At 38.4% G+C, this 144,179-nt stretch overlaps 1 pseudogene across 1 annotated transcript; it reads left to right on the top strand.

Annotated features, from left to right (window-relative positions):
• The first annotated feature begins 26,928 nt into the window (after positions 1-26,928).
• Positions 26,929-138,396, top strand: LOC148014504 (uncharacterized; annotated as a pseudogene). The gene is made up of 7 exons (XR_015688616.1): positions 26,929-27,174; positions 133,733-133,824; positions 134,845-135,722; positions 136,449-136,750; positions 137,492-137,597; positions 137,707-137,768; positions 138,050-138,396. The product of XR_015688616.1 is annotated as an uncharacterized LOC148014504 (transcript).
• The last annotated feature ends 5,783 nt before the right edge of the window (positions 138,397-144,179 follow it).

The following is a 144,179-nucleotide window of genomic DNA, read 5'->3' as shown; positions in this document are numbered from 1 at the left end:
GGTGCAACTAGTGTATCAATGAGATCTTGCATTGCCACTCCTCTTGTCATCACATCATATTTATCTCTCCTCTAGAATTTCCATTTTAGCAACCTTCAAGAATGTCTAAAGAGTCAAGTTCCCTCCCTATTTCATCTACCAAGGCAATGAGTCTAAAAAGAAAAAGGGGTGTCTCCTCCACAGCATCCAAGGAGTCAATAAAGAGAAAAGCTGGCATTGTCCCAAATGTTCTTTCTACCAACTCTCCAATGTCCATAAGAAGTGCAAGAATTTCAAGGAGGACTCCACCAATCAAAGGAAAATCACCATTGAGGACCCCATGCCTCACTCAAATCACAGAAATAACCCCCTCTGAGAGACTTTTGGATTTCCTTATTCAGAGCAACATTGTAATGTCATTTTTCCCAATTGTTAAGGATATTTTCAATCCTAAATGGGATCTTGATCAAGTAGTTAATTATTGCAAAGATTTTTCATGGAGTATTATGCATAATTTGAAGATTTAGCAAGCCCAAATGTGCAAGTGGACTCAAAGATTTTTGTTCACATACCTATTCGCAAGTCACCCATATAGAAGACATCATTCACAAAAAGGTATACAATGCATTCTTTGGAGAAGTTTTTTGGTTTAGATATTGTGTGCTCTCTCTGCACCGAAGAAAATGTAGGCTTATGTTGAAGTCTAATGCATTCTTTGTGTATTCCCTTATGAAGTATCCAATGAGTTTTGATGAGTAAAAGATGGAGACAATGATATCCTTGTCTGTTGTAATGGATATGGAGGTTGACGAGGATGTGGAGGATTAGGTTGATCTTTAAATGGAGGCATCTATTGCAAAGAACCTAAATGTTGCTCATTTCAAAGTGGAGACTATTATTGAAGAACTTAGTGTTGAGGTCCCTAAAATATCTAAGTTATCTTTGAGCCTTATTATACCCTCTTTCCTAACCTTTGCAATAAAAGATAAGGAGTACTTGATATTGTTTGATATCTAACAACTCTTTAATTTGAGAGAGGACTATTGATTGGAAGTTATTGTAGTAGCTTTTACAGAATACTAATGGCATTATTGATGTTGAACATGAGTCTAAAGATAAATTTCTCTCACTAGATACACAAATGTCTGATGATAAGTTTATTAATGCACCTAAGGCCTTGTCTATGTGTTTGACCAAAGCAAAATATGCTGAGAAGAAATTACAAATTACTAATGAGGAGTTTTAAGAGCTTCAAGAAAGACTTGAGATTTCCAAGTTTGGGAGACAACAATCAGAGTATACTGAAGAACTTAGAGATGCCAAGGAAACATCACCAAATTAACTTATGGAGTCCAAGTAGAGAATGATGAGAATCAAGTGGTAATGCTGTATTTCTTTTCCATGATATCTAGATATTTTTGTTTTCTCACATCTCATTTTCATATTATATTTTCTTCTATAGTTGGAGATTGCATGTGAGGATAATTTCTTGGGAAGAGGTAAAGGATCGAGAATTAATGGTGTCTCTATCAAGGATGTTGCACTTGGACACTACCTTGCTAGATTTGACCCTCATATTTTTTTATCTTACATAGCACTTTCTTAGAGGAGGCCTCATGGCCTGTTCTTGTATAAAAGCTCTTACAAGGGTTATCGACTACTCAAGTTTACAATAAAATTTCCACAAAGTAATGTTTCTTGAAAAGGCAGTGGCCACTCAAATTTTTGGCAATGCACATGGACACTCTACCTTCAGAGAGAATTCTCCTCTTATGCTTTGGATGCACCACAAACAAATGTTAAATACATTGCTAGATGTAAGAGGAGAAATTTTTTTGCATCATAGAGGAAAGATACCCAAGGATAAAGAGGATGAAAAGGCTATTTTAAGCTAGCTATCCCTTTGTGTATTTGGCCTATCAAGTATCATAAACATTTATTGTATTCTTTAGTCTTTGAAGTTGTCTTCGAAAAAGTCAATTGAATAACTCTTCAAGAGCATTGCTTTTTGTTACTCCTCCAACATGTCTTGTGCTATGAAAGTAACATATATGAGCTTAATAGTGGGATTTTCCCATTCCTTGACTACTGAAACTTGCTCATGGCCCATGCTCCTCCACAAAATAAGGCCCATGGATTAGAATAATGTGTTGCATCATATAAGAAGCAAGATTTAGTTTCGATCATTTGTTTTTTGTTTTTTTAAATGCATGATTGAGCTCTTTCTCTATCTTACTAATATCCTTTTCTCCCCATGCTTCCTATATTACTTGAATAAGATTTGTAATTGAAGATTTGTACTCTTTTGGATACATGTATGACGTTTGGTGTTGCCTAAGCACTTTGAGAAAGATGTCAAGATTTCTCCAAACCTCCATTCACAAAAAAGTAACTTGGGGCATAATGGTCACATTTATTGTAATCTCACACAACTCTCTCCAACCCTCCTATACTATATTTATGTCAAGAATCGTGTGGTGGGGAGACTTGCTTGAGGTGTTGCACCAAACACACACCATACACTTATTAAGAGGAAGATCACTCAATGAAACAAGAAGAGAGATGGAGGCAAAAAGATTTTCTTACTGGTTTTTTCTTCTTCTTCCACACACAATACAATGTACACAAACTATAGATAAGATATAAGATGAAGAAAAGTGACCTACTAAGTCAAACAGTGCATAACTGACTATAATAATTGAATGGCGATATAATTATGCGAGTTGTAGGTAGGTGCAATGAACCGAGTTGTAGGTAGGTGCAATGAACTAAATATAATAAGTGATAAGACAATGGCTATGTGAGGATCATAATGACCACCAACACAACCATCTAGCTAGGAAATTCATCATCAATGTCTGTATGTGTTGAGCTTGCCATCTCAACACTCACCCTCAAGCTCAACTGTATCTCTATAAATCCAAGGAATCTTCCAAAATTTCGAAGCTTCTCTATACCCAATGCCTTTTTGAAAATGTTAGCTATCCGATCCTTTGTATTGACATATACCAAGTCAATCTCTCTTATTGCAAATACCTACATCTCAATGTCTTTTGTCCTAGCATGGAACATTGGGTTCCTAGCTAGCTATATGCTACGCATGTTGTCACAATGAATAACAAATGGACTATCTCCCTGCACATCCAATTTACTCAATAACTTTTGCAGTCATACCACCTCACATGCCACCATAGCAATGCCAAGAATCGCATGGTGGGGGGACTTGCTTGAGCTGCTGTGCCAAACACACACTATATACACCAAAGAAAGATCACTCAAGAACACAAGAAGAGAGATGGAGGCCAAAAACGTTTTCTTGCTGATTTCTTCTTCTTCTTCCACATACTATACAATGTACACAAAGTATATATAAGATACAACATAAAAGAAAGTGGCCTACTAAGTCAAACAATGCATAACAGACTATACTAATCGACTCGTGCTATATCTTTTTACCAGTTGTAGGTAGGTGTAACAAACTAAATATAATTAGTGATAAGTCATTGGCCATGTGAGTATCATAATGACCACCAACGTACTAAGTGTAGACGTGCAGACCCATCTAGCCAGGTGGTCCATTATCAATGTCCGCACATGTTGAGCTTGCCATCTCAGCAAGCAACACCTCTATACGCAGCCTCTCTGTGCTCGATAAAGCAAATATAGGTTACTTTTTTTTGCTCCATGTAACTAATGCACCACCAAGGAAAAACATGAATCCACTAGTAGATCTTCTGTATGACATGCTACCATCCCAATCTGCATCTGTATACCCAAATACCTATACATCCTTAATTACCTCATAAAAAATTCCATAATGTAAAGTGGACTTCACATTCCTTAATATGCATCTAACTGCATCCAAATGAGGCTTTCTAGGCATCTACATAAACTAACTAATAAGGCCACTAGCATAGCTTAAGTTTGCCCTTGTGATAGTCATGTAAACCAAACTCCCTACTATCCTTCTGAACATAGTAAGGTCTTCTATCTCATCCCCAATGTTATCACCCAACTTCACATTTTCCTCCAATGGTACTGAAAGAGGCTTATATGTTGCCATACCGTACTTGGATAATATATCCAAGGCATATTGGCTTTGGGATAGCCCTATACCATCATCACATTTGATCACCTCAATAACAAGAAAGTATCTTTGCTCACCCAAATTCTTCATCTCAAACTTCTTCTTCAAAAATTCATTAACTTCAATAATCCCATCATCACTGTCACCTATAATAATCAAGTCATCCACATAGATGACTATGATGACCAAACCAGCGTGATCAACATAAAAAATATAAAAGTCAATATTGACATGATCTTGTCAGACCATGCTCTAGGTGTTTGCTTCAGTCCATAAATTGCATTCTTTAACATGCACATATATGTGGGATGCTCTAAATCATCATAACCTGATGGTTGCTCCATATACACATCTTCTTGCAATTCACCATGCAAGAAGGATTTGTGAACAAGTGGCCAACTCTACTTCCTTTTACAACCAACCTACACTTATCATTAAAGTATTGTACAAAACAACCTTTTGCATTAATTCAAACCTGCAACCCTTGCTCTACCATTAGGCCAATAGGCACTAATTTTTTTATGATTGATAGCACATGTAATACATCTATGACTTGGCCATCATGCAAGGACAAGGGGACCTTTCTAATGTGTAAAATTGGGTGGCATGAATCATCACCCGTCTACACATAACTTGGATTTTGTAAGTTTTGCATCTCCCCAAACTATTCAACATGACAAGTCATATGATTAGATACACCTAAATTAACATACCATGCATCATCATATGTTGCATAAAAAACAAATACTCATTTTTGTTTTCACTCTGTCGTGATGAAGATGATGCATAGTTTTCTAGCTACAATTTACCACTATGGATATTATCCTTCTTAGCATAATAATGGGCTACAATATAACCTATTTTGCCACAATAATGGCAAACAATATAGCAAAATTTCAAGAAACACTCTTCTTCCGTCCACCTCTTCGTTTAGAGCTCCCCCTATCTCTAAAGTTTCCATGGCATCCTGAAATCCACATTTCACCAAATTACGCATTTAACCTGTTTTGCTGGTTATCACTAGCACATCCCATACCACGGCCTCTTGAAGAGGATCTACCATGTCTTCTTCCTGAACTTGAGTAAAATGCTTGCACCAACTTTCATATTTATCTCTTTCGTAATCATGAGAGAGACCAACTCATCAAAATTTTAAAATGGCTTCCGTACATATAGAGAAGTGACAAATGATTTCTAAATCTTCTCATTATTAAGGCCACTCAATGTAGATGAAACTAAATCATCATCATCATGTATTGCGTCTATCATTGCTAAAGCATTTGCAATGCTCCTTACCTTCAAGACATTTTCCCTTTCTTGAAGGTATTCAACTCTTGCTTGAGTTGAATCTTTCATGCCTTTGTATTTACTGAATTTTTTTTCTCAAAAATTGTCCAAGTTGCATGTGAAGTTTTTGCATTCCTAATATGTCCTAGCATAGTATTATCAATGATTGAAGATAGCCAATACATCACCTTTTTGTCTTTTTCATTCCATTTTTTCCACACCTTTAATTCATCTATAGTCGTAGGAATACTCAGCTCTAACTTCTTTTCTTCACCTAAAACAAACTCATAAAGGCCCTTTCCAATGAAAAAGTTTGTCGCACGGAACTTCCATGAAGGGTAGTTGTTCTTGTCCAGCTTCTCAATGATGGGATTTCCGTAGTTCTCTGCCATTATCACAAAAATGATATAGAATAGCAAGCAAGTCTTTTGCAACCTTTTACAACAAGTATACAGCAATACACCAAGTAATCTTTTTTTACTGATTGCTCAACAGTACATGTAATCTGCAACCTATTTGCAAGTAAAATTTATGTTTGCTTTCTGGCAAACACAAAAATTACAGATTTAAAATCTACAATCTATACAACTACTTTTGGTTGATATAATATCCTAAAACTAATGTCCACACAACCTTGCAGCTTTAAAACAGGGCCCAAAATGGCCTCAGATGCCCAAAAAAGTAGCGAGTAAGTCCTAAAGGGTATATTTGTCTAAGTCTTTACATACATAACAATGTCATGCTAGTAATAAAGCATGTATTAATTATTAGAGCTAGGTCTCCCTTTGCTAGACATATCATCACCAAAGTTTTAAAAATAGTATTTTATTCATTTGAGAGAAAAAAATATTATTTTTCAAACATCATTCCCTTAATACTTATTCCATTATCTCAAGATTAAGTTAATCATCATAATATTTTGCTCCTTCTAGGGAGAGATCAATGTACAAAGTAGACTTACTTATATTAAACTATGAATGAATGTTGTGTAATTTAGGTGATTGTTAAGATTCCCCCCTTTCACTCTAAGGGTGATTGGAGGAATTACTTGATTCTCTCTTTAATGAATTCTCTCTTTGCAATCCAACACTATTCAATTGAAGAGTAGACTAAGAGAGGTATTCAATTAGAATCTTTTTCAATAAAAACACTCTCATTTCTAAGTCAATTCCTCCTTTGCCTAGTCTTTTTCAAGATTCTCCTAGCTTACTTATAAAAGGAAATTTTAACCTTATTCTTTCATTGCTAATATAACTATCAATTTGGACAATTGTCTTTGGGAGATTTTTGGGACCTAAAATGGGCTCTAACACTGGCTTTAAGGCACTAATCGGGCCTCTACTCACCTAAAACCACCCCACACAGCCTTGTGGTCTGAGCATCTAAGAGCTTTGTGTTTGTCCGATTTTGTAGTCCAATGAATAATTATTTCTCCACTCCTTAGAGTGAGTACCTAAACATGCTGGTGTTATACACCACGTACACACACACAGGGAGCACCCCTCGATTGATCACCACAGCTCCACTACAACTCTCCTACACCTCGAGGATTGGCCCCAATATGCACCATGCGCATAAAAGACATTTGAAACAAAGTCCACTCTTTCAATTAAATGATCCAAGAGATGATAGATAAACCTCACCAAATAACTCCCAAGGAATTGAATATCTAGCCCTACCACCTCAGATACCTCACACCCTTAGCATCTGGTCATCACTCATACAAACAAGTGCTATGCATCCAGGATATGATACCATATGGTGCATCAATGAAAGTGTGAATATGACAATCATTCTCAAACAAATATTCATTGAAAACTAGCAATGTGAAAGTGCGAAGACAATTCTTTTCATGATTTTCTTTTCCTACGATAGTACTTCGTTGCTTAGGGCTAGCACCGAGCTTCCTCGTGCTACTAGTCCCTTTTTTATTTTAAGCAATTGTGAACTCTATATGATATGCACCATGAAACATTAGAATTTAACGTACTTCAACCACTCAACAACCCCCCACTCCCTACCATTGAAAATTTTGCATATGTTGATAGGTGTAAGGCATGGTTTTTTAATGAATTTTTATTTATTGAACGCAATAAAAACGCATTCTAGAAAAGAAATAGGGTTGAAATAAGGCTAAACCTCATGCTTCAACTCCATCATGCATTCATACACATAAATCTTATTTTTCCTTATTTTTATGACGCGAAAAACCTAACCTTTTTTTTCTTATTTTTTCTATTTATATATAGAAGATTGTTGATAATTATTTATTTTTTGGTTTAGATAGATTATTCTTATAAAAAATGATTTTCTTAGTATGTTTCATTCCATATGAACAACAAATGCACACAAAAATCCAAAATTCACATATTTTCTCTTAAACTGCCTAGTTTCGGGTTTTGCATAAAATTATAATATGATTGATTTTTTCATGATTCTTTCAACATGAATAATCAAACAGAGGATTGGAAATTAAATCCAAGCATTGCTAACCATTTCAAATAACAATTTATTATAAAACAATAAAATCTATCTTTTTCTCATAAAATTACTCATTATAACACGTTTTTCAATGTTGGAGGCGTGGTGACGCTCTTTCATGGCCGCTAACAATCCATCCAACTTTGATTCATGACTTTTTCCACTCCCGCATCATCGGTTGACCAAAACATCAATCTTAGCCCATCTCCCTCTCTTTTACATTGATCCATGAGAACAAACCACAAGAGGAGAGAGGAGAGGGAAATACTGAAATCAGATCTTTTGATTTGATGCATCATTTTTTATGATTTTTAAAGTGATGATAGGCGAAGAATTGATGGAGCCTACTGCCAAGACGATTCCTCATATGATGCACTCTCCAAAAATTATATAAAAATTGGAGATTTGGGAGTGCCGAAAAAAATAGCCCCCTCCCCCTCCCCCCCCAAAAAAAATTAAAAAGTCATGTTGTTTCATATCTAAAGCTTGTTTAAGCTTTAAGCTTTTGGTTTAAAAAAACAAGTTCACTATTTTGTATTCACACTTCCTACCAAGTGGTTTTTTCACTTTTGGAGGGGCAAATGAGCCTAAATTTGAGATCTGTCTAGACTGTTGACTATGTGACGTCAAAATCTACAAACCATTGCCACACACTTTTTGGCTCCTAGATCATATAGCTACTTCATAACGCGAAACCTTGCGAGGATTAAATGGGGGGTCAACAAACCGACTTTGATGGACAAGAACCAAGACTTGCATTGGGTTCATGGCATTGAACTCCATCTAGGAAAACTCTAGCTCATCGATCTGCAACTGTTTCATTTTTCATGAAAATTTGCTCTTTTACGACCTCCCAGGCACTTTTTCGCTTCAAAAATTGCCTTTAAAATCCGCTCTTATTGGTGACCACGGGATAGGGGGCTCAGTCCATCGAATCTCACGAACTAATATGCACAAATAACAGCCATAGATAGCATCAAGCTACCACAAAACTTATGCTCAACAAAGCACAAGAACAACTCTCACCCTATCCCCTGACAAAACCAAGACATGAATATCCTCACAGGATAGGCCCAACATAATCTGACAGAAATCCAAAATGAGTTGCTAACCAACTTCTCCAACACGGATTGGCTAAAAGAACCATCAAAGAGGTCATCCTAGTGGTGGCATGAACTACCTATCTAACTTAGGACAACTGAACTAGGAACTCCAGCTAGGCAAGGGCTCTTATGGCCTGGTCATCAAAAATTTTCTTTTAACACACTTTCTTGCAAAATTTCCATACTTGGGCATGTAAAAAGGAGGGAGAGAAGCATAGAGTGACCTAAGGAGAATAGGGCATCAGCCTCAAGTCTCCTGATTCGGTACCCAAGAGCCTACCAAGATCTAGCAAAGGTGACACTTAATCCTTTTCTATTTCACTCACTTTTATTTTCACTCCACTCTCACTTATTTCTTTATTGTAGCTAGCTGCAAGGAAGACAAGGCACTGGGCTAACTCGCCCCTAAGAACCTACTAGGCCTCTGCAAGGTGATAATAAATTGCTTTTAGGATTTTTCTCCCCTTTCTTTTCTAGGTGAGGGATTAAAACCCCTTTTTACACAACTCTGTAATTTTATATTTAGATATAGTGAGAACTTTCTCTTATTTTCTACTACCTCACACTAGTAGGGACTCCTAGAATAGTTGCCTAGCAGGCTAGGAAGGACAGGGTTACTAAGACTACCTTCTATAACCGATCTTTAATGCATGACAATGTCTTAATAGGACGTAGACAACTACTCAAACCTCCCTCAGATATAACTAACCAAACCCCAGGATCTCATGCCTTGATTGTTGGTCCCCACAAACGAAAAGAAAATAACCCCCACATACACACATAATATTATCAGCTTAAGGGAAAAACTCAGAAAGGTGATGATACCATCGGGAATGGCCACAAGAAGGTTTCGAGCAACAAAGGCACCCTCTGGACACAATTTTTCAAACCTATATGATGCAATCACTAAAACAAAAAACCATTACCCACACCAAATAAACACATGGCTATCTTGGTCTAAAGGAATATAGCATTTCTCAACCAACAAACTATCCCTCTTGACCTTATGAAATCAAACATTAGAACCCTACAGAACTGGCCCTCTTGGCCTTGGGGAATAAAACACTTTACTATCATTCAGCAGCATATTGCTAAAACAAACCTTTGGTCCTCCTAACATAACTCTACTAAAGCACAAAATTGACCAAGGATAAGGGCTCCTCAAGCCCTACACTAAGTGTATCAGGTTATTAACCAAGCCCCCTACATAGATAGCAAGAGACATTTGACAAATTTGATGATTCACAATCCTATGCATCCATGACAATGTGGGAAGGTACTCAATTGCTACTTGCCTCATAACCCAAACTAACCATCATCGTCCAAAACAAGACATGTCTGTAAGAAGACCCAAAAGTAGTCCACCAGGGTGAATGTTAAGAGGTAATTTCTAGAGCTCCCTTGGACCACGATCAAAAAAGAGATCTTCAACAAAAGCATAATTAGCCCAGGGAATCCACAAAGTGATTCCACTATATGGAGGAACTAATTGACATGTCATTATCTCAAAAATATGTAACATATCTAAGGATGCACGATGGTACATCCATAGAATGGAATCCCACACACTGTAGGTCCCATTCAACTATTGATTACTAACTGCGAATCACCTTTAACCAATAATTGGTGGATACCACCACATTGGGCTACATTCACCCTCATGATACAGGCCTTGTATTCTACCATATTATTAGTACAAAAAGGTATTAAATAGACTCCCATCTTCATGACAACATCGGGGGTCTTTAATGACCACACCAATGTTTGCATGTTTAGCAGGCCCTCTAGAAGCTCCATCAAAATACAAGGTATAGACCTAGTCTTCAATGAGAGGCCATGTCATACTAATCAGCTCACTTGTACTATTGATAATCAAAATCGAGCCTAGAGAGATTATGTATAACAAGTACATTCCCTCCTTCCTTGCTAAACTTGATAGGAATACTAGTCAGAATTCATTGACAATGGTGGCAGTAGAGCTTAATCTCCCATGTGAAAGATCCGTCTTGCCACTCAATAATCTAGTATCCTTTACTCCACTAGATCACTTGACCTTGGTGGTAACGTTTCTCTAGATACAGATGATCTAGGTAGGGAATGATTCGTTTCATCTACTCGTCTTGGTACCTACTGCAAGTTAAAGCTAAATCCTGAAGGACTTGCACTGGCACCAAGGCCAACGTTAGCCCTTACACATAGTAAGGCTTCAGCTTATTAAAATTAACCTTATTCTTAAACTCTACCCCCTAGAAATCTGCTAGAAGGGCTATAGAGCCATTCTCTCCTAAACGTACAATCTTGTATGGTCCGTCCCACTTGGATTCTAATTTACCTAGGAGTAGCTCACAATGAGCATCATAATACAACACCAACTGACCTTTCGTAAATTTGTACTTCTTAGCCCAAAGGTCATGAAGGGCTTTCATTCTTCACTCCCCTACTTCTTGATGTAGTAAAGCCTGCAGCTGAATCTCATCAAAAAGTGTTAGAGAAGTATATCTTTCTTGTAATGCTTTTGCCTCTCCCAACAAATGATTGAGAGTGAATCACATGGTGGGAAGTTATATTTCCAATGGAAAAACACACTCTTCCCCATACACTATCTTGAATGGGGTGTGGCCGGTAGCTCTCTTGAATGTTGTATTGTAAGCCCACACTACCACATACAATTTCTTATCTCAATCGGGCTTGCTTTCCAATACTATCTTAGATAATATTTCAACCAACTATTTATTTGTACTCTCAACTTGGCCATTAGCTTAAGGATTATATAGGGTAGTCTTATTATGCTTAATCTTCAAAGCTTTTGTCAAGGCTATTATAACCTTATTCAAGAAGTGTGTCCCTCGATCAGACACTATCTCCTTAGGTGGACCAAAATGGAAAATAATTTGCTCCATAATAAAACTGGCCATCTCCTTAGCATTATCCTTCACCATTACTCGAGCTTCATACCACTTTGTAAAGTAGTCATTTGCTACAATAATATGTTGCTTTCACGTAGTTGATGAATGGTATATTGGTCCCACAAAATCGATACCCCATTTTTCAAAGGGTAACATAACCAAAATAAGGTTTAGAGGTCGCTTACAAATTTCCATCGCATCGTGTCTTTGATAGACATCACACTGCTTAATATAACTGAAAGCATATTGGAAAATCAATGGCCACCAATAGCCATCACAGAGAGCTTTTGGGCACCAAGTTGGTCAAAAAAATGTCCCTCACATGTTGAATCATGGCACTTCTCAAGATTAAATGGCACATAATCAGGTACTACACAATGGCGATAAATGTCATCTACTCCTCTCCGATACAGGACACCCACTATAATCGAAAAGTGTAATGCTTGTTGCTTAATCTTTCTATTTCCGACTTTGATAAAGCAGCCTCAAATCCTCTTGTAGATAAATAATGCTTTATAGCTGCATACTAGGAAGTGATGGAAGCTATATCGATCTTGAATAGACCTTGAATGTCACTTCCTTCAGTCAAACTTTCGTTTGACTCCCCGAAATCTATGAGACATTCTATAATACCTTGTAGCTTCGGTGGCTTACTCCTAATCTCATAATCAAACTCTTGCAAAGTGATTAACCACTTTGATAAACGGTTAGGCAGCTACATCTTGTTTAGCAACAATCTAAGGCCTTTCGCCTTTGTGAAGAATATCACCTTCTCATAGAGAATATAATGCCTACATTTATTCATTGCAAAGACCATTCCAAGGCACAATTTCTCCATGTACGTATAGTTGACTTTAGACACCCCCAACTTCTTGCTAGCAAAGGCAATTGGATGTTACCATTTCTCTTCCCAAATTTGGGCTAAACATCAGCTAGATACTATGCATTGTGGCTTGCTGAAAATATATAGAAAACTTCACCTCTTCTAGGTACTTTTAGGACTGGCACTTTCACTAGTTCCTGCTTCACATCCTCAAAGAATACTTGACAAGCTTCATTCCACTCAAACAGATAGTTAAAAGATAGGAGATTCATCAATGGCAACGGTCTTTCTGCCAGTGCATTGATAGATCTTCGATAATATCCCACTGATGACAGAAAGTTGTGTACCTCTTTTGGAGTACGAGGCAGGCTCATACAACTATAACCGTTATCTTTTCAGGGTCAGTCGCAATACCAACCAAGCTAACCACATGGCCCAATAACAACCCATAGGGCACCCCAAAGATGCACTTTCATGGATTAAAAGCAATGCAAAAATGTCTACAATGCTCAAAACATTTCCTTAGAATAATTAGTTACCTTTCCACAAATCCATGCCAATTTTAAGGTATTTTGTTAAAAAAGGAGGTCATAAGTGTTAGCAAAGGTCTAAGTCACATTTATTTTTGCAACATAGTTTTTCTTCTTTACTTTCAAGTTGTTCTTCTAAGCTTCCATGGATTCCTAGAGCTTCTATCTCTCAAGCATCTCTCTGTTAGCCTTTGCATCTTGATCTCAAACATTCCACTCATCATTCTTAGTAGTATGATAACCATCAAGCATAGTCATAGTAGTTGATCATTAGGAGCACTAGGAGATGATTTCTCAAGTAGCACTACATGGCTGATCACATGTATCAGATACCTACATGAGAAGTTGCTGGGTAGGGCATAGTTGACGATTTGTGAGACGCTCACCTTTTTAGCTTGTCTAGCGAGCAAGATTTGTTCAAAGTTGATCTAACGCCATATTGGGTGGATGATATAGTCCAAGTGGTAGAGCACAGTCTGCCTAATAGACCTATCAAGAAGGCTAGGCTTTGACGACTTGTTCTGAGAATCCAACCTCATTGCACAGCTCCCGAGAAGATCTATACCTACTATACCTAAGTAATCATGGATTATCTGACTAAAGAATACGAAAGATTTAGTTGAAATGTGACTAAAATGGAACCAAAGATATTTGTTATAATACTAATTGCCAAGAAGGGGACAAAGAGGAGAGGAGAGTGCAAAAGAGAGAGAAAATAGGAGAGAGAAAGACATGAGGAGAAGGAAATACTAGAGTGAGGGACAAAAGGAGAGAGAATCCATGAAACCTACAAGAAGTGGAGAGATTAAGAGATTAAGAGATACTAGAGTGAGAGACAAAAGGAGAGAATCCATGAAACTTGCAAGAAGTGGAGAGATGAAGAGATTGTTTTTATTATTGTTAAATCATGAAAAAAATACAAGTCTTTATATCTTATACCTAGTTAGTGTGACTTGGTATTTTATTTTTCCCAAATATTAAATCTTCCTAGTCCTTTACACTAACCAATTTACTAGATAGTTTTTAAAATTTTATTTATTTATTTCTTTTCTATATATTCATCTATTTATTCATTCATATTTATATTTATTTATGTGTATTTGTATGTGTATGTGTGTGTGCATGTATGTGTGTGTAAATTTGTACTTGTGTGTACGTGTATGTTGCCCCCTTTTTTTCAAAATTATAAATATATATGCCATTAAAAGATGTCCACGTACATCTAAAAATGAATTAGATTGAATCTCGATCATCCATGCTTCATGCTTAAACCAAAAAGAAGATAATGATAATGTGGAAAAGAAATGTGGCATTGTAATGTGGTTGTGTTATATATTATATCATGTTATTGAAGGCTAAGCCTTTTCACCTGGAAGAAAAATAAATAATAAGAAGATTTCGATCCAAGCCTCCCCACGACTAGCTAAAGCTGAATTGAAGGTTAAGGAAGTACAAAGTAAGCAAGTAAGCTATGGGTAAGAGGCTCTTCCATCTTGTTCAATTTTCCTTAAAATGTAGCCATAAGAGATACGCGAGGCTAGTAGGGCTTTCTAATTACAATGAAACTTGTGAGTGTGAAAAGTGGCACACACTCTACAAATAAGCCGTTAACCCTTTCACACTGTGATATTCTCCATTTGAGGATGTATTGGCCCTTGTTTTGACCCTACATGCTAATTGACATAACTATTTCTAAGCATACTACAACTTTGACTATGTCAACCATTTATAAGTGCAAATATTACAATGTTTGAATCTATATGATTTTAGATATTTTCCTGATGACAAAGGGAAAGATCATCTACATACAAATTCACATTGTAGTTTCTATATTGTAGTCAATGAAAAAGGTTGTGCCACTTGGTTGTTCTCTACTTGGAATCACCTTGCAACATTGTTTGGTTACATTTTGCGAGTTTTGCAAGTTCCTTTGGCTTGCTAGAATGTTTGACAATTTGAAACAAATTGCAATGGTAATCATGGTAAGATTATCTATCTTGTTTGGTTTTTCCAAGAAATGAGATTATCGAATAAAAATTTTCTTTGAAATATTGAGAGTAGATACAAAGTAAAGTAATGTTTTGATTGTTTATTATTTATGGGTGTCATAAATAGCATGATGTGATATTTACAAGAACTTGAAACCCCCCACTATTGCATGGAGAATCTAGCAAGGCTATTTGAAGTAAACACAAAAGGGTAGAAAGTTGCATCTCAATTTCAAGCTAAATCGTGTTAAAAGAGGAAATTTGTGCACTTAACAGTTACTCATTAAAGATAAAGGGTTGTTGAAGTGCTTGGGTCTATCAATCTAATAGTTGATGATGGTGTTGTTGTATGTGCATGCTTAAATGGACTTGGCAATGACTACAAGAGATTTATATCATTTATTAATACAGAGGATGATACCCTTGACTTTGTTAATTTGATATCTATGTTGATATTTGAGGATAAGAATCTTGGCTTGGATTTTGTTTATTCTCAAAGTAAGAATAAATATGAACATGCTTTCTACTCAATTAATAAAGATAGAGGTTGTAGTCGAGACCAAGGTGGTGATCATGGTCAAGGTTATGATGCATAGCAAAATAGAATAAGAAAATCCTAAGAAAGGGGGAACCAAATAGGGGCAAGCTATAGATCCTAACATATAACAAATTTTAGTGGAAACACAGAATGTTTGCATTCTGGTGAGAAGGCCACATTCCCAAGACTTCTTCAAAAAAGGTCAAAATTAAAGATGAAAAATGGCAACAAGGTGAAAGTTGCATTTTGAAGCCGTTTTTAGAGTGTCAAAGTGGCCCGGGAGGCATAAAAGAGCAATTTTTCATGGAAAATTAATCAAGAGTGGATCACGAAGCTGGAGTTTTCATAGATGCATTTCAATGCAAGTCTCCATTCGTCGATCGGAGGTCGTTTGATCCCCCATTTAATGGTCCCAAGATATAGCCTTGTGAAGCAGCTATCAGATCCGAGAGCCAAAAAGTGTGTGATGACAGAGGCCAAATTGATAGATTTTGATGCCATGAAGCTATTGTCCAATTGGATCGGAATTTGGAGCCCGCTTACCCCTCCAACAAGGTCGAAACCACTTATTGGAAAGTGTGAACAAGCGAGAGTCAAACCAATTAATTTCAAAGTTGATGTTTAAGGCCTGATACAATAAATGAGAAAATTAGCATGGAGGAGGATGGGGGGAGGGGCAGGTTTTTTGCACCCTCTCGATTTGCATCATCATGCCTCTTCACGCCATGAAAATTTTACAGAGATGGAAGGCAAGGCTCTGATCTATGCGTGAGGCTCTTCATTTTGACTGTATGCACACAAAAACTAATGCAATGAATGAAATTCTCTCATTATAGTCTTTCTCTCTCCTCTTTGCACCTTGTTCCCATGGCCTATTCTATGTGAGAGAGGGATGGGTTGAGATGAAAGATTTTGGATGTGTGATGATGCTGGAGTGTTATAGAGCATAAATTGAAGGCTAAGGATGCATCAGTGGCTATAGAAGAGCATCAACGGCTTCTTGACTTTGACATGCATGTGGATTCATATGAGATTAATTGCATGTGCTCGTTTTTTACATTTCATAATGATTTTTTTGTGCATATTATGAAAAATGGTTTAAAATGTTTGAACATGATTTTCATTACTTAAAAATCAAAATTATCAGTTGCTTCTTGCTCTTCATATAATTAAAATGGAAATCGAGAAAAACTTGCAATGTGAAAGTTGCGAGATTAGGAGAATTGAGGGTTTTATGAGTTTTCATGGTTCTTATGGTGTTCATATGGGGTCATATGGAGTATAATGTTGGTTCTTGATTCATGCAAATGTTATAGTGCATATTTATTGCTTTTTTACATACGAAAAATCGCATAATAATACTCTTTACACCTATCACCGCAAGCAAAATCATAAACAATAGGGAAAAAGGGATTGCTGGAGTTAAATATCATCAAAATATTGATTTTATGTATATTTGACATATAGGATTTGATTATTTTAAGTCTTTAAAGAAAAGTCTGTAGCACATATTATTTTGGTGCTACGTTAGCAACAACATACTCCATTAGAGTGAAATCATGGAAAATTTTGTTTGTGCACATCCACGTTGATTGATCTACAAGTTTACTTGTGTGTGCAATCTATGGCATTCACTTTGCATCCGCATTTTCATGCATGGTATTAAGAGAATCATCTCTTAGATGCATAGCCCTTGTTTTTGAATGATTGAACATGTTGAGTGCGAGGTTCCCTAAGCCGTAGATCTAGTTAAATCGTTTCCTTTGGGGTTGATGTGGTAAGAATTGAATTATCTCTTGGAACATTTCAAAAGAGAGGACTATGTTACGTATGTGCTTTATGTTGAAATGGCACATTTTAGGGCTAATCCTTGGGGTGTAAGAGAGCGATAGTGGGGCCACATCAATAAGTTGGGGGATGCTCCCTTTGTTTATGCTACGAGGTCCTAAACACCATCATGTTTGGGTACTCCAATTGCTTGGAGTCAGGAAGCCCATTATGTTGGACTACAATCTAGAAATTATATCTACAAATGTATTCTTTAGTTATATCAATTCATAGTGTCTATACGTTCCTGGCCACAAGGCCATGGGGTTATTTAAATGAGTTTAGGAGGCTTGGCTAGAGCCCTAGAGCCAGTGTGGGCCCATTTTTGGAACAAATAGATGGTGCATTTTCTAGGGGCCGCTAATAAGTGGTAGTTTTTGAATCTTGGTTAACTAGTGACTAGTCAGTCAGTTTACACCAAAGAGCATTGAGATTGATCCATTATTTTCCAATACATATTGTCAAGCTGAGATCCAAAAACAAGAAAGAGTTGAAAGGGCTAAATAGTGGGCTGAAATCATTAGTAGGCATTCCTCTCAGCATAGTATCTCAACACCCTTATGAGGGAGAGGTCTTGGTGACCCTAGTGCCACAAACAGTCCATCGGGAGGAGGAGGAAGCTCTAGTGCTCCCCTTTTCCCAATAAGTCAACCCACTTCAAGTGGAGCGGTAGTCACAATGTGGCAAACTCTGACAACAAATCAGATTACCATTATGGCATAACCTATTGCAATTCCCACAAGAAAACCAAATTTTCCAGCTTTAGGTTACCCACTACCCATTTTTAATGGGTTAGCAAAGGAAGATATGGAGCTTCACATTAGTGAGTTCCAAAAACTCATGTTTAATTGTCAAATTTAGGGCAAGGGACATTGAATGATGTTCTTTAAGATGACCCTAAAAGGGAGGGCTGCAATGTGGTATTACGACTTAGAAGCCGATAGCATAACTATGATCAATCTATTCTTTGTAGCCTTTCGTAGGGGAATTTTACCCTAAGAGAGGTGGACAATATTGGATACATGTTCTAAATGTGAGACATCAAGAGCCCCATGAAAATACCCAAGCTTATGCCAAGAAGATGAAAGAGGTATTTTGCAAGTTTGCAAGCCTCTATTCCTATTCCACCTGCTACCTAATTGCTATACTTCTTGCATGGATTGGACTTCAATATCCAAGTGCAGTTGGGTAGTGTCCCTCTAGTGGATATAGATACTGCTATAACCTGAGCAGAAGAAGTAAACTATCACTTAGCAAAAGCTGGGGTGTGCTCCCTTTGTTTGTGCTACGAGGTGTTAGACACCATTATGTTTGGGTACTCAATTTCTTGGAGTTGGGAAGGGCATTACGTTGGACTACAATCTAGAATGTATTTCTACAAATGCATTCTTTGGTTAAATCAATTCATAGTGTCTATATGCTCCTACCGCGAGGTCATGGGGTTGTTTAGGTGAGTTTAGGAGCCAAGTTAGAGCCCTAGAGCTTGTATCGGGCCTATTTTTGGTCTTGACAACACAAGGCAACTATGCTTCTACTAGTAGAAATAATAATTATGGAAATGAGTATTTATTTATCATGCAATATTTCATGAATACTAGAACTACTAAAGGTTCTTTTTAAAATAATGTATATTGTGTGGAATCAAGTGCCTCTAACCACATGGAATCTCATGGAGATTGGTTTAGAGAGGTACACAATCCAAAGTATCAAAGCTATGTGGAGATGGGGATGATATAGCTCGCCCCATTGCCTACATTGACAATGTTCCTTTCATATGTAAGATGGAAAAATGGCATACTTTGGCTAATGTAATGCATCTATTGTTGACTTTAGTAACTCATATATATATTTACACACACGTGCGCGCACGCACGCACTCACGCACACACACACACATATACATACATATATATGCATATACATATGTATATAACAATTGGGCATTTTCATGTAAAGCAATCATTAAATTTATTGCCTCTTAATGTGGCATAAAATATCTATTAGTAAAGGTTGGTAAAGATTTTGCTCTAGAAAAGTTTGGTATGGTCTTGTGCATGGAAGGCATGATTACAAGTTTCTTCTCTCTTTGAGGAATTATAGGCAAGCACATATTGTTACATAATTATAACATATCATTCTTCCAAAACACTTTGGCTCTTGAGATTCAGGATAAAATAATTTCATTTCACAATATTTGTGGTTTTAAGGGCGTGGACCCTCAATTGGTTAGACATTATTCTTGATATGGATGACAATGAAGCAACAATGCAAAATTATAATAATCTACCTTTTTCTTAGAGACCTTAAACTTTTTCATCAAAAGCATAATATCTATCATGCCTCCTATATTTACTTTGTTCATTTTAATGAGATGAAGCTTCCTTGTTATTCTCATATAAGAGTGATTTCACAAGGATGTTTCGCAATGGTATTAAGGTAACAAATCAAATATTCCCCTCCTTCACATGCAACATCCCTAAATAAACGATGGGAAATGGTGTGTTTTCTAACTTTTCCAAAAAAGAAAACATTAGCAAACTATCCAATCAATTTCAATGGGATCCTTGCTAGATGACACTGATAAAGGTAGTGACCCCATTGCTTCAAATGCATTTGTAGCACATAGGACCATTTCATCAATGGCTTTCGTGTGTGTAATAGTGGATTTGGTGGGTGGACCAAACACCTTGGTGAAGGGAATTCAATTTCATCATCATGTGTTTGGTTATGGGAGCTAAAAGTTTGGGAGTTTCTTTGCAAAACCCCCATGTGAAGCCCCTCTAAGACCTAATTTTTGACACTGGAGAAAAGAATATTTAACTACTCCGCACTTATAAATTGGAATACTTTTAGAGGGCACATCAACCATTAGTGATTCCTTTAGTCAATTCATTCAAATAATAAAGATGCTCATAAGCATATGTTGGAGACAAGCCTACATATCTCATCTAACACCCACAAAGAATATCTTCTGTCGGTTAAGTGATTTGTTATGCAATTATCAAGGAGTTAGTTTGCATTATACAATGTTCTTCATTTTTAAAAAGCTTATTTGTTAATACTTTAAAATTTATATGGCCCTGACTCTTCCTTTATTTCTTAAGCTTGTTCATGTGATCTTAATTCACATCTACGTCCAACAAATTTCTAGTTTGTCGGCTAGAATAATGTATGGTCAATAGAATCTACTACATTAGAAATAAAAGCATCATTTTTTTTCAAACTAGGAAGCTAATTATATATTATAAACTTTATATTTAAAGGAACTTCAGTTGAAAAATGCAATGAGTATTAAGGTTAAAGACATAGAACATCACAATATAATGTGGGACACAATGTTGATCTAGGATAAATGTGTTTTAAAACCAAGTCAATGGGTCTTATTCTCTAATGTATATGGCAAAATGGGAAGAATCTCATGCTTTGGAAATGAGGATTGTTGTCCCTCTATGACTTACAAAACATATTTTTGAAGCACGCTCTGAAGCCTTTATGGCCATTACCTTTTTCCCACATGAAATGGTGACGTTTCCTTTTGAGAGGATGAGAGGATTGCTTCAAGGACACCATCAAGGGATGGTCTCCACAAATAGGGAATTTACAATTTCCTAATGTCATATCGAACACCCATAAAAAGGTGCCTATATTATAAGATTTATTGGCCATGTCTTGTACCCATCTCTCTCTTAAACTTTCAACTTCATAAAGACATGAGTTATGATGCAAGCATGCAAGCATGCACACGTTTGCATGCACATACGCATGCATACACCATGTATACACATGGACTTGCACATGCATCAATGAGCATGTGTATGCACACATACATGTCATAGAGGTGTATAGCACATCATGGAGACATTTCAAAGGCATGCACTTATATAAGATTTTCCTCCTTTTATATGCACCCCTTGTAGCATGTCTAAATCCAGTTCTATCTAAAATATTCATGTCATATAAACAACTAAGATGTCATTACTCTCCAATTGTAGTTTTATTATTATTATGAGCCCTTTGTCACAACTTGACACATTTAGGAAAATCAGACCAAGCATGGGTTACAATGGGGAACTTTAACATAGAGCATACCTATTTCAGGGGATCATGTTTTCAAGATGGCATAGTATCTAGATTTCTCACTTCAAAATCTAAGAATGAAACATATCAAAACCATCTCAACTAATTTCATCAAAGTGCATGCATTCATTAAAAAAGAACATCATGGGTGTTTTGGTATTCACATTTATAAGGAAATAAGTAGTGGTTTCTAAAGCTCTAAGGTTCTAATGGAATTATGAGCTTAGCTAAAGATAAAAATTTATCATGAGATGTAAAGTCTCAAAAATAGTATCATCCTTTAAATTAGTCTTGTGAATCAATGACACCTTTTCCATCTTCTTTCATGACCATTTTTTGCACTTGTTAAACTACCCCTAAGTAATATTAAAAGGGAAAATAATCGCGTACCCAAACTAAGAGAGCCTTGATAGTGACATTTTGGGAGATGAAGATTATTAGACATGGCTATGGTGTAGTAGCAAAAGAGGCTATGGTGAAGCATTCTATACATATCCATGTGATTGCAATAAAATATTTCTTCTTCTAGTGGTATAATTTCATTTCATCTACTGAATTTAAAAGTTATACCAAGGTTTATCCATGCTTAAATTTATGCATCTAATGCTAGGAGAAGATGGAGTCGTTTTATGGGAGGAGATTTTAGAGACTAGTATATGTTATGAGAGGTCTCAATAAACAAGATGATAGTAGTCTAGGAACCCTTTAGGGATGGAGGCCTTATAGAAATTAGGTTTGCATTCTTTGGCTATTAAATAAAGAGGATGCTTTGGAGATAGACAATAAATTTTGATTTACTTTCTTTTTAATACATGTTCTTCCACAATACCTTGTGAACTCTTATTTGGCAATGATGTAACACACAAAGGAGCATCATAACTTTGGGTTTTGTGCATTAAATAGGTAAGATAAGAAAGATAAGTCGTGTTGTGTAAAGAAATCCATGTTAGACACAAGATAGTATTCATGAGAAGTGCTTAGTAAACTTTGTCTCAATACTAGCACAACAAGGTGGAGCTCCAAACGTTTTAGTGTGAGGTAACATGGTAGATCTATGTGTGCCTACCTACATGCATGTGTATGTGTGTGCACATATGCAAAAGTGTGCACATGTGCATGCATGTGTATGTGTGTCTTGTACACAAACGTGTGTAAAGAGAGAGGGGGAGGGGAGAGATAGAGACAGAGGTAGAGATAGAGAGATAGAGCACACCTGCATGCATGTGTGTGTGTGTGTGGTAGAAAAAGATGTGTAAAGAGAGAGGGAGAGTGAGGGGGGAGGGGGGGAAGTGACACACAGACATGCACACTCATTCACTCACACAGAAATATCGATCCAAAAAAACAATAGTGGAAAAGTGTAGGCATACATAGTGCTTGCCTTGTCCTAGATATGGCATATCTAATGTGCGCCACTTTGATGTGCTTGTAAGGGATAACTCATCGTTGGTTAAGATCCTATATTCTAGAACAAATGTATATTTGACTTTTCCTTTGTTCTTCAACCTATTTGAGATTGTTTCATGCTTCTTTTCCCATCTATGTAAGATTTCTAATAACCATAATAGTTGAGAGAAGATGCATGCTACTTTTTTGCCTTTCTTTTTCTTTATCCATTGACCTTTTCTATCAAATACCTCATACCTTAGGGTTTTCAATACATGCCAAGTTTTTGTGGTTCTGTTGCTTCCATAAATCAATATCAACATTTGTGCATAGCATAAAGTTCATGGAGTTTTTAAGCATTCAAAATCAAATTTGACCTAAATTTGAGGTGCATCTTATTAAGCAGTAATTTTCATCTCAATCTAAAGTGGCTACGATAACCTATCTAAACTTTGGAGATTTTGCATTTTACACATAAAATTTTACTTCAACATTATTTTGAGTACTAAGTACTACTATTTTAAATCTTTGGAGATGAGACCTCAATTAATGCATGATTGATGTGAATTGTGATTATTAATGGGAGGGAGAAGTTGGCAAAGCAATTATCTAAGGCAAGTTATTGTCATTTAAACTTGTAAGCCATGTTGCATGCTACCCTTTTCATGCATGCATGCATTCTGTTGGCAAGCATCAATGGCAGGAAGAGGAAGCAAGAGTAGAGAAGTGATAGCAATAGACCAATGGTGTTGAATCAAATGGTTTTCTTGTAAGCTGCTAAGGAGCAATAGGTGAACACAGGAGTAGAGAAGTGATGGAAAACCAATGGTGTTGATATAATGGTTCTCATGCAAGCTAGTAGGATCAATAGGTGGACATGGTGGGGGTAGATAAACTAGTAGGTATGGATCATGCTTGCTACAATGAAATTTGAAGAAGTAACCATATCGAAGAAGGAAGAGGAAGCAAGAGTAAAGAAGTGACCATATCGAAGAAGGAAGAGGAAGCAAGAGCAAAAAAGTGATAGCAAAACAATGGTGTTCATTGATTGGTTTTCTTGCGAGCTACTAAGGAGCAATAGGTGGGCATGGTGGAGGTAGAGAAACTATTGCATGATGATGATGCTATGGGAAAATGTGAAGAAGCAATGCTATTGAAGCAAGCTAAATTGCCTTCAAGGCCCCCATTGCATTTTCCTTGGTTCACATCACCCAAACATGTACTGACTTTATCTCTGCTTTTTTCTTCCTTTACTTTGTGGTTCATATGTTAGCAAATGATGAATCCCATAGATGGTTCTCTACAACATTAGTAAAAGCAACTTTGTACAATATAGATTGAATGGTGGCAAAGGTTTCTACATGGTGTTGATGGGCTCAAAGATATAGAGAGACTGATTTTTGAGCTCTACAATTTACTTTTAAGGGAAACTTAGCTTATGCTCTCCCTTGATCTTCATTCTCTTGAAGGGATGTTGTCACATGAATACCCAATATGAATCACCTTTGTTGATCTTCATATGTGGGTAAAAGGGGAAGTGTAGAATCTTGCCAAAGCCTTGGGCAAGGTTCTCTATGTGCCCATTGAAACAACTAGCATTTGTATGCTCAAGGCCAAGTGTAAATCTTGCATTCTCTAGGATTAGTATAATGAGCCACCAAAGTGTGGAAGTTTTTGGCTCACATATCCTAGAGCTCTATGTTGGGGTCAAATTCTCTCTTTCCTTGATTCAAGCAGAGTGGGAACTTTTCTCAAGTCTACCTCAATAATCATGGTTCTAATAAAACTAGGACTCTAAAGAGCCCAAAAGGATCTTGTAGAATGTAGTAATGTAGGATTTTGGCTAAGTAAGTTGAAGAATCTACTAAAATACCTAGCCCTTCAAGTAACCATTGCACAAGAAAGATATCCCTACCTAATCTATCTAAGGACAACTAGAGAGACGAGTAGATCAAGTTGAAGCAACAAAGCAAAGCAAAGCAAAAGAACTCAATAGTAAAGGCAAGGAAAATGTGCCACCCAATAGAAAATACAAGAGAAGTAAATGTAATGGCAAGCTCTCATTTAAGAAAAAGGCAAGACTCCTAGTAGACATGAACTTCTACGTAGCCTCCTTGGAGATGAGTGAAATTTTTTATATGTTAATGCAATGTACTAATCAAATTAGAGAATCCCCTAAACCAAAGGTAGTCACATGGTTTGTGAGAGGGCTTAGGGATGATACCTAAGTTTTCTACAAAAGTTTCAAATGGCATAAGCTGGACATTATTTCTTTTATGGGTAGTTAAATTGGATAAAGAGGAGGTTGGGAAACTCTCCTTATTGGCTATGAATTATTTTCCTATGCACAAAGACGAGGGAAATCAGGTTCATGTATTGCTAGTAAAGAAGCTCTAAATCCCAATCTAGCATGGAGGTTTGGGGATAGTTCCTATGTTGCAACAAAATATTCTAGTTGGGGACAGGCACATGCAAATTGTCTCTATGTATACAATGAACATCACTTTTTCTTGTGCTAAGCAATGAATCCAATTGAAAGGAGACAAAGATAGTAGACAAGCTTAACAATCAGAATTTGACAATGGGACTGACCCCTTGGATTACATGATGCTAAAAAGGGATCCTCGTGGAAATATCAAGTTTGAACACATGCATTTCACAATCTTGCACTTACCAAAGGAGATGGATTTGTTGTATTCTTTAGCCAATATGATAATCATGCAACTAGTTGTCATGCATCTTGACTGGATTGGATTTGTGGCAGTTACAATGCTTCATGAATTAGTGGGGTGTAAAAATTAGAGGTTTTCATAATATGAACTCTTCAAATCCCATCCCTTTGACATGTACTATGAGTTTGTTTTTGCTAGGGCAAACTATGAATGATCCACTGCCTTTTCACTCCAATATGTTTTTCTTATTGATAATAGACTTTTCCATGCCCTTATAAATATTTGCTCTTAGCTAGAAGTGACCTCGTCCTTGACTCTTGATGGCTTAGATACTTAGATTCTATGATAGCCCTCATTAAAAATCATGTCAAATTTCAAGCTAGTCTTAAATAGTGACTCCGTGAATATTGAATCATGTGTTGAGAAAGATTATCGTGTGTTGATCAAGCTAATCCTAGGAATCCATATATCCATCAACTTCTACAAGAAATTCAATGTTACCTTCAACACAATGAAACAATGGGTGTTAAAGATATAAAATAATAACTAAAGGATGAACTAATGGGGATGCACCAATATCTTTCCTCTTTAGTACTCTAAAGATCAAGCACAAGATGGAGAAATTTACATTTTTTTAGGATAAGTATGGAGCAATTAGTAGTCCTTCAACTCTCTCCTATGAACATTTTTTATCATGAGTTCTTGAAAATGGTGGGGCACTTTTCTCCAATGTCATTGCTCGTGTAAGCATCAATGGGATAGTCTCACCATAATTTTCTCTAAGGAAATCTATAAAGGAAGACATTCTTCTTGCCACATTGCTATTTTCTTTGACCATTAACCCTCACTTAAGGAAAGTTGATAAGAGAATCTAGGATGGACCAACCGAACAACTCCCACTTCGCAATGTCCATAGATTTGGAGCACAATTATTTGTTATGACAACACTAGCATCATCATGGTGAATAAGAAATTGTTGACTCTCTCATATAAACACATAAAGAATTTTCTATGCTTTCAACCTCTATTGTACTATTCCTTTTAAGCTAGAACAATGCCTCAACAATGGCTCCTTTAGTGGGGTTTAAATCTCATTAAGCAAGGTGGGAGATTTCAATATTTAGAGTGGAATTGGGGCACGCCATGGGTGTTGTGATAATTATAAATAAAGATTCCATTGTTTCTATATGCGCACGTATATGCGCAGGAAAGAAATGTTGTCTTCAGAGCATGTTGCGCATACTATGGTTCCTTCTACTCCCCGTAATCAGTCTACTAGGAAAGTTTATACGGATAGTCCAAAGGGCCCACCTGCTAAGTTGGCTTTTGACACTCGAGGGAATGTGATTACGCCATGGGATCATCATTATCCTCGCTCCATCCCCAAGACAGTGGATATTCCGTCGACCTCTAAAGCTGGCCGTCAGAACTCTTTTGCCGTGTTAGCTGATTTTTTGGATGATGGTGTCCTTGATATTCTAGCAGAAAAGGTTAAATCGAGGCAAGTGGTGCCTCGTTCCTGATTTTCTTTTTGGATACACATGAAGATAGCCACATGGAATGTGCGAGGCATTTGTTCTCGCCATAAGAAACATGCCATGTGGACTGTATTGCATGAGAATCAGTGGGATGTCTTGTGTGCGGTAGAGCACAAGAGTCACGGTGAAGTAGAAAAAGTTGTGGATTGCCATGTGAAAGGGTAAAAAACCAGTTGGTAGGCTGACATACAGTGGGTATTCATCCACACATTATGCATATATGACTAAAGTGTTAGGCTATAGAGAGCTTGCGAAGTTCAGTGAGGCTGTTATAGATGAGAATTGGTGTGCTGCCATGGATGAGAAATACGTAGCATTGGCTAAAAATGAGACATGGGAATTGGTCCATTTTCGTGAAGGCAAAGTACCCATTGGATGCAAATGGTTTTATAAAGTGAAATGAAAGTCAGGTGGTTTGTTGGAAAGGTATAAGGCTCACTTGGTTGCAAAGGGATATGCACAATAGTACGGCCTAGATTATGAGGAGGCTTTCAATCCGATTCCCAAGATGGCAACGATGAGAACAATCATTGCATTAATGGCTTCTAAGGTCTAGAAATTATGGCAGATGGATGTCAAAAATGCATTCTTGAATGGTGACTTGCTTGAAGAGGTGTATGTGGAGCATGTTGAGGGTTATGTACACCTTGACTATTCAACATATGTGTGTAACTTGAAAAAGGCTTTGTAAACAAGCACCGTCAACATGGAATGCTCACATAAGCACTTATTTGTAGTAGCTTGGTTTTCTGATAGGTCATGCAAATCACAACCTATTTACAAAGAAGACAAAGCATGGTTATGCTTTTCTGGTGGTTTATGTTGATGATTTGATCATCACAAGAGATGATGATCATGGGATTGCTGAAATTAAAGCAATGTTACATGTTGAATTCAAAGTCAAGGATCTTGGCGAACAGAAGTACTTTCTCGGGATTGAGGTTGTGTCTACACCTCAAGGTATATGGCTCTTGCTAAAATAATATGCTCATGATATGTTGCCAAAATGTGGCATGATGGAGTGTATAGCCATGGAAACACCATTGTATCAACATGTCAAACTTGTAGCAGTTGATGTTGGGACTGATATCGAGAATGTCACTATGTATAGGGTAGCCTAATTTACCTTACTAATATCCTTCCTGACTTGAGTTATGCAGTGGGACTAATTAGCCAATTTATGTAGAAACCTCGTAAGCCACACTTAGATGTAGTTAGGAGGATTATGCAGTACGTGAAGGGTACTGCTGATTATGGGATGTTTTTGAGCATGGGAATCATTTGACTTGACAGGTTATACAGATGCTGATTGGGCTGGTTGTGTCTATGACAGGAGGTCAATCAGTGGTTATGCTTTCAGTTTGGGCAATAGTATGATTAGCTGAAGTTGTAAGAAGCAACCCACTGTTGCTTTATCTAGTATAGAGGCAATATATAGGGGTGCAGCCTTAGGGGCATGTGAAGTAGTTTGTGACTTGTGAAACTGCCACATGACTTGGGTATATAGTTGGACAACAAAGTCACATTTCATTGTGACAATCTCAATAGTTTGATGCTGGCTAGCAACCTAGTCTATCATGCTAGATCCGAACACATAGAAGTTCATTACCATTTTATCAGGGAGATGGTACTTGCTAGAAAGATTGACCTACTCCATGTGAAGACAGAAGACTAGGTAGCAAATATCTTTACCAAATCACTTGGTAAAGAGAAGTTTTTGCATTTCACGGAGCTACTTGGAGTACAAAAATTAGCTTGAACTTGAGGGGGAGTGTTGAGAATCAAGCTCGTGATCAATATCACTAACATGACCGACCTTATCTGGATAGTTGCCGTCTTAGTTGTCACTCTCCATGTGTGTTGTAATAATTGGGTCAGTCAGACTCTAACACAATTAGTGGTACGATCAATTAGTGACCCAGTGTGTTTTCAGTTATGAGTGATTAGACTTAAGTAAGTTTTATGGAATAATGAGAGTAGAGAACAATGAGAGTTCATGACTCTCTGCTACAGCTCCATGTCTTTGTCTCTCTCTCCCTCTAAATCTTGAACAGAGGCTTACCTTGGTAGTCAAGTGACTCACATGATACCAACTTAATCTTTTACAATGGATTATTACTCTCTTTATGATCAAACTAGTACACACACCACAAGGGAAGTGTTAGGGTAAGCATCAAGCAAATGAACAAAGTTGCCATGACTAATTGTATTTCTTATGAAGTGCAGAAGGCAAGCAAGCTATTGATTTAATTGAACAATATGCATTCAATGAAGGATTCTAAGCACAAGGCAACATGCAATCTTAAATCTCTCCAACACAAGGATTTAGCTCCGCAAATGGACCGGATTAAGATCTAATCAGCATACCTTATTAGTGATTAGAGTAGATGAATGAGACTTGATTGATCAATGAAGCCCAAAACCTCCATTAGTCCAGCTTGGGGAAGCAAAACATCTTCAATGAGTTTTAATCTTCAAGTAATTGATGAATTTTCTAATGGGGGCTCTCCTGCTTCGTCTTGTGCTTGCTCTTCAAGAATTGAAAGTTTTAGGCAAAGCTTTCATGGGGTTGCCCATAATAAACCTTTGCATTTGGAGCTCCATATCTTCAATCACAATCAACTTGGCCAAGAATGGTGGAGAAGATCTTGGGGGATGAGATTGAAGAGAGTTTGAAGGATTTGAAAGCTTGGTCCAAGCTTTAATGGCTATCCAAAAATGTCCACTCTTGTGCACTAGGATTTTCAGGGTATGGGAGCTCAAATGTTGGAGAGGAGAGGTCAAGTTGTTGATCAAGAGGGAGGAAGTAGTTCTCTAATGCCCTGGGGCTCCAAAAGTGGGAGTGGTTGCTAAGAAGAAGTAGGAGGGGACCAAGCTGCTTAGCGCAATTCGCACTATAAATTGGGGGTTGGTTCTTGAAGGCAAGAACTCCACCAATTGGTTGGTCAAATTGATGTGGGGATGCAAGGGATCAAGTGTTGAAGGTTTCTATTGTTCTTGATAAGGGGGAAGAGAGATCTTGAGGTCTACTAGGACTTGATAGCCATGGTAGCTCTAAAAAAAACTTGCGGCAAGAGAAAGAAGACTCACTTCAAAAATTAACTATAAACAATACCTTCATTAAGTCCTAGGAGTCTTTCTTGGCAATGTACCTCTTAAAATTAGACAATGAGTGAAAAACGAGTTGCCATTTTTACCCCTTTGCCTCTCAATTTGTGCAAGCCTCCTACCATAGTTTGTGTGGTCTTCAAGAAAGATGGCATCCCTACCTAGAATACTTTGTATACCTGAACTAATTGGGATTTTCATTGCTCTAAGAGGGGAAAATAGATTTGAAGGGAGGAGAGAGAAAGGATCAAAGCACACAACTCTGATACCAATTATAATGAAGGAGACCTAAGAGAGAGAAGAGAGAGAGGAGAAGATTGTATAGAGGAGAGAAAAAGAGTGAGAAAGAGAGAGAAAGAAAGGGAGGAAACCATAGAAGCTAAAAGGAAGGTGAAGAGTTAGCTCTTGACAATACTTGGATGCCCTAAAATGGGTCTTTTACACCTTTTGTACCATGGTCAGTGTGATTGGGTATGTAACCCTTGGTTCCTGTGTGTCTCACTCATTTACAACCGCATTCCATATTACCAAAATAAAGATAGCACATATAAACTAGGGGGTCTACTATAGCCATTGCCTATTCCATAGGGTAAATGGATGTACATCACTATGGACTTCATCATTAGGGTAAATGGATGTACATCACTATGGACTTCATCATTAGTTTGTCTAAAAATAAGAAGGGGTGGAACAATATCTATGTGGTGATGGTAGATAGGTTGACAAAAGTAGCTCATTGTAATGAAGGGAAAATAGACAATTATTTTTTGTGAGAGAAAATACTCTAGTCACACTACCATGAGTATAAGATGTAAGAGGATTAATTTTTCATTCATTCATGCAAGTAATACAAATCATGAAGTAGATCATGAAGTAGATGCCTCCTTCTTTACACACAAATATATACTCTCTCTATTTTAGATCATGAAATAGATGCCTAAAATCAATGTGCTATTAATAATAAGTTTGCTTTTGGAAATACTATTTAAAAAGTGATCCAGGAGGGAATTTTCGCGTATAAGTAAGTGAGTACAAGTTTCATACTTGTTCTTTAAGAAAAAATATATTGAGTTAATGCATGGCCTTAAGGATTTGCTCTAACCCTAATTTTCATCCATATGTAGATTTATATCATTATTCAAACCCAATCTTCTTTGAGGGAATTAGTATATTCAACAAAGTCAACACTTATTCTCTAAGAATAAGTCAAAGGACTTGAAAGATTGACCATTAATCTATACAAAGAAATGCCATCTAGCAATGGTTGATATGTAAAACATCATAAGAGATTTTGCATAACAAAAGACCAGGAAAGGCAATTGCCATAGTAAACTCTTGTTGATAACAATAGTCACTATATAAAGATGGGAAGTCATAGTTAATGAATTCACAAGAAGTAAAATGGGAAAACATAGCTAGAAGAAGTTAGTGTGTGGCCAATGGAAAGTATCAAGATTGGAATTCATAGTAAATGAATTCATAAGTAAAATTGGAAAACATAGGTAGAAGAAGTTAGTGTAACAAGAAGCTTTAAAGTCACAAATTTGGATCAATGGAAAAATTACAAAATTTCAATAAATTTCATGAAAGTTCTAAAAAAATCCATAGTCACCAAAATAAATTTGTACCACTTTTGTATATTACTATAGAATTATACCAAAATATTGATATCTTGTCTATAGGCTTCTCTAAATCAAACTTTAGCAATATAACATTGATTCACCATTGGCACACATATTTGGACTTGGCAAATAAGATACTTGTTTTTGGTAGAAGATGATACTTGTTGAGAGATGTTGATATTCTAACATACTCAAGCCAATTAATCACATGTTCAACTTTTCACAAATATTTGGACTTGGCAAACTAGATACTCATAATTTTTTTGCAAAAAGAAAATTCTTTAGAGAGCTTGATGTCTTATCATATTCAAGCCAACTAAATCACATGCCCTTTTCCAACTTCACTAACTCCAATAATTGTTTCGTAATCCCTTTAATAGTCACAAATAAAAACTATAGGTTAGGTCATGGTAGAAGCTTCAACAAAGCATCAAGATTGAATTCTCAATATTTACTAATCATATAAGATCATAGTCCAAGTCTTTGATGGACTCTCCACATACTTCTTTTCCTTCCATGCATGCTTCTAATATGCTGTGTTGGGCCTTAAGCATGGATGGATTTCTGATGATGCATCACAAAGGCTTTGCCTTATGAGAAGTTTGAAGTCTTCTATAAAGCTTTAGGCTTGCTCTCCTTTGTGGATGGATCTACTTCATTGGGCATGGCACTTTCCTACACACAAGTCCCAACTCTTGTTCATTGTATCACTCTTGGAGGGATTTATTACATTTTTGTAGTGATTTGTGTGAATACATTAAAGACCATCAGGGCATTTTTTTCCCTCTTTAGGACTTTTTTTCCCCTTGGCATCTGCATATGCCTATTCACTTTTAGGGCATACATAGTCTTGTAAAACTTCTCTATTGATATCTCTCAATACACTTTGAGTTATGCTCTCTCAAGCTTCTTCTTCTCCAACTGTGTACCATTGCATTCATGCAACCCTAAATCTAACAGCTATGGCTTGATTTTGTATACCATGGTGTTTGTAGTCTAGGTATGTGGGAATTCCAAGCACAATTTTTATGAGTATAATATCATATAAAAATTTACCGTCATTGACAAAATAGACCATGCTATGCAAGATTCCAAAATATGGGTTTTATTAATGTGAATTTTTTTGTGTAGTGGTTTCATTCAACATAAGGATCCAAGTACTTCCTTCATCTTCCAACTTTTGTGCTTTGTCTTCATTCTAATTTTCCTTCCTTTTAGAGGCTTTCTTTGTTACACAGTTATCATCTAAATACTATCTCAAAGAAGGGCATCATTATATTTTCCTTAAGTTTATTCCCATGTTGAAAGATCATTAGCATTAAACCTAATATTCACAATCTTATCTGATTAACTATAGCTTGATTTCTTTCCTTTGCCATGACTTTACCTATCCTTAAGGACTACAACATCCATTTATAAGGTTTTTGCAAGATCAAGAAGGTGGAACCTTGCTAGCATTAACTAGTTCAATGTATTACTTGATGCATGGCAAATTGTGATCCCTTACCTCAATCCAAGCTGTAGCATGCTTTTCACATTTGATTGATTAGGATTAGAGCATGTGATTTGGATTAACTTAACCAAGATTGTATGCACTTGATGAGTACCATCCAATGGTTTAATAGTCTAGGCCATCTTTCTTTACATGAAAGTTAAGAGATCAATTGAGTATACTTATGTTTTATTTAGGGTTCAACAAAAACGACTATAAGAATCCTTAAGAAGGAAGCCAAAGAATGTGTGAAAATGTCTTTAATAACATCTTCCATCTAAGATGTTTCATCATTATACTTTGATACCTTTATCATTTTGGAATTATAGTCAATGGTAAGAATTGACTATTAAAATACTCAAATTAGTTTTCTTTTTGCCATCACAAAATCTTTTAGATTAGTAGATCTAGCTTGTATACCCAACAATTTCTTATAAAAAGAAGGAAGCTTTGAAACTTGAGACACAATACTTTGCAGTGACACTTTGGAACCAATGACTTTGCAAAATTCTCCTTAATAGTTAATATATTCTTTCTAGGAAGATGAAAAAATGGCATTTATAACCAAAAAAAAGTCAATTGATCCTATCATGTCTAAAAGGCAAACCAAAAGTAAACTTAGCATAATCAAAACTTCTAAGGTGCTAAAGCTATACTCTTTTTTATTCATGCCGAGACACTATTTATACACATGCACTTATGCATATTTCAAAAGGAAAAAGTTTGCAAATAGGGTTTATTGTCTTATAGTTGGGAGACAATCAAAAAATCAATTTACTTTGAATACAAATTTACTTTCATTTGAAGTGGATAATCCTCTCTTAGCAAGCTAGGAAATTTACTCTTACTTTAATAAGTGAATGCTCCTATCAAAGGCTTCCCCAAAGTGGGTTATGCATACTATTGTGCCAAAATTTTAAAATACATTTCAAAGATGAATAGTATGAAAAGTGATGGTATACATGTCTCTTGAGATGGATTGATATTCTACTTCATTAGAATTAATAGATATCAATATTTGGATACCCAAGTATATCATAGTATCTATAACCCATCAATTGCATCTCTAAACCCTAACCCTTATTGTATAGGCAATGCTCCATTCATAACAACTTATAACTAGTTAAAAGCAACATTTCTTTGCAATAATGGTCATCAATTGTCTCACTATTGATAGAAGTGCTCTTGAGAAACATTGTTGCATTTTGGAAATGGAGGATAAATATATTCCTTTGGATTAATTTGGCAAGACATGTCATATACAATCCATCTTCCACCAAATATAAATCAAAAGAGGTTTGACTTATCAATCGGGTTAAAAAGATAAGGTAGGGAACTAAGCTTGACTTTAAAAAACTTTAAGCAAAGTTTTGATCCATCTAGAATTAAGGCCTCATATATGAGATACATGTTTTGGTTATGGAGCAATAATGTAAGAATGACTACAGAGTGTTATCCTTCTAGTTTTGTACAAGAATTATAGGGAGGAGACATACTTGACCTATTTATTAGCACTTTTTCTTTCAATAATGGATGTAGAGTGGGATTTGGACACTCAAGAGGCCATGCTAGAGTGTTACAAGGTTACATCCAATAGTTATTTTTTTAATGCTATCCTAGCCATGTAATTAATTGGGGATTGGATCTTTATATGCACAAATATATCACACAATGTATAACTCATCAACTACATCTCTAAATACTACCCGATATTGAATATGGTCTATAAGGGTTTTAAAGTCTTATTTTCACATAATCAAGTAAGCTATAATCAGGGGAAATTAGCATTTCTTCATAGGAGTGGTTTTCCATTATCGTACCATTCATATTCACTTCTAGAAGTGCACTTAAAAGTACATTAATATAAAGTTAGAGGATAAAGGAACTTGTTTTGGATTAATTTTCCCATCTCTTACCAAAGACTAAATTGAAAGGGTGTAACTTATAGTTTGAATTAAAAGAGATAAGAGATGAATAATTTTACCAAAAGTTTGATGAACCAAAGCTAAATTGAGAGCTCGTATGAAAGAAATAGGTTTCACATTGGATTGATAATGCAATAATGATTGGGAGTGGGATGTTTTTATAGTTTTGTCAAGAAATGAGATGATGAAACATACTTAAACTCCTTAGTTGGCACACTTGTTTCTTCTCTCATTAATAACTTTGAAAGTTCTAGAGTGGGATTTGGACACTTGAAAGGCCATGCTAGAGTCTTAGAGTGTTTCATCTAACTTTACTTTTTGGGGTATCTTGACCATGCAATTTTTTTATAGTGCATGTATCATATTAAAAATAAAGATAGTAAAGATATACATGACATCCTTGCAATATATTAGATGCTTGCTATATAGCTAGGTCTTGCTAAAATTATTGTACAAAAACTTATCAACATGAGCTTTAGCTGTAAGATTCTTGAGCATAACTATGACGTCACTTTTGAAGGTTGAGATACCATGCATATGTATTGAAAAATGTCTCTTATCCAAGAAGACTTTACTGCTAAAATTTTGAATAAACTTTATCATCTATGCTCTCATGAGGTTCACAAGCCTCATGGATTCCTAATCAAATCTATATTCGTCACTAAAGAGAGTGGTTTTGAGAGAGGGAATTGTGAATATCGAATCCATATAAACATTTCTTGATAGAGTTCCAAACTAGTTTTTATGTTTACATAGTCCCCAAATAGGTGGACCATTGTTTCTTCCTTCCTATTACATAAATATCACATTTAAAGAGAGGTGTTGAGTGGAGAACTAGAATCTCTTGAGCCTCTTCTTCCCTATTGACATCCTAGATAGAGGTAAAAGCTTCTTCCATAGGGTGTTCAAGAGGTATAATGGATTATCTTATCAAAACTATCTTTGACTATCTACCATTGCATCTCTTCCAAATGCTTATTCCACTAGTAGTGATCAAACATTTAATTTCTTAATACTAAGGATATCATCCTTAGCTATCTTCTTTCATCTTTTGTAAAACCCTTAACATCCTTTTCTTTTTTTTATAGCTTAAATGTAGCATAACTTGTAGCACAATTTGTTTAAATCCCCAAAAGGAATGAGCAATGGAATCCTAGATGCCGAACTAGGACCTTAGGCCTTATATGCATTTCTTTGGATAGTTTGTCTCCTCTATGATTGGGACAAATGATTCCTCAAATGTATAGGGGGATACCTAAATTATTTGTAATAGTAAGGAGTCTCCTTTTTTGACTTATCAACACCCCATTTGACATCTTTTTTTATTGATGTCTATGATTTAATCAATGTTAGATAACCTATGTTAGGGAATTCAGAGCTACAATTGTGTGTTGCAAAGCACATCTTCTTAGTAGAGATTTAGACACACTGCACCCTTGATTTGCATAGTTCTATTAAGTGTTGGCTGATATTCATCCAATGTTGGTGGTCTCGATTGAACTTGTAAAGAGAGTTAAGTTATATTACTTGCCTTCTCGACTAGACTTATTAAACCCAACCTCCATCTTCCTTACCTACAATCATCATCATCCATGGGTTAAGTGAGAGTGTTTCTTACCATTCAAATTCCATAAATGTATTTACAGATCATCTCAACATCATTGTAAGAGATCTTACCAAAATGTACAGCTAAGACAACAAAAGTAATGGATGTAGATAATATACTTTGGATGATAAGATATTTGTTGGCCAAAGAAGAGGAGACATGTCTCCACTTTTCCACCCTCCCTTTGCACTATGGGCTTGCCTCTCATCATGAGGCAACACATACCTACTTTGCCTTGCACTAAGCATCATAACTAATGGTATGCCCAATTCATTGTCAAGACTGTCACTGCCAGGTGACTCATATCTAGTTGTAAGTGGGCTAGTCACATCTTTAAACATATTTTCTTTTCCTTTATCCCTCATTGACATGTCCATGTCAGTGATGCAGTAGCACGAGTGCGGACTTGTCCTATCCAAGGAGGACTAATAGTAAATGAACCATTACATGTCTGTCCACTCATAGACGTACTAACTGAAGGATAATTTTTAGTATAAATAGGGTTGGTTGTTCCATCAAAGACCACTACATTTGGATTACTATACCATGAGGCCAACTCATCAAAAACTACATTCCTGCTAATCAAGGTTTCCGGAGTGGACGAATCATAGCATTTGTAAGCATTTCTCTCCTATCCATAGCCAAGAAAAACACTTTTGACAGATTTTGGGTCTAATTTCTTCCTCTTTTCATCAGGAACATGTATGTAGGCAATGAAGCCAAATACTTTTAGGTGACTAATGTCGAGCTTGTGCCCATACAATTTTTCATACAGAGTCAAATCATGAATCCCATGTTGAGATATCGAGCTCCACTCGTGATATGCCAGGGTGACCGTTGTGCATTTATGTCACCGACTTGTTAGTTGTAGATGCGGTTGGTACACCGCCCATGAATAATAGCTAGATGACAGCTATCCTTATCTACTCTAATTCGTGGTTCAGTTAGTATACCACCTTAGTTAATTGAGTTTGGTTTGAGATCCATATATAGGGTTCTTCTATTTCTATATACAAGAGTTCTTTTGGCTTACACAACTAAGAAGAGGAAAACTATTTTCAACCTCCACCTGTGTGTGTATTCCCCCATTGTGCAAGCAAGAAAGCTACAAGTGAGACTCCTTCCTTCTCTCCCACAATCTTGACATGGTATCATAGCCTTGTTCGTGGTAAGGAGCTCACAAAAGCAAACCAAGTTCGTGGTGTTCTGGTAAGAGGACCGGTGTTGCTTTCATTTTTCTGTTTTGGGAGCAAGTCTCTGCAGGTAGCACAGCCGGAAAGTGCAAGAGTGCATTGTCTCAGATTGAGATGCCCTTCGCGGTGTAGCAAGAGGGCAGTATATGCTGCAGGCGAGGGCTTTAGCCCTCGATTGCTCTGTTTTTTTTATTTGAGGCCATTTTGGGGCCTGTTTTGGAGGCAGAAGTTTTCTGCACGCACTCAGGAAAAGGCCCTGTTTTATGCTGTGCGACCACTCTTCTACAGGTCGATGAAAAGTTACCATAGAAATTGCATCGTATGCCTGTGTGCAGAGACATTGGGAGTTATAGAATCATCCTTGTTGCCTGTTGATGCAAAATTGTCACTACGAAGTGACTGTGTGGTCAAATACAACTTTCGTCAGTTTTGCAGATTTGCCCTTGTGAGGTTAAAGCTGTGTTTTTTTACAGTGACAGAATTTTTTGCAATGTTCTGTAATGGTGTCTGATTCTCTTTCACAGATTGTCACTGAAAAGCTTGACAAGAACACCTTCCAAGCATGGAAGTTTAGAATGACGAATTTCCTTATGGGAAAAGGATATTGGAAATTTGTTGCAGGAAATGAATAACTAGTTCTTCCTGATGTTCCCAATCAACAGCAAATGCAGGCATTTAAAGGATGGCATGAGAGAGCCAGAAAAGTTATGTACTGGCTATCTATCAGTATTTCAAACTCTATGATTGTGCATATTCAGGATGCAAGTATGCCAAAGGAGGCATGGGATACTTTGTCAAAAATGTATAGCACAAATATGCAAGCCAAGAAAATGCAGCTTAAGCAAGAGTTGCACAATGTGCAAAGAGAAAGTATGAGCATCAATGACTACCACATGAAGGTGAAGAAGATTGCAGATGCACTTGCTTCCATTGGGTCGCCAGTGGAAGATGATGATTTAGTTTCCGTGACCTTGAATGGTCTAGAAAAGGATTATGCACAGTTTTGAACATCCATTTCCGTCCGTGAAAGATTTCCTGATTTTGAGGAGTTGATTGCTCTTCTAATTTCTGAGGAGCAGAGAAATGGTGGTGCATCTTCTTCAGGAGGAACTTCAAAGGAAACTATCTTCTACTCAAATGCTGGAAGAGGTAGAGGCAGAGGTAGAGGAGGCCGATCTGGAGGCCGTGGTAGAAATCAGAATATGCAGCAAACTCAAGAAAACCAGTCCTATGGAGGAGGACGTGGTAACTCTAGAGGCAAGGGGAGCCAAAGAGGTCGTGGTGGATGGCAAAGAGGCCAAAATGCAAACATCAATGTTGAATGCTACTACTGTGGTAAAATGGGTCATATGGCTAAAGACTATAAAAAGTAGAATGACATCATGAATGGAAAATTGCAACAAGGGAATTATGCATCTTCTAGTAGATAGGGTGATGACAGAAATGAGCATTTGTTTATGGTGCAGCACATGAACAATTATACATGTCCGATGTATTTCATGTCCCGAATATCACCAAGAACCTGGTTTCTGTTGGTCAAATGGTTGAGCAAGGCTTGCAGGTCAGATTTAATCCTCATGGATGCTTTGTTGAGGATATGAAAAATAAAGGTCGCTTGATAGCAAAAGGAAAGAAAAAGGGCAGAATGTTTATATTGGATGCAGACATGCCTGAATTGAGTGCAGCAATGTTTGCACATGGGACCGTTGTAGTTGCAGATATTGATATATGGCATAAACGCATTGGTCATGTTAATGTACAGCGACTCAAATCAATGCAGGCCCAAAATATTGCTGCAGGATTGCCTAAATTCAAGGTTGCAGAAATGCATAATGTATGTAAAGCCTATCAATTTGGAAAACAGGCAAGGAAACCATTTCCTAGACATGTTCAAGAGAGTAAGAAACCATTGGAATTAATCCACTTTGATGTGTGGACTACTAAAGCTGCATCTATTGGAGGCTATCATTATTTTGTCACTTTTATTGATGACTATAGCAGAAAAGTTTGGGTGTATTTTATGAAAGAGAAAAGTGAAGTGTTTGGGCATTTCAAAACTCTTAAAGCTATGGTTGAAAAAGAAACAGGCCTGTAAATAAAATGCCTAAGGTCAGATGGAGGGGGAGAGTACCTCTCAAATGAGTTTGCAAGGTTCCTGCAGGAGCATGGCATAAAGCAGCAATATTCATGCAGTCATACCCCACAACAAAATGGAATTGTAGAAAGGAAAATTAGGCATATTTGAGAGGTATCTCATGCCATGCTCAACGACAAAAGACTTGCCAGATTTTTATTGGGCTGAAGCAGTTACTACAGCAGTCTACATAATGAACAGGACTCCCACTACAGCAATACATGGGATGACTCCAGAGGAGAGGTATACTAGTAGGAAACCAGATATTTCTCACTTGAAAATTTTTGGTTGCATTGCCTATGTTCATGTGCCATATGAGTTGAGATCCAAGTTGGATCCAAAAGCTGAGAAGTGCATCTTTATTGGCTACTCTCTGCATAGCAGAAAGGGTATAGATGTTATAACCCTTCTACTCGTAAGTTTACAGTGAGCAGAGATGTTGTTTTTGATGAGATGAGCAGCTGGTATAAACCAATAAATGTGATTGATGATGTAGATGCACAAAATGGTAATGCTGCACAGATTTCTTTGCAGCAGCCACAAAATATTAGTGGTCCTGGAGTGTCCTCTAGCAGTGGTTCACATTCTTCTCCATGGACAGACAGATTGAGATTAGGAGAATCTCCTCAAAACAATGCAGATAGTGGTATGCAGGTTTCATGAAAAGGAAAAGAGAAGGTAGATCAGTCCATGTTTGATGTGAATGTAGGTCACTCTTATGTGGATGGTGAATCCAGTGGCTCACAACAAAGCATTGATGATGAGTTGGGTATTCCTTCTATTGTTACACCTGGAGTAAGGAAGACCAGGGATGTTTTGAGAGCACTTGGAAGTGAGCCTACTTTGAGCAGGTCTACCAAAGCTAGGTATCCTGTGGATAGGTTGAAATATGATGGATTTACATGCATTCACTATGCCTATATAGTCAAAGTGATACAGGAACCAGAACTCACTTCTTTTGAGCAAGCCATGGGAAAAGAAAAATGGGAGAAAGCCATGGATGAAGAAATGGATGCCTTGGAAGCAAATGTTACATGGGAATTGGTACCTTTGCCTAAAGATAAGAATGCAATTGGTTGTAAGTGGGTTTATAAGGTAAAGCACAATGTAGATGGTTCTGTGATGAACAGATACAAGGCAAGATTAGTAGTCAAGGGGTATGCACAAATGTATGGCATTGATTATGAAGAAACATTAAGTCCAGTTGCAAGGATGGCAACTGTAAGAGCAGTCATTCCTATGGCTGCATCAAAGGGATGGTCTTTACATCAAATGGATGTAAATAATGCCTTCTTGCATGGTGATTTGCAAGAAGAGGTCTATATGGAGTAGCCACCAGGTTATGTGCATGGTGTTCATCCTGAGTTTGTTTGCAGGTTGAAGAAAGCCTTGTATGGCTTGAAGCAAGCACCTAGAGCATGGTCTGACAAGATAGGACAATATCTTGTCACTATTGGCTTTTAGATTTCCAAGGCAGATTTCTCACTTTATGTGAGAAAAACAGAGAAAGGTATTATGCTGCTTGTCATTTATGTTGATGATTTGATTATCACAGGTGATAGTGATGAAGATATCCTTCATGTGAAAATGCTATTGAAGCAGAAGTTTGAGATGAAGGATTTGGGAGAGCTGCATTATTTCTTGGGCATTGAGGTGATTAGATCACCAAGTGGGATATGGATCTTGCAGAGGCAGTATGGATTGGACATGCTGTCCAAATATGGGATGACAAGCTGTAAGCCTATTTTAGTTCCTTTGGAGCAGAATGTGAAGCTGAGCGCAGATGCAGGTGAGCTTCTGGAAGACCCTACTATGTACAGACGCATAGTAGGAAGTTTGATTTATATGACTATTACCAGGCCAGATTTGAGCTATGTTGTTGGATTGGTAAGTCAGTTTATGCAGGCTCCAAGGAAACCACATTTGGATGCGGCTAGACGCATACTCAGGTATGTGAAGTCCACATTGCAGTATGGACTATTTTATGAGACTAGGGTTCATATACAGTTGCATGGATACACTGATGCTGATTGGGTTGGTAGTATTTCTGATAGACGATCTACCAGTGGATATGTATTCTCTTTTGGGAGTGCTGCAGTCACTTGGAGCAGCAAGAAACAACCTACAGTTGCCTTGTCGAGCACAGAGGCTGAGTATAGGGATGCAGCAATGGCTGCATGTGAGGTAGCTTGGTTGCATAAGCTACTTTATGATATGCATCAGTCTACCGATGAGCCAATTGTCATTTATTGTGACAACATGAGTAGTATACACTTGGCAAATAACCCAGTATATCATGCTAGAACAAAGCACATTGAGGTGCATTATCACTATGTGTGGGAGAGGGTTTTACTAGGTCTTATTGATCTAGTTTATATCAGCACAGAGGATTGGGTAGCTGACATATTCACGAAGGCATTGGGCGCAAAGAAGCTGCGCAAATTCAGAAACCTGCTTGGTGTGCAGGAATTGGGATTGAGCTCGAGGGGGAGTGTTGAGATATCGAGCTCCACTCGTGATATTCCAGGGTGACCGTTGTGCATTTATGTCACCGACTTGTTAGTTGCAGATGCGGTTGGTACACCACCCATGAATAATAGCTAGATGACAGTAGTATACAACGAAGGCAATCAGCCTATCAATTAGAAAAACATTCATTTTTCATAACGTAAATCCAAAAATAACTTTGGATATTCCATAAAAATCAATCTCTTCTTAAAAAGACAAATACAAAAAACTAAAACATCATCATTCATATGCTTCGCAAAAACTAAAACAGCATCACCACAAGATCTCTTAGGAAACTCATCTTCAACTATCAATTTTAATTTAAAAATAGAATATAAAATTATTCGCAAGGAAGGATACTCTTTTATCATAAAATTACTTGTAAGGAAGGATACTCTTTTATCATTAAACCTCTTTCATCCTTAGAATAGTCTTAGGAACAAATTTCTGCTCTAACAAGCATATATTTGAGCATAATAACTATTTTAAGGTTTATTCCATAAGTAGTAGTAGTATATATGTAACCATCAAGCTAGAGATCATGCTTTGGTATTTGTGGATATCCCAATCTCATGCCCTCATAGAGATTGTAGTGTGCAATAGTGTGGAGAGAAGGTGGGTGAGTTGTAAAGGAGAGAAGGTGGGTGAGTTGTAAATGGTAAAGGAGAATTCTATTGATGATGGAGAGAAGATGAGGTGAATCGCCAATTCTATTCCTAGTGACCCATAGTGTGGCACCCATGACTGATTGAAATCAGTAAGACTCTCAAATCCTACCTTGAGTATTATAACTATTGTTTTGTGGTGGATTTTCTTGCCATAATTCAATGTCAATTTGTGCTTGTGTTTTCCATGGTGTGTTGACTATGGGTGTCAAATGCTCTAGTTAGATCTCTCTCTCTTTCTCCTCTCTCTTCTCTCAACCCTTCTCCCCGAACAAAACTGCCCCCCCAACAATCAACCCACCCAAATTTTTTATTTTTTATTTTTTGCTTTTTAAAACCGAAAGGGTGCATGGGATGACTCCAGAGGAGAGGTATACTGGTAGGAAACCAGATATCTCTCATTTGAAGATTTTTGGTTGCATTGCCTATGTTCATGTGCCAGATGAGTTGAGATCCAAGTTGGATCCAAAAGCTGAGAAGCGCATCTTTATTGGTTACTCTCTGCAGAAAGGGTATAGATGCTATAACCCTTCTACTCGTAAGTTTACAGTGAGCAGAGATGTTGTTTTTGATGAGATGAGCAGCTGGTATAAACCAGTAAATGTGATTGATGATGTACATGCACAAAATGGTAATGCTGCATAGAATTCACAGCACCAGTCACAAAATATTAGTGGACCTGGAGTGTCCTCTAGCAGTGGTTCATATTCTTCGCCGTGGATAGGCAGTTTGAGATCAGGAGAATCTCCTCAAAACAATGCAGATAGTGGTATGCAAGTTTCACGAAAAGGAAAAGAGAAGGTAGATCAGCCCATGTTTGATGTGAATGCAGGTCACTCTTATGTGGATGGTGAATCCAGTTGCTCAAAGCAGAGCATTGATGATGAGTTGGGTATTCCTTCTATTGTTACACCTGGAGTAAGGAAGACCACGGATGTTTTGAGAGCACCTGGGAGTGAACCTACTTTGCGCAGGTCTACCAGAGCTAGGTATCCTATGGATAGGCTGAAATATGATGGATTTACAGCCAATGGTTGTAAGTGGGTTTATAAGGTGAAGCACAATGCAGATGGTTCTGTGAACAGATACAAGGCAAGATTAGTAGTCAAGGGGTATGCACAAACGTATGGCATTGATTATGAAGAAACATTCAGTCCGGTTGCAAGGATGGCAACCGTAAGAGCAGTCATTGCTATGGCTGCATCAAAGGGATGGTCTTTACATCAGATGGATGTAAATAATGCCTTCTTGCATGGTGATTTGCAAGAAGAGGTCTATATGGAGCAACCACCAGGTTATGTGCATGGTGTTCATCCTGAGTTTGTTTGCAGGTTGAAGAAATCCTTGTATGGCTTGAAGCAAGCACCTAGAGCATGGTCTGACAAGATAAGATAGTATCTTGTCACTATTGGCTTTCAGATTTCCAAGGCAGATTTCTCACTTTATGTGAGAAAAATAGAGAAATGTATTATGCTACTTGTCATTTATGTTGATGATTTGATTATGACAGGTGACAGTGATGAAGATATCCTTCATGTGAAAATGCTATTGAAGCAGAAGTTTGAGATGAAGGATTTGGGATAGCTGCGTTATTTCTTGGGCATTGAGGTGATTAGATCACCAAGTGGAATACAGCTCTTGCAGAGGCAGTATGGATTGGACATGCTGTCGAAATATGGAATGACAGGCTATAAGCCTATTTCAGTTCCTTTGGAGCAGAATGTGAAGCTGAGCGCAGATGTAGGTGAGCTTCTGGAAGATCCTACTATGTACAGACGCATAGTAGGAAGCTTGATTTATATGACTATTACCAGGCCAGATTTGAGCTATGCTGTTGGATTGGTAACTCAGTTTATGCAGGCTCCAAGGAAACCACATTTGGATACGACTAGACGCATACTCAGGTATGTGAAGTCCACATTACAGTATGGACTATTTTATGTGACTGGGGTTCAGATATAGTTGCATGGATATACTGATGCTGATTAAACTGGTAGCATTTCTGATAGACGATCTACCAATGGATATGTTTTCTCTTTTGGGAGTGCTGGAGTCACTTGGAGCAGCAAGAAACAGCCTACAGTTGCCTTGTCCAGCACAGAGGCTGAGTACAGGGGCACAGCAATGGCTGCATGTGAGGTAGCTTGGTTGCATAAGCTACTTTATGATATGCATCAACCTACAGATGGACTAGTTGTCATTTATTGTGACAACATGAGTAGTATACACTTGGCAAATAACCCAGTCTATCATGCTAGAACAAAGCACATTGAGGTGCATTATCACTATGTGCGGGAGAGGGTTTTACTAGGTCTTATTGATCTAGTTTATGTCAGCACTGAGGATCAGGTAGCTGACATATTTACAAAGGCATTGGACACAGAGAAGCCGCACAAGTTCAGAGACCTACTTGGTGTGCAGGAGTTGGGATTGAGCTCGAGGGGGAGTGTTGAATTATCGAGCTCCACTCGTGATATGCTAGGGTGACCGTTGTGCATTTATGTCACCGACTTGTCAGTTGCAGATGCGGTTGGTACACTGCCCATGAATAATAGCTAGATGACAGCTATCCTTATCTACTCTAGTTTGTGGCTCAATTAGTATGCCACCTTAGTTAGTTGAGTTTGGTTTGAGACCCATATATAGGGTTCTTCTATTTCTATGTACTAGAGTTTTTTTGGCTTACACAACTAAGAAGAGGAAAACTGTTTTCAGCCTCCACCCTTGTGTGTATTCCCCCATTGTGCAAGCAAGAAAGCTACAAGTGAGACTTCTTCCTTCTCTCCCACAATCTTGACACACGTAGTACATCATGTAGGTTCTTCTTTATGCCATCATGCATGAGCAACAAAACCACACCTGTATGCTAAATATCATGTTGTGTATCATCACCAATACATACAAATCCATGAGACCCTGCTACGAACTCATCAAACCATTCACCATGAGGAGTCATATGATTGGATGCTCCTGATTCTATGTGCCATTTCTCATCTTTGCCTCTCTTAGGAATATTCTTTGATACATGTTGCATAGTAAATAGCCTATCTCGCTGGTCATCCTAAGTACCACCAGAAGATGCATAATGTCCATGTTACCTTCCTTTTGCCTTCATATCACAGCTTGCTTTGTATGGAAATCATTCACAATATGCCCATATCATCTGCAATAATGATAGTCTTTATCCTTGATAAACTTCACAGACTGCCAAGAGCCACCTCTTCCTCTAGGTAATCTCCCTCTGCCTGTAAAGGCTCCAGATTCTCGCTATCTTTGTGTATTTGAGCTGTGCCAAGCATATTGCTGCTGTTGTCCATGTGTGTTTTGAGTGTCTCCTCAACCCCAAAAAAGCTCCATGAGCTCTACCACCTCTAGCTCGTTGACTAGAGTAAAAGATAGTGTCACTGCCCTGAGATGTGCTTGAACCTATATTTAAGACAAGCTTTACTTATTCATGTAGCAGCAGTGCAAGTAACTCATCCCAATCAGGGGGTTCTACTCTCACAGAAATGGACGTATAAAATTCCTTATACTCCTTGCCTAACCCATTCAATGTCACTGCAATCATATCATCCTCTGAAACACGAGATCCAATAGTAGCCAGTTGTTCAACTATGGTCTTTATTTCTATCGTGTACGCCTGAATGCTCCTACCATTCCTAGACATGTTATTGAACTGCTACTTCAATTGTATCTTCCTTGCATGCATGACATTACCATAATTCTTGATGAGTGCATCCCAAGCATCCTTCGCGAAATGGCAACTGGTAATCTACATAGCCATCGCATCAGATATGCACAAAGAAAACCAATGCAGTACTTTACTAGCTCTTTCCAACCATTGTAGGTGAGCTCTCTGTTGTTTATGTGTTGGATTTCATTCAGGACCCAATAGCCTCTACCAATCAAGAAATTTTGTGTCCTAAACTTCCATAGAGAAAAGTTTTTGTTATCAAGCTTCTCTCCCACAATTTGAGTGATATTGACAGTGCCTTGAGCATTTGTCATATTTGCAACTAAGGTATTCAATACTATATGCAATCTATAAATTCTTGACTCCCTGCAATTCAGGAATAGACTTTTGCAATTTAGGAATAGTCTTCCTGTAGTTCAAGAACAGTTTCCTACAGTTTAGGAATAGTTTCTTGCAATTCAAGACCAATTTGCTACAGTTCTTCACGTACAATTTCTTGACAACCTAGTTGTTATAAATTGTATTCCAACAATATAAAAAACACAGTCAACTGAGCATAAACCAAGCTCAAATCAGTTCAAAACATTCTATGGTAGTGGCAAAACATCTAGATGCAATGGCATTCCAAATAGACAACATGTGTCTACATAGTAGACATGTAGGTGTTCATGACAATCAATGACAGACAACAATCTGTAACAACAATCTATAACAACAGTTTGTGTATAACCAGCAATGTTTTCTCTGCTAAAACAAGAGTATTCAGACTTCAAAATAGCCCCAAAACATCTCATACAATTGCCACTCTATGCAAGAGTTGATACATGTCCAACTGGTCAAAATAGGTTGTCAAGTGAAGATGATAGGTATCCTTCTTGCAGACAATAACCAATTAATACCTTGGTATAACCACCAACAAATCAGTCCAAACTTTGGGCTTTCAGCACTCACAATATCCCAAAAAGTATCTATCACTTGGTATGATCCAAGCATTTGTCAGTAGCAAATAAGCATCATAGATACGTCAACCTTGTAGGTGTACTGTTTCCAAATTCAGGACAATAACTAGTTCGATATTTCTAGCCTGAAAATAAGCTCCAAAACTAAGCATTTAGCACTCCAATATCATGCCCATCTATACATAAGTGTTGCTATAACACTTGCCAAGCATCCAGGATGATTATCAACATCATTCTCAAGCCTTTCTTGATCAAACAATGCCCTCTTTTTAGTGTTGGAAATTCCAGGATAGATTTCAACCTGCATTCTAGACAAATTTCAGCTTGCTATTACCATTTAAATCTAAGTGTTGAACTCTTCAAAGCCATGCCAAAATGCATGAGAGTAAAGGCATATACACTTCCAAGCATCAATAGACATTAGTAGAGGTCAATATAGCTCCCAATGAGCTACAACCAAGTACGTATACGTTGTCCTTGTATAATTAATTATAGATCTGCTCTGTTTTCTAGCCAATGTTTGATTCGAACATCCACAAATGATTTGAGAACCAAGATACCAATGCTATGAAGCTTTCTTCAATCCCTGACAAGTTGTTTATAAATAGTAGAGTGTGTTTATGGTTATCAATGTCTGAGTTGGAGCAGTAGAAGATGACCATCAAACTAGCACAATCTGTGTAGGTCACATTTTTTACCTTACCACTATTTTTTCCCTCAATGCTCATGCAACAAAGCTCATTCAAGTGGCCAAGAACCCCTCTAGGAAGCCTCAATTGGTTGTGAACTAATAAACCACAAGAAACATACCTTCCAACTGATCTAATGGCTGCCAACACATGAACTTTTGCAGGCCACAATGCAGCTCCTGACTTCAAGCTCCAGCTCTTGCAATGTCGATGCTAATCCCACCACCAAGCCTTCAGGCTTGGCGCTCTGATACCATGTTCAAGATTCAAAGGGAGAGAGAGACAAAGACATGGAGCTATAACAAAGAGTTGTGAACTCTCATTATTCCATAATGCTTACTTAAGTATAATCACTCATAAACTAAAAATGCACTAGGTCACTAAACTAACCGTACCACTAACTGTGGCAAATTCTGACCGACTTAGTTATTACAACACACATGGAGAGTGACAGCTAAGACTATAGCTGTCTTGGTCATGTCAGTGATACTTATCACGAGCTTGATTCTCAACAGCCTCTGGTGCACAGATCGGATGCTGTATGCTCGCGTAGTGAACGTCGGAAGGTCCCCAAGAACAAAAGAACTCTACCTTTTGCACAAAACTCAAGGTAGAAAGCATGCACAACATGAACAAGAGACCAATTGGATGCAATCTCCCCCCATGCCTTATGTGAGCGCTCCACAAAGCACGTATTTTATGTATTAATCATCTTCAAGCTCAAATAATAGCCCAAATTACAAAATAGCACGCTTTTGGCTTTTGAGTTTGCTTTAGCACAAGATAGAAATAAAGCTAATGAGCAGGCACCCAAAGAGTCAGGCATACTCAATACAATGTCCAAATACAAATATCATAATCGTGCACCCATGCGCATACAAAATAATAAATAAATATCCAACACCTCAATAAATAGGCGCAACAAAATATAGGCGCCATGCCTAAGGTATGCGCTCGTCAAAATATAAGTGATAACTCGAATACACGCTATCCTCCAATGCTTTCCTCCACCACTGCTGCTATCTCTACACATCAACTGAAGCATTCACAATCGTTAGTAAAATAATACAATTAAACCGACAAAAGTGAATATCTAGCAATCTTCAGCTACATAAATAAATCAACTGGTTAGAAATCAATCCTAACCTTAATTTATCACAAGTGCGCACTTTAAACTCATAAACGTTTATTAATTTAATATGTATTTTGCGGAATCACCCATGTACACACTAAATTAATGAAACGTCCGAAAAGGATAGGCATCCCCATCAACTTCTCGCACAAAGAATCCACTTTGTGTATGAGCCCCGGTCAACAAAGTTTACGAAACCCACCGTAAAACCTCACGGAATCCACCGTGGCATGGAATCCACCATGAAATATGCCTCCTAGCATCATACCCCCGGGGTGGGATAGCAATTATCCTCAATTGCTATTAGCTCAATGTGGAGCTAATAGAGTGGGGAAAGCATTTAAGTCTCTAGCGTGCATCCATTGGGCCTCTTCAACAGGATGGTTTTTAAACTTGACCAAATATCTAGAATATCTATGGCCAGTTCTAGTAGTCATAAAGTCAGTATCTATGATAGCTTCAGGTTCAAGTATTTCAATCTCTTCATCTCACAAAGGTGGATTTTCATAAACAGGGTGTACAGGTAATTGGCCTCTAAAGGGTCGTAATAAACTAATGTGAAATGTGTTGTGAATTTTCCAATGAGGTGGTAATTCTAACTTGAATGCATTGTCATTGATTTTGTGAATGATCTTAAATGGTCCATAGAATCTAGGTGCTAATTTCACAACTGGGTGTTTATCTACACTTTGTAATCTACGTTTTTCTATTCTCAACCAAACATAGTCATCAACTTTGAAATTCATGGCCTGTCTTTTCTTATTGGCTTGTTTTGTATACGATTGCTGGGCTTTGGCAATCATGTATTTAACCTCATCAAAAATAGTAGCGTGCATATTAGCAATATCATCAGCACTCTGAATTCTACTTGATAAAGATGCAACAGGTGTAGACAATCTATAACCATAAATCACTTCAAATGGTGCTTTCTTTGTAGATGTGTGTGGTGTATTGTTATATACAAACTGCAGTAAATGTAAATGTGTGTCCCATGTCTATGGTTTAGAAATAGTGTAAGCACGTAAAAGATCTAAAATAGTATTGTTAGTGGCTTCTGTTTGTCCATTAGTTTCAGGATGAAATGCAGATGAAAAATCAATCTTTGTTCCTAGGTTAGCAAACAAAGTAATCCAAAAGTTGTTACAAAATCTAGAATCACGGTCAGAAATAATAACTTTTGGTAATCCATGATTAGTGAAAACAGTTTTCAAAAACAATTGTGCTGCTTGAGATGCTGTTAAATTTTTCTTGCATGGAATGAAATATGCTTGTTTACTAAACCTGTCTACTACAGTCCAAATCATATCATGGTTAGCTTTAGTATTAGGTAAACCAGTAATAAAATCCATAGAAATCAGTTCCCATGGTCTTGATGGAATAGATAAAGGCATAAGTAAACCATACTGTTTACCATGATGTCTCTTAACTCTTTGACAAACCAAACATTCAGAAACAAAGTTAGATACATCAGTGTCCATATGTGGCCAATAAAAATCTTCAATTAATGTACGTAAAGTAGATATGATACCTCTATGACCTTGATATGGAGGAATCTCATTCAAAACAAAAGATCTAAATGGAACTATAACACATAATCTCTTTTCATAAAACATGAATACATCATTGTAAGATAATGAATCAATAGGAATCCAGTTATTTCCAACTAATTTATTCCAATCAGCATGAAAAGTAATGTCTTGATGATAAGTATCTTTCATAGGAGTTAGAGAATCAAATGATATGACATAAATATTATGAGTAGTCGGTCTTCTACTTAATGCATCGGCTACTACATTTTCTTTACCTGGTTGATATTGAATAAGGGGATGAAAACTTTGAATAAAAGCTACCCATTTGATATATCGGTCAGATATTTGAGGTTGACTAAGTAAATGCCTAATACTTTGTTGATCAATCTTAATCATAAACTCAGAACCCATTAAGTAATGTTTCCATTGTCTTAAAGCTTGTACAATAGCTAATAATTCTTTATCATATGTGGAATATTTAAGTTCGGAGGGTTTCAGTTTACAACTAGAATAGGCTATGGGATGCTTATCTTGCATAAGTACGGCTCCTATTCCAGATCCGCTAGCATCAGTAACTACTAAAAAGAATGGTCTATTGAAATCAGGTAGTTGTAATACAGGAGCATGGGTTAATGCATGTTTCAATAAATCAAAAGATTTCTGTTGATTATCAGACCAATGACAAACAATACCTTTCTTTAAAAGTTTAGTCAAAGGCAAAGCAAGTAATGAAAAATTTCACGCAAACTTTCTGTAAAAACTAGCAAGACCTAGAAAAGAACGTAACTCGTGCACATTTTTAGGTATTGGCCAATTTAATATTGCTTCTATCTTCTTAGGGTCAACCTTAATACCTTCTGATGACATAATATGACCTAAATATTCAATTTCTGTTTGAAAGAACTCACTCTTTTCCGGATTAGCATACAATTGATTATCTTTCAACAACTTGAAAACCAAAGATAGATGTACATAATGTTCTTTCTCATTTTTACTGAATACCAAGATATCATCAAAGAATACTATAACACAATGATGGTATTTCAAAAATATGTGATTCATCATTCTACTAAATGTAGCAAGTGCGTTAGTCAATCCAAAAGGCATCTCTAAAAATTCATAATGACCAAATTGTGTTCTAAATGCAGTCTTGAATATGTCAGATTTATCTAATCTCACCTGATGATAACCAGATTTAAGATCTATTTTACTAAATATGGCAGAACCTTGTAGTTTATCCATAAGATCATCTACCCTAGGAATTGGATATCTATTCTTTACAGTAATCTTATTTAGGGCACAATAATCAATGCACATACGATAAGTATTATTCTTCTTCTTTACCAACAAAACAGGTGCGCCAAATGGAGAACTACTAGGTCTAATCAATCCTCTGTTTAATAATTCCTTAACTTGATTTTGAATTTCTTTTTGCTCTATCTGGTTATGCCTATATGGTGCTTTACAAGGTGGTTGTGCACCACAAATTAAATCTATTTTGTGGTCTTCAAGACGTGAGGGAGGTAGTCCAGGTGGTAGATCTTCAGCAAAACAATCTTTAAATTGTGCAAGGAATTCTTTATGCCTAGGGTGCATATGTTTTTCTTTAGCTTGCAGTTCATTCACCCAAATTAGATAAGATTTACTACTTTTGCGTAATGCATGTTTAGCTTGAGTATGAGTAAGCAATGGAAAAGAATTAGATGTATGCATACCATACAATGTAATGTGTTTTCCTTGAAAATGAATATTAATTGAATGCGTGGAATAATCTATGTCAGGATTATGCTGATGACGCCAAGGCATACCTAAGATAATATCACTGGACTGTAATGGTACAACTAGAAAATTCCTTCTTTCAGTATATTCACCAATTTGAATTTCTAAATAATGCACCTCTTATGTTCCATTATACCTTGTGCCTAAGAATGCTGCTTTAATGCGATAATGCGTAGGAACAGTTTGTAATTTCAATTCTTTCACTAACTTTGCAGAAATAAAATCATGTGTACTACCATCATCATGCAAAATAATCTTTTCTTTTCCATGCACTAAACATTTCATTGTCAACAAAGAATGTGGAGTTGGCATACCTGGTCAAGTATCCGAAGGAGTAGTAACGTCATCCTCATCTTCCGTGAAGTCAGGCATTTCTTCATGTTCTTCATCTTCCATTGCTCCAAGATAGTTGATATGGATAGGTGGCTTCTTCGATTGGCAATTGGCTGTTAGATGTCCAAGTTGATGGCATTTGTAACACACTATAGGTTTGGCTTTAGATACATTTTTTGCAATGGCAGGAAGTCTAGGAATATTAGGATTTGGCTGTGAAGATGGCTTAGGGTTTTGATTGGTATTCGATGGCAAAGTAGGTGGTTTTGTCCAAGACTTACGGAAAGATGATGAAGGAAATCAACTTTGATTGAATCTTCTAAAATTTGAATTGAATTGCTTAGAACCATAGTTATTATTTGCTTAAAATTGTTGTGGACGCTTGTCTCTTCATCGAAGCTTGTCTTCAGTGTCATGAGCTAAAGAAATTGCATCTTCAAGAGTTGCAGGCTTGAACATATTGACTTCAACGTAGTAATGCCCAAGTAATCCAAACATATACTTGCGCTTGTGAGTCGCTTCAGGTACATCTTCAAGCATGCGTAGTTGGAGTAAAGCATTCCAAAAGCGTTCGGTGTACTAAGAAATAGGCTCACGGTCTCTTTGCTGAAGAAGGTCCCATTGCTTTATGGCTTTTTCATGGAATTGTGGAGGAAGGAAATTCTGTGTAAACTTCTTCTTGAAACTCTCCCAGGTAGTGGGACAATCTATGCTCTTACGAACCATGGTCCACCAAAGAGATGCTCTATCCACTAAATGATTAGTGACACACTTGATTTTATCTTTTTCAGCGTATGTCTCCTCATGAAAGTAATCGTCAAACTGACTGATGAATGCAAGAACAGTCTTTCCATCCCAAGTGCCATTGAAAGTACGGAATTTGAAATTTCTTTTACTTATCTTTGTTTCTTTGCGGATAGATTGAGCTTCGAGAGTCGCATCGATGGTTCGTCGGATAAGATCTTCGGATTGTGGTTCCTCTTTGTTGGTAATCGATCTTTGTAAATTGGCCAATTGAACTTGCAATGCTTGCCAAGCTCTTCATTCTTCGTCCAACTGCATCATAATTAAATCCAACTTTTGTTCCACTGTAGGTTCAAGAAGATCGCCTTCATCCATTAAATCATCCATATTTTATTTCGTCATCCTGCAAAACTTCAAAAGACCTCACACTCTCAAAATCCAATTAGCGGGATGAGTGTAGCTCAAAGTCGGGTGTACAAGGCTTATAGATTTTTGTTTGGCTTTCACGGTCTTCAACTTTGGCAATTGCGAGGTTTGAAATCTTTGTAAATTCTATGTATGTCCTTCTGTGTGTGCTGAAACTAGTTCAGCAAGTCAGAGTCTTCCAAGGAACAACTTTGCAGTTCAGTGCTTATGCGCAGGAACAGTCCTTATGGGAGTTTTGGGCATAAGTCAGTTCTGACTTCTGCTGACTTGCTGGACTTGCAGAGTACCAAAACTTATGAAACTTGAGAAACTTTGGAGCTTTGTGTGACTTTGAACTTGCTTGACTAAGCTTAAGCTTAGTCTTACTGTAAACAACGAATTTTAGGGGGGGGGCTTTTTTGCACCGAATTTCACGGATGCTGCCGCCCTGCCGCCGTTTTAAAAAATTGAAGCTTTCTAAGCTTCTTATTAAGCTTTCTAAGCTTCTTATTAAGCTTTCTAAGCTTTAAACTTAAGCTTTTACCCTTTATGAAAGATATGGGCTTATCTCTGTTGACTGTGAGAAGACAACTTGGAGAAGAAGATGTTGGAGTGGTCCTCCGCCATTGCAGGCTGGTCCTTCGCGATCAGAGGCTGTAAACAGAGGTTCTTGACCGCCAGGAATCCACCCGTATCGACCATTCACGATGAGACTGACCGTAGAGCTCGATCGTTCTAGGAGCTCTGCCTTCGCACAAGATGGGTAGCGATTGGAAGCTCTCGATCTCAGCTTCGCTCTGATACCACTGATGCACAGATCGGATGTTGTATGCTCGCGTAGTGAATGCCGGAAGGTCCCCAAGAACAAAGGAACTCTACTTTTTGCACAAAACTCAAGGTAGAAAGCATGCACGACATGAACAAGAGACCAATTGGGTGCAATCTCCCCCCATGCCTTGTGTGAGCGCTCCACAAAGCATGTATTTTATGTATTAATCATCTTCAAGCTCAAATAATAGCCCAAATTACAAAATAGCACACTTTTGGCTTTTGAGTTTGCTTTAGCACAAGATAGAAATAAAGCTAATGAGCGGGCACCCAAAGAGTCAGGCATACCCAATACAATGTCCAAATACAAATATCATAATCGTGCGCCCATGCGCATACAAAATAATAAATAAATATCCAATGCCTCGATAAATAGGCGCGACAAAATATAGGCGCCATGCCTAAGGTATGCGCCCGTCAAAATATAAGTGATAACTCGAATACACACTATCCTCCAATGCTTTCCTCCACCACTGCTCCTATCTCTACACATCAACTGAAGCATTCACAATCTTAGTAAAATAATACAATTAAATCGACAAAAGTGAATACCTAGCAGTCTTCAGCTACATAAATAAATCAACTGGCTAGAAATCAATCCTAACCTTAATTTATCACGAGTGCGCACTCTAAACTCATAAACGTTTATTAATTTAATATGTATTTTGCGGAATCACCCGCTATGGAATCACCCATGTACACACTAAATTAATGAAACGCCCAAAAAGGATAGGCGTCCCCATCAACTTCTCGCACAAAGAATCCACTTTGTGTATGAGCCCTGGTCAACAAAGTTTACGGAATCCACCGTAAAACCTCACAGAATCCACCGTGGCACAGAATCCACCGTGAAATATGCCTCTTGGCATCAGTCTCTTCCATCCAAGCTATTGTCCTCTTCTTGCATTTCATGAAAAGGCCCAATTTGTATTTTCCCATATGCATCTCATGCTAGTTGAGTAATTAAATATGTCTTCCACGTTTACTCCAGCCAAGGAAAAAGGGTGATGCCAAGTGAGCTGGTAAGCCAAAAGAGAGATGAGCCTCCCTTACCACTTAAGTCCCTGAAGGGATGTACCATCCGATGCTGGGGGAACTTTGCCCACCTCATACTGATCTAAAGCTTGATACATATATGTAGGTGTAGGTACACTCCATGATTACTCCATTCCCGATGGTACATACCCTGACATGAGGCACATTCATTGATAGAGATATCCATGTATAGCACTTGACATGTATACACAGTCTCCATATGCAGTACTACTAGCAAAGTAAATTGATGCTTAAATGTACTTGGGATCATGCTGAGTATGATGTGTATGCTAGTTACCATGATGCTTAGGCTTCTCAGTCCTTGAGCTACTCAAATAGTAAGAAGTTAGGCCAAGATAGGTAGTGTTTTAGTTGCAAGAATTTCAAAATAGTCATAGAAAGCTTATTGCAAAAAATTTTATACTGAATCTGGGAGATAATCCTATAACTCATCTCAAAGAGGGTATCATTCCCTTTGTCGGATCAAAATTATGGACTAAGAGATACAGCCATTTTGTGCACTAAGGTCACTATGGATAGGGTGTAGACCACTCTAGGATAGTCACAAAGATTCAATTATAAAATTCTCTAATTATTTTCTATCACAAAGATTCATAGCTCATCTTAAAGAGCATTTTCCCCCTTCCATTTAAATAAAAAATCTTCATGATTAGAGTTCCCCACAAGAAGTTATGCCCATTTTACCGAAGATGGTCCTGTGGTGGATGGCACTAAGATGGTAGGACATAAAGGCAAAGGCAAGGTCCACAATGTCAAGATTGTGGGAGAGAAGGAAGGAGTCTCACTTGTAGCTTTCTTGCTTGCACAATGGGGGAATACACACAGAGGTGGAGGCTGAAAACAGTTTTCCTCTTCTTAGTTGTGTAAGCCAAAAGAGAAAAGTCTCATACAAAGAAATAGAGGAACCCTATATATGGGTCTCAAACCAAACTCAACTAACTAAGGTGGCATACTAACTGAGCCATGAACTAGAGTAGATAAGGATAGCTGTCATCTAGCTATTATTCATGGGTGGTGTACCAACCACATCTACAACAACTGACAAGTCGGTGACATAAATACACAACGGTCACCCTGGCGTATCACGAGTGGAGCTCGATATCTCAACACTCCCCCTCGAGCTCAATCCCAATTCCTGCACACCAAGCAGGTCTCTGAACTTGCGCAGCTTCTCTGCGCCCAATACCTTCGTAAATATGTCAGCTACCTGATCCTCTGTGCTGACATAAACTAGATCAATAAGACCTAGTAAAACCCTCTCCCGCACATAGTGATAATGCACCTCAATGTGCTTTGTTCTAGCATGATAGACTGGGTTATTTGCCAAGTGTATACTACTCATGTTGTCATAATAAATGACAAATGGCCCATCTGTAGGCTGATGCATATCATAAAGTAGCTTATGCAACCAAGCTACCTCACATGCAGCCATTGCTGCGCCCCTGTACTCAGCCTCTGTGCTCGACAAGGCAACTGTAGGCTGTTTCTTGCTACTCCAAGTGACTGCAGCACTCCCAAAAGAGAACACATATCCACTGGTAGATCGTCTATCAAAAATATTACCAGCCTAATCAGCATCAGTGTATCCATGCAACTGTATCTGAACCCCAGTTCTCATAAAATAGTCCATACTGCAATGTGGACTTCACATACCTGACTATGCGTCTAGCCGTATCCAAATGCGGTTTCCTTGGAGCCTGCATAAACTGACTTACCAATCCAACAGCATAGCTCAAATCTGGCCTGGTAATAGTCATATAAATCAAGCTTCCTACTATGCGTCTGTACATAGTAGGGTCTTTAAGAAGCTCACCTGCATCTGCGCTCAGCTTCACATTCTGCTCCAAAGGAACTGAAATAGCCTTACAGCCTGTCATCCCATATTTGGACAGCATGTCCAATCCATACTACTTCTGCAAGAGCTGTATCCCACTTGGTGATCTAATCACCTCAATGCCCAAGAAATAACGCAGCTCTCCCAAATCCTTCATCTCAAACTTCTTTCTCTATTTTTCTCACATAAAGTGAGAAATCTGCCTTGGAAATTTGAAAGCCAATAGTGACAAGATACTGTCCTATCTTGTCAGACCATGCTCTAGGTGCTTGCTTCAAGCCATACAAGGCTTTCTTCAACCTGCAAACAAACTCAGGATGAACAACATACACATAACCTGGTGGCTGCTCCATATATACCTCTTCTTGCAAATCACCATGCAAGAAGGCATTCTTTACATCCATCTGATGTAAAGACCATTCCTTTGATGCAGCCATAGCAATGACTGCTCTTACGGTTGCCATCCTTGCAACCGGACTGAATGTTTCTTCATAGTCAATGCCATATGTTTGTGCATACCCCTTGACTACTAATCTTGCCTTGTATCTGTTCACAGAACCATCTGCATTGTGCTTCACCTTATAAACCCACTTACAGCCAATTGCATTCTTACCTTTAGGCAAAGGTACCAATTCCCATGTAGCATTTGCTTCCAAGGCATCCATTTCTTCATCCATGGCTTTCTCCCATTTTTCTTTTCCCATGGCTTGCTCAAAAGAAGTGGGTTCTGGTTCATGTATCACTTTGACCATATATGCATAGTGAATGGCTGTAAATCCATCATATTTCAGCCTATCCACAGGATACCTAACTCTGGTTGACCTGTGCAAAGTAGGTTCACTCCCTGGTACTCTCAAAACATCCCTGGTCTTCCTTACTCCAGGTGTAACAATAGAGGGGATACCCAACTCATCATCAATGCTCTGTTTTGAGCCACTGGATTCACCATCCACATAAGAGTGACCTGCATTCACATCAAACATGGGCTGATCTACCTTCTCTTTTCCTTTTCGTGAAACCTGCATACCACTATCTGCATTGCTTTGAGAAGATTCTCCTGATCTCAATCTGCCTATCCATGGCGAAGAATGTGAACCACTGCTAGAGGACACTCCAAGTCCACTAATATTTTGTGACTGCTGCTATGAATTCTGTACAGCATTACCATTTTGTGCATCTACATCATCAAACACATTTACTGGTTTATACCAGCTACTCATCTCATCAAAGACAACATCTCTGCTCACTGTAAACTTACGAGTAGAAGGGTTATAGCATCTATACCCTTTTTGATGCAGAGAGTAACCAATAAAGATGCACTTCTCAGCTTTTGGATCCAACTTGGATCTCAACTCATCTGGCACATGTACATAGGCAATGCAACCAAAAATTTTCAAATGAGAAATATCTGGTTTCCTACCAGTATACCTCTCCTCTGGAGTCATCCCATGTATTGCTACAATGGGAGTCCTGTTCATTATGTAGACTGCTGTAGCAACTGCTTTAACCCAGTAAAAATCTGGCAAGTCTTTTTCATTGAGCATGGCACGAGATACCTCTCCAATATGCCTATTTTTCCTTTCTGCAATTCCATTTTTTTGTGGGGTATGACTGCATGAATATTGCTGCTTTATGCCATGCTCCTACAGGAACCTTGCAAACTCATTTGAGAGGTACTCTCCCCCTCCATCTGACCTTAGGCATTTTATTTGCAAACTCATCAATACAAGTGGTATTAGAGCATATATTTTGATTCACTTTTCCTTTATCTCTCTCACTCTATCTCATTTTTACTTATAGGAAATCCAAGATAGTTTAGGTACATGTATTATAGTCCATTGATGGCACATCTATGCAACTAGAGGACTCTTACAGTTGGAAGAATATGACAAGTCTGGAGATCTTTCAAGTTGGAAGGGACAGATAATGTATTTATTCAAAACTAAGGTTACATGAGTTAGAGAAAATCTTAACCACAATTACTTACATAGAAGAGGCTTCCCTTTCCTCTTTGCAAGCTTTCTTTGAAGTTTACATGGAGCCTTGCCTAAGAAATATATACTTCCCTCTTTGTTCTCTACTTATCAAGCACAATGGACTACATAGGAAAATTTCTAGCTTCGAAACCTTCAAGAGATAAGCACCATTGTCAAGAAATTTAGGTGAAGATTCTTCCAAACGAAGTACGCTGAATGCTACTACTTGAACAATTGACAAATCTATTTCCCTATATTGAACATCATTGCATGTGTTGTTCTAGCACTTGTGTTACTTACTTAAGCCTCGTCCATCAAGGCTTGATGAAGATTGAGTGCTATTTCTTTTCCTTCAAGCATTTTCTCCTCTTGAAACCCTAACTATGGGCAGCATGGACGGCCATTAGAGCTTGACTTCAAGCTTACAAAAAAGATTCATTAACCTTTCAAATCTTTGTGGCTAGTAGGGCTTGACTTCAGCTTCTTCTACTTCTTCTTCTGAGTTTTCTTTAGCAAATATGATGATAACTACTACTACTTCTTCTTCTTCTTCTTCTTCTTCTTCTTCTTCTTCTTCTTCTTCTTCTTCTTCTTCTTCTTCTTCTTCTTCTTCTTCTTCTTCTTCTTCTTCTTCTTCTTCTTCTTCTTCTTCTTCTTCTTCTTCTTCTTTGCTCCAACAGATATTATGATAGTGCTAAAAAAGGCAAATGGTCATTTGATGATCTTGAGGTTGAGCTTCTTCAAAGGAAAAATCTTTAGGGTAGTTTGTGTGGGATGTTCGAGCTAAGTTTTGAAGCAGAAGTTAAATTTGATCATGCTAATGGTGATGTTCTTGGATTGTGGATTGGTTTAAGTGGTTCAAGTAATGAGACTTCCAAACACTTGCTTAGGGTCAAGAAATCAAGTGGATCTTCAACTTTAGCATAAAAAATTACCTAAAATGATGCTCAACTTAATTAAATTAAGCCAAGGTCATATACTTAAGAAAGGGTAATCTTCAAACCAAGATATACAAGTTCAACATTATTAGAGCACACAGTCAAACTTGAGAACTTGGTAAAAAGGCTCATAGGTGTCTAGTAAGGCTTTGATTGATTGTTGCTCAATTGCCATATTGATAGAATTAGGCCACAAAGGAGGATTGATTATGCTATCTTAGATGATTGATAGACCTTTCCAAGGCTTGAGCCTCTAAATTTCTTGAAAGTGTCTTTGTAATAAGCACAAACTAGAGTGGAGTGATAGTCTTTTAAGATTGGTCAAATATTCCTCACTTAAGATGCATTTAAGAAAGAAATGGTAGAAGTTTTTGTATCCCCTATGGGAAAAGAGAGACTAGAGTGAAGAGAGAGTGAAGATTGGTCAAAGATTCCTTATTTGGGATGGATTCAAGGGAGAAATGGTGGAAGTTTTTGTATCCCCTATTTAGCCCTGACTTAACTCTTTCTCAAGAAGTGGAAGCCATGTAGCCTACCACTATCCATGAGGCAATTCAACTAGCTAAATGTTATGGCTTAACTTATAGAAGAGATACAAACAGAGACAAAGGGGATTTCCCAAATAAATTTAAGCAATATGGAAGAGTTTCAAATCCCTATAACAAATCCCAACTTTTCCTATAGCACGTGCTTCAAAATTAAGCACTATTTTTAGGCCTTATGCTGAGGTAAAAAGTGAGTCTAAGCAAATTGATTTTGTAGCCAATAATTCATTCAACAATGCCCATACCAAGCATCTATCTAGTGTGAGAAGTTGAGAAACATGAATGCCAAAGGATCATGCTTTAAATGTGGTAAAAAACCATCTCTCAATCACAAACAAAACTTCAAGTCAAAGAATGCAAAAATAAGGTATGACCATTGTAGAAGATTCAGATGAAGAGACTCACAAAATAAATTTACTTTGAGTAGAGGCTACTTCTACTTGTGATGAGTCATATGACTTTCAAGATGACACTCATGATGAGTTCTATGATCCTACGCATGGGTTTTTCTTTGAACCCAATGGTTTCTAATTGGATGATTTATTGAAGGAGTTATGCTCTTCAATGATATGCTCCATCTCTCACGATGCATATACTAGATGGACGGGATAAAATACACTAAGGCTTAAAGGGTCTATGAATGGTAGAGTTTTTTATATTCTCATTAATATGGGAAATATGCATAGCTTTGTTAGTAGCAAATCTCTTGATGGGTGGAAGTTAACTCCACACAAGATGGAGCTCTCATTGTTGAGAGTGTAAGTGGCTGATGGGGCACATAAGATCAACAAGTAATTATGTCCATAGATTGTTATTGTATTTTTGTATAGACAGAAAATGACCCAAATCTACATTTTGTACAACTACGATAGATCTTATTGCACTTGAGATAAGACCCATCCATTATTGGTTATGATTGGCTTAGAAGGCTTGGCAGGTTTTCCGTGGATCTTGAGAACATGCAAATGGAGTTCACTTGGAATGGACTATGTGTAAATTTTCATGGAATTGAGAGAAAACAAGTGGAACTAATTAGGCTAAAGAAGTTCAAGAAGTAAATCAATGCTATGTCTCACATATTTACTCTTTTTTGTTCCAAGGTGGATGAAATTTTGCAAGCTTATTCTTCTAAAGAAGCTTAAGAAGTAAATAAATGCTATGGCTTGCATATTTACTCTTTTTCTTTCCAAGGTTGATGAAAATTTGCAAGCTTATTCTTGTTAAACAAATGAATCCATGTCTACATATGAAAGAGTATAAAGACATATTTTAGCCTCCTAATTTTTTGCTTCCAATGTGGGAAGTGGATCATCCCATCAACTTGGCACCCAACTCTAAACCCATTAAAAAGCCACCTTATCAAGTATGAGAGAGAAAAAGTGGAGAAACAAGTCAAATAGTTTCTAAAAATGGGTTTTATTTAGTTGAATCTCTAATTTATCTTGAGCTACTTGTTAAGAAGAAGGACATATCTTTTCAGATGTGTATTGATTATAGAGAACTCAAGAATAGCACTATAAAGAATAGGTATACAATGCCATACAACATTGATGATCTTTTGGATGAGTTAAAGTAATGAAAGGGTGTTTAGAAAGATCGATCTAAGATTGCATTATCATCAAATACTGGGGATAAGTACCAAACAACATTTAGGACTGAAAGAGGTCTCTACTACCTTTTGGTTATGCCATTTAGGCTATCAAATGCACCCACTAACTTCCAAGCTTTGATGAATAAAATACTATAGTCATTCTTGTTCAAAATAATCTTAGTATTGTTTGACTACATAGTCATCTATAACAAGAAAAAGAAAGATAATTTAAAACATGTTAGAGAAGTCTTCGACACATTGAGAAAACATAAACTCTTAGCAAAAGAGAGCAAGTACATTTTTATGGTGAATGAAGTGGAATATTTGGATTAGATAGTTGGAAAAAAGGGATCACGGTAAATCCAAAGAAGATCCAATATATCAAAGATTGGCCTATTCCAAAAGTGTCTACTTCTTTGAGATTGGCCAATGTATCAAAGATTGGCCTATTCCAACCAAGTCTACTTCTTGACCAATTGAAGTGCAAGGCTTTTTTTTTGGGATGCTACAATCACAAAAAGCATTAATGAGTTGAAATGTCTTCTTATTTTATCACCTATTCTAGTATGTCCAAATTTCTCTAAGGATTTTACCGTATGTGTGAATGGTAGTGTTCATGGCATTGGAGTTGTTTTGTACAAAGATAATTTTATATTTGCATTTTTTGCATGTGAGAGTAGAAAGCTTAATGGTAAGGAAAGACAACTCCATGTCTACGTGGCATCCATTTCAAAATCAAGAGTGATCATAGAGTTTTGAGATACTTTCTTTCACAACCACCAAAGTAAAGATACTAATTTTAAGATCTCATGCATGGTTGGAAAATAATGGGTGATGTACTTTCACGATTGTGGGATTGCTTAATACCTACCATATCTACCATTTATAAAGATTGGATTTGAGATATCCAAGAGGAATACTTGATAGATGAATTATTGAGATGCTGAGCTCTACATGAGGTGGTATCCACTACTAGTTCTTGGTGATGTGGAATCATATTCATTGGTATATTAGGTGATCGACATGGGGATGTGCCAACGATTCTATAGCTAGACTACACCCACATAGTCCATCCTTGGTTATGGTACATTTATTGTGCCACCTCTTCCTTCCTAGTAGGTTCACACTTAGTGACTGCATGTATATATGTTGTGGTACTTTCATATTAGTCTTTTATCATTTTGTAGACTAAGTTCTATTTGTGTGGAAGAAGAAGAAGAAGAAGAATTCAATACTATCTCTCTGTATGCTCAAGTCTCCATTGCTTTTGTATGTGTGTGTGCTCTTGGGTGCTTCGTCTCTCTTCGTCCTTGTCTATTTTTATGGTATTAAAGCCATCCCACAGCCGTGTGGAGTTCAATTGAAGGTTGAGGGGAAGGCATTGGATCATGGAAGCAATCAAGCAAGAAACATGTAAGAATCTCTTCCATCTTGCTCGATTTGCCTTACATTATAGCCATAGGAGGCTCTTGAGACTGGCGGGGTTGTAGTATCCAATTGTAGTGAAACTTGGTGAGTAGGAAGAATAGTGTATATACTACAATAGAGCACTTGAGGCTTTGCAGCTTTCAGCTATGTCCACTACCATTTACATGTGCATAGGTTATAGATTTTGAATCTGTAAGGTTTTTATTGGATTGTAGACACAAAAGGTATTTGTATACATATTGTATATTGCAGTTACTATTGTATAGTCAGTTAAAAAGGCTTCTTATTTAGTTGTGGTGCACTTGGTATCATCTTGCTTGCATATTACAGGTTTTTTGCGAGATTTTCTATTTTGTCAAAATGTTTGATAACTTCAACCAGATTATTAGTGATGAGAAGCTTAATAAGAAAAATTATCCTACATGGAAGTCTAGGATGACAAATTTCTTGAAGAACAAAGGTATTTGGAATTACATTAAAGGAGACGTGGCAATAGCACCTGAAGTTCTTGCACAAAATGCTATTACAAAATAGTTAAAGACTAAGAAAGATTAGAAGTAGACATAGAGTCAAATCATGTATTTGATGATGATGATGATGTTGTGTGTGCATGGTTAAATGGACTTGGAAATGAATACAAGAGCTTTAAGTCATCTATGAATACGAGGGATGACATCCCTGATTTTTCAGATTTGATTTCTATGCTAATCCTTGAGGAGAAGAACCTTGGCTTGGATTCCTATTCTTCTCAAATAAAAAATAAGTCTGAACATGTATTTTATTGTAGTAGCAAAGATAGAGGTCATGGCAGATGACAAGGTGGTGGTCATGGTCAAGGTTACGATGCACAACAAAATAAAGGAGGATAGTCCCTAGGAAGGGGGAGCCAAAGATGACAAGGTGCAAAATATAATAGGCAACTTAATTATGATGATAGTAAAGAGTATTGGCATTATGGTCAGAAAGGCCACATTTCTAAAAATTTCTTAAAAAAGAAAGCTAAAATTAGAAATGGAAAAAAGTAGGGAGGTAATTATGCATCCAATAGCAGAAAAAATGGTGACAGAAGTGAATAGTTGTTTGTTGTGTAGCACTCTATGAACACTATGACTTTTAATGGTTCATCAAAGAATGATGTATGGTATGTAGATTCAGGTGTCTCAAACTACATGACTTCTCATGGAGAGTGGTTTAGAGAGATGCATAGTCTAGAGTCTCGGGGCTATGTGGAGACAGGGGATGATACAACTCACCCCATTATACATGTTGAAAATGTTCCTTTGAGTATGCTGGATGGCAAAACTAAGTAGTTGGTTGATGTGCCCAGTCCAGTTCACATCTAATGGTTGTTATATGGAAGATCTAAAAAATGATTGCAAGTTGATTGAAAAAGAAAAATGTAATGGCAGATCGTTTACTCTTAATGTAAGTCTACTTGAAATGGATGCTACCATGATCACCTTAGCAGCATTCAATTGGCTAGGAACCTAGTGTATCATGCACAAACCAAACACATAGAGGTCTATAACCACTTCATTTGAAGAGCGGGTTTTAGCAAGTGATATTGACTTGGGTTATGTCAGCACAAAGGATCAAGCTACTAATATTTTTACCAAGGCCTTGGGAGTTGAGAAGCTTTTATGCTTTAAGACTATGCTTGGAGTTCATGAGCTCATGTGTTGAGCTCGAGGGGGAGTATTGAGATGTTGAGCTATACATGAGCTGGCATCCACTACATGCCTTGGTGATGTGACACTATTATTTAATGGGGTGTTAGGTAACTAACATGAGGATACTCTAGTGATTCTATAGTTGGACTACACTCACATAGTTCACCATCCTTAGTTATGGTACATTTATTATGCCATCTCTTCCTTCCTAGTGAGTTCACACTTAGTGACCACATGTACATACGTTGTGGTACTTTCATATTAGTCTTTTATCATGTTGTAGACTAAATTCTATTTGTGTGGAAGAAGAAAAATAAGAATATTTCAACCCTATCTCTTTGTGCGCTCAAGTCTTCATAGCTTGTGTGTGTGTGTGTGTATTTGGGTGCTTCACATCTCTTCACCCTTGTCTATTTTCACAAATATGCCACCATATTATTGTAGAAATTACAATAAGGTGATAGAGAAGAATTTTTTAACTTCAAGTGGCATAATATGATCCTTTAGTTTAAAGGGGAAGTCTATTTGACACCTCAAACCACTTTCAAGTGGTAAATTCTCCAAGAGATGCATTCTTCTATCTTGGTAGGACATCTTAGATTGTTCAAGACCTTTGACAAGATACATAAGAGCTTTTATTGGAAGGGCTTTGGAAGGATGTAAAAAAATATATTTCTTAATATCTACCATGCCAAGAAAATAAGGATTTCTCTCTTTTGCTTGATGGTTTGTGGCTGCCTCCTTTACCTATTTGTTGTGGTAAATGGACTAATATTAGCATGGATTTTATTATAGAGCTCTATCACTAGGCATGGGAGGAATATCACATTTGTTGTGGTTGATAGGCTAATCAAATAAGCTCACTTTTATTTCCACCAAAGTCCAATATTTAGCCAAGCTAGTAGCCAAACAATTCATGAAGGTAGTTTTAAGCTTCATGGGTTATTTATGAAGATTTTGGTCGATAGAGATATAAAGTTTATGTAATTTTTGGAAGAGTTTATTTCCTTCTATGGACACTATCTTGACTTCAAGTACCATCTATCATTCTTAAATGGATGGACGAATTGAAAGTGCCTAGAAGTGTATTTGAGGCACTTTTGCCATGATATATAATCTTCTTGAGACCAATGGCTATATCTTGCCAAGTTTTGCTATAATAATAATCATCATATGCATATTGATATGGCACCATTTGAGGCACTTTATAGATAGAAAGTTCAAGTACCCTTAGACCTATTCCATGACAATGTGAATCCTCAAGCTAAGGAGAAAATAGAAGCACTTATGAGACACTGTAAAGATAACATTTGCAAGGCATAAGAGGTTATAAAGCATATATTAATGAGAGAAGAAGACACTTAGAGTTTGAAGATGGGGATTTTCTTGAAGGTTCCCAAATATAAATATACTTCTCTCAAGGGTGGGTACAACAAGCTTGCTCACAAATTGTACATACCACTATTTATTAGCACTAATAACCTAATTTGGGTGGTTTGGGTGATTTGCACCACTTGCTAGCCATGTTGCCATGTTAACAAGTTTTGAAACATTTACTATACTAGTCTCCTACAATTTTTCAAATGTTGCTTTTGCTCGAATATGTCTATATTTTGTAAAAATGATATTGGTGAATGGTGAAAGTGGGGACTGACATGAGAATAGTGCAAGAAGCTTCCAACCTTATGGGAATCTATGAAAGAAATTTATGTATAGCCAAACTCCAGAAATGGCAAGTGAAGCTGATGGTTTGTTACTTACATTATTTTACAAATTTTTTAATTTTGTATTTCTAAATATTTATAAGCACTTTATCATTGCACTTATTTGCCACTCTTATATCTTTGAACCAGTTTTTCATTTGTTTGGAGCTAGTTACAAGTCGTGCACTATGACTCTTTTTTGTATCTAATTTACCAATAAAATGTACTAATATTTTCTATCTTTGAACCATTCATTTTATTGAAACTACATATAAGTGGTGTACTAAAACTTACAAGTGATTGTCACAACTAACTCCATTACACTACCACTAACAAGAGTCACACGATCGATTACAAGTGATGCTCTACTACTTACAAGTGTTACACTCCCAATAATGTGTTTTTGTGTAACTTAAAATCACTTACAACTACTTTTTTATTGTGTGTTGCCACTTACAATCTACACACCTTCCCATTGTAAAATGTGTTCTATACCATGCAAGTGGTTGTTATCACTTATGCATAAAGTTGTCCCCTCTATGACTTGCAACTAGAACACTACCCCTTAAAATTGGGATACTACCATTCATAAGTGCTATGCCACCCCAATACAAGTGGTCCAATGCCACTCAAAATTATTGCATAATACCTTCAAGTGGTCCACCACTACTTATTAAAGTTCCAATATCCCTACCAAGTAGTATATCACTTGTAAATATTTCATTGGAAACTATCTAAAAGTGTCCCTTACCACTTATACATGCTCTTCTAAATTTTGCAAGTGGTACCCACTACTTGGAAGTTGTCCCCTATCCCTTGCAACTTGTCCCTTGCCACTTATAAGTGGTGTACTACTATTTCCAAGGGTTCCCATAGAACTTCTAACTAGAATACTACCACTTTATGTGCTAAACTACCATTCCCAAACTATCTACTTCAATTTACAAGTGGTCCCCTACCACTTAAAAGTGAACCACATTGTGATATCCATTGCCTTTGAGGGGCAGCTGGTGAAGAAGACTAGAAGCGCTCCCCTGCTAAACCATAGAGCATTGTCATGCAAACCTTGGTCACATCTAGGACAACTCTTTTGACTACCCTTCTAGGTTCGCTTCCATAATCCTCTTGAGGGTGTTAGGAAGAATCTCTGGGACTTCAGTTGGGTTGGCTTTTAGCCTGAAATGGAGGCCATTCTCTAAATTGAGGGAGTGCAGCTTAGTGCTCGCTTCCCCACTTTGCATGTCCTCAAGCGTCTTAACTTGGAACTTGTCTGTTGGGTCATCTCGTCTCCTTTTATGGGACATGGTGCCTAGGTTTTGTTCCAAATGATCTTTGGTGCTCTCTTACTCCATAGTATCCCCTTGATCGTTTTGCACCTCCATGAGCCGTTGGAGTAGGCTCCATGGATTGAACAATGTGAGGGGCTAGGTGTTGTGTGTTGTTGCAAAATGTTTTCTACTTAAATGCAATTAAAGAGTGATAAAAGTGTGCAATAATCAGGTTGAGGACATAACTCCCTAGGACTAGATCACATCCAATGACATGTTTTCCTCACTCGAGTCTTGAACGTATGGAAAGATCTAGCTGCTTTGATTAGAGGTAAGGTTCAAATGTGAAAGGTGGGGTTACACTAAACCTAGGTTTTTTCTTTTGAGCACGGCGGGGGGGGGGGGGGGGGGGGGGGGGGGGTGGGTTTTCACATGTGAAAGGTTTTGCTATCTTGCATTCAAGAATATCTCAAGTAGAGGATATGTTTTGCCACTAATCAAGGGCTTCTTGTTTGGATGTGGTGCACAAAAGAGAGGGTGCTATGCTTGTTGTTATTATTGATGGTGTTGATGATGTTGTGTTTCATCTCTTACAAGAGATTGAGCATTTCATTCAAAATTTGGAACAACATAGAATCAAGACTACTAAAGCCCAAGTAAAGGGTAATCATGGATGTCTTTTTGGAAATGCCCTTGAAGTCCTTTTTCAACTTGTTGGAGACTAATAAAGTTCAAGTAAAATGTAATCATGGATGTCTTTGGGGAAATTCCCTTGAACAATTATTTCAAGTTGTTGAAGACTAAACACCAAAATGACATCATTTATATGATTATTGATGAGGATGACAAGCAACCTTGATCATGAGGATGCCAAAGAGGCTTTGATGATTATTAATGAGGATGGAGATTAGCCTTTGAAGATGAATCTATTGGTTGGGACTTCATCAAGAAACTTGCTTCAATGGTGGTTACAACTCCTCTTACTTTTGAAAATCTTCATAATGAGACTTATGAAAATTTTGTGTGCTTGATGAGAAGATCCCCTTCAATCCTATAGGTTTGGATAGTCTAGTTTCAATGGAGGAATTAGAGATGGTTGTTGGAAGCATGAATAAATATATATCCTTGGACCAGATGCTAGTTGAGGGGAATTCTATCAAAATATTTCAAATGCCTATGTGGATGATGGATGTAGGATTTTGAATCCCATTTGATTAATTGAAACCATTTCCAAATTTACTAAGAAGTGATTAATGAAACTTATCCCTAACTCTATAGATAGATGAAAGTCTAATAAGTGGGGGGCACTTATTATGCTCAAAGTAGCACACAAATTTCTCTTTAAATCCTTTGTAGTAGCACAAGTTAGATTCTTGCTTCTTGGAATCCTCCATGACAAAAAAATATGGCTCTAATCATGGTGGTAGAAATAGACACGATGCTATCATATGTATTGGATCATTGCAATGACTTATGCTCTTGTTCAAAAGAAGGACTAGTTTTTTTTCAATATGGAACTTGAAAAGGCCTTTGATTGGATTAGTTGGGCTTTAGTTTTCAAGCACCCAAAGATCTCAATTTTGGTAATATTATTTTTCTAGGTGATCAAAGATTTATTCATTAATGCTATGACATGTGTCCATCAATGCACTTGAGTTTGGGAAGTTTACTCTTCTCTAATTGGTGAGAAAAGGTTTCGTTTGATCATTTCTCTAGTAATAGGCAACATAGAACACATCTAGGATCAACAAGCTAGAGTTTGATGATTTTTGCCAATAATAAGTACTCCAAAACATGTCAAAATTTGTGCTAGACAAATCAATCCACTTTTTTCTCAAATTCTCATGATATTGGTAATAATCTTAAAGTATTCAATGGACAAATTACTAATTATTGATAGTTTGATGCTCTGGAAGAGAACATTGAGAGATAGAAGAGGAATCTTACCATTCAAGCTACATGAAAGCTTGAAGAAGATGAGAAGAAGCATGTCTTCGAAAAAGTAGAAGTCCATATCTAATACCAAGTAAAATGGATTACACTTCTAAACTGAAAATAAACTTAATACTCTTCATAGAATTACCAAGAAATGGCCAAATCCATACCCATGCCATAGCAATATCTCACATTACTATATGCTCATGCATAGTGAAGCCATAACTAAAATCAACAAAGAGTTATACAATGGAAGGTTGCATGAATACTCACCCTCATGCTAAGTGGACATGAGTATGCACCCTCATGTGTGGTGGGAGGTCCAAGAGAGGTTCTCAAACTTGAGAAGTAGAAATGATGTATGAAAGATATGCACAAAGCTATGTTCTTACCTTTTATACTTAACCCTACTTTCTTAGCATTAACATAAAGACTAGAAAATCCTAGAATAAAAACTTAATGATAGTATTCAAGACCTTGCCTACCTTTTTTTAAAAGTGCCTAGAAGTTAGCTATCTATGGAATAAGTGTATAAGCCTATTGAAGAAGGCAAAGTTTCATGATAAGATTAGTTGGAGGCAAGTTATTATTGTTAATGAGAAGTGTAGTTGGAGTACCTTCATAGCAATGATTTGGAAGATGATGTGGTTTGCCTCAAATTCCTACATATTTGGGTACATTATGAACTTGAGGGCGCTTTGTATGGTCTCTATGTTGATTGCTTATGTGAAATTTTGAGTTATTTGAAATGCCTTAGCTCTACTAGTAGAACTTACTAAGTGCCTCATAATAGTAAGGTAAGGTTGCTCACTTTGTTGTAGCTATTTTGACTTTGAGTTCTTACATTTTGAGCATGTTGCATACTATTGGCACTTTCTAGCATAACGTGTTTTTTCAATTCAAAAAGGACTAGAGAGTATGACTTGATCAAAGAAAAAATTTCCAAATATCCCTTTGCTTGTAAGTATTTTGACTTAAGCAAGAGGACAAACACAAATAAGACAATTTCCCTCCCTCTCAAAATTTTTAACCTCATACATTTAGGTTTATATACTCATCTCAACACTAGTGCACCATTGCATACATGATGACGGTTAGCATTGAGCATCCAATATTCTAAACTAGAAATTTAACCTACATATCAATCTCATCTCTCTCTCTCTCTCTCTCTCTCTCTCTCTCTCTCTCTCTCTCTCTCTCTCTCTCTCTCTCTCTCTCTCTCTCTCTCTCTCTCTCTCTCTCTCTCTCTCTCTCTCTCTCTCTCTCTCTCTCTCTCTCTCTCTCTCTCTCTCTCTCTCTCTCTCTCTCTCATCAAGATACTCCAAACCATTCATATGTTCTATATAACTATCATCTTTCTCATAGATCTATCAATCTCTTTATTGATTAACCCATAAACTTTAGTCACGTTTCTCTTGATTAGATATAGTTTAGATAATATTTTCACAAATACTTGCATAGACTATAGATATTGTTACGAATACTTACATTAATTCTAATTAGATAAAATATAAAATTTACTTGAGGTACTAAAATTCCCATGGTTGACCCTTAACCTTTGGGGAATTACATAAATTATGTTGGCCTTCCCACCCTAATTAAGTTGTTATGCTTACATTTATATTTTTCAAGTGTACTCACTTCTCAACATTAATGATGTGAATGTAGATGGTGTAACTAGAAGCTAAGTTATGCATGGTAAAGTTATTTATCCTACTATCTTTTGTTTTTATTGTTATTTTTTTGGGATTATAACAATTATTGTTATTTAGATTTATTCAATGTGTTATATTAATTAAATGTTTTAATTACTTGGGTGTTTTTGTAACCATTTATCCAAAAGGCTTTTGTCTAGTCAAACTATATTTTATTCCTAGAATTAAAGTCTTTACAAAATTACTATTACTAGGAAATTTTTAATTTATATTTACAATTTTATTGTACCTATCGTTTAGGTTCATACTATTATTGTTCATCCTTAAGTTCATACACACATACACACACAAAGAAAAGACAAGCACATGTGTGCACATCCACACACATGCCTACATGCATGCATGCACTCATGCACGCATGCACAACCTCACTTAGACCATGTGACTTGCTTTCCCATACTCAGAGATAGGCTTGCACACTCACATGCACACACCTATAGGTTTTTCTCATTTACACCATTCCTCCTCTACTACACATCACAAGGAATTTCCTTCATATGTCATGATTATTTCCACCTTTTGTCATTCAAAACATTGAAAGAAAGATTATGACAAATCGAGTTTAGGCAATGCAACTATTTTTGGTGACACAATAACGCTCAACTTTAGTATACTCTATTTATGTGAATTCAATATTTTCATCATCCTCTACCTTTATGGCAATCTTTGTAGTAGTAGGAGTATAGACTCTAATATCTATACCAACATGGATTTGGTCCAATCTACATCTAGCTTGGTAATAATCATCATGCCAATACTTTTTAAATACATTCATCAAATACTTTCATTACTATTGTAACTCGAAGCCTTGCAATACTTAACATGCTTGACCCTATTGGTTTGGGTTACTAGTACAAGTAGAAGTGACTATATTCTTCCATGCTTTTGTCTAGGTTTAGTTTCTACCTCTTAGCAAAAATATAGACACATGATACTAAAATTAGGTTAGAGGTCTACAATACTTTCTCACTTCTTATATGGAAACCATGGCTTTTAGCATCAAAAAATGCAACACTTATCTGATGCTAGATTATAGAACCCCCCCGTACCTAATTGAATTGTGTAGCAGATCTTGCACAAGATCAATATGTGAGCTTCCCCCAATTAATACTGCTAAAAAACTGCCTCTTTTACTATGACTTTTTCATGATGATTTGGACTATGAATACCTTGGTTTAAATGTTTATTAATTTTATTCTCCTTTTAATTGCTATCAAGACTTTGATTGGAAATTGTATTTGTGCTACCTCTCTAGGGAATAAGAACTTGGGGGTACATCGTCCTTGGAACCATAACACACTTCATCATGTACAATAAGGCCAGGGTCTCAAAGTTTTTCAATAGTTAATTGTGGTGTTTGATGTGATAGGTGCATGATTATTGAGTCAACTTGCTTGATCCGACTGATATCTTACAGCATCTAGAATCAGTATTGACCGATAATGCTTGTGGTCTAAAAGGTTTTTTATTTTGATTTAAGCTCACTCTATTTTGTAGTACTAGATTTACCCTACTAAAGGGTTTCTCTATAAATATTCTAATTTAAGTACTCTTTTTAGTGATGAGATATGATTTTGTCTAATAAGGATGGATCTAAAAATTACTGGAGCAATATTCTATCATATGTAGTTGTTTGATTAGCTAATAATAAAAATTTCTCAAAATAGATTGTCCTCATTAACTCTTGCATGGACTTGTTAATACAAATATAGCAACCCCTACATTAATGAAGGGTCTATTGTCAGATATGGTATTAACTAGTATTCTCTAATACTAGTAATAGACTTTGCTTAGCCTTCTTAACCAATATTTCACTAAAATTTCACTCTCTAGTAGTCAATTGATAGCTTCATGATTTTCTATAATGGGTAAAAGCATGTGTAGGTGGCCTACTTTTGGTGCTAAAAAGTAGATGGTTTTTGGGATTTAAAAAGTTGGCAGTGTAGCCTTTTGAGACATTATAAATAGTGGTCCATCAAAATACAACTTTATAAATAGTATATATATATATATATATATATATATATATATATACTAATCAGAATTCTTTGTCTCCCTCTCATGCCAAACTTCTAGTTATTCCACCTCTATGTGTGTGCATGCACGTGTGCACATGTGCGCATGTGTGTGCATGTGTGTGCAACCAAAGTAACCCAATTTTGAAGTAGGAGGTAATTTCCTTTTATCTGTTTCTCAAATGTTTTGGCCCTTGGTTATGCACAGCATGCAATTAGTACACGTGTGTACACATGTGGCTACATATAGGTTTGAAGGTTTTGCATTATTGTAGATATTATAAACCGCATGCATGCTTATAGAAATCATCGTTCACGTTGCAAAAGGTTTGTTTTTAGGATATTATATTTTGTCCTTATTTAAATAGGGATCATCATTTGTCATGCATATTATATTTTGTGATTGTTTTCATGATATTTTGTGATTATTTTTAGAAGATTATATACTTTGAATATTTTCAAGATGAAGAACCACGCTCCAAAAGGGTCTTCCTCAAACTCAAGGGCACACCTTGAAAGGAAAAGAACACTATAAAAGGATTACCCAATAAGATAGGTTTGGTGCAAATTTAGCAAAAGAGCCATGCATGAAAACAATTTATGGAATCAATCTCTCGTGTGGTATAAAACGGGCATGATGGCCATTTTGGGAGAATATTTGGGCGAGGTGTGAAGCCCAAAAAGTATAGTAATGTGTCAACACTGTGTAATGGATATACATACAAATATAACTTTTTCTTCATTACACATGGCAAAGATTGACCATGTAATATAGATCTTGTATACTATGTAAATCTTGGTTATATATGCCCTCTAATCCAACCATTCTAATGTTATCAACAATAAAGTGGTAGAATACCAGTTTCCAAGTCATAGTGTGTGGTAGTGCATTGTGATATTGACCACTTTCAAGTGGTGAAAATGCATGATTAGGTGAGGCATTACATAGAGTACCACTTTCTATGGTGTTCTGCATCTCAAAGGTGGTAAAATACCATGGTCTAGATATGAAAAATCACTCAAGTGATAAACTAAAACTGGTAACAAAGTGGTGCTTCTCTACTTTAAAGTGATCCATCACCACTTTCTAGTGGTAAAGTTCTACTTTTTTGGTGATACACCAATCATAAGTGGAGACAAACCACTTGAAAGTGGCATACAATCACCACCATTATGAAATAAACTAGTAGTCCGCTCAATTTAAGTGGTCCACTACCACTTTCTAATTATGTAGTTTCACATCTTTTTGGTGATACACCAATAAAAAGTGGATTAACCATTTGAAAGTGGTATATAACCATTTCCATATACTAATAAAGTGGTGCTCCTCTAGTTTAAAGCTCCAATACACTTTCTAGTAGTGCAATATCACTTCATATTGGTGCTCCACCAATTGAAAGCTTGTTAGAAATGCTCCACCACTTAAAGTGCTAGAGAATCATTCAAAAGTAGTGTACAACCACAATTAGAATGTGGTTAAGGACTTCAATTTTTATTAATTTGCTTCATCACTTAAGAAATGGTGCTCCACCACACCACACTTAGTGATTGTGCACCAATTTTAAGTGTGATAGGCTAAAAAGTGGTTAATTGCCTGTTTGGAATGGTTCTTGACCATTGGAGCACCACTTAGTGTTGCACACACTAAAAGAATGAAGCTTTCACTTTTTTGTAAGATTTTTAATTTGTTATGTCTAGTTACATACTTATTTGATTTTATATACACTTTTTTCCAATGAAATGGTTAGCAACCACAATTAATATTGTCAATTCAAACCATATTTTGTTTTCCAAAGAAAACCTTGAATTAGAGTGTGGGTCGAGCTAGGTTTGCAAAGATCCCAAACTCCTTTATGGTGATGATTTTGTAGACTCAAAATAAATAACAATCTAGATGCATAAATGGTATCAACAAGAGAGGGTCACTTGAAGGAACTAAGGCCAAAATTCTTCAAGAAATGCATCATTTTATACCACAAGATATATCAAGGAGCACCTTAAAACTATGATGTGGGCCTTCATTTTGCACATGGATTCACATGGTGGAAGTGCAAATCAATAGATGATAGCCTAGGTCTTGTGGCATGGGAAGTTTTGTAGAGAGTATAGGTAGGATAATATGGTAGCAAAACAACTTGGATAGAAAATTGGAAATGTGCAGGTTGACAAATGGCCTAAGCCAAGCAGCCTAATGGAAACCATTGGCTAAAAATTTGTCTTTTTAGAATGATATGATTGGCATAGCCATTAAAGCAACTTATAAACTCACATGCAAATATGTTTTTAGGGCACACTGAGAAGACTTTGAAGAAGTGTACTTTTGGGTTTATGTCAAACATCTCTTGGGCCACATATTTTGTATCAATCATTAATATAGCAACAACGTGTAATATGAGGGCTAGGATAATTGAGAGGCTACAAAATATATTCAAGACCTTCAAATGCAAAAATCTAGGCTAATGCCAAAAGAGGTCGAAGTGGAAGAGCTGAAGGAAATAATTACCATTAGAAAGGAGTCCTTCAAATGCACAAATCTAGGCTAATGCCAAAAGAGGTCAAAGTAGCAAAGCTAAGGGAATTAATTACCATTAGAAAGGAGTCCTTGAGAGACATGGGTTTCAAGGATAGGTATACTTGATATTGATTGGTCTAGCAAAGAGATGGCTGAGCTATATGTTTGCAAGCTTGATTTTCAACTAGTAAGACTTGATATATTTTCTTTAATGGCTACATACTTAGTATATTGTAAAGTATATTATGGCATCCTTATTACATGGTCAACATGATAATCTGGTATGCAAAGTACAGGTGGAAATAGCACATCTCTGTGTTGTGGAGATAATAATAAACTTGTTTGAGACAAAATACATGTCCCTCCTATTAGACTACTAGTTCAATTGGGCATGGCTCATACTAGTGCACCATTTGGTGATTGCATCAAAACAAAAATGTATGTCCTTTGTATTTGACCACTAGTTTAGTTGGGTATGGCCCATAGAAGTGCACCATTTAGTGATTGTGTTGCTTGCACAATATTGATAGTGCAATGTTGTTTGAGTGTATATATGCTTCACTGTTAACACCCATATCTCCCATTATCTATTTTATGGCTATGAAGAGCATTTAAATGAGACATTGATGCTACTAGCACCTAGTGATGCACATATGGACAATCATAGTGTGGGTAATATGTATTTGCACCCCTTACAATAAAGTGCTTAATGTTTTTCACTCTTTGAATATTTTTTGTTTTTCCGATGTAGATAAAATGGAGAAAAAACTAGTTGAAGCAACCTTGGATTGCCATTCAATGGTCTTGGTAATACTTTGAAATTCTATTTTGCATTCTTCTCTAAAAATGTTCAGAGAACTTAATCCTAAATATCATTGCTTTGTTATTTGTATAGCACCCTCCAAAAGGGTCTTCACAAAAGCTCAATAGTAATTGAGCATGCAATGGGGATAGGATAAAAGTCCATCCCAAAAACAAGTGCTTGGTAACACAAATGGTGGTAAGAAGCCCCATGGCATAGGAGAGAAATGGGTTGGAAGATCACCAAATCTTGTGGGAGATGGAGAATACATGTTGAAGGAGCTTGACCAAGAGTCCGAGAAGTCAATGCCTAAATTGAGGTAGCATCTACATGAAACTAAAAAGCTAGATAAGGAAAAGAAAATTGAAACAGAAACAATAGTGTTATCGAATGATGGGGTGAAAAAAAAATTAGAGGCCTACATTGAAATTTTGAGGAAGAAGAAGAGGAAAACCACTACCTCATGCATTTCTCTTTGAAGAAGGAGACTAAGGTTGCCATAGAGTCAACAGTGCCTTGTTCAAGAGGTAAAAGGACCATTGAGCATTTATTTCATCTAACTTGCTCTACAACTTTTAATAGTATATTTCCTTGTTCTATCTCCTTTTTTGACACACATTTTCGATTATAATGGAATGTCAACTTCCTATTTTTTCTAGTGTTCAATATTTATTTATGTCCATTTATTATTATGTTGCTACTATTTTCTTAATTATCATACAAATTTCAACTTTAGTTTTTTTCCTCCCCTCTAGTTTTTTAAGACAAAGAGGAAGGTATCTTGAAGTGGAATGTCATTGAGATTAAATTGCACAAAATAAATGCAATGAATAACAATAGTCTAAAAGATAGAAGTCTATTTTTTGTCTTGCAAGTCATTCAATTCAACAAATGATTCATATTCAGTGATTTACATTACAAGTTGATAAAATTGTTTCTCAAGGTTTTGTACAAACATACATTTGTATGTGGTAGAGCTAGACTCGACAATAGAGATCAAAGAACCATATGATGAGGTAGATGTGTTGGCAATCAATTCTCTCTCTCTCTCTCTCTCTCTCTCTCTCTCTCTCTCTCTCTCTCTCTCTCTCTCTCTCTCTCTCTCTCTCTCTCTCTCTCTCTCTCTCTCTCTCTCTCTCTCTCTCTCTCTCTCTCTCTCTCTCTCTCTCTCTCTCTCTCTCTCTCTCTCTCTCTCTCTCTCTCTCTCTCTCTCAATTAATGTATTTTTACTCTTTAGTGTCTCTTTATCTAAACTCATAAGCCTATAGCCAAGGTCAATCATATTTAAACACACTTATGACAATTAATAATCAATAATCTTGTAAATGCATGTCTATAAGTGTAGCTTGTGTTTGTAAGTTTTAACAAAAAAAATTGTAGGGCATTAGATTAAGCCTTGGCCAACATGCTCATATGCTTGTCTTTCTATGTTTATAAGTTTGAACAAATTGTTTTTGTAGGGTATTAGCTTAAGCCTAGGCCACCATGCTCATATATTTCTCTTTCTTTCTTGAAAAGGTATTGCAAGAATGGCTGTCAACATTGTCAACATGCTACACATTTATTTGATAGAAGCAATCTCATCCAACAAATGGCCAAATAGAGCACACCAATAGCAATGAGTTTGCATTTATGAACTTTTGTAATCAAGTGTGTAGGGGTATCTTGGGAATGCCCCAAAGATGGTGTAAGATCTTAGGAAGCTAGCACTAGCAACTACATCAAAGGAGAGGCTAGCCCTATGGAATGAAAAGTGGAGGGAGGGGGTAGTGCACAAAGAGAGAGAGATAGAGACAGAGACAGAGAGAGACACACACACACACACACAAAGAGAGAGAGAGAGAGAGGAACCAATTTAGCCTAACCTCTCTTTTCAAAGCATCTCAAGCAAGCAATTGGCGCAAGCCCTTGTGGGGGTGCCACTAGGCAACAAGAAGATACATCAAAGGTAGGGATATTATCATGCACACCAAGGAACCACTAGTGTGTTAAATCACTAGTGTGCACTAACAATTGGCATCCTTTTCAATGCATTGAAGCCAAACAAGGTCCTTTGGCATGGAGTTTTCATGCAATGTCTCGAAGTCACTATGGATAATATTAGGTATTTTTCCTCAAACCTTAAATATTATGCTAACATGTACAAGGGTCTGACAACATGAAACTACAACAATTTTAGGTGGGGCAAGTCATGAAGAAGGTTAATGCATCGATTGTGCGATGCATTGCTTTCACTCTTAAGCCCCTTGAGTGATGGTTTTTTTTCTCTTCAATGGTGGCATGCTCAATTAAATTTTAAGTGGGGCCCCTTTCGCAACTAGAAGAACTATGGAATGCCTATAAAATCCAACCATTGTCTTTAGACCAAATCCCCAAAAAAGAGGAGAGGTCTAGAATCCTTAGGGTGATTTATAATATGACACACATCATTCATGCATTGGTGGATGGGATGAAGGTTGTGCATAGCATTAGCATCATCCATTCCAATTTGCATATGCAAATAATATTAGGTTAGACTACAACAAAGACAATATCCCTAGGGTTGGCATCATTGATTGGGGTTTAATGCTCATGTCAAGCTAAGCATGACAAGGCAAAGCCTCAACTAGCAATGCAACATTGATGCGCAATCCCTACATGTCATTGATGAGCACTTGAGAAAAGGGGACCAACAAAGGAGAAGAAGACCAAGAAAGGAGAACTAAAGGAAAGGGGACCAAGAAAGGGGGAGGCCATGGATTGCAGCAGATATTTACAATCTTCTATGCTAATCTTCTTATATTGAGTGTGATGTCTATGTTCTAGGTTGGCTCATGATGTGCCTAGTTGAGTTTTGGTGGTTAGGCCAGCGCCTTGGTTGCATAGACAGTGGATGGATGACATGAAAAAATGGTGATTCACTTTATTGAGTCAAAGGCTAGGGATCTAGGTATCACAAGCTAGCAAGGGATATGGTCCTATGGTCATCCTTTGTTGATTTGTATTTTTTTTTGAACAAAATGCATCAATGGCCCTGCAAAGGTGCATAAGCTCTTGTAGATCTTGGGTGAAGAAGCCTTGGAAAACAAGCTTTCCCAAAGGGAGCAAGAGTCCCAACAAGTATTGTAGGCCTAGACACCACCAAGTCTATGCTTGCATTGAGCACATTGAGATGCTCATGTAGACCACTACATGTGTGGAGTGCCACATGATGGAGGGTGCTTCTCAAGGGGGATTACTGTAAGACCACCTCATGTGCATTGTGCTCCACCCCCAAGCCATCATGCAATTTCTAGATGCTCCAAACACATGACTAATATCTATATGGGGGGATGCTTCAAACCATTTAACAAGCCAATGGGCTCTTACTTTCTACCTTATGAGCTCACATGTACTTGCTTGCCAAGTCTAATAGAGGATTTTATCTAATAGGTGTCCCATATACTCCATTGTATTTCCCAAAGCACTACATAAAATATCCAAAATGCCTTATACACAAATTAAACATTATTGGGGTCAACTTGCAATACCATAGCTATTTGATTCTCTATTTCTTTTTAGCTTTCAGAAGTCATCGATTATGGATACAAGGAAGACTTCTTTCACGCAACAAGTTAAGTATCACACACTATAAATTAATTAAGTATGCCAAATGTTCAAGCTTTACATTGCATGAATTTTACAATGCTTAAAGTTTTTGCATCAAAGCTGATAGAGATGAAAAGCCAATATGTTAAAGCATTGTTGCAACTCCTCAAATATTGCTTTGGGACCAAGTCAACCTACAAGTAAGATGCTCACAATGTCTACATCTGCTACCTCGATCTTCATTCAAATCTCAATGTTCATCGCAATGCCTTGTTATTGCCCCTAAAATGGTCACTCCCATCAGATATTGATGCCTCTATCCTTGCATCATCATTGTACATCCATAGGGGTATACCCTCCTTATAGTCATCAATCTCAAGATTGACAAGGTCACTATGCAAGTCAAATATATCAATCTCAACACATAACACTCAAATCAAAACCCCCCTTGCTTGCATAATGCTCTTTAATGGCTTTGGCTACTTTTTTGTTGGTGGCTAGGTGTTGAGACACACATGGACTTCTCTAGACTGCCAAGAAAGTGATCCCTAATACAAGGTGTATCGCCAAAATTCATCATGTGAGAACAGTTGCACTCCTAATGCATATACCCGCCTAATATGTTTTTTGTACATTGCTAACATATCCTTAGTGACTTTCTTTTAGATCTAGGACCTAACTTTGCATTATGCTAGTCAAAGAAAGAAGCACAAGGATGTATAATACTATTGGCCACCTTAGGCCTTCATAAGAGCACAAAACAAACAATCAAAAAATATAATAATCCATGGAACGATCCATTAAACATAAGCTTTAATTATAAATATGCAAAATTAAGTGGAATTGCAAATCAAATTATAAACACTCACATGTGAATGTTATCACCATATTATTTCCATAACTATATATAACCACTACTCATTTTTGCATTGAAGTGAAAATCTGTCATCAATTAATTTTTTAGATCTTACAAATGTGTATCAATCACGTGTATGTACACATACTCATCTTGCATGAGTAACTATATTTATATGCATAAAAATTTTGTACATAATGCAATTCAAGTCCCAGAATTCATAAACAAAATGATAAAATTCTAAATTTGCAAGCAATAAGAATGATATTGAAACACATGTTTAAATTATTAATCAAAAGACACTAATGAACTAATTTTTCTCTCATAGTCCGATTAGCAATAAACAACCAAAGCATGAACTAACATTGACCAAGCTAGGAGGTTAGTCCATGAGAAAAAATCGCACACATTTTATTGTTGTTGTCTAATCCAATGCTTCATCTCTAGGATAAGTGTAGCCATAAGATGACCTAATACCCAAGATATAAAGCAATTTGTCCCAGTGTTTCTTCAAAAACTAAAAATAATCAAGGATTATCTCTTACTCACACTAGAATAAGAAGCCTGATCTTGTTACCACAAGCTTTGGTTCTTTGTTTTTTAAGTATCTCTATGTAAAGAGTGGAGCCTAGCTCATCAAAAGATTCTCGAAAACATCTACTCAATGCATGAGATGCTCTTAAGGTTTTTGTCTTGTAAGGAGTTCTTCACTTAAGAAGGATGCAATCCCTAATAAACTCACGTGGTAGGTAGAAAAAAGACAAACACAATCGAGCTCCTCTACTTATAGAGGTTTTCCCTATGCTTGGTAAACTTGTTGGCCTTATGTAATAGCCCAAAGGGTCCATTGAGAAATCGATAAATCTTGGCAAGCCCTTCAAGATATGGTAAATGCTCAACTGGTTGATCAACATAGCCAATTCTACCTTGTTAATGTTAACTTAACATTATTAATGTAAAGTCTTAGAGTTAATAATATGCTACTATGACAAGATCACAAAATTGAAATAACATGCATGCTTTCAATGTTGGGAGGCTTGCTAGATTTGCTTATTGAAATATCATGTGCTTCATGCGAACGGCTTTATCGACAATGCAATTCAAAACACTTGACTCACGTTCACAATTATACTTTACAAGTTTTTGTCTTAACATTTCTTATGAAAATATCAATAATCAAATTAATCTTCTAGCTCGTGGGACATTTGAGACATGAAAACAAATTGAAAGTGGCCTTACATATATATCCACTTGGAGAATAACACTATTATTGGAGCAAATGAGCTCCAATAATGAAGAAAGGGTCAAACTATTAACCATTCTATTAATCACATTTAGGTGGACATCTAGAGGACATCATCTACTTCCTCCTCCAAACACTTAATCAATAAAAACACACACAATGTTCAAGCTATCATGCAAACATATGATGGAAACTATCCTACAAATATAGGATGAAGGGATAATAGCAACTTTGTTGGAGCTAGACATAGCATTTTATCTGACATCAAAAAGGTCAAAAGAGCACAATTTGTGACTATATAGTCAAAGTAGGGAGGTGACTCTCTTGAGGACTAACATGAGGATATTCAAAGCTCCAAAAACACTCTCGCTTGGCAAGATTTGAAGGGACATCATATAGACTCTTTTGGAGCTATTCGAGGCATTCTATTGGACATGGAAATGTTAAAATGGCATAACTTACAACTATATAGTCAAAGAAAGGAGGTGACCTTCTTGAGGACCAACAAAAGATTATTGAGAGCTCCAATGACATTATCACTTGGTGAGACTCAAAAAAGAAACATAGGCTTTTCTACTTCTTATTTTTGTTTCTATGTTAAGGATAAAGTAGTAGAGAAGACGAGTTTTAAAATTGGCTTTTGGATTTTCTATTAATATAAGCTGTGCTTAAGGTGAGAAAATGTATCCATCTACAATGATGGGATTAAATCCTGATAGATACTAGATACTAAACAATGTTTTGGGCTATTATGGTAGATTGATACGTGTAATTCCTTGTTTGTAAAGCTCATTTGTGAGAACACATTTTTCTATGAATCTTTAGCATTAACATAGTCTTAATCTCATTCTTGCACTTCTACACTGGTTTAATGGGAGAAATCAACTTTGATAGAGGTGCTAGGACATGTATTATATGTGCCTCTACTCTTTTGTGTGAAAGGTTTCTTGTATTAAAGAGAAATGCTAATAATATGCACTCTATTCGGTCTACTTTTATAAATGAAGAAAACACCACTTTACCTTCCACTTTACCTTATAATCCTACAACTTGTTGCTTTGAGGAGGCTTATAAAATTTTTGAAACTGAATTCTCACTATTTGCATTTAAATATCCCCTTTGCATCTTTTTAAAAACATTAACTTGAACTTTATTATTGTTTCTTGAGCCCCCAATTCATATCGCTTGTTTCTAATAAAGTTGTCTTCCCATTTATAACTTCTAACTACCTCGTCTACATATATGCATCACTACAAACAATAAGATTGAAATACTTTTACCCTTCAAATTTTCACCATAAAATCTGTATAAACCTTTTATCATGCATTCATGCTTGATTCATTTGATCATTATGTTCCACATCTACCATGAACGATGTGCACATATATCATTTTAAGAAAAGAAAAATGTAATCATTCATGGGGTAGCATCTTATTAGGGATTTGTAGGTTCAACTATATGTTATCTTTAATTGATATCATACAACCAATTTGGCTTATTAAAGGTTGAACCTAAGATTACCAGTTGTTTTCTATACTAGTAGCAACAAAAATGTTATTGCCAAGACAATTGTGCTAGTTAGGTAGAGTGATTGATTTGTAAAGGATTATTTTGAGCAAGGTGTAGACAATTGCCAAGGTATGCAATATATTTAAAGAATATAGTCTCCATCACTGGAGTAATCTGTGTGTGTGTGTGTGTGTGTGTGTGTGTGTGTGTGTGTGTGTGTGTGTGTGTGTGTGTGTGTGTGTGTGTGTGTGTGTGTGTGTGTGTGTGTGTGTGTGTGTGTGTGTGTGTGTGTGTGTGTGTGTGTGTGTGTGTGTGTGTGTGTGTGTGTGTGTGTGTGTGTGTGTGTGTGTGTGTGTGTGTGTGTGTGTGTGTGTGTGTGTGTGTGTGTGTGTGTGTGTGTGTGTGTGTGTGTGTGTGTGTGTGTGTGTGTGTGTGTGTGTGTGTGTGTGTGTGTGTGTGTGTGTGTGTGTGTGTGTGTGTGTGTGTGTGTGTGTGTGTGTGTGTGTGTGTGTGTGTGTGTGTGTGTGTGTGTGTGTGTGTGTGTGTGTGTGTGTGTGTGTGTGTGTGTCTCTCTCCATTTATGGTTTGTAAATTATGGACTTCCTCTTACATTGCAATCTACCAATCATGGACTTCCTCTTACATTGCAATCTACCAATCATGTTATTTCATGCATGATATGATGTCTTTCACATAAATGAAAGGGGTGAAAGCTAGTATTGGTATGGTAGGAAACATTATGAATGATAAAGTTGTTCAGATCTATGGGACCGATTATTTAGTTCAAACAAAGTTCACTTTTCCTTCTAGGAGAGTACATGTTCCAAGGGCTTAGACGGAGCCTACTTCTACATGCTTTTACACAACATTTATTTAGCCATAAAAGTACAATGTATCACCATCAATCATTCATGATATTACAAAAAGAAAAAAGTTATGTCTACTTAGTGTGGACTCTTTTAGTTTTGGAAGTTCAAAGAAGTTTTTTACAACATCTCCATGGAGTTTGCACCATGTGAGTGCTTACTCCAAGTCATCAAAGGTTGAAGATAGGTTAGAGGGGGTTATGAGATCATATTATAGTTGTTTAGTTGGAAAGTTGCTTTACCACATGTTAGAAACATCCTATAAGGGTTGGAAGTTTCTTTACATCTTAAAAATATGATACATGAGCGCAAATATTCTTTAGTGACCAATAGGCTTATACATGGAGTCCTTGCAAGTAGAAGTCGGGAAGGCTAGTATAGATACCCTAATCTATAGGAGGAAGAGCATTAAGGAATTTCCAAAAAGTTTAATTACTATGAATTAAGGTCTCTCAACCACAAATGCAAAATCTACTCTCAATAATGTGTAGGATATGGATACATTTCAACAATCTAGTACTAAGGTATCTTTATGTTTGCCCTTATACTCACTCTAACTCATCCAATGTTTTGTGTTTACTATAGTATTCATTCCTCTCAAAACATGGCACAAAATACTCAAATAAATGTGTTTGATTGATGTGATAACATATTGGGGCCCTTCTTGGCATGCTTTCTTTCATAAAGTTACATAAGTGTGTAGATGATTGTCATGTCTGTTAATAGTTTCCAAAATAAAGTTTCAAAAAAGAATGGTGTGCTCCTATTAGGGTGCACAAAATGTGTTGCACCAATTTGGTGGAGACATTCACCACAAAGCGTATGCCATGCAAGCATATTCTCCTTCTATGGTTGTACAAACCTCTCTAAACAATTCCTAGAGTAGCTCCTTTACTTAAAGGCTTAAAAAAGGCAAGGATGCTTTCATCCTTGGACAAGCTCAAGTTTTATAGAGGCATTTTAAAATTATATCAAAATAGATAGTATTGAACATGCACTTTGCTATGGAATTTTTAAGCATGAGAAGAAGAGAAAATTGTCCCCTATCTCTCCATTTTCAATAGAGATGGGTGACATATGAGAATCTAGCATCACTTTAAATATGTTGCACCAATTTGGTGGAGACATTCACAACAAAGAGTATGACATGCAAGCATATTCTCCTTCTATGATTGTACAAACCTCTCCAAACAATTCCTAGACTAGTTCCTTTACTTAAAGGCTTAAAAAAGGAAAGGACAATTTCAAATGCACTTTGTTATGGAATTTTTGGGCATGAGAATAAGAGAAAATTGTCCCCTGTCCCTCCATTTTTAGTAGAGATGGGTGACATATGAGAACCCAACATCACTTTGTTTTTGCAATGGATGGGGAAGGATTTGAGGCACTTCCAAGGCTATGCATGCCAAATCCCCTACTTCATTTCTCTCCATCATGGATCTACACGAATGAAGTTTTCTTAAGACTATGGCAACAATGAAAAGTGATTTGAAAATGGCATTGATTCCACATTGTTTTCAATGAGTCACTTTGACCCTTATTAGGCATCAATAACTTTTGTGCTCTAATTCACTAACAGACCGTCCCTTAAAGTTGATTGCCAAACAAAGATCAATTAGAATGAAATTTTTTTATGATACCCTAAGAAATGTCAATTAGTACCATAGCTTGCTTTATTAATGCAAATCAAATATCACATAGACATGATTTTCTCAAAAAATTTGAAAAAATATTATGGTATTTTCATATAGCTTTTAGGATCAAACCTCATAGAATGGGAGCCTTTGGGGGAGATAAACTTTGATAGGTGTTAGGAGGGGGTCAATACTAATGAAATTTCCATGGTGCTATTGAATAGAATATCAATTTTGCATGCACACATAGTAGAATATTCACATAGGGAAAATGTTCAGGTTGCTATTATATAGAATAGGGATAGTTTCTTGGAAATTTTGCATGGGTTATATCATCCAATTTTTCTAGCTTCATAGAGAAAATTCACTGTATGGCCTTTTATTCTAAAGATTCCAAAACTATTTTCACTAAAGCATTGCCCCATCACACTCGAAGGGTAATGGGAGAATGGTAGGTTGAGGTAATCCCACTCCCTTCTTGTTGCACATTCAAGGAAGTAAGGTGAGTGAAGTCTGTTGAGCCTTATTGTCAACTTCTAGTCATTACAAAAAACAAGGTACTAGAATGAAAAACATAAGAATTTTTAAGCAATGCAAATGCGGTCCTTGATCATGTTGACCCAATGGATACAAGATGATTCTCCTCACATGCCTTTTAATTACATCTCACCTAACAAAGTGAGCAAATATTTCCATGCTATTTTCTTTCTTTCCCCCACTTCCCTTGGTGTGATAATCTATAAGGATTACAGGAGCAAAGCCAAAAGGCTAGACCATGAGGTAGGATGCTTTTGTTTCAATGCATGGCATGGGAGAACCATTATGATGGACTTAAGAGTCGTTTATTGTGAGTTAGATCTCTAATAGCATGGAGAGGAAATTGTCATTACACCTTGCATCTACATGTGAGTTAAAGATGGAACCTCTATGAGAGCAACCCAACATCTTAGGAGGAGCTACTAAAGGTAGCAAAACAAAAGGAATGAAAATTTACATAATCTTCATTGTGCTTACCCATGTTGTCTTAGTTTGCAAAACTACATGAAGTTACAACCACAAGAAAAGTGACTCCCATTAGGCTTCCCTTCTTTCAACATGCCATTGAAGAGCAAGAGGTCCTTTTCAGCATGCCCATGCTCTATATTTGCTCCTAGCAAAGCACTCATAAATGTGACATAGTATTTGTGCATGTTGTCAAAATAGCATTTGTTGTCCAAATCCCATACTACCCCCTTTAACAAATACAAATCAACACCATCATTTGTTATAACATTAGAGGGTATATATATGTTTAGGTGGCACACTATCAACCTATTTTTAGGGGTAGTGAACAATGTCTAGGAAGCTACTGAATTTTGGAGAAGAAAATGGACTTTTTTTTGTGAAAAGAAATCATACAACACTACAAAATAGAATAAGCAATCATATGTGATATTATGAAAGGGAATAGGCAATCATGTTGTAAATGTAAGAGTTATTCAAAATAGTGGCATGGACTACCTAAAATGTGTTAGATATGCTCAATGCCCCACCCTCGTAAGGTGTCACCAATGATCCATGGTGCTCCAAGTCATAAGGCCCCCTTTATGAGGAGAAGCCGTGTGTGAGCACGGATATTAGGTGGATCTTGACTTATGTGTTAGATGAGGTCTATGTGACTGGATGGCAAAAAAGGTGACCTTTGTGGATCTAGTCTTTGTGTTAGATAGATTAATTATGAGCAACTTGAGGCACAATTCATCGAGTTGTGGGGTGTGGGAGTTATCAAGGGGCCCTATTGTGGGATCTAGAGGCCATGGAGGCAGCCCCTAGTGTAATGTCCCCATTACTTAGTTTATTTTAATGTGCGTATACATTCCAAAGAAAATCGATTTATGAAACTTACTCTCATTATGAAGATAATTATTATTATTAATGAGGCATTATATGCCAGTTCATGGAAGAAAGACTTGGGAGACGACTAGCTTATTAAAACTATGTTTGTAGTATAGAACACCAAAAAGAACTAGCCTAGTGGATAGTCACTTGGCAGTTAAGTGCACTTGGGTGATGACACTTTTGAGATGGGTGACCTCTCGAGAATATTTTCCTACAAGCTAGTGGGAGCTTCTCGCATGCAGCCAACGGCGCCAACAAAGCCTTCGTAGCCCGTTGCCAAGTATGCCAAGCCAAGATGCCAAGGTATATGCCTTGGTTGCCGCCTTGGTCGTAAGCCTTCTTGGAGTGACGACCGTCCGATGACACACCACGCAGTGCTCGCCCATATATTCGTAAATTTTTAGCTTCGCGCTACAAAAATGGAGCTCCCTCTTTGATGTCATCAGAAGTGCTAAAAGAAAGTGTTCTCTCTTTGTCATCGAATAACACTAAAAAGCAAGCGTCCTCTCTTTTACCCCCCTGCAAAACTATAAATTGAGGGCTTGGGGATGACCAGGAAGGGGAACAAAAGCAAACTTGACAAGGATGAGATGCTAATTGAGAAGGAGGAGACTCTATTCTGCGAGACAAAGAGACATCATTCCATTCAACCCAAGGAAGGGGATACGCAGGAGGTCTCTCATCCTCTTCTACTCTAATCCGAGAAGAGAGGACACTGAAGAACTTTATCATATTCTATCAATCCGGTTAGAAGTCATACCTCTACTCTCGTCCCTATTCTGTCTACTAGAGAGAGAGAAGTATTTCTCTCCACAAGGCAAGAAGAACCATCCACAAGGCCTACATCAATGAATCCCGCAATAACCATCATCATCATTGAGATTCTTACACCCTTGCCAACCGGTATTACTACCGTGTGCTTCTTCTTCTATGAGTCATATTACCATCATGGCCCCAAAGAAAATGAATTCAAAAGCAGAAATCATGAATGATCCTACTAATGTGGAAGCAACAATTGGAGTTGCAAGCACGGGAGTCACTAACAGAGTCACGGGCGTAGATAACAACCCTTTACCAATTTTGATACCACTGGGTTTTTTTCTAAAAATTTCTATCCGAATTAGAAATAAGATAAGTCTCTTACAAAATACTGTGATCTTAGAGTATTCATTTGGTAAATTATTAGAGCATCTTATAAGCTAGAAACTATTAGGGAAACTACAAAATTCTAGAACTCAAGAAAAATCATGAGGAATTTTTCAAGATGGATTTATTAAGAACGAACCCCGAAGAAATTAGTCAAGGATATGGTTTAATCTAGAAGCTTTGATAGAAGATTTTAAGACCAGAAATATCTCTAAGTTAAAGAAACTGACTTAAGGCCAAGAAACTTGGTTACAAGAATAAACCTTAAACTAGGAAGTTAGAGACCCCAAAATCTAGATATCCTTAGTTAAATTCCAAGGGGAAGAGTTCATTATGTGAAATTCAAGTATCGATGGCTACTAGATTAACCATCACTTGAAAGTTGCATGATTGATTGAAGTCATAACTGCTTGAAGACATCAATCTTGTTTGTGATTTTCTAGATTAGATCCTGATTGAATTAAGTATTGGAACATATATAAATTGAGGAGCCCTATACCTCTCCCAAGGATAAGTGCTGAATCCCCATACCAAGAGGGGATGTTTTTACCACCGCGGAAGCATGGACTGACTTTGATAGCGAGAGGTCTCTCAACAGGGATCGTATTAAGTAGGAGGTAGTTAACGTGCCAGGGGGCTCTAGCTAGTAAATCCTTTACGCACCTAGGAACTACTTGGTCCCCTGTATGGCCCAAATTCTACTTGGGACACCTAAAAATGCTAGTTATAGGTGGATTTCGATCTTGATGACGTGCAAATGCGCCGAACGAGGCAGCACATGAAATTGTAATTTTTATCCTGTATGGGTGGGAGACACCCATTATGGAACATAGTCAATGAATTTGTTTTATTCTTATTATATGTCCGTGATTAAATTACGCAAATAAACAATTGTGAATAGAAGGATTGTTTTTAATTAATGAAGTTGTTTTTATATGTTTCATGTAATGTAGTACGTAATTAGATAACTAATAAATTTCATAGAGGGAAGCAAGTAGATGGATTCCCAACGAATCCAATCCTATGGTAGGGTGGTCTCAATTAGCCGAGAGATTTCCCAAAAAACAAACGCCAAGAAGAAACTCTAGGAATGACCGATTCGCTAACTTACCTAGGGTTTGGTCTTAGAACTTGAATTGTAAATTATCTTAGGGGAAAGATATGACAGTTGTACCAAAGCACTGCGAGGATTTCATAAATCCTTAGTTTGCTTTTGGAAAAAAGTGTTGTACTCCATGAACCAAGGGTAATGGCAGTCGCTCCTTCCGGACAAGAAGCCTCTTCAAGGACACCTTCAGATGTGAGCTAGTTGTTGATAGGTGGCTGTTAGGTCAATTAGAAACCTTTAGGTTGATCCTTCATGGGTAACGGCAGGACGCTTCCCCTGAGGGGTAGACCCAGGGTTATAGAGCCGGACAAAATTCGATCATTCTAGTTAGAGTACGGATGGCAACGGCTAGAAGGTAAACTCTGGGTAACTACTAAAATGTTACTCGTCACGTAATAAAGGTGGATACGTTACACCTAGATAGGGCTGTCTTAAGGGGGACCAATGGTCCCCCCTAACAGGGGTCCAGGGGCCGCACCCTCGGCCTGATGGCAAAGGAAATATTACCTTGCTAACTAGGGAAGTTCCATAATATGATTGGACTTCCAAACTAGACTATCTTCTCGACCTATAACAGGAAGACCCCTCTAAATCCATCATCAATCTATCTTTCACCTAGTTAGAGTTCTTCCAGATACCCTAAGCTCTTTGCCTATCATCTATCTAGATCACCATATAGCTTCACAGTGGAAGTGCATGGGTGGACAGAGCCATCTTTGTATTAGTCCATTTGAAATTAAAGTAGTCTCTATTCTTCTCATATTTGCTGTGTGTTCTCTACTACTTGCTCAAATTTTGTCCATTATTGTGCTGTGTGATTTCTACATGGTATGGAGCCTAGGAGGGGGCTTGGAGGAGTAAAGAGTAAACGAGAGGCAAGGGCTTCAAGATTGAAGAGGAGAAATGTCATCTGCTACATCAAGTAGCGGCATAGGCGCATCAGGTCATACTACTTCTGTACTAGCAATTCAAACACTAAGGATTTGTCCACCAACCTTCAGTGAAGACAAGTTAGATGGTACAAACTATACTTTGTGGAAGTTTAAAATCACAACTATCCTTGATTCTTATGAGCTTCTGGAAATGGTGTTGAGGAGTGACCTAGAACCACAATCCACCCCCAACCCATCAAATTTGAGTGTTATGATTCCTCCAAATGTAAATCTTCTAGGAGCTTGAAAATGTAGGAATGCATATGCATTGCATGCCTTAGTTACAAGCTATTCTAACATTGTTTTGACCTTGATTTAGCACACAAAAAAGGCATCAAAGTCTTGGAACATATCGAGGAGTCATTACGAAATGCGAAATCAAACAAGGATTCAAAACTTGGAGAATCAACTAGTAGAAGAGAAGTTTGCCAAAGGAGATTTCATCACTCGAATCAAGAATCTGTGTGATCAAATGGCTGGTGCTAGGATACAAAAGACTAGTGAGGAGCTATCTCAGAGGTGTCTTTAGATTTTTCCACCAAAGTTTGATGGATTGGTAACAACCCTAAATACTCAAGGGAGACCCCAAGCTTTGACATTTGAGGAATTTTTTGCACTATTAATGGAGAAGGAGTTGAGACTTAGGTAGCAGCAGCGGAGATGTTGCATTCTCCACCAATGTGAAAGGCAAAGGTAGTTCCTCTATCAATGGAAACAAAAAGAAGAAGGGTGGTAAGAAAAAGTTTCAAGGAGAGTGCTTCTACCGCAAGAAGAAAGGACATACAATTACACATTATTGTGTCAAGAAGGCATATGAAAAGAATGGCACCGTGAAGACTAAAGGGAAGGAGACATCCAATACGACTAAAGCAAAGTTGGAGTTATTCATGGTGGCAACCCTTGAGGAAGTGTGTTCCTTGGTCCAAGAAATATCTAATGCTGACTCATGGGTATTGGATAATGATGCCTCTTGTCACATGACCAACAAGAAAGTTCTATATAGTTCTATGAAGCCCCTACAAGAATCCATTACTATGATGATTGGGAATGATGCAAAATGCCCTATTAAGGGCACACGTACTATTTCCTTTGTTATTGCAAATGGTGAACTCAAGAATCTTTCAAATGTGTTGTATGTTCCAAAGATTAAGAGAAATATGCTATCAATTTCTTCTATAACTAATCTTGGCCATGAGGCGAGGTTTACTAAAACAAGGACAAAAATTATTGATAGTGCTAGCAAAGTTGTCAGCAAAGGAGAAAGGAGGAACAACATGTATGAGCTAAGTGCTCTTACATCCACCACTATTGGTGTGGGCATAAGTAAACTTTGGTATGAAAGATTTGGTCACATTATTTTTGTAGTGTTAAAGGAGATGCATAAGCAATGTATGGTTTCTCACCTACTTGCGGTAATCAAAATGAAGGAACCATGTGAATTTTTAATGATTGGCAAGGAATAGAAAAATGCATTTCCACAAGAAAGTAAGAACAGAGTAAAGGCTCTTCTAGAATTGGTGTATGCTGACTTATGTGGTAAAATGCCTACAAAAGCCTTGAGAAGGTCTTTTTACTTTATGTTTATCGTCGATGACTATAGTAGGAAGATGTGGGTGTACTTCCTTCATGATAAGGCTTAAGCTTTTGGTAAGTTTAAAGAATGGTTGAAACTTGCCGAGGAATGAAGTAGGGCAAAGTGTGGAGAAGCTTAGAACAAATGGTGGTGGTGAGTTCAACTCAAAGGAGTTTCAAGACTTTTACAAGAGCAAAGGGTTTAAGCATCAATTGACGATGCCTCATACACCTTAGTAAAATAGCATTGTTGAATGCCAAAATCACACCATTTTGGAAACGGCAAGGTGCATGCTTAAGGGCAAGGAATTTCCTAACCAGTTTTGGGCAAAAGCTATTAATATTGTAGTCTATATTCTCAATTGGAGTTGCACAAAAGCTCTTAAGGGTAAAACTCCTCATGAGGCCTATTCTGGTAAGAAACCATATGTCTCATATTTTAGAACTTTTGAATGTGAATGTTATGCACATGTTCCAAAGGATAAGAGAAACAAGTTAAATCCAAAAAGCACAAAATGTATCTTATTGGGTTATAGTGATGAGCAAAAGGCTAACAAATTGTATGACCAAGAGGCAAAGAAGAACATAGCGAGTCATGATGTGGTGTTCAAGGAGCAACCACATACAATGGAGGAGGGAGAATATAAGTTCTTCCACTTTATCATCTAGCGAAGAAGTAGTCCATTATGAACCTATCCCAAAAGCTGTCCCTACTCTCAAGGAGGAGGAAACATCATCTTTGGATGATGAGGACAAAGTTCACCAACCTACAATCACACCACTGAAAAATCCATTGTTGCGATGGTCGCAAAAATCCTATGCCTACCACAACTGAGGAAAAAGCATATGGACCGAAGAGGTCACTAATAATAGAGGAGCAAAGAGAGGCTTGTACTCAATAGTCAATAATATGGCCTTGATATCTAAGATTATGAGAGAAGTAAAGGAGCTAGCAGACTATGAAGAAGCACTTGCATAACTAGCATGGCGAGCAACTAAGCAAGCTGAGTATGACAGTATCATGAAGAATGATATTTGGGAGCTAGTGGATCGGCCAAAAAAGAGGAAGATTATTGGCGCCAAGTGGGTATACAAGGTAAAGTATAAGGCTAATGGTAGCTTAGAAAAGTACAAATCCAAATTAGTTGCACATGGATTTTCATTGGTTGAAGGATTTGATTTTCAAGAATCATTTGCTCCAACTTCTAGAATGACCACTATTCGCACAATTCTTGTAATGGCTACTCATAAGAAGTGGCCAATTTACCAAAGGGATGTCATATTAGTATTTTTGAATGATGACCTCAAGTAAGAGGTGTATGTGGCTCAGCCACCACCAGATTTTGAATCCCCTCATTCTAAGAAAAAACTGTGTAAACTGAAGAAGGCATTGTATGGGTTGAAACAAGCCCCTAGAGCATGGTACCAGTGGATAGATAAATTCTTTCTAGGTTTGAATTTCAAAAGATGTGCCTCAAATACTAACTTGTATGTTTATAGGGATAGTGAAAAGTCTATAGTGAAAAGTCTTTCTAGGTTTGAATTTCAAAAGATGTGCCTCAAATACTAACTTGTATGTTTATAGGGATAGTGAAAAGTCTATAGTGATTGAAAAGACTCGGCATTGTGCCGAGAATGTAGTTCGCCTATGTGGGTGGACATTGAGGGGGGATTGTAGATATGCTCTATGACCCACCCTCGTAAGGTGCCACCAATGATCCATGGTGCTCTAAGTTGTAAGGCCCCTATTATAAGGAGAAGCCATGTGTGAGCACAGACATTGGATGGGTCCTTGACTTGTATGTCAAATGGGACTATGTGACCACATGCCAAAAAAGGTGACATTTGTGGATCTAGCCTTTGGATTAGATAGAGTAGTTATGTTGGTAGCAACTCGAGGCATAATGCATCGAGTTGCATGGTGTGGGAGTTATTAGGAATACCTATTGTGGGGTCCTAGGGCTATAGAAGCAGCCCCTAGCTAGGGGTCTAGGGGGCTAGTAGCCCCCCTACGAGGGTCTAGGGGCAGCACCTCCAGTCCGATAGTAAAGAAAATATCCCCTAGAATATTCCCTAGCCAACTAGGGAAGGTTCATAATATGGTTAGACTTGCTTACCAAACTACCTTCCCATGCTATAAAAGGTAGACTCCTCTAAAGCCATCATTAATCTATATTTCACCCAATCAAAGTTCTTCTAGCTACCCTAAGCTCTTTGCCTATCGTATGTCTAGATCACCATCTAAGCTTCATAGTGGAAGCACAAAGGTGGATAGAGTCATCTTTGTATCAGATCATTTGAAATTAAAGAAGTTTCTATTCTTCTCGTATTTGTTATGTGTTATCTACTCCTTGGTTAGATTCTATATGTTGTGCCATGTAATTTCTACAAAATGAGCATGAGCTAGGATGAAGCCATAATGACATTCACTGCAAGTGAGAGAAAAGAGCTCTACAGAGTGTGATTCCAAGGAAAGGAAAAGGACTACTAAGGAAAACATATGTGGTAATCTATCAAATCTCCCTCAAAGTTCATCCAAAGGTCAAAAGAGGCCTCCATCTCCCTTTCATTCCCCATCTACATTATTATGTCAACTCTAGCCTCCAATAGTGATTCAAATACAACTTTGCCCGCTCACATGAAGAAGGCAAAGAGGTACCCAATCTCCACCTTCACCCAAACTCTAGCACTCCAAACATAGAGGTATTTAATCCATTGTGTATTACTTTTGTAAGTTCATAATCATGTTATTGCACAATGGATGTTGTTGCATGCATGAATGTTGCTTTTAGTATATCTATTGTTGCATCCATGTGTTAAATGTATTTCTGAGCTACTTGGAAAGAGATAGTGACTCAAACAATTGGCAAGTTAATATTACTACATATGTACCTTCAATTTACTATTTTGGGTCATTGTGCATATCATTTTGAATGCATGCCTTAGATTTACATTTGCATATTCCACATCAATTGGTAGTTGCATGCATTGTTAGCTACTTGGAAAGAGATAGTGACATAGGCAAATTACCAAGGCAATGGTACTATGCACATGTTTGGGTATTATTATTCTATGTCATTGTGCATATTATTTAGAATGCATGCATTGTCTTTACATAATGAAGTTTCTACATCTATTATTAGAGCATGCACATGTTAGCTAGTTAGAAAGAGATGATGATTTGGGAAGATTGGTAAAGGCAATGTATTTTCATTATTATAGTTATCTTAGAACATTGCACATATCATTTAGAATTCATGCATGTTCTTTGAATTATGCATTTTCTACATCTATCAATAGTTATATGCATGTATAAAAGAGATATTGACTCGTGAAAATTGGTTAGGAAATGGTACCACATGTGTCCTTTCATATTTATTTTGGCTCATTGGATTGTTTCCTTGAACTTTGAAAGGAAAGATGTGTTTTTGTCCTCCTCATGTGCTTTTTAAGAGGAAAACAACAGTCTTTTACTTGACCAAATCTCATGCACATGAGGTGTATAACATTCCAAACTCAAGAAAAGATGTATGAGCACTTATTGAGGTAGAATCCATAGTTGATTAGTTGACGTGTTTTGAGAAGTGCCAATGAGGGGGTAGTGAGATCAAATATGCAACTACAAACTCAAAGAACCTCCAAGAAATTATTGTATGGGGGCCAGTAAAGCATTTGTCAAGGGTTTTTTTCATGAGGACCTAAAGGGGCAAGTTGAATAGGCCTTGTTTTGTAGAGAGCATCATTGTAAACATGGCTACAACTAGGTTGTAGGCAAAGAAGAAAAATATTAGGAGTTTTTCATTCCTCCTCTACACATCAAAACTCTAAACACTTATCAAGGGTCATAGATTTGGATGGAGGGCAAGTGCTCAAGAGGAGCATGACTTTACACAAAGAAAATAGAGGCTTGTATGTGCACAAACAAGTTTCTTTAGTACCATGTGAGCCAAAAAAAATTGTTTTGTTACGTATGCCTCCATCAAAAGTGTCACACATGTTCATAGGGGCATATTTCATGTCCAAAAAGTTGTAGTACACAAGTTTCTCATGTTCAATGAAGATGCACTTTCGATGATCACGTTGCCCTGTGATCATGCATTTCACATTTACTATTTTGACTATTAAGGATATGTACATGGGTACTAGATGTATGTAGGGAATTTTGCACGCCATATGAAATCCTTCTTTCTCTTAGAGAGTAATGATGTTTCTTGCCAAGGAACTTCATAAATAGTACAATCTTTGATGCTCTTCAACAATTGTGATGCAAAAATAGGCATCAACTCTAGTATGCACCCTAACTTTTCCATTGAGTTATTTATTAGTTCATTTGATCTATGTTGATGAGAGACCTAACAAATGTAGCTTCTTTTATGTCTAGCAACATGACTCTCATAGCTACAATTTGGGTTCTCGCAATTACCAATTTGGGGGAGTCTCATAACCACCAATCCAGAACACTACCAGTCCACCAATCCCGGAGTAGTCTTAGAACAGTAAACTAGTAGTTAGAAATCCATTGGTCTCACAACTACCAATCTGGGATAAGTGGCTACTAGTCCACTAGTCTGGGAGTAGTCTTAGAATGGTAAACTAGTAGTTATGAGTGCTAGACTAGTAGCTACCAATCTAGCAATCTAGTCTACTAAGCTAAGATTGGCAGCTACCAATCCTTTTGGGACTTGTAGCTAGAAAATAGCCATTAGTTCTAGGCTAGTAAATACTAGTTCCAAACTACCAATCCCAAATTGGTAGTTGTGAGACTCCCTAGATTGGTAGTTTGTGAGATCTATTTTATAGCTAAAAGACTCATATTGCTAGGTATAAAAGAAGTTGCATCTTCTAGGTTTCTCATCAACATAGATAAGAACTAATAATTAGCTCAATGGGAAAGTTAGGGTGCATACTAAGATAGTATTGCTTGTGAAGCTCTTCAGTAAAATAAGAGGCATTACTACTCCCAAAGAGAAACAAGGGACCACATGGCATGCAAAATTCTTTAAGTACTTCCAATACCCAAGGATAGTGGTGCCAAAATTCTTTGCATACTTCCAATACCCAAGGATAGTGATGCCAAAATTCTTTGCATACATCCAATACCCATGCATAGTGATGTCGAAATTCTTTGCATACATCCAATACCCATGTATACTGATGCACAAGATGTGGGAACTCCAGCAGTCACAATGTGTGATCGCCTTCCTTTTATTCAAATATCACTAAAAGAATGAAGAATGAAGTGATAGTGATGGCCGCCCACCACTTGTAGGATATGGGGGTGCAAGTAACTAATACATAGTACGAGTACTATCAGTGTAACTAATGCACAAGTGGCTAGGCATTGGTGCCTTTACCCCCAACAACCAAGCGTAGGGTAGTCATCTTCACAATAAGAGAAAAAACTTCATCAAAGTCCACACCATGCTCTTGCTTGAAACCCTTAGCAACCAATCTGGTCGTGTATGCTAGCTTGGGGTGTCCATGTGTACTTTTCATCTTGTACACCCACTTGCATGGCAAAGCACGCTTTCCATTAAGCAAAGGAACCAAATCCCACATATAATTTTTCTGCAATGAGTCATACTTTGACTACCTGACCCTCTCCCAAGAGTGATTATCACCTCTGCATATGGCCTCATCATAAGTAAGAGGCTCACTAGCATCTATCACCATAACATAATCAATAGAGGGTGCAAAATGCTCAGGTTTTGTCTATCTCTAGTAGACCATGTTGTGGGGCTTGTACATCTTGTGGATCATCAGGGACCTAGGCCATTGGAGTATGAGCCGCTGCTACAAACTATCTAGTTAGCTATATAAGAGCAAGAGGCTCCTCCTGAAATATCACCCTACGTACCTCAACAACATGCTTAGACTGCTTATGCATTTTCTCCTCATGGAAGATAACATCATGGCTACAGATAACGTTCTAAACCTGCAGATCCCATAGGCAATAGCCCATCTCACGTACATTCCCATAACCAAGAAAGATAGATTTCACAAACTTAGGATCTAGCTTGTTACACTTGTCTTTGGAAACATGGCAAAAAGCCTTACAACCAAAGATATGCAAATGAGCCTATGATGGAGGTTTGCCAAACCATACCTCCTCTGCAACTAATATTCAAGAGTAGTACATGGGGACCAATTAATCAAGTGTATAATAGTAGTAACTGACTCAACCCAAAAATATTATGGTAAGCCTACCTGGCTGACTTGCTCCTGAATTGTCCTATTCATATGCTTAGCCATACCACTCTAGGGTGGGATATACATGGCGGTCAACTGACACTTAATACCCATCTCATCATAAAGTTGCTCAAAGACTTTAGAGATATACTCACTCCCATTATCTAACCTTAAGTACTTCGATATACCCAAATGGGTTCTCAATAACAATGAGCCAACACTGAAATGTAGCCAAGAATTTTGATTTCTACTTAATGGGGTATGCCTAGACCTTATGTGTATGGTCATCAATGAAGGTAACAAAATACTTCGCACCACCTAATGACTTGCAGGGCATGGGACCACATACATCCAAATGAACCAGAGGCAAAGGCTCACCCATGGATGTCACACCAAACTTTTAATGCGTCACATGTCTGCGTGCCATGTAAACAATGAGCACAAGACTCAAAGTATTTATAGTCATCAAGGGGTGAAAATTATTGCAAATGGGTAAGTACTTTTATACCTTTCAAAGACATGTGCCCAAGGTGAAGATACCAAAGAGATAAATGTGGAACTGCATCTACTGCCAAAACACAGTCGACTAACCCAAATACAAGCAAGGAGTAGAGAGTATTGGACTTAGCACCACATGTAATCTTCCATGAGGAATCACCAAAAAAGACAACAGAACCTACATCATCTAAAGTGCCAACAAAGATAAGGCTCTTCGTGAGAGCTAGTACATGACGTACATCATGAAGAGTGAACATACTATTTGAACCAAATTGCAACTGGACATCACCGATACCAACTATCTTTGATGCCAGATTATTACCAAACAAACAAATCTAGTCGTACTGCGATAGGAGTGAAACCACTCTTTATGAGGGATCACATGAAAGGAAGCCCTGAATCTATCAACCAATAGTAAGTATATCCTAACAAAGCATCAATCAGCTCTGTGAAGTATCAAGAGACAAAGCTACAAGTATAAAATCATCATCCAAATCAGTCTGCATGACATTAATCTCTTGAATTTTAACATTGGACTTGCTAGGGACAATGTTGTGATCATTGTTTTTGTCCTATACTTTACCCTTTCCCTTTTTCTTATGCTTGTCCTCATGCATTGTATGACACTATGGTTGAATACGTCATGCTTTCCCATAGTAATGATAAGTCAATGAGGACTTATAGCCATAGGACTTACTGTGAGATTGTCCATGTGACTAAGAATGAAACTGTTGACAGTCTCTCCCATGGTGGTCATTACAGCTCCTATCATTATTGCCTCTAACTACTATCAAAGCATGACAAGTGTGAGAAGCATCGACATTCTTTCCATTAACCTCTTCATTCAAGAGTGCACCCTCTACATTCTGCAACTTTAGCCCTTCAATAGGTATATTTACACACATAGCAGTAAGAAATGCATCCCATGATTCAGGTAGTGTGACCAAGAGAAACAAGGGACAGAGATTACCCTTGAATCCAACCCCCTGTAAAGATAATTAGCTGAGAATGGAATGAAACTCATTTAAGTGGACTGACATGGAAGTGCCCTCCTTCATGTGAAGGTTCATGAGTTGCTTTAGTTTTAACACATCTAAGAAGCAAGGTTCTACTTGTCACAAACGTTGCGAATCTTATCCCATAAGTCCCATGTGAATTGCCCATCAGAGACAACATTATAGAAAACCTACTTAGAGAGGGATAAAATGATCGTGGACTTACATAGCTCATCCAATTCAATCCAATCATCTGTGTCAATACATTCAAGCTTGACATCCTCATGTTTCAAAGGCTTAATCTTCATATTCTGCACCAAAACTTGCTAGATTTGGGCCTTCCAATAGTTGTAGTTGGTGCCATCCGACATGCCAATATTAAAGATAGCGTTGTCAATGAAAACCACTAGCCATAATGGGTCCAAGCAAGTGCACAGAAAGGGTAAAGAAGGCTTCTATAATAGCCTATAAATCAACCCCAAAATCACTGCCAAATCAAGTTGAAAACAAGCAATACTCCCAAAATAATGAGCTATTCACAAACTGTAGATGAGAAACTGTCAAACCCAAGTGACTGCCCTATAGAATGCATAGAACTGAAATGACATGTTGTTATAAAAATAAAAATAGCAATATGCAGACAGTGGACTATGAGCATCCAAGAAAAGAAAAGCCAAGAACAATCGGCATTGAAGATTGTCACAACTGCAATGTGTCAGTAACCATATATAAAGGGGGCATAGATGTCATACATAGGGTAGGTCTCAAGATAAATGAAGAGACATGCCATATGCATAACCCACTAAGCATGGCTCAATACATAACACAGAAGCATATAAATACCATTGACAACACTCTGATAGACATAAGTGCTAGGTTCAAGACAAAAGATCAAATCAATCCACGATAGGGTAATTGCATCCAAATAAGTATCAAGAGAGCATGTACATGTCATAATGAGTCCCACTATGCCACTGTAATAAGCTCAAGCTCAAGTACATAAACCAAAGGCTATTGGAACCAAAGGCTATAGTACATCAAGTGTCAAGTAGTAGCTCCCACTAGAACAAAAGTCAGATGTTAGATGAGTAAGCAAAGCTCAAAACCTCATGTGAGTGTGGCATCCATACATCCAAGATCTAAGTAATAGACATCACGAGCATCGAACCCGATGTACTCAGTAAAGCTCTTATTATAGCATCTAATGAGGTAAATGACAACCAATATCAAGTGTCCAAGCTTCAAGATACCTCAAGTGCAAGTCAAATGTGAAGCTCAATGTTCATCATAACACAACCAAGAATGTAACGTCCATATCATAATACATCTAACAAATGGCTCATGTATCATCCAATGATAAGAGGCATGAAGTGTCTCAAATGAATGCTTGCTGTGAGAAATGATAGCTAAAGGCAATGAGACTGGGCTTCAATCTCATCCCAAGAGAATTTCAAAAGCATAGCCAAGTATGTGGCATCAACCATAGACATCAGTGTAGCATGCCGAGTAGTCAGTAATAAGCATCAACGAGCAATAGGCATGAAGTTTCTCTAACAAAGAGCATTCAATCCTACTTATTACAATAGTAAAAACCTCTATAAAACTGAGAAAATGAGGGCTCAAATCAGTCCAATAGCATTCCAAGTCATTGACATAGCATCCCCAAGTGATTCGGCATCAAATAGACATCACGGGAAGCATAAGTGACCTCCAAACAATGAGTGAAGGGTTGTCTAGAACTATATTATAGAAAACAGGCATAAATTATGAGCTAATTCTTGAATCCAAGAGCTCCAATTGATGTCCAAAATCATGCCAAAGGTGCCGGGTGTGATGCCAAGTGATTGCCCAAGGCTAGAGCAATGCCAGAAGCTGGAGATGAGGTGGGATGGACCAAGTCTGAGCAAGAAGTGGGGGTGTCCAGTCAATGCAAATTCCACCTACTATCTTGGGAGCTCTGTTGGTTATACAGATGCCAATGGGGCACAAGGGAAGGTCAAGGGGAGCTCAATGAAGCTTTGTAACATGCCTAGACAAGTTGAAAAGAAAGTGAACCATAATACATACCACTTCAAGCTGAGCTATGGCTGCAATGAAAACTAAAAAGAACTAAATGTATTCAATGGAAGGGAGAGTCTACAAGATTCATAGAAAGCCCTTTATGAGAACTAGCCCATATTTCTCCTTGGAGTCACAACATACCCATACCATGATACTTGTTTTTGATAGTTCCTCACTTCTAGTAGGTAGCTATACTTAGGATCCAACTCATTTAGAGACATCCACACTCCACAAAGTGTATCCCTAGGCCCACATTATATTACGGGCCCTACACTTATGGCCAACTACTAAGAGTTCATTCTTTCATGGTGCGATGGCAATGCCATAGTCTCACACATGCCACCCTTGTGGAGCTTGCATAGGCCTCCCTATTTGGTCCATACATGCAAGCCCCTTTGATAGTCCATGTAGATCCCACATGTAGCGTGTACTATTAGACATCCATGAGTTGCTTGATCCCAAGGATACAAGCACACATGGTTAGTGGAGTGAAAACATCATGAGAAGGAATTGAAGCAACATTAAGATCCTGCATGAGGAGTATCCACAATTAACAAGGAATATGCAATTTTCAAAGGATTTCATGAAATAAATAATTGACATGCACTTGTTACATTGTTGCTCAGAAACACATGATGCACTTAGGACCAAGGCAAGCAAGCCATCATGGTTGGATAAGGAGTGGAAATATATGAGAAGAGAGATGGAGGGTATGCCAAAAAAGTGGAAGTAGTAGAATGCAAGCAAGACATCATAGTTGGATAAGGAGTGGAAATAAATGAGAAGGGAGATGGAGGAGATGCCAAAAAAGTGGAAGCAATAGAAGGCAAGCAAGAAGTCAAGTTGGATAAGAAGTGGAAATATATGAGAAAGGAGATGGAGGACATCCCAAAAAAGTGGAAGCAATGAAAGGAGGCAATGCAAACATGAGTACCTGCACAAGTTACATTGCACGTGATAAACCTTTTAGGTGACTTTGTAGGTATCTTGTGTTAGCCATGCTTGTGGAGAAGCTACAAGGTCGTGGGGGTAAGGTATATATACTATTACCTAGGTTCAATGGATTGAGATTAGTTAATAGCTAGAAGTTATGTATATGACTCACTTTGCATATTCAATTATGGTATAGGATGTAGTTGGGAAGCCAGTATGAGAGGATGAGATTTTAATTAGAGATTCATGGTAGCTTCCTAATATAGGACATCAATCTCCCCTTAGCTTGATGTTTGAGTACTTTGTATTTCTTGGTTCATTTTATTGTCGTGCCATTTACATAAAAGCTTTATATAAAATAAATATTTAAAAGCAAGACACATGCCTTGCTTGACACAATGTGTATACCACATGTATAATTTTGCTAGCATATATCTCATGTGTTTTTGTTGATTTACCACTTTATGAATTGATGAATGTATCGCATGCATATGTTAATTAGTGCAACGTATCTTGAAGCCACATCCATGTTAGATGGGTTGTAGCAAGGGTCTACAAGGGGCACTTGCAAGCCCCTATAAATTTCATTCTCTTCACAAGAGTCACTATGAGCATTAAAAATTTGTGAATAAACATTGGCAATTTACCAACTTTTCTATTGCTAGTAGCAACACTAAATAGGATTGTACTCATATCAATGCTAGTAGTAGTGAGACTTTTTTAATGACACATGCTAACAATTTTAGATTGCAAATGTGTATCGATGTCACAGTAAGCATTGATATACCCCATAATTTAATATTTCATTGACTTTATATATTTAAGATTGAATATCTAATTAAATTGACAAATGCCTTCACACAAGTATTTATCAATTTAGATAGAGCAGTAATTTGCAAGGTGAGAGAGAGAATCCAAGATGGACAAGTTTGATATCCCTTCAAGCTTGCTCTCCACTTTCCAATTTGTTGACTATAAGACACAAAGACTCTCAAGCTACTTAAAATGTCATTAACTCCTCCTTCTACAATAGACCCAAAAAAGTGTAGTCATCATAGGAGAGAGATGAGAGACATAAGTATTGAACCCTTAGATCCTTAGAGAAATATTTAGAGTTGATTAGACATGTTGACTAGAGTAAGTTTTTGCATGCTAGAATCAAGGTAAAAAAGAAAGATCAATTAGCAACCACTCAAGCTTTGAGATTCATAGAAATTGGTGGGGTAGCAAAGTGTCATAAACCCTCTAAAGTGATGTTTAAGTTGGTAAAGAAGAAAAAGAGAGAGACATGATCTAGGTAGTCACTCAATAAGAGATGTGCCTAACTTGTGAGGGAATTTTGAGTCAAGAACTACAAAAACATACTTCATTAAGGAGGTGGTTTTTAGTGTTTTGAAAAGAGTTAGAGAATTAAGAAGTTCTCTATCACCAAATGTTTTGCTAAAAAGTTCCAAGGTTACTATGTTCTCTATTCCCCTCTCTTTCTCTATCACTAAATATTCCTTAATCTCATCCTAGAATAGATCAACATAGACTTATCAATGTATGTGAAGATCCCCACTCGTAAAAGGTCAATGTGCTCTTCTTTGAGAGTCTCTTAACTCTAGTTTCCACTTCACCCTGCTCATCTTCTATGTTGACTATGTTAGGCTCACCTAGTGGTGCAAAGTCATTTAACACTTCACATGTTCTTCCAAACTCATCATGACCCTTGACAAGTTGATAGTTTTCATGAACCTTCAAAACTTTTGACATACCTAGGTCTATCAAAGAGGGTTTTTGACTGCATAGTCTACCCAAGTTCATCAATTTGATAGAGATATCCTATCCGCATCCAAATTTTGAGCCTAACTCTTCCATGTTATTGAAATGTGATTATGCTTCAGCACTACCGTCCATCCTCAAATTGATGGCCAAATAGAGAAAGTCAACTAATTTATAAAGATATTATTAGGGCATACTAGAGCTAAGATCCTTAGAGGTAGATAGAATACCTACCTTCAATGGAGTTTACATATGATGTGTCTCATCAACAAAGAATTGGGATGACACCTTTTCTATGAGTGTACAAATAAGACTACTTATTTCCATTGAACTCCAACTCCACCCTAAAGTTGAGGCCTCCAAGAAGGTGTTAGAAGAAATGGAGGGGCCGATTAAGGCTATCCAGCAATATATTAGGGCTTCCAAACAAGAAGGCTTACACTGTTCTAAGAGGTTGGCCCTAACATTCAAATAAGGAGACATTTCTTGAGAGTCCACAACCAAAGAAAAGCTTGTTAGCCCTTGGAAAGTCAAAAAAGGTAAGTTTTGGAATTTTGGGATCAATAAGAGCATGGGAAAGTGTGCTTACAAGCTTGCTTTCTCAAGTCTTATGTTCCTAACCCTAACCATGTACCAATCAAAGAATAGATTGTAGTGCCTCCTCAAAGATTCCTTGAGATGTAACCTAAGTGAGTATTAGACATTAGAGTAATCTAAGATGTAACCTAAAAGAGTAGTCAAAATTAGAGAAAAAACCTTTATGAGTCAAACTCTTAGGAAAAGCCTAGTCTTGTGGAAGGAATAGCAAGAAGAAGATGCATCATTGGGCAAGGAATCCACCCTTTAGAAGGAATACCCAACATTCTTTTGAGATGAGAACTTCTCCATTCCTCTAAGGGGGAGAGGATGTAATATGCCCACATTTAGTATAGCATACTATTCTCAACCTACCTTGTCTAATTTAAAAATTTCAAAGACTGTGATCATCAAAATCGTAATATAGTCCTATTATTTTGCATCATAGACTACAAACAAAAAAGGCACGAGTCAAAATCTCGTATAGTCTCCACGCCTCCACCATCACTACATGCTGGTTAAAAAGAACAGACACACTATTTAAAGCGTAGATGCATGCATGAAACTCTCATTAAAACACTTTGTAAGCATCTCTGCAAAGTGATGCATGGAAACATCTCCTAAAGAGGACTTTAATTAATAGTAGTTAATCACATCTATTTAATGAATATGAAAAATGAATGGGGGATAGTTGCCCCACCTCTCTTAATCACTACTTGATCCTAGTAGTGCCAAGATTCATCTCATCACCCCCCTCCCCCTCTAGCAAAATCTCCACCATGGAGAGGAGGATCACCGCCTTTGTGTGGGCTACATAAGTTCATCCCCCCCCCCCCCCCCCCCAAAAAGGCCATAAACATTGGCCATGGTCAACACTATATATATTTATTTATTATACATATGTATGTATTTATGTATGTATAGATATATATAGTGCCCCTTGCCCAACTAGCACCATCAATGTGGCCATTCACCAACCACTTGCCTTCTCCCTATTCACCTCTTCCTTTCCCACTAGCCAAGGCCCACTCACATCAAACCACTCTAGCAACATCATTGCTTATTGTTGTGCTAGCAGTAGCCAACCACCTATGTCATCTTCATGCATGTCATCCCACATCACTTATAGTGCACCCACCAACTTAGCACCTTCTCCTCTACCTTATCAATCTCCTAATCACCCCCATTAATTCATCATCATCTATGAAAGGTGAGAAGTATCAAAGCTTGCACGAAAGAGCTATGGCAGGAGAGCAAGAGCAAGAACGAGAGAGAGAGAGACCAAATGGAAACTCCAACAGTCACAATGTGTGATTGGGCCTTCCTTTATTCAAACTATCACTAAAAGATAAAGAATAAAGTGACAGTGACTGGCGCCCGCCACCTGCAGTGTGCAATGGTGGGGTAATGTCAGTGTAATAATACACCAGCAGCTAGGCGGAGGCGCTTTTATCCCCAACAACCTCCCACTTAAAGGTGAATCTGCCCCAGTGATGAGTGAAAAGAAAAAAAAAGACAATACAATGTACACATATACAACAGGATGAGGAAAAACATCATCTCATCCAACACCCATCAATCTCCTGAGGAATGCAAAGCGCTCGGTAGTAAGGCTTTTCATGGGTAGATCTCCATAATTTTCATCAGTGGAGATCTTGACAAGGTCAACAAACTTGTCCTCCATGACCCCACGTATAAAATGATACCTCACCTCAATGTGTTTCGTCTTCACATGGAAGACTGGATTCTTGGCAATTGAATAGCACTCATAGAATCCAAATGCAACATAGGTATAGCAACAATCCCAAGGTCATGAACCAAACGACCCATATGGCCTCCTTGCAAGCCTCAGTGGATGCAACATACTCAGTCTCAATGGTAGAGAGAGCCATACACTTTTGAACCCTCGACATCCAAGAGACAGCACCTCCAGCATAGGTGAATACATAGCCAAAAGTGGACTTCTTACTATCTGCATGTCCTGCATAATCGAAGTCTGTTGTAATATTTCCACACAATAAAAGTTAGTTGGTTAGTTTGAAAGTTAGTAAGTCAATTAATAATTTAGTAAGATTACTAACTAAAGACTAACTAAAGAAAAAAATAACTAATATTAATAATTAAGGATTTTTATTTAATTAAAAATATATGTTTTAAAAAAAATCAAGAGTCATAAATCTGATATTTTTCTCGGATTGGTAAGGACCGTAGCCACCCTTCATGTAAGTTACAACGTGAACGAGACTTATGAGATATATTAATCACTAGTATTAATGTTATAGTTTGGATGGTCCAAAAATATTATATTTTGGGCAAAACTAGCATATTCTAGTGATGGGATCTAAAATGGGCCGGCACTGGCTATAGCACTAGCCGGACCTCATGCTCATAACACACAAAGACCCTCACGGCCTCGCGGACCAAGAGCGTCAATCTAATGCTAAAGGACAAACTGTCCTAAAGCTTAATCTATGCGTTTATAGTTTATAGTCCAACATTTCCCTTAAACTCCTCAAAGGGAGAACCCTTACATATTGGCAATGCCACGATCACACACATATGGAGGCACTCCACCGACTAATAGTCGGAGCCCCACTCCAGCTCTCCTACATCTCAGGGATTGGCCCTTTGATGCGCTGCTAAACATATAACACATATGAGCACCAACTCCTCTCAAGGTACCAATATTTTACGTTCCAGGATGTACCATTCCTCACAACAATTTCCCTTATAGGACCCAACGACTAACCTACAGCTTGGGACGTCCTCTCACGCTCATCATTGGTCACATCCTAAGGAAGACAGGTGCCATGCATCCAGGAGGTTTTTCTGATACCTTTTAATTATTATACTTAATGCAAATCGTGTATGGCTATGTGCTCAGACAAAAGAAAAATCAGCATCGTGCATGGTGCATAAAGCATTCTTTCCATGAATTTCACTAACGCGTGCTGCGTTGAAAGGAGGCACCGAGCCATGTGCTCATGCTACCATCCGCTTTATTTAAACTGTTTCCTATTTGCCAAGTGTAATGCATAAATCAAATCTTTTCTTATCTTTCAATGTTTCAGCCCCTTTTCATCCAACTCTTAGCATTTTGCATCATTGATCAGTTAGATAGGGTTTCTATACATTTTTCCCTTTTAAAAGAACGATAAATACGCACAAAACATAGAAACGGGGACAAACCGAGGCCAACCTTGTGCTTTGCCATCGTTATACATTGCACAAACATAGATATAATTTTCCCTAATTTTTCTCAGCCCATTTCTTAATTTTCCCTAATTTTAAATCCATTTTTTCCATTTTTGGGCTTTTTTTCTATTTTTCTTTAATAAATAATGATTTAAAATTAAATTTGATTGTGGGCTATGGCCCTTAGGTTCCTTGACAGCAAAAACTCAGATTTAGTTGGTGTGGCATATCATATTTCTCATTTATATAGCAAAAACCCCAATTTTACCCTTAAAACGTGTGTTTTTCATGTATTTTAACACTATTTCCGGCTATGTAACCTTACATTTTCTGATTTTCAGAGCATAAACTGATCAAACTCATGGCAAACAATATCATAATGAACTTTCATCCCATATGAACAAGGTTTCATAAAGCAATAGCATAAAAAGATCATTTTTCTTTATAAAAATAGCATTACCGCTTATTTTCAGGTCTCGGATTCTTGCTCTTGATTATGGGACTAATTTCTAGCATGCATCTAATGCTCAGCATCTTCAAGAACAGCACTCTTCATGTCTCCATCCATCGGGAAGCAATCTGGTCTCATCCGGACAAGCTTTCCTCCATCATTCTTCATTGTCTTCTTCCACACAATAACAGTCCCTTAAGGGAGAGAGAGGGAGGAGAAAGAAAGACTAGAATTGGCTCTCGTCATTCAGGCCATCGTTGGACGGGCGAAGACAGGCGATAAGATCGGCCAAGAAGGAGAAGATCAGCCCCAAGATCGGTTGTATGGGGTACTCACAGCTTGTCATCTCCATCTCCATCCATGGAGAAGCAAAAAAATGGCGTGAAGATGGCGCCCTCTTCCTCCATTCTCTCTCCACGTTTTTTCATGCTTCTTGATCAAAAATTTAAAGGGGGGGTTAAAATGTCCCAAAGGCACTCTTCTCCAATGTCCACCTTTTCATATTTTGCCCCATTTGTGGCCATTTCCCCGTCCGGGCTCCAAATCGAGCTCTGAAAAATCCTGGGCGTCCAGCTTGACATCATGCATTGGCTGGGAACTCCTGACAACCCGCACGGCATTCTAAAAAACTATCAAAAATCAACAAGTGTCACTCGGGCGCCTTTTAAGAGTCGTATTTCACTTGGTGCTTAAAATCGTCCTAGTTGGAGCCATCGCCTTCGACGTTGAATATTTTTCCCTTGATATTCGTAATTTTTTGCTATTTTTAAGCACTTCTCACCATCAAAACTCCGCTCTCATCTAGATATTTTAGATATTATCTAAAAAGATATGGAGATTGTTGGGGGTAAAGGCGCCTCCGCCGTGCTGCCCCGTGTATTACTACACTGACAATACCCGCCACTACACACTGCAGGTGGCGAGCGACCGTCACATCACTTTATTCTTTATTCTTTTAGTGACAGTTTGAATAAAGGAAGGCCCGGTCACACATTGTGACTGTTGGAGTTCCCATTTCTTGTCTCTCTCTTTCTTGCTCTTGCTCTCCCGCCATAGCTCGCGTGCAAGCTTCGATCCTTCTCACCTTTCAACTGGTATCAGAGCTTGGCATTCTCTTGCTCGAGCTCGACTCGGTGCTTCTCTACCTTCGCATCAACTCCCTTCACGCATTGGATCTCCATCCCGGCAGCCATATCCGATCTCCCCGAGCTCCCGTCACTCCCCGACTTCCCGAGCACCTTCCCAGCCTATTGAGGCACCTTCAAGGCATTGATACTGAGGTATTTGATCATTCTTTCAGGGTTTTATTTCAGTCTACAGGTTGCAAACAGCAAGGGCATCCATGGCTTCAAACCCTTGAAGCTTATTCCCCTCATATTGTGCCTTACACCTATCAAGGCTCAAAGAGGCTTGTCATAGGCCTTTGATAGGCCCTTCTTGAGCCCCCCATTACCCCCTTTTTAGCCCATGTGGAGCAGCAGCAAGTTCAACACCAACAGGGCAGATTGCATCATTTTTTTCCAGGCTATGAGCACTCATCTACTTCAGCTCCACACTTGGCCACTGCTTCTTGCTCTCTACCTTGATCAAGAGGGCTATAGACTTCATGTTTGATGTCATTCAAGCTTTGGGCATTGGTCTTGATCATTCGGGGCTGATCTCTTCAGATTTGGGACTGTCATAAACTGTCATAACAGGCTGAAAACAGGGCAGCACCATTGGCATTAGCATTTGTTGCTTATACTCCATTCCGGTTGTGCTATTTGATGCCCGTATGCAGTCTACATGATGCCTAGTGCCTTGGGAATGTATGCACATGATTATGCCATGATTTTGGCCTGAAATATTGGCTGATTTGGGACTGTTATTTACTGTTATACAGTGCTGGAAACAGGGCAGCCACACTTGGCATTGGCATTTGATGCTTATACTCTACTCCGGTTACCTTATTTGATGCCCGTATGCGGTCTACTTCCTACCCGGATGTATTGGGGATGTATGCATTTGGTTTGACCATGATTTTGGCTTGAATTCGGGGCTGAAATCTACTGTTTAGAACAGTAAATACATGCTGGAATAACAATGGGCTGAAGGTACTTTACATGCTTTGGCACTTACCTCCCGATACCGGATGTATGCTTTGAGCCTTGGCATGATGTCTCTGACATTTGGGGACGACTTGGAGCATATGTATGAGATTATGGGATGCTTTTGAGCTTTGCATTAGCTCCGTCTTCACTGGCATTTGGACCGACTTGGCATGCTCGTGGACCGCCTATGCCTCATGTCTCTGCTTGACAGTTAGGCTTTTGCATTACATGCTTTGGTTCGTGACATATGCTATTTGGTTCGTGTAAGCCATACCGACATTTGGAGCTTGGATTTGGATGTATTTGAGCATTCCCGGCTTACTTGATCATTGATCTTGGTTGCTATTTGGATGTCATTGAGTTGACCGAGAGCTTATTTGGGCTTATGTATTGCTTCATGGTTAATACGACCGGTGCTTCATGTATGTCATGCTCTCTTGGATGCGCTTGATGCATTGACAGGGTCACTTATCACTGGTGCTTTCTCTTGGGTTGTTTGAGCTTCTGAGCTCGCTTTGTACGCCTTTTGTGCCAGTGGGAGCATTTTACATGCTTGCTTGACCTTTGACAGTTGCATGCTATGATGTCGTCTTCCATGAAGATAGGATGCACAGGCAGCCTGAGAAGGTGGTTGAGATCCGCAGAGTGATCTTTCAGGAGGAGCCTAGAGCTCCAGCACAGCCAGTAGTACAGCCTGCAGCAGTTCCTCCACAGGGCCAGGGTGTTGGACAGGCAGTTAGACAGGCAGCAGAGCCTGCGGTGAGGCGGTCTGCTAGAGACAGACGTCCACCTGACAGATTTCAGCCCTCTATGCATTATGTTTTGGTTACAAATGCAGGAGAGCCTTTCACTTATGATGAGGCTATGCGCAGGGGTGACAGTCACTCCTGGGAGAGGACTATGCAGTCTGAGATAGACTCCCTGCATAAGAATGAGACTTGGGATTTGGTTGCCTTGCCTAAGGGCAAGAAGGCTTTGCCATGCAAGTGGGTGAACAAGTTGAAAGGTACCCCTGGACACCCCAAGCCGGCATACAAGGCTAGATTGGTAGCAAAGGGTTTTAAGCAGGAACATGGTGTGGACTTTGATGAGGTCTTCTCTCCTGTGGTTAAGATGACCACCCTGCGCTTAGTCTTGGCTTTGGTTGCACAGCTTGACTTAGATCTATATCAGATGGATGTCAAGACGGCTTTTCTACATGGGGACTTGCATGATGAGATCTATATGGATCAGCCTAAGGGCTTTGCAGAACCTGGCAGGGAGCACCTAGTGTGCAAGTTGAAGAAGATCTTGTATGGATTGAAGCAGGCACCTAGGGAATGGTATCATAAGTTTGATGCCTTTATGAAGTCACAGGGCTATAGCAGGAGTGCTATGGATCCGTGTCTTTACACGAAGAAAGCCCGTGATGGCAGTTTGCTTATCTTGGTACTCTATGTTGATGATATGCTGATAGCAGGGAAAGCTCATGATGAGCTAGATGCTCTTAAATCTCAGCTGAAGAAGAGCTTTGAGATGAAGGATTTGGGACATGCCTCACATATACTTGGGATGCGCATTAAGCGCGATAGGCATCAGGGGCTTTTGTATCTCTCACAGCGGGAGTACATTCATAAAGTCCTTGAGCGCTTCCGCATGCAGGATGTAAAGCCTATTGGCTGTCCATTACCTTCTTATGTGAAGGTATCACAGGCCGATTGTCCGCAGACAGATGAGCAGAGGGCCGAGATGGCCAAGATCCCTTATGCTTCAGCCATGGGCAGTTTGATGTATGCCATGATAGCCACTCGTCCAGATATTGCGCATGCAGTTGGTGTTGTGACATGCTATATGGCTACACCTGGCAGCAGACATTGGGATGCCGTGAAGGGTATCATGAGGTACCTGAAGGGCACAACAGATATGTGTATTTGCTATGGCAGCCAGGATACAAGGGTCGTGGGGTACACTGACTCCGATTATGGAGGACATGCAGATAGTAGGAAGTCCACTTCTGGTTATGTATTCATCTATGCTGGAGGGGCTGTCTCTTGGATGTCCAGGGTTCAGAAGTGTACGGCTTTGTCTACCACTGAGGCCGAGTATGTTGCAGGCACTGAGGCTTGCAAGGAGGCCATATGGTTAGGCCGTCTAGTTGCTGACCTTGGGATTGATGCTACACCTACACTGCATTCGGATTCTATGAGTGCCATTCAGTTGGCTAAGAATCCGATCTTCCATGCGAAGACGAAACACATTGAGGTGAGGTATCACTTCATACGTGGTGTCGTGGAGGACATGTCTGTTGACCTTGTCAAGATCTCCACTGACGAGAATCATGCAGATCTGCTCACGAAGAGCCTCACTACTGAGCGTTTTGCCTTCCTCAGGAGGTTGATGGGCGTTGGATGAGATGTCGCCTTTCCTCATTCCTTGTACCTATGTACATTTGTACTGTCTTTTCTTTTTTCTTTTCTCTCTCACTAGGGCAGATTCGCCTTTAAGTGGGAGGTTGTTGGGGGTAAAGGCGCCTCCGCCGTGCCGCCTCGTGTATTACTACACTGACAATACCCGCCACTACACACTGCAAGTGGCGGGCGCCCGTCACGTCACTTTATTCTTTATTCTTTTAGTGACAGTTTGAATAAAGGAAGGCCCGGTCACACATTGTGACTGTTGGAGTTCCCATTTCTTGTCTCTCTCTTTCTTGCTCTTGCTCTCCCGCCATAGCTTGCGTGCAAGCTTCGATCCTTCTCACCTTTCAGAGATTTCTAGAACTGGATGTCATTTAAAAGAAAAGACAAGTGATGTTTTAGTTAGTTTTGGAGATTTTATAGAAAGAAAAAAATACAGAGAGGAATTTGCAAAATCGTGCGTGTCACGATCGCAGTCTATAGGCAGTAGATAGCACTTCGAATAGAGAAAAGAAGAAGGAGTGAACTGAGAGCTTTCTAAGCAAGTGTCTTGTAGTTTTACCCCCCTTTCGGAGCCAAGGGAACCATCAAATTTATGATCTGAGCATCAGATCATTGATCTTTCCAAGATCCCCCTCCACAAAGAGCTCCACTTCTCAGTCACAAGCCCTCTTCTCTAATTCATTATAAATATAGGTCATGGGGAAGCACAAGAGAGCATAAGGAGACCCCGAGAGGCTGCAAGAGAGAGGTAGAGAGAAGTATATCCCTCCAAGAGATTGTGAAAGAAAGCTTGAGAGAGAGAGAGATTGAGAGAGAGAGAGAGAGAGAGAGAGAGAGAGAGAGAGAGAGAGAGGAAGAGAGGAAGAGAGTTAGCTCAATTCCCTTGTCTCGATCTTCAACTAAGCCATATTCTCTTATGCTCTCTCATCTCGAATCTATTCCACATTTTATATCTCTCGAACCACTCATGGATGATGGCTCCAAAGTGACGAAGTGGAAAAAACCATGGGGACCAACGAAACCTTTTGCAACGGGTATTGCCAATGATATGGGAGTGCCCGAGGTTGTAGGAGTTGCCACTACCAAGGAAACATTGGGTGTGGCTAATGCAGGCGCGAGTAAAGACGAAATTCTTAATGTTGTCATGCTGCCAAACTAGGTTATTCATTACAGATTATTATATAAGATAATTACATAAGATATTAGCTTCCATATTCTTCACTTATACAAATTGATAACTCATCTAGAAAACATATTAGTACAAGCATAAACAATTAATTGCTAAGGTTTGTAGCTAGGTTAATTGAGATTCTAAGTCATAGAATCATGTTAGAATTAATTGCCAAAGGTTATTGTACATATGTCTTTATGAGCCTTCAATATAGTTATGGTTAAATACGACAAGGTTAAGAGTTTACTAGAGATGGTTATAGAAACTGATTGTCTATTTAAGAGTCCTATAGGTCATCGTGTTGAGTTATTGGCACAATATATTTCTTTAAGGAATTTCGCTTATGTTGGGTAAGATAGCCCAAACGGGAAATTCATGCCTTGCTTAACATGTTATAAGAGATGTACTCAACACTTCTTTATGGGGAGGAGAATCCTCATTAGAATGTAAGGTTACCTTAGGATAAGGTCTACCTTGGCTATTTGAAGCTGTGAATTGCATGATGGGGTGATTGTCATTGCATCATTTGATAAACATTTGAAAGGATTGTTTGTGTTTGCTAGAATCTAGATCTCTGATTTCAATTATTGTCAAGTAGAATAAAAGGAAGGATCGTGCTAGGCTACCCCCAAGCTAGCGGCGAGACCCTACTCCAAGGGAGTCATGATTATCGCTACGAGAGGCTTGGACCGGCTCCGTGGGTGAAAGGTCTGTCAGTAGGGATAGTCTCGAACAGTAGGAAATGTAGGTGCCAGAGGGACCAGCTAGATCTCATCCATGTCTAATAGTGGTGAGATTCTTTGTGTTGAGATTAATTACCTCAATAAACTAAATACTTCATATTGGATTTATTAATTTTATCTTTTTTAATTCCTTTTAGGAAACCCATAGGATCCTTTAGACCAACAAGATAGCCAAACTCTTGAAATCCTTCTTTCTATCTATTGCTACTCCTTTTTCTTAATGGGGTCCAAAACTTTCTCAAAATTGCCATTTTTGCAGTTAACTAGTTGTGTCCCTTCTATAACATCTTCATCCTCTTGCAACTTGTTCCATTTTCATGATGTTATCCCATTTGGCCGACAAATGGTTGAGGTGGTTGGCTTGCCTCTTACTTCTTGGCAATGATTAGTAGGCCAAGCCTTGGCAAATTATACATTTATATTCTTGAAAGCTAACATGGACAATATTCACAAAGCCACGAACATATGGAAGTATTTGCTATAGCTTTAGGGCCGCATATTGGCACCCAAAAGTTTAGCTCTCACAAATTGCACAAAATGAGACTTAATGGCATCGAGATGGTAGGAAAAGTTGGAACTATAGGGCAACATCATGAGACATTTAGGATATTCTATGAATGTATGAGTCATGGCCAAGTAATTGTTATGGACTTTTCATGTACACTTAAAGGTTGCTTAGATAACTATGTTCCTCATGATTTCATGTTACTTTGCCATCGCCACCCTAGTATTGTGCAAGAGCCCTAAATCGCCATCACTCTATTCTCTTTGGATGATAAGGATACTTTGCATGACAACACATGAATTCAACCCCTGTGTGGATGTACTTTAAGATGGCCAACCCATAGGGTGAAAGTCCTCATTATTGTTGGCTCATTTATTCACTCTCAAAAAGTGGTACTGGAGCAGACTTCTTGGTGTCCAACAAAATTGATTGCAAGACAGTCCAGAATTTGGAACCCACACGCATTACTTTGTGGTCCAACTACTTATTATTAGGATAAAGGATTTTTCATGTGCCTAAGGCATACCATGATTTATGGGAAATGCTATTAGACTCTCTTTATTTTTGGCAACCCTGTCCTAACCTAGACTTGGTCAACCTTGTGTCAGATTGGAAAATTAATGAGAGATTGATATTAAAATTAGCATTATAAATAAGATATATCACCTACTTATCAAGGATCATTGCATGGTTGATAGATAAAGGCTATTCCCTATGGCGTCTATGCAAGGGAAAAGCTTGATGGAAATCTACAATGATCCTAGGCTGGCTTAAAACAAAATGCAAAGTGTTCATTTGGAAAACATTAGTGGGTCATCTCCCACTTGTTGTTGCCCTCTCAAGACATATTTCCAATGTCTCCTACAACAATGCAATGGTCATTATTGTCTCGGTTTAGCTTTTGGTTACTAGGGGCTTTATGCATTAGAGGGTTTGGGTTTTGGGCATTGAAGTTGGCATAATCCAAGTAGACCCATATGCTTGTAGCCTTCCTCTTTCTATATTTTTGGGGTTATTGGCACAAGTGGACTATTTGGGAATGAATGGTCACATATGCAAATCTTCTTACCTTGATGATATGGCACTCTTATGTGTTGCTATTGCTTTAGGCATCCTATTTGATCTTTTGTAGTTTTGTGATTCTTGTACTTTTTAAAATCTTTTAACTAATAGAAAATAAAGGTTGCAAGTTTCCAAATGTAAAACCATCACTTGATATCTTTTTTCTGCACTTATCTAGACTTTGCCGAGTCAATAGCTATAGGGGGGATCTTACCTTGATATGCAGCTTTACATGTCCAAATAGATTACACTTGTTGTAGTACCTATTTATATAAGAGCAAAGTTTAATGAAAGATTAAGGACAATGCAAATTGCAATAAAGAAAACAAATAGAGAAAGCATGCATGACACAATATTTAGTATAATATCTCCCCATGGTGAGCATCTCCCCCGTGCATGACACGAGATTAAGTAAATTGAAGGGCATCCCTTTTGGGCTTTTTCTTTTCTTCTCCTTGCACTACATACTTGTTGAGATATCGAGCTCCACTCGTGATATGCCAGGGTGACCGTTGTGCATTTATGTCACCGACGTGTCAGTTTTGCAGATGCGGTTGGTACACCGCCCATGAATAATAGCTAGATGACAGTTATCCTTATCTACTCTAGTTCGTGGCTCAGTTAGTATGCCACCTTAGTTAGTTGAGTTTGGTTTGAGACCTATATATAGGGTTCTTCTATTTCTTTGTATGCGAGTTCTTTTGGCTTACACAATTAAGAAGAGGAAAACAGTTTTCAGCCTCCATCTTTGTGTGTATTCCCCCATTGTGCAAGCAAGAAAGCTACAAGTGAGACTCCTTCCTTCTCTCCCACAATCTTGACATGGTATCAGAGCCTTGTTCGTGGTAAGGAGCTCAAGAAAGCAAGCCAAGCTCGCGGTGTTCTAGTAAGAGGAGCAGTGTTGCTTTCATTTTCTGTTTTGGGAGCAGATCTCTGCAGGTAGCACAGCCGGAAATTGCAAGAGTGCATTGTCTCAGGTTGAGACGCCCTTCGCGGTGAAGCAAGAGGGCGACCCTGTTTTTTTGATTTGAGGCCATTTCGGGCCCTGTTTTGGAGGCGGAAGTTTTATGCATGCACTTAGGAAAAGGCCCAGTTTTATGCTGTGCGACCACTGTTCTACAGGTCGGTGAAAAGTTACTGTAGAAATTGCATCGTATGCTTGTGTGCAGAGACATTGGGAGTTACAGAATCATCCTTGTTGCCTGTTGATGCAAAATCGTCACTAGGAAGTGACTGTGTGGTCAAATACCACTTTCGTCAGTTTTGCAGATTAGCCCTTGTGAGGCTGAAGCTGTGTTCTTTGCAGTGACAGAACTTTTTGCAGTGTTCTGTAATGGTGTTTGATTCTCTCTCACAGATTGTCACTGAAAAGCTTGACAAGAACAACTTCCAAGCATGGAAGTTTAGAATGACGAATTTCCTTATGGGAAAAGGATATTGGGAATTTGTTGCAGGAAATGAAGAAGAACCAGTTCTTCCTGATGTTCCCAATCAACAGCAAATGCAGGCATTCAAAGCATGGCATGAGAGAGCCAGGAAAGTTATGTACTAGCTGTCTATCAGTATTTCAGACTCTATGATTGTGCATATTCAGGATGCAAGTACGCCAAAGGAGGCATGGGATACTTTGTCAAAAATGTATAGCACAAATACGCAAGCCAGGAAAATGCAGCTCAAGCAAGAGTTGCATAATGTGCAAAGAGAAAGTATGAGCATCAATGACTACCACATGAAGGTGAAGAAGATTGCAGATGAACTTTCTTCCATTGGGTCACCAGTGGAAGATGATGATTTAGTTTCTGTGACCTTGAATGGTCTAGGAAGGATTATGCACAGTTCCGAATATCCATTTCCGTCCGTGAAAGATTTCCTGATTTTGAGGAGTTGATTGCTCTTCTAATTTCTGAGGAGCAGAGAAATGGTGGTACATCTTCTTCAAGAGGAACTTCAAAAGAAACTATCTTCTACTCAAATGCTGGAAGAGGTAGAGGCAGAGGTAGAGGAGGCCGATTTGGAGGCCGTGGTAGAAATCAGAATATGCAGCAAACTCAAGAAAACCAGTCCTATGGAGGAGGACGTGGTAACTCTAGAGGCAGGGGGAGCCAAAGAGGTCGTGGTGGATGGCAAAGAGGCCAAAATGCAAACAGTAATGTTGAATGCTACTACTGTGGTAAAATGGGTCATATGGCTAAAGACTGCTATAAAAAGCAGAATGACATCATGAATGGGAAATTGCAACAAAGGAATTATGCATCTTCTAGTAGACAGGGTGATGACAGAAATGAGCATTTGTTTATGGTGCAGCACATGAACAATTCTGTAACAAGTGCAGAAGAAAGCAACGATGTGTGGTATGTTGACTCAGGTGCATCAAACCACATGACAGGTCATGCAGAATGGATGGAGGATGCAAGGAAAATGGAAAAACCAGGATTTGTGGAGACTGGTGATGATACTGCACATCCTATTGTGCAGATTGGAAAAATTCCTTTGTCTATGCAGGATGGGAAAAAGAAATACCTGTCCGATGTATTTCATGTCCCGAATATCACCAAGAATCTGGTTTCTGTTGGTCAAATGGTTGAGTAGGGCTTGCAGGTCAGATTTAATCCTCATGGATGCTTTGTTGAGGATATGAAAAATAAAGGTCGTGTGATAGCAAAAGGAAAGAAGGAGGGCAGAATGTTTACGTTGGATGCAGACATGTCTGAATTGAGTGCAGCAATGTTTGCACATGGGACCGGTGTAGTTGCAGATATTGATATCTGGCATAAACGCATTGTTCATGTTAATGTACAACGACTTAAATCAATGCAAGCCCAAAATATTGTTGCAGGATTGCCTAAATTCAAGGTTGCAGAAATGCATAAGGTATGTGAAGCCTGTCAGTTTGAAAAACAGGCAAGGAAACCATTTCCTAGACATGTTCAAGAGAGTAAGAAGCCATTGGAATTAATCCACTCTGATGTGTGGACTACTAAAGCTGCATCTCTTGGAGGCTGCCATTATTTTGTCACTTTTATTGATGACTATAGCAGAAAAGTTTGGGTGTATTTTATGAAAAAGAAAAGTGAAGTTTTTGGGCATTTCAAAACTCTTAAAGCTATGGTTGAAAAAGAAACAGGTCTGCAGATAAAATGCCTAAGGTCAGATGGAGGGGGAGAGTATCTCTCAAATGAGTTTGCAAGGTTCCTGCAGGAGCATGGCATAAAGCAGCAATATTCATGCAGTCATACCCCACAACAAAATGGAATTGCAAAAAGAAAAAACAGGCATATTGGAGAGGTATCTCGTGCCATGCTCAATGAAAAAGACTTGCCAAATTTTTATTGGGCTGAGGCAGTTGCTACAGCAGTCTACATAATGAACAGGACTCCCACTGCAGCAATACATGGCATGACTCCAGAGGAGAGGTATACTGGTAGGAAACCAGATATTTCTCATTTGAAAATTTTTGGCTACATTGCCTATGTTCATGTGCCAGATAAGTTGAGATCCAAGTTGGATCCAAAAGCTGAGAAGTGCATCTTTATTGGTTATTCTCAAAAAGGGTATAGATGCTATAACCCTTCTACTCGTAAGTTTACAGTGAGTAGAGATGTTTTTTATGAGATGAGTAGCTGGTATAAACCAGTAAATGTGATTGATAATGTAGATGCACAAAATGGTAATGTTGCACAGAATTCTCAGCAGCAGTCACAAGATATTAGTGGACCTGGAGCGTCCTCTAGCAGTGGTTCACATTCTTCTCCATGGACAGGCAGATTGAGATCAGGAGAATCTTCTCAAAGCAATGCAGATAGTGGTATGAAGGTATCACGAAAAGGAAAAGAGAAGGTAGATCAGCCCTTGTTTGATGTGAATGCAGGTCACTCTTATGTGAATGGTGAATCCAGTGGCTCAGAACAGAGCATTGATGATGAGTTGGGTATTCCTTCTATTGTTACACCTGGAGTAAGGAAGACCAGGGATGTTTTGAGAGCACCTGGGAGTGAACCCACTTTGCGTAGGTCTACCAGAGTTAGGTATCCTGTGGATAGGCTGAAATATGATGGATTTACAGCCATTCACTATGCATATATGGTCAAGGTGATACAGGAACCAGAACCCACTTCTTTTGAGCAAGCCATGGGAAAAGAAAAATGGGAGAAAGCCATGGATGAAGAAATGGATGCCTTGGAAGCAAATGCTAATGGAAATTGGTACCTTTGCCTAAAGGTAAGAATGCAATTGGCTGTAAGTTGGTTTATAAGGTGAAGCACAATGCAGATGGTTCTGTGAACAGATACAAGGCAAGATTAGTAGTCAAGGGGTATGCACAAACATATGGCATTGACTATGAAGAAACATTCAGTCCAATTGCAAGGATGGCAACCGTAAGAGCAGTCATTGCTATGGCTGCATCAAAGGGATGGTCTTTACATCAGATGGATGTAAAGAATGCCTTCTTGCATGGTGATTTGCAAGAAGAGGTCTATATGGATGAGCCACCAGGTTATGTGCATGATGTTCATCCTGAGTTTGTTTGCAGGTTGAAGAAAGCCTTGTATGGCTTGAAGCAAGCACCTAGAGCATGGTCTGACAAGATAGGACAATATCTTGTCACTATTGGCTTTCAGATTTCCAAGGCAGATTTCTCACTTTATGTGAGAAAAACAGAGAAAGGTATTATGCTACTTGTCATTTATGTTGATGATTTGATTATGACAGGTGACAGTGATAAAGATATCCTTCATGTGAAAATGCTATTGAAGCAGAAGTTTGAGATGAAGGATTTGGGAGAGCTGCGTTATTTCTTGGGCATCGAGGTGATTACATCACCAAGTGGGATACAGCTCTTGCAGAGGCAGTATGGATTGGACATGCTGTCCAAATATGGGATGACAGGCTGTAAGCCTATTTCAGTTCCTTTGAAGCAGAATGTGAAGTTGAGCGCAGATGCAGGTGAGCTTCTGGAAGACCCTACTATGTACAGACGTATAGTAGGAAGCTTGATTTATATGACTATTACTAGGCCAGATTTGAGCTATGTCGTTGGATTGGTAAGTCAATTTATGCAGGCTCCAAGGAAACCGCATTTGGATGCGGCTAGACGCATACTCAGGTATGTGAAGTCCACATTGCAGTATTGACTATTTTATGAGACTGGGGTTCAGGTACAGTTGCATGGATACACCGATGCTGATTGGGTTGGTAGCATTTCTGATAGACGATCTACCAGTGGATATGTGTTCTCCTTTGGGAGTGCTGCAGTCACTTGGAGTAGCAAGAAACAGCCTACAGTTGCCTTATCCAGCATAGAGGCTGAGTACATGGGCACAGCAATGGCTGCATGTGAGATAGCTTGGTTGCATAAGCTACTTTATGATATGCATCAGCCTACAGATGGGCCAGTTGTCATTTATTGTGTCAACATGAGTAGTATACACTTGGCAAATAACCCAGTCTATCATGCTAGAATAAAGCACATTGAGGTGCATTATCACTATGTGCAAGAGAGGGTTCTACTAGGTCTTATTGATCTAGTTTATGCCAGCACAGAGGATCAGGGTGCTGACATATTCATGAAGGCATTGGGCGCAGAGAAGCTGCGCAAGTTCAGAGACCTGCTTGGTGTGCAGGAATTGGGATTGAGCTCGAGGGGGAGTGTTGAGATATCGAGCTCCACTCGTGATATGCCAGGGTGACCGTTGTGCATTTATGTCACCGACGTGTCAGTTTGCAGATGCGGTTGGTACACCGCCCATGAATAATAGCTAGATGACAGCTATCCTTATCTACTCTAATTCGTGGCTCAGTTAGTATGCCACCTTAGTTAGTTGAGTTTGGTTTGAGACCCATATATAGGGTTCTTCTATTTCTTTGTATGCGAGTTCTTTTGGCTTACACAACTAAGAAGAGGAAAACAGTTTTCAGCCTCCACCTTTGTGTGTATTCCCCCATTGTGCAAGCAAGAAAGCTACAAGTGAGACTCCTTCCTTCTCTCCCACAATCTTGACAATACTTTTGCTAAGAAAAATCAAACTATGGTCCTATTTTGGGGTCTTTACATTAAAATAATATTTTACCATTTTTAGGATTTCTTTCAACAAATCACAATCAAATAAATAACTTGTAAATGTGTGCATACAATAACCTTGCACTAAGAAGCACCTACAAAAATATAATATTCTCGCACTAATGAAGCACCCAAATTTAAATAAGGCTTATGTGCTATGAAACACTCTATTAAAAAATATCAATTTGTCTAACTTTGCCAAAAAAATTGCTTACCACAATACAAAATACATTAGTTTCTTGTTGCCATCTATATATCAAACACAATGTGACTAGCATCACATGCGAGACCATGCATAACAAGTCACGATCGTGTCATAAATAGATAAAGATGGTTCACAATAAATAAATAAATAAAATCATCTTATTTTCACAACAATTTTCATAAGTTGCTTGTCATATGTTTATTTTTTGTGAATTTCTTTGTTTATTTGTTGCACGAATGTGACTTGGCACACATAGGCCACGCATAACAAGTCACAATCATGTGACAAATATTTAAAAAATCCAAAATAAATAAATAAATAAAACCAATCATATTTTCATAGCATTTTCCATAACAATGCTAGTGATGAGTCACCCTCCTAGTTAGATTCACACCCCACTTGACTTTAGCAATGATGTCTTTCTATAATGCATAGAGCACTTGGGTGAGGTTAGAGTGGCTGAAAGTTATTTTTAGATCACATATAATCCTATCAAACTAGTTCAACTCATCAAATCCCTTAGGATTAACTTGGGCTAATTCAATCAACTGCCTAAGAATAAGTAACAATGCATGGTCCCCTATAGGTTTTGCAACCAAAAGTCTGACCGACAGACCTTCCAAACCAAAGCCTCCAAAGCTCCTCTTGATAGTGACATGATCCCACACCATTATTGGTATTGGCTTCTTTATTCAAAAATACCATATCAATTCCCTAATTAGTTTCTCAATTTGTACCCAACAAGCTTTAGTGAAGGGAAACATTGAAACCATGTGAAAGTCATACAATCCATGAAACCTTTGGCTACAATGGGGAACCTTGCTAAGTTGGTTTATATTCTCGACAACTTGGAAACCTTTGCTTTGATTTTGTTATTGAACCACTTAAATGTGTTCTTCATGGTGGTGATGCCCATGCCTAGCAAGGATCTTATATACTTGAACATCTTGTTGGGCCTAATCACCTCCTTGTAGCCTATATTTGGCAGTAACTCAAGAGGAACATAAAATCCAAGATAGATGAGCTTTTCCTTTGGAAGGGCTTACCTTTGAGCTTGATGCAACAAAGAATTGCTTATATGCTTGGAATAAGGTGTTGTGTGAATTGCTTTCAATTGCTATGACATTAGAGTTATTGTTGCCAAATGATGAGCACAAATACTAGGGGGTGAGAGGGCACCCTTGACTTATTGACCTCCTAATTATGAAAGATCCTACCATGTGGCCATTAATGAAGACTATAGTCGTGGTGTTAGAAAAGAGAGCCCCGACCATGTTGGAGAAGGCTAGTCCAAAGCCTAAAGCTTCCACCACTCAATTATAAGACTTTTTCAAATCCATCTTAGCTACCATACACTTGTGTCCCTCAGTTAGGGCATAGTCCATTATGAGAAAAATATTCATTATAGCTTCATGTATCCTTCTACATTGCAAAAATCCAAATTGGGATTTACATAGAAACCTCGGGAGGAGAAATTTTATTCTTTGTGCTATGGCTTTGGCGGCTTGAACTTGGTATAGATGACATTGAGCATGGTAAGGGAGTGCCAATTAGATGGGCTTTGCCTATTTGGGCCCTTTAGTAGTACGAGCTTAATTAATACCTTGTTCATGTAACCTAACATTTAGCCAATGCAATTGATATGATTTAAGGCATTCCATGTGTTCTACACATAGGTATCCTAGAAACACTAATAGAATTCCATTGGGATGCCATCCCTCTTGAGTGATTTTCTCTTTTTAATCCTCTTTACCACCTACTCAAGTTCTTCTAGTTTGAAGGGTTGTGCTAATAGCATAAATTCTTTTGGTGGAATGTGAACTTGAAGAAACTTGTTGAAAGAGTCAGCATCAATGGCCCATTCACTTGTTAATGCCTAGAATTGCACCTACTATTGTTGAGAGATGACTTGTGAAAGCTTAGTTGATGTTGTCATCATCTTGGTGAATTACTCCTTGCTTGTCATCTCTCATAGTTATGGCCTTGTGTTGATCCTTGGCCTTGACTACTCTCATATAGAAGGTTGGTTTGTGTCTCGACTTTGAGTGGCCACTTTTCCCTAAGATTGATTTTTTCAGCTATGATTTTTTACTATTGCAAAAAATTCAATACAAGTTCACCTTCATTAAGGATTTTACAATAACAAACATTCCCTTGGTCCCTAACTAGGGCATCTAGTGCTTCCTCTCTTCTCTCAATGGCGTCCTCTTGCTGCTTCCTTCTAGTTAGGATCGCCTCTTACCATGTGCCTTAGTCTTATCATTAGTGATGGTTGTTATGCATCTCTCCTAGTGCACTATAGGGTTGGGGTGAGGCAGTGGTCCAAGTTGCCTTCATATAAGTATCAAAATCCAATTGATTTTGAATGCTAGAGGGCTTTTCTAAATCGGGCTAGTATTTCTAGCTTCTAAGTCACAAAGATTGGCATGTAATTAGAGGCTTGAATGTGGGACAAAGCTCTCACTTAAGTCTTAGCCACAAATAGGCAATTGAATGAAAGAAATAATAGTTGGTCATTACAAGTTGAATTCCAAGCTTGACGACATACTATTCTGGTTGGAGATTACAAAGCAATTACTTTTTTTACTTGTCCAAGTTGGCCCAAAGACTCAAAAACCATCGATTTTGAAACTTGTCCTTCTGCAAGAGGGATACAACGTGGTGTTAGTGAAAGCCTTGTTGAGCATGCCTCCCACATTGCCTTGAGAGTGAAGACTTAGTAAACTTGAAACTGAGATAGTTGGCCTAGTTCATAGCTATTTTGGAGCCCCAGGATGCAAATTCTTCCTTGTTTTAGGGATCCTCCTACTAGGTTGAAGTGACTACTAAAGCTTAGCTAGATGTGCTTTGAGAAACATCCCTCCTAGCATAAGTGGCCCAATGTTTCATTCTCTTCACATCTGTAGCAAAATATAGGCAACCCTCTTTTCCTTAGGTCCTCGTTAATCATAATGGCCTCGATAATGACTCTCCAAAGGAAGATGCAGTCTTTAAGGAGAATAGTTGTCCACTAGTTGCTCTCCAATCTAGTCTTCCACTGGTCTTTGTTGGCTATTTCCCTCTAGGGGCTACCAATGGCTAGTTGAGCATCCCCTTTCCTTGTAGGTTTTCCTTATAGCAAAGGTATTGAGGAGAAAAGTGACAAATTTCTTTTTTGTATTTCCAAAAAGGGAGCCTCACACTACCTTGAGTTACCCCCCAGCCCCTAACTTGTGCACAACCGTGTCCCATGTGATGCTATTTGTGTGTGTGAGGTGCTTCTTGGATTTTGCCTTTTCAAATGTTAATATTGTTCCTTCTTCATCAAGCTAATGGGACACTCTATTGCAACCTTCCTACTTAAGTGCATTCCGCTCCTACCAATGATCCTTGCTAAAGAGGGGTTTATGGCCTAAGACCAATAGACATTGTCTCCCTTCTCAATCATGTTCGAAGAGGCCTCCCACAGGATTTCCTATAGCAGTACTGCCTAGGAGTAGGCCATGTTAGAGATGATGTCGCTAACCTTAATGAAAGTGACGGCTCGTGAGTTGTGAGAAAATCCTGCCATGTTAGGCTCTAGGAGTGGCATAGCCCTTCATGCCATTGTTTGAGAGTCCCAGCAAGCATGATAGCCCTTTTGGATTTCCTCTTGAGAGAATGATTGCAAGAGGTAGGTATTGTCCTCCTCTATGATGACACTGTTGACTACCTCGATGAGTTTGTTGACTGCTGACTCATCCATATTGCTGTTATGTCATGGCAGATCCCTTCAAAATGGGATCTACAGAGTTGTGTGAACTCGCTTGGGTTTACTATCCAGCTACCATCCTCTTTCTCCACTAGCGTGAGGCTTTCTTGTAGCCTCTTCGCTTTGATGCACTTCATAAAGATAGCTGAGTTGCATTGGGGGTCAAGAACCATCCTTTTGTTGTAGAATAGACATAGTTTTTCAAGTTCTCTTAAGTGCACCACCCTAAGGGCAACCTAGACTTGCTTACCCAAGTTGATGTGATTGGGTCTAAAGTTGGTGCACAGATCGGATGCTGTATGCATACATAGTGAGTGCCAGAAGGTCCCCAAGAACAAAAGAACTCTACTTTTGCACAAAAAACAAGAGAGAAGACTTGCACGACATGAAGCAAAAGACTAATTAGGTACAATTTTCCCCTATGCCTTGTGTGAGCGCTCCACAAAGCATGTATTTGATATATTATTCATCTCCAAGCTCAAAAAATAGCCCAATTTACAATTAGCACGCTTTAGCTTTTGTGTTTGCTTTTGTTCAACTAAAGAATTAAAGCGATTGGGTGCCCAAAGAGTCGGGCTGTGACCAAATACAATGTCCAATAACAAATATTTAAATTGTGCGTCCATGCGCATACAAAATAATAAATAAATATCAAGCGCTTTAATAAATAAGCACGTCAAAATAAATATTGGTGCCACGCCTAAGATGCGCGCCCATCAAAATGATAATTTCTTCTAAATAACTTGAATACACACTATCGCCCAGTATTTCCCGACGCCACCGCTGCCTGCTCTACACATCAATTGAAGCATTCACAATTATTAGAAATAATAAAATTAAACCGAAAAAAGTGAATACCTAGCAATCTTCAGCTACAAAATAAATAAATTGGTTAGAACTCAATCCTAACCTTAATTTATTACGAGTGCGCACTCTAAACTCATAAACGTCCATTAATTTAAATATGTATTTTGCGAATCATCCGCTATGGAATCACCCACTTGCACATTAAATTAACGAGATGCCCAAAAAAGACAAGCATCCCCATCGACTTTTCACACAAGGAATCCACCTTGTGTATGAGCCCTGACAATAAATATAATTTTACAGAATCCACCGTGGAATATGCCTCCTCCTGGCATCAAAAGCAAGTGGGCTTGATGCTTTCTTCATTGCAAGCTCCAATGGGGTATTCTTGGCCCATTCTAGTTTCTGCCTCTTGGCATCACATAGCCAAGGACAATCTAGGCTTGCTTAACCAGGTTGATGTGATTGGGTCTAGCGTAAGTGGGCTTGATGCTTTCTTCATTGCAATCCCAAATAGGGTATTGTTGGCCCATTCCAGCTTTTGCCTCTCGGCATCACACGTCCAAGAACCTTGCAAAGAAATACAATGTTGCAGTGTATTAGTAAAGGAGGACTAGGGATTAAGGTGAGAATCTCTTACATCATTGGCTAGTTTTCATGGCAATGCCTTGCACCATGTTGGAGATATATGGGATGCTTGTAGTGACAAGGGTTAGTGACTAAGGCTCTGTGAACCCATGTGATTTGCCATGGCTCTACGAACCACAATTCAAGGATGACTAGGAGATGGTCAGAGAGAAGTCAATTATGATCAACCTTGGAGATGACTGTTGGTAGAAGCTAGGTATTGTTGTCATAATGGTGCCATTGATCCAGTCATGCACCTAGTACCCTGGATGGTTGAGGGGGTTGTATGTGTAGGGGGACACCACCATCCAATAGGTCATTGATATCTATAAATTCCTATGCTACACACCAGTCCTCCCAAGCCAATTTCTCATCTCCTAGTACTACTAATGTGTATGACCGCGTTCCCACATTGTACCACCATGTTGTAGTCACCTCCAACTAAACAAGTTTTGGGAGGAAGGGCTACGAGCTTTGCCCATTGTTCCTTGCTAAGAGAGGGGTTAATAAAACCATAGATATTGATGAGACTGAGGTTGGAGTTGTTCAACACTATCTTGACTTCAAGCATTTTGTCATCCTTGCTATTGAAGCCTAGCGCTGGTTGGACATGCATCTTCATGACATTCATGCAACCCAATTCACCCCCTTTTATTCCCCCCGCAAAGCTAAAGTAATCTCAATGCATGAAGGTTGAGCCACTCCATTTATGCAATTTGTGCTCTTGGACTAGTATAACGTCCACATCCCATTTTCTAATTAAGCTCCAAAATTGGTTGTGTTTGACTTCGCCATTGAGCCCTTTAGAGTTCAAACAAGAACATTTGAGTTGTTCTCTATTGTAGGTATTCTCCGTTGGTTTAGGTGTTGTTTTGGTGGTTCTCACCTCCCTTGGATGGGGGTACTCCTTGTGACCCAACATCACCTTGTGGTGCCCTATGGCTATCCAATTTTGCATAGTTAGTTCTAGCCATTAACCACATGTCGTTTCCCAAGTGCCATCCTACTCTGCCTCCTTGCCCTAATGCCATCTATATTTTAGTATCCATTCCCAAACATTCGCTGCCCAGGTGCTCTAGAGAGATTTATTTAAGCTGAGTGAAGGTGTTGGCTTAGATCTTGTTGTGGCAGGGACTCTCATCTTTGATCCAAAATTGTTCAACTCTTGATGGCTTGGAGTCATCTTGTTAGCCTGACATGCACCTTTTTGTTTGTTTGACTTGGCTCTCCCTTTGTTGTGCCTTACCAACCTTCCTCGTCCTTCTGTATGTCTTGGTTGTCTTCATCCTTTTGATTGGCATTTGTTGCTTCGTTTCTTATATTTGTCACCTTTCTGTTTGTTGGATTGGGCTCTCCCTTTGTTGTGCCTTACCAACCTTTCTCATCCTTATGTATGCCTTGGTTGTCTTCATCCTTTTGATTGGCATTTGTTGCTTTGACCCAAGTCAATTTCTTATATTTGTCACCTTGTTGCCCGTTGTCCTCCTGGTTGAAGGACATCCCTTTTGGTAGTGACCGACCCCATTGGCTGCATTTAAAACACCCCCTTGCGAATTTGCTCCATGCAAGACGGAGTTTGAGCTAGCTCACCTTAGGGATATTGAGCTTGATGACCTCAACCTCCTACTCTTCAATGTTCTAGAGGAGACATACTCTATTCCTATTCAGACTTGGTAGAGAAGGGAACATACAAAGTTTTGCCCATGCTGTTGGTGATGTTGGGTAGGAGATTCCAAAGATCAATAAGAAGGTCAAGGATCTCCACCTAGATTGGGCATTGTTGCTTGCGTGAGTCTCTACCAAACTCAATTGGCTTCCAAGGCATGATGTAGACAAGCTTGCTTCTTCCTTGTTGAAGACACCTTGAAGAAGCTGTGACCACTGTGATAGATTTGCTCCATTGAGTTGTTGCCCTCCAATATCGTGTTGAACCACATTGTGATATCCATTGCCTTTGAGGGGCCGCTGGTGAAGAAGACTAGCAGCACTCCCTTGCTAAACCGTAGAGCATTGTCATGCAAACCTTGGTCATGTCTAGGACAACTCTTTTGACTACCCTTCTAGGCTCGCTTCCATAATCCTCTTGAGGGTGTTAGGAAGAATCTCTGGGACTTCAGTTGGCTTGGCTTTTAGCCTGAAATGGAGGTCATTCTCTAAATCGAGGGAGTGCAGCTTAGTGCTCGCTTCCCCACTTTGCATGTCCTCAAGCGTCTTAACTTGGAACTTGTCTGTTGGGTCATCTCGTCTCCTTTTATGGGACATGGTGCCTAGGTTTTGTTCCAAATGATCTTTGGTGCTCTCTTACTCCATAGTATCTCCTTGATCGTTTTGCACCTCCACGAGCCGTTCGAGTAGGCTCCATGGATCGAACAATGTGAGGGGCTAGGTGTTGTGTGTTGTTGCGAAATGTTTTCTACTTAAATGCAATTAAAGAGTGATAAAAGGGTGCAATAATCAGGTTGACGACATAACTCCCTAGCACTAGATCACATCCAATGACATGTTTTCCTCACTCGAGTCTTGAACGTATGGAGAGATCCAGCTGCTTGTGGAGATGGAGAGATCCAGCTGCTTTGATTAGAGGTAAGGTTCAAATGTGAAAGGTGGGGTTACACTAAACCTAGGTTTTTCCTTTTTGAGCACGGGGGGGGGGGGGGGGGGGGTTGGTTTCACATGTGAAAGGTTTTGCGAAGGATGCATCCATTCACTTCCATGGCAATAATTTAGAGTACCTACTCGGAAATGTGTGACATTGCGTGTGTGCGCGCCTTGGGAAGGAGCAAGCACGATGGCCCTTTGGATGGATGCAGGCTACCGGCGGGGGGAGCTGCTTTAACCGGCGGCAGGGGCACCATCATCATGAAAGGCCGGGCGGGGCGGGGCCCGCGGCCCTGACAAGCCGGTAAAGTGCGCCTTCTCTTCTTCCTCTTCTCCCTCCCCCACCCCCAATTGGAGACCCAATGCAGCCAGCCAGCCAGCCAAACGAAAAACAAGAAGGAAGATATATAGCAAAGAGGGCCAAACAAAAGCTTTTCTTTGATGATTGTTGTCTTTTTTGGGGGGTGCGGGCGGATGTGTTTTTTTAAAACGCTATGTTCTGATTTGCGGAATATTAATAGTTTTTTTTCCCTTTGGATGTGTGCTTTATCATCATCATTTATTGTTTGTTCGTTTATGGATTATAAGTGTCCCTTTTTAAAATTTCTCCTTTTTTTTTTCTCCTCGGAATTGTTATTAAATTAGTGTGAGTGTTTGTGTCTTCTTTTTGTGCTGCAGCATTTGCTGTGGTGCGCTTCCTTCTGCTACGCCTTTGCGGGCTGCCCCCCCTCCTGAAAGTCCCTTCTCTCTCTCTCTCTCTTTCTCTCTCTGCGTCTGTTTCTTTCTGCAATAAGAAAGCAAGATTTTAAGCTTTCCCTCCCTTATCATAATCCTCTTCCGTCGCCCACCAAGCGTCAAGGTAATTCGTCCCTCTCTCTCTCTCTCTCTCTCTCCGACCGAAGAAGGAAGATTGTAAGCTTTCCCTCTGTCATAACCTTGTCTGTGGAGCACCAAGGTAAGTCTCTCTCTCTCTCTCTCTCTCTGTGAAGCTCTCTTGTGAGCTCCAGTAGCCAATTTCGTCTCCCTTCCTTCCACTTGCCCCTTCCCCTCTCCTTCCCTCTTTTAGTACCTTCACTCGACTGCCGTCAGGCATTTCTCCCTTTCGTACTGCTCGCTCTTTTCTTTCTTCCCCCCTCTTAAAAATAACTCGCCTGTACTGTACTGCAGAGGAAAGGATCAATCAGTCGAAAGGAAAGAGGGAAATAAAAAATGGGGTAGCCTGATAGAAGAGATTATGGAGCTGTGTCAAGAATAAAGCCTATTGAGAAGGAACTTTGCGAAGTTGAGAGGTTACAACACAGGCTACAGTAAGTGCACGTTAATCACCATCACCATCGCCATCATCATCATCATCATCATCATCATCAGCATCGCCATTTGGAGAAGTATCATCACCACCACCATCATCATCATCATCATCATCATCATCATCATCATCAATTGCAGTAGGATGAAAGAGCGCGATTACATTGGGCTCGGCTCGGACTCGTCCTCCTCGTCCTCTGTGACAAGTGCGGTGACAACTGTGGATGGAGATTATGGGGACACGGAGCTGAGGCTGGGGATAGGGCCCCCTGCAGGTGGGGGCAGCGGGTCCAGTAATGGAGGTGATGCAGCAGCGGCCAAGGTCGAGTCGAATCTGGCCCTAAACCAGCATGAGAGCGCCTCCCCTGCAGCTGTGATCAGCCCCAGAAAGCACGGCCTTAATGCTGGGCAGGAGCACACTACTGCAGCTGGTGCCAGTAGTGTGTTACCACCTGCTACTGTCAGTGTGGTACCTTCTGAGGTTATCATCAAGCCCTTGGCTCACCACCATGGGCAAGACCAGAAGAGCTTTGGGGGGAATGCGGATCATAAGAGCTCTTATGGTGGTGGTTATAATCAGATGGTTGCTGTTGCGCGACAGCTGCCGCCGCCCCCGCCGCAGGCAGTCTTGTGGCACCCAACCAGCAGCAGCAATAACCAGTTGCAGCCTCGTGTGAACGGGGTTGATTTTGCATGGACCGGGTATGCAATCCCAGTACCTAAAGTCGCCTCTGTCCCAGCCAAACGCCCCTATCCGGTGGACTGGCCCAACACAGCCGTTCCCATGCCGATTCCTGGACAGGCGGCATGGCCGCTTAATAACCCGGCTGCGGACAAGTCCTCTGGCGCGACCTCGCCCCCTGCCCCTTCCAATATTGATAATCCTGCAGAGCCCAAGTAAGTACATCCAGTTCTCCACCTACCATTACTTGGTTGCAGGGCATATTTTCCAGCTGAAAATTAGAGATTCTCGCTACTATCTAACAGTTGTTTAGATCAGCGTGTAATTATGTCTTGATGAAATACATCAGAAGAAAGATGCTTAAGTAACGTCAGAATTTCAAAGACAGGTGTCCTAATAAAGGCTTGAATGTTGGGCTTTAGAATTCTGCAACAAAACTTGGGAGTACCATTAGGCCTTAAACGTGATACTGGTTACCATCAAGCATACCATAAATCCGGTAGCGCTCTTACGAAAATAGTTCATGATGCTTCACAAGTAGTTTTTTGGCGGGAAAAGGGGCTCTTTTCCATTGTCCTTCCCTATCGTTTCGACATCCTGAGCTTCTGTTTGCGAGATGCTGCATACCCTGGGCTGGCAGCTCCCTGCCTGAATCGCGCCTGGCTAGGTATGCGGTCCCCTTCGTTGCAGAAGCTCCTGATGTGAAGCTCCTGATGTTGTTGTAGTTCATACTGTGAGAATTACAGTAGGAAATTGTCTAAAATTTTGTGCTTTATTACATTGACATGGAAATGATGTGGAGTTTCCCAAAATGGAAAAATGACTAAGACTTCTTCTGGCCAGTACATGTATGTCCGGCTAGTTCATGTGGAACATGCTCTTGTGATTCTTTTGTGTGGTTGATTGACTGATTGATGACGAGGGTGTGCTTGCCCTGCTAGAGCCCGGGTCGTGGGTTGGCCTCCGGTTCGCTCCTTCCGAAAGAACACCTTAGCTGCTAACTCACAGAGCCACCCACACCTCAAGAAAGCCGATCATCATCGGCTGGACATCCATGGAGGGGGGGCAGCTGTGGAAGAGGAGAATATTGCAGGGAGCCTTATCGACCCCAGTAAAAGTGCTTTGTATGTCAAGGCCAAGGTTGACGGAGTGAAAATTGGCAGAAAAGTCGACTTGAAAGCCTATGATAGTTACGGCAGCCTCAAATTGGCTCTTCAACAGATGTTTCAAGGATATGTCAACTGTAAGCCGCTCCTCTCTCTATCTCTCTCTCTCTCTCTCTCTCTCTCTCACCACACCCCCACACCTTTTTGTTCGTCTTTTCTAGGAGACCACTGTTCGTTATGGGGATAAGGATTATCCAGCAAAAATGTGAGAAAAGCTGTAAAACATGTCCATTTGAGAAATTTACGTATCATCAGGATAGCAGCTATCATATGGGGCTTGCTGCAATGGGCGTCTAAAAACACTGTAGTTATCCTTCCCTCATGAAATACATGGACTACCTTAAGAGTTGTCTCATGAGGGATGCAATCACTTATTGGGAGAAGAGGCAATGCATGCAAAACAAGGGTTGTGTTGTGAGGATATCAGCACTTATGATGCTTCATTAAGCATTCAGTTCGTCATGGCATCTGACTTAGCCCTGACATATTAATGGCAGTGAAAAATTGGGAGGCTTTGTCACATGGTCCAAAGCTAGGATGAATATCAACCTTGACGAGAGATAAGATCCAGATTGGCCAGAGTCTCACGAAACTTTCTTAATCCCACAGCCTTGTTGCTTGTACCATAACATGTTTTTTCTGCTTGAACATCTGGTTGTTGTATTATATGTTAAGAGGAAGACTTTGCCTTGGTTTATGTAAAATCTGTCTTAAATGCTTCTCACAACTTGTAGGCAGTCACTAACTTGAACTTTTTGTGTTATGATTTCTGTACTTTCACTCTCTCTTCCGGCTTCATCGAAATGTTTTCTTTCCAGGTCATGGGGAGGTTGTGAAGCTTGATCTCGTGCATGGGAATGAGTATGTCCTCACCCATGAGGACAAGGATGGGGACTGGATGCTGGTTGGGGATGTTCCATGGGAGTAAGTTTTTTGTGCTTCTTGTTACTCTGCATGATTTTTTTTCTGTGCGTATCAATTGACTGTAAGCCCTTCCTCACTATTTCGTGTCTTGCAAATGGCTATGATGCAGAATGTTTACAGCTACGGTGAAGAGTCTCCGCATATTGAAAAGCTCTGATGCTAGAGGACTTGGTAAGATGATTTGATCCTCGGATTATGCATTACCAGTAGGAGGTTTATTTATTGATTTTCAGTACGTATTGACAGGTATGCTTTAGCTAGGTAAACATCTAGTGAAACCTGCAAAATAAACAGGTTATTACTGGTCTGACTGGGCATAACTTAACTAGATTGTGTTCAAGAGCTAATGCATATTGAGCAAATCTTCCTGCATGGTCTTTCAGTACTGATAAGAGGAAAAGACAGTGATGGAAACTTCAGAAAGCTGATTGATTTGTACAATCCTGCTGCAGGTGGAAGGGCATCAGTGGCAGGGAAGGCTTGAATTTGGAAGGCACTAACAAGGATGTTAAGAAAAGATGATTCGCAGATGAGAGAATACAAGAGAAAGTGCACGTTTCCATATCTGATTGCCAGTTTGCTTATGGTTTTTCCTTTGGAGTAGGTGTGTGTGTGTGTGTGTGAATAAAATGGTTTTCATGGGGAGGTGTTCTCCTCTTGAGATAGCCATGGTATGTCATTTCCTTTTGTTTAGACTTGATGTGTGCAGCTGCTACTGTGATTATGATCCTTAACATGTAATGTAAATTGGTGTGTGCCCTTTGAAGATTGGACCTAACTGGAATGCAGTTTCAGGCTATCATATTGGTCCTATACATACACAAACATAGATTGGTACATGCGTATATTGGGAAATCAGCAAGTGCATGGATACACACAAAGCATGCATGCACAGTGCACACTCCCATACATGAGAAAATTTACTCAAATTTTTACTATAAACACTTGGGAAAGAGCCCTTTTTCCCACCTGAGAAAATGTTAAAACTCTTTGTGATATGCAATGTGCATGCAATGCCCCCATTTTGTGGCATCCTTTCACATGCATTGAAGCTTGGGTATGGAATATGGAAGATGGGATGTGTGTGGATATGCACGTATGAGGAGAAATATGCAGGCACATGCCTTGTGGAATTAGTGAAGAGATGGGAACGTTAGGGTAAGGCACAATTCATCCAAAGGAAAAGAAGAATTATTTGAGACTAAACTAAGAGAAAAGTCTATTTGCTTTTCCTTTCTCTTGCGCTTTCACTGCACCTTCTTCTTACTCTTTCACTTGCGAGCCAAGGAAGCTAAATTTTTTTAAATGTAGACCTCTGGGGATAGATACCAAGTGAGGAGTGAGGTTTCAAAATAATGTGAAGAATTCAGCACATAATGCAAACGTCAAAGGCTCAATTTGCGTGTGGATGTGGGCATGCGACGGTGATGACGGCACCGAAACAAAATTTAATCCCAAGGGAAGAAGCGTCGACGAAGGATGTGGGGTTCCAATGCGCTGAGACGGGTGGGAATTAAGAAAATTTTATCCCTCCACTGGTGAGTGATTATATATATATATATATATCTCATTATATAAATATATATTCTTATCGCATTATTTAGAAAAAATTGCCGGATAGCAAAGGTTAATGTTATCATATGATATGCAACTATGCTTGGTTGGAGAGAGAGAGAGAGAGAGAGCCAACTCTTGGTGATAAAACGAAAGCTTAAACAACATACTAGGCATATATAAGACAATTAAAGGGGAATGTTATACGAGCCCTTCTATGGATATTAAAGTTTCTAGGAATTATCCAAGTGAACCTCCATATAGTTGCCACTACAAGGTTGAAATTGAGCATACCCAAAGTATGCAATGGATGCATGGTTAAACAATTTGATGGAAGTAGCTTTACAAATTGAAAGATGGGGAGAAAGCCCAACTTGTGGAGTGCTTCGACTAGTTGTACAATAGATACATGCCAAGCATAAGTCAGCCATATTGATTTAACACCTTCCAAGGCATGAATATGTTCCAGAGCATGAAGATGTTTCTTCACTACATAAAATTCCTAATAATTGAAAGCCTGTTGCATCCATCCCCAATCACCTTTTCGTCCCTACCCTTTTGCCCTTGTTCTCTCTTCTACCCTTGCAGATGCTGCTTTGCAGACTCTCTTCTACCCTTCTAATGTTCCTACCTTTCTTTTTGCTTTGGAAATTGGTCCTCCTTTCTCTTCTTGGTTTTACTTATGTTGGTCCTTTTCACCTCTTTTTGCTCCTCTTTCTCTTGTTTTTCCCTCTTGATTCTCTTGTCCCTTCATCTTTGTTTTACCCTCTTGTTCCACTCCTTTTTCTTGTTCTCATACTCCTTTTGATTTTCATTATTGTTTTTATCCTCTCCTTTTCATGCTTCCCCCTATTGCTCATAACGCTTCTTTTGACATAAGAAGTGGCACACAAATGTTGAATCAGTAGGTTATAATTGATTTTTCAAAGAGTTTCCTAACCATCTTTATAGGCTGTTTGAGTCATTGATACTCGACAAAAAACAAGAACATTGAGCTTTTTCTTTCCTTTATCCTTTGTTGGAGTAATTGGAGACAAGTTTCAGACAATGATATACTCTCCTTTATGTTGAGAGAATGAAAATCTTGTAACATAATGCTTTAGTTAGCAAACACTTATGTTCTCATTGGAGTTAAGGTGAAGAGTTGTCCCCTTTAACATGATCCAATTCTGAAAGTTTATTAGCAAACTATTGCATTTTCATTGTATTCAAGGTTGAGAGGTGCCCCCTTTAACAATTGAGTAATGTTGTGAACTTTAAAAGACTAGCAATTGAGATTCCTAAATTGAGGTTTTGATTAATAAGCATTTATGTTGGAAATGTGTCATGCCTTGTTATGTTATTTTCTAAGCCATGTTTTAACATAATATTATCATAAAATTTGGGTAACCGAAAGATATAAGTATATAGGCTCTATAAATTACAATTTAAGGTTGATTTTTAGGAGGGCTAGCATGCCTATCTAATGCTCCTTTCATATCGTATATTTGTAGTCCATTAGGTGATGCTTTTTGAAACTCCCTTGGAATATGTAGACTTTGGTACTTGGGATCTCTTGAGTCTACCTTGTAGGGGAAGGTTTGCCTTATTTCCACAAAGATTGACTTGAAAATTAGTTTCCTTAAATAATATTAAGGTCACTTAGTAGTTTATCTAGCATTGATCACAGACAATTGCACATGCAAATCAACCCAAATTGTAGTAGACATAAGTCACACATGGTTTAAAGAGATCTAGAAACCAGGTGGATCTAGTGCATCAACCCCTTTGCTCACAAGGCAAAGTCTCACCTTGGCCCCTTAATGATACAAGGTTGGGTCTAGAGCAATTATTCCAATGATGATCATCGCTCAACCCACCCTAATTTCTCCTAGTCTATTGTTCTTAGGGAAAGTCTCTTATCTCATTGAGACTACCTAATCATGGATGGATCTAATGGGGATCCATCTTCTCGCTTTCCTTTTTTTAATGGAATTGCCTAATTATCAATTTACCTACCACATTTAATCTGACATAAGAATACGTTCCTTAATTAGTTTGTAGACAAAAGGTTCATCCATATAATTTTTAGTCATACAACATGATTACAATTTGAAGATAATCTTTTTAAAAATCAATCCTTTGTTAAAATAGAATAGCTTTATTATATCAGTCGTCTAACTATTAGCATAGGACTTCGCACGAAGGCAATAGTACTAATTTTCCCTCGACTAACATCATGCCTTTTTGAAAAGCCATCCTAGGCTTGTAGGGGGGTAGACCAGTCTTCAATGGTTAAGCAATTTATAGCTAGAGCTCACATGGCACCCTTGTCATGTATTAGCTAACCTTTATTCCCTACAAAGAGACCTCTCCTATTTGGAGCGTGTCCTAGCATCCCAAGTAGATAAGACTAGCCCATTCGTAAAGGGCTCCCACGACTAGCCTTGGGAGAGGTGTAGCATATATCTGAGCTTAACTTGGTTTAATACAAACCTTGAGTAGAATACAAAAGTACATATAATCTTTTTCAATGCATCAAATAATCCTTGAGATGTAATTTATATTACCAAGAACTTATTCTAGGTATTATCCTTGCAATACAAGATTCCATTTTCTTGTGGAGTTGCCATCAACTTAAAGGGAGGTGCTGGCCTAGCCCTTAAAGAGAATGTGATCCTTTGGTTGTTTCATAATATCCTTAATTAGGACTTTTGACTTACTATCCTTAAGAACCCTAGGTTTTCTAATGAGGAGAACTTGGGCTTTTTGGCTTGGTGTAGTTGGCACATTACTTGCATGAGTGATCTTATTGTTGGATTTTGTGCTCCTAGCTCCAACATTTTGTCACTTTGGGACCATTGCACACAAGCTCTATACTTTGTCCACATCTTGCTCTTCACGCTCTGTCGGTTTTGTAAGTTTGTGTGCCTCTAGTGTTGGGGCAAGGCGAGAAAATGGACAAGCAAAGATATATAGGTAGTTAAAAAGCATTTTTGACTATTGAGAGAAATGGTTCTTTGGGACTCATGTGGGATTTGTCAAGGGCAATGCACGTAGTAGTATGTACTTTGTTGTATTAGAGAATGAACTTTGTGTATCTTGGGTAGATTCAAAAATAGGGGACTAAATGGACAGGGAACTAGTAACTATGGTGGGGGGGGGGGGGGGGTAGGGAGTTGACTGTTCAATGGGGACTATGGTGAGGTGTGCAATGCTAATGAGTCAAGTAGTCCAAAAAAAGGTCCATAACAACATTAAATTAAGGACATTAAATAGCCTTCTCTTATTGTCTTTTCTCGTTCTCAATCTTATTGACTATTGCTTATTCAATTAGCAAAGGAGGGGATGATCAATGAGGATCATAATGGAGATGCGCAGCTTGATGAGCAATTCATTGTTCATATGAGGAGGGTGGTGATCTTACATCCTCTTCCCCTTAGAGGAATCAAGATGTCCTCATCTTGAGAGAAATTGGGAGTATCATTCTCAAGGGTAAGTTATATCATATGGCTTGCAGGTTACGACATGCCACGCTTCCATTGCGCTACTTTGATTATCCACAAGTATTCAAGCTTTCGTTGCACTACTCTGATTACCCAAACTTCAAAGCAATACAATGTATTCAAAGATAATTGTAATGCAATACACTATGGCTCAATTATTAATCAAGAGTAGGGTCTATTATAATGATCTTTCTAGTGTTTTTGTTCATCTTCGAGGTTTTCAATGGGCTCTAAGCCTTCCTCACTATTTGATTCTTCAAGGGATTTTAGTGGGCTCTAAGCCTTCCTTAGTATTTGATTCTTGAGAGAAATTGAAGGTTGAACTTATACAGCTTTGTTTTTATGTTGGTTTCTCATTTTCTTGATCTAGTTCAATGCAATCAGCTTGGTATATGCCCTAGCTCATTGCAATGGAAAGATTGGTGAGTGGGGCATTTTCTTAGGATGTGCCCTAACTCTCCACACTTGGTGGCACCTCTTCTTATGGTCATTAGGATAATCATAATCCTCGTTGGAGCACATTGAGAGATGGTTATCTTCAAGATGTTGGCTCCTAAACTTAAATTGATCATTGGCTTTGAGGAGGATATCATAGAGGTCCCTAGTTTGCATCGCTCCAATCAAGGTTTCAATCCATGGTAGAATTCAGTCTCTTGTTGCTGAGTAGTATCGATATACTTTTGAAATGGTATGAAGTGAGAGCAATATACTTCCAAGCTTAATCCTAGCTAGTGTAAGGTGAAGAGCTTGCTTGTTCATATTGATAGAATGATAAGAAGGTGGCAAGTATTTGTGTCTTATAGCCTTCTTGATTTCTTCCTGGTTTACAAGGGTCTTAGCGGTAGAATTGTCTCAGGACCCCTTATTCCACCACAAGTGTGCCTCACTTGCTAATCCTAGCTTTGCAATCATGGACTTATAAGCTACACTTGTTCCTCACACATCAAAATAAACTATAAGGGTCTCAATCAAGACTTCAACATTAATCTTTATATTTGATCCTTTTCTTGTGAACTTAGGCGGCTTGATTTGCTTTAGGAGAAATTTCTTATCCTGCATCTTGATAGGATTACATCTTGATAGGATCAGGGGTAGGTGTAATGTTCAAGGTTGGCAACAAACAAAGCTAACTTTTGCATACTTTATTCAATGATTTGTTTAAATCTTTACACATCCATAAGAAAGGACTAAAAAAAAGTTAAGAAAATATTGCTCTCACAATGAATGCACAAATGGAAGGAATTCAAGTTGCCATAAGCAAAAAGGTGATACATCAAGGTAGAGTTTATACCAATCAAAGTAGGGAATATTTAAAGTACAAGGCTTTATCCATGGAAGTTAGATATAACAAGGGTCTTATAAACAAGAGGTTCATCATAGATATCTAAGGTTTTGTATCGGGAACGAAGGTTTAGGTATCTTTCTTTACGATAATTGTAGGTGTGAGAGTGGCCTAAGATAGTGATACACTCCGATGGAATAACTTAAATCACTTGCTCATAGACATAGCAGTTTTGTTGAATCCACCATCCATCTATATGAA

Source organism: Lygodium microphyllum, chromosome 25 (assembly GCF_053477565.2).
Source record: "Lygodium microphyllum isolate KBCC chromosome 25, Lygodium_microphyllum_v1.1.10, whole genome shotgun sequence".
NCBI lineage: Eukaryota > Viridiplantae > Streptophyta > Polypodiopsida > Schizaeales > Lygodiaceae > Lygodium > Lygodium microphyllum.
The sequence above is the reverse complement of the archived record's forward strand: the minus strand, read 5'-3'. Positions and strand labels throughout refer to the sequence as shown.